We start from the raw sequence: 144,179 nt of genomic DNA, 5'->3' as shown, positions 1-144,179 counted from the left end.
CTGAACATTGACAACCACCCTGGAGGAATTCAGGGAAGGCTTTCCATAGGAGGTGACATCTGAGTTGAAGGTAGAACAGGAATTAGCCTAGAGAAGAAAGAATATTGGCAGATGATACTGAAAGAATTTTGTGTTTGGGAGGAAATGCAAATCATTGAGTTTGGCTGAAAGCCAAATGGTCAAGAACAAAGACTAATGGAAGACATGTGTGCAAGATAGGTAAGGGCCATTCCACCCCTGAAAACAGACTGAGTTCTATGAGTTTTGGAAGAAATGTAAGACTTTGAAGGTTTATGTAGTGTAGACAAGAGATGATTCCCGCCTGAGTTAATTAGTGACATTACAAATGAACTTTGGCTTCAAGCAGATGTAAGAACAATATGATCTAGAGACTACTTAGGTGTGAGAACGATTTCTGGCTAACTTGCTGGGAAGATGATAATGCTCACCACTGGGCTGGAAAACACTGGGGACAAAAATAAAGTTTGGAATGAAGACTGAGCTCAAGCTTGGACTAGCTGAATTTTAAGTGGCTGGTTGTCATCACTGAGGTGAGGATAATAGTCACTAAATATATATCTGAAGATTGGAACACAATCTAATATACAAATACAAGATTAGAGTTACCTGGGGAAATGAAGCTGTAGGAAATGATGCTACCAAAGGCAGAACATATGTGATAAAAAGAGATCAGGTTGAAAAAATTTCTTTTTTTAAAATTTTTATTGGATATTCTCTGTATTTATATTTCAAACGTTATACACCCTCCCCACTCCCCTCCATTCTCCCCTTCAACTTGCTTCCATGAAGGTGCTCCCTCTCCAAATCACCCCTCCACCTCAGTGCCTTGGCTGGTTGATGGTGTTGTTCTTCCCATGAGGTAGCAAACCTTTCAGCTCTTGAAACAAATTCTTATGGAAGTGGTTTTCAACCTTTCTAATGCTGTGACCCTTTGATACAGTTCCTCATGTTCTGGTGACCTCAACCATAAGAATCTTTCATTGCTATTTTATAACTGTAATTTTGCTACTGATATGAATGATAACCTAAATATCTGATATGCAAGATATGTGAACCCTGTGAAAGTGTCTTTCAACCCCCCAAATGGGTCATGACCCACAGGTTGAGAACTGCTGTTTTTATAGCTTCTCCATTTGTGTTAACTTTGCCTGGAATTCCTTAATGCACTGCTGAGGAGTCAATATGGCTTGAGTGTATCTTCCAAAAATTTTGTGTTAGAAATTTAGCTTTCAGTGTGGTGATATTAAGAGGTAGTAGGACCTTTAAGAGGTGAGGCCTGGTGGAAGGTAATAAGGTCATAGGGCATGACCCTTAGAGTGAGATTGCCACTTCTCATGGAAGAGTTTTCTGAAAAAGAGTAAACCTGACTTCTCCCCTCACTCTGGATTCTTCTGCTTGAAAATTATTTTTTTATTTTATGTATATGGGTGTTTTGCCTTCATTATGTTTGTTTACCACACATTCTTTCTTCTTCTTCTTCTTCTTCTTCTTCTTCTTCTTCTTCTTCTTCTTCTTCTTCTTCTTCTTCTTCTTCTTCTTCTTCTTCTTCTTCTTCTTCTTCTTCTTCTTCTTCTCTCTCTGTCTCTCTGTCTCTCTCTATATGTGTATATATATCCCTCTTTGTTTTTCTCTCCCTCTCTTACTCTCTCCCTCCCTACTCCCCCCTCACACACACACACACACACACACACACACACAAGCCGAAGTTAAATGGTTGGGATTAATAATGAAGGTGCCAGTTTAGCTACTTCTTAGTATTTTAAGTGAGAATCTATTTAGCATCTTTCTTTAGAATGGAGTGTTATTCTTCCAATATGTGTCCTCAAATCTTGAGGCCTTAGTCAAAACTTATACAAAGACAGAAAAAAATTACCACAATTGAACATCATTTTACTTATATTTATAGCAGCAGACACACACACACTCACACGCACATACGTGCACACACACATATACACATATGTATTATTGTGCATGCTCATGTATATATCAATATATGTCATATCCACTCATTACTGAACTGTATGTAACACAGCTAACTAGTTAAGAATATGGAGCGTGAAGCTATATTTTACTTCATACTGAGTTAACCTTTTGATCCTCTATGCCTTAGTTCTCTTTATCTATAATGTTAATTATAGTAGCTCATCAGAATTGTTGAGTAGTAAGTGTAATGCATGTGTATCTTAGATTAATACTTTAGAACAGTGTTGATAACAGTAATATTATGTGTACTTAGTATTACTGTTGCTTCTTTTTCTTAAACTAACAACGTATGATTCACATGGGCAAGGCCTTTGTTGTTTATTGCTAAGTTTCCAGCCCCTGCCCCCCAAATTGCAAAGAGCAGGCACCAGTAAATGCTAGTGTCTGCAGATTTCTTATGAATAAACTAATGTGACATTTATGCTTTTAATATTAAGGTAGGAGCAGAAAGAACAGGTGCTGAGAATATTAAAAAGCACAGGCAGAAGAGATGCATGAACCTGTAGGCCATGGCATTGTTTCAAAAGCCATAGAAGAGGAGGCCTTAGTGAGGAAGAATTGGGGAAGAATGTCAAACACTGGTTGAGAGTCAAAGGAAAATTAAAATAAAACGAAGTCATTACATTTGATAACAGAGAACCTCTAGGTTTTCTGTTCACATCAGGGTACATGTTGCTTTTCTTTTCTTGAAAAATGCTTTTATTAAAATGAATGACCACTCAGAACAAATCTTTGAAAACACATCTTAAAAGTCTTCATCCTGAATTACCATCTGCTAGAGAAGAAATCAATGCAGCACTTACCTAGTCTTGGCCAGAACCACAAAGTTCTCATCCTCAATAAAATTTGATACAGGTTTCTCTGACCCGGACACTCCTCTTGAATCAAACAACAAACCTGCTGTTCATGTCTTTGTGATATTCTTCCTCCTAAGCGTGTCTTTCTCCTTTACTCCCACCTACTTTAAAAATTATAACTACACCACAAAAAAAAAAACCTTATAATAGTAAAAAGACAATTCAATTAAAAGTGGAAAATGGTGTGACTAGACATGTTTTTCAAAGAGGAAAATGCTAATGGATATTAAAAACATGAAAAGATATTCAACATCATTACTTTGTAGGAAAAATGCAAATCAAAGCCACCAAAAGACCACTTTTCACTGGGATGTCTGTAATAAAAAGACTGATACTTGTGGATGCTATTAAATCTATCTATCTATCTATCTATCTATCTATCTATCTATCTATCTATCTATCTATCTATCTATCTATCTAAATTAGAGTCCTCATGTTTTGCCTTTGGGAAAGTAAAATGGTAAAGCCATTTTGGAAAGCAGTCAGTATTCTTTAAAAGACTGAACTGAGTTTTAATAAGCACCAGCAATTCAATACATGGGTATATATACAAGTGCATTGAAAACAAATATTAAAACTTCATATATGATTGTTTATGTGAGCATTATTCATAAAGGCCAAAATTGGAAATGACTCAAATGGTATCATCTTCTGAATATATAAACAAAGTGTATTTATCTGTAAAAAAGAGTATTAGTCATCTAGAAGAGGAGATGAAGACTAGTTAAACTATCAGTGTCACTGTAAGCCCAAAATCTTAAAAAGCCTCTGAAGTTCTAACTCCTACCCATACATTATGATTTAAATTTTGTATCTTAAAATTCATGCTGAAGTTCTAACCCCCAGCACCTTAGAATGTGTTCTAAATTGGATCATTGCAGATGTAATTAGGTAAGGTAAATTAATTAGGATGGCCTCTAATTTATTATGATTGATGCCTTTATTAGTGTAGCTCCCATCTCTCATAAAAAAGCTTCTTTTTGCAAACAGATGGAGATTATTAGAGAGATACATAACAGGTCAAAATGCAGAGACTATGGGATAATGGAGTGCCTAACTCTAAATGATACATCTGCAATGCAACCCATACACCCCAGGCTTAGAAAAAAAAAACACAGAAGAGGAAGCAGAAAGGTTTTAAAACCAGAGGCCTAGGGCATCTGCTTTTAGATATTGTGCTCTATACGTGACAGGGGAAATGTATGAAACAATCTGGTTGTCTGAATGAGACTGGCATGACAAAAGCAGTTGACCTGTCAAGTTGGATAAGGAAAATTCTGTGTTGTCCCACTCCTACATGAAGAGCTACATCACTCAGTGTCTGCTGGGAGAGGGAGAATCAGTTTCCTACAGAGATGAACACCTGCATAGGATGTCCAATCCAGTGGTCAGCCCTGAACACATAAGCATCTCTCTATATAGAATATTATATTATATTATATTATATTATATTATATTATATTATATGTGTTTGTAAAATGTGTATATGAAAAGTTCATTAGATGCACATAGGAAGAATTGAACATGGAGGGGGAGTGTTGTAGATACAGTACAAACTTCTCAAAACATATTTTAAAAGAAAATTTATTGTGGCACAGGTACACATAGAGAGAACACCATATGAAGATGAATAATCTTCCTACAAGCCAAGAAATCACTAGCTGCCAGGGATGGAAACATCAAACAGTTTTTCTTACACTACTGAGGAGAGCTAACTGTGCAGACAGCTTGGTCTCAGACTTCTACTTTTTGGAATTACTAGACAAGTTTCTTTTCACTAAGCCATTCATTTTGTGATACCAAGTTACAGCAGCACTCCAAAGCAATACACCATCTTTTCCCTATTTTCTAATTATTTGTTTCATGCAATGTATTTTGATTATATTTTACCCTCTTCTCACTCCTTTCAGATCATACCGACCTCCCTAATCACTCAACTTTATATTATTTCTCTGTCTTTGAAAACAGCATAAAACAAAACAAAAATTAAAACACAAGAACCAATAAAACCAAAAACATCAAAATCAAATAACACAAGCACATATGCACACACAGACACATAGACACATATAACACAATTCATGGAGTACTTTTTGTGTCGGGCACAGGGTTTGTGCTGGAGTATGGTTGATATACAAGGTGACATTTCATTGGATAAAATTGATCTTTCCCTTTCCCAGAGTGTTTCAATTGCAAATAGCTTCTTGATTAGAGGTAGATTTTGTTTCCACTTCATTTTCTCTATGGGATTTTGCCTGGTTCTAACATGTTTAGTTTTATGTGTGCTGTCATAGTCTCTGTGACTTCTTAAGAGTATCAGTCCTATTGCCAACACACCATCTTTATAACCTCATTTAACATATTTTTTCCTGGCCCTTTATGCTATAATACTCCCTTCTCTGCCGTTCCACTGTACCTCATGTACAATTTATAGCCCTTTTACTTTGCTGTATGCTATTTTCCTCCTGTAATAGTTTTCCATCATCTTTTTAAAAAAACTTTATTTTAAAAAACAAAGATAAAAGAAAAAATTTTAAACATTTTTGCATAAATGTATACAAATACATTTTTGTCAGTGCTTGGCTTTTCTTTTTTCTTTTTTTTTTTTAAGGTTTGATACTCTGCATTAAAGTCTTACTAGTTGCAATGAGCAAAAAGTACATGTAAAACAGGATGTAACCAGGAATTAGTCAACATTTTCTTGGTGTGTAAGGATTGAGCATAATGTTTTTTTTGTGTGTGTGTGTGTTTGTTTTCTTTTCTTTTCTTTTTTTCTTGAACTTCACACAGTCTGTGAGTTGCTTCTGAGGCAGTCCGAGCCTCTGGGGTTAGCATCCCACTATCAGTGACTGCATATTATGTCTGTTCTTTTGTGACTGGGTTATCTCACTCAGGATGATATTCTCTAGATGCAACCATTTTCTTAAGAATTTGGTTCAGTCATTGTTTCTGATAGCTGAGTAGTACTCAATTGTGTAAATGTACCACAATTTTTGTATCCATTCATTTACTGAAGGACATCTGGGTTCTTTCCAGCTTCTGGCTATTATAAATAAAGCTGCTATGAACATTGTGGTGCATGTATCTTTGTTGTATATTGGAGTGTCTCTGGGGTATATGCCCAGAAGTGGAATAGCTGGGTCTTCAGGTAGTACTATGTCCAATTTTCTGAGGAATCGCCAGATTGATTTCCAGAGTGGTTGTATCAGTTTACAACCCCACCAACAGTGGAGAAGTGTTCCTCTTTCTCCGCAACCTCACGAGCATCTGTTGTCATCTGAGTTTTGGATCTTGGCCAATCTGACTGGTGTGAGGTGGAATCTCAAGGTTGTTTTCATTTGCATTTCCCTGATGGCTAAGGATGTTGAGCACTTCCTCAGATGTTTCTCAGCCATTCCATATTCCTCAATTGAGAACGTTTTGTTTAGCTCTGTACCCCATTTCCATCATCTTGATCTAAATCCTACTTATGCCTTAAGAGTCAAAGAAACTATTTTTCCCCAGGAATACTGTATTCATTGCTTATCTATTGCTGTGATAAAAATCATAACTAAGGCAACCTGTAAAGAAAATATTTAATTTGGCTTATGGTTTTAGAGGGTTAGAATCCATCATGGAGTAATAAAGGCATGGCAGCAGGAAGGGCTGAGAAGACTGACCCTCCCTCTCTTGGTAGTAATTAACTGCATCTAGCTCTTTATTATTGTAGGAGATCTTGTAAGATTTTCCTAATCCATGTTGAAACGTCAGCTGATGCTCTCCTTGTGCAGATGTTGCTTGGGTGATCTCATTGTGGTGCTGCTCTCTGTTATATATAGGAGATGCCCTATTTCACAGAAGATGCCATGGTCCTATAGCTGTTACAATCTTCCAATCCCCTCTACCATAATGTTCTATGAGTCTTAGATATAGTAGCTGTATTGCAAATGCCTCAATTAGATATTCAAACCCCAGAGTCAGTTGCTTTCTGTATTTTAACCAGTTATAGGTTTCTGTGATGGTTTCTTCCTGTTATGAAAAGAAGTTTCTTTAACAAGTGATGAAAGATTACTTATCTGTGGATATAAGAATTGGTATTTAGAATGCAGTTGGGATCATCCTAGTTTAAGAAGTGATAGTGACAGTTCTTCTCTATCGTACCAGATATGAGTACTTCCTCTTGAATGGGCCTTAAGGTCAATTACATAGACAACTGTTGGTTACCTCCAATATGTAAATGCCACTATTGCACCCTTGGGGCTATTTTGGGAGGCCAGTCATTATTGTCATTTCCTATCTTTACAATTGGAAAGATTATTGATTGCTTTTCTCCCCTAGCAGCTTGTACACAAGTTCAGATACAGTAAGAGCTAGTCCCTAGGGAGGGAAATTTCCAGATCAATTTCTCCTAGTTCTGTGTCTGAAGTGTGTGGTATCTTTAGAAAACACTTCTTACCTTCAAGTTCTCTGCTAAATCAAGGGCAGCAGCCATAGCCTATGCTGTGTTGGGAGTTTTCTTGGACTCCCTTGACCAACAACTTGCTGGGAGGTTTCCCATGGCTAGTACTAGGGAAACCTATTTATTAGTATATGACTTCTGAGGGGCCCGTTAATCACCCCAGTGGCATAATTTTATTTAAACCATTTATATTTGTATTCATATAAATACACATATGTTATATGTGCATTTATGTTAAGTAAATATAAAATTGTAAGTTTCCCCAAGGGTTTTTCAGTCATCTTTAGTGTTCTGTATTTCTCTTTCTCCCTCATCCTAATGCCCTCCCTTCACTCTCACAAGTTAAAGCCTTCCCTACTTTATTTTCCCCATGTTTTTCTTCATAGCACTTGTGTCCTGCTGCCCTGGCCCCCCTTTGGAACTCTCCCATGTCTCATTCCCTATTTTCATTGGTCTGATTCCCCATTTCTGAATTCGTTTGAATTGTTAGACTTTTCAAAATATTTAGTAGAATTTGAACACAGAAATATTGTAGCAGTCAACCAGTTTCCAACCAAAAGAGACAACAATTTACAAAGCACAGTCTATGTGTAAAATAAGGTTAAGAAAAGGTTACTGCTCAGTTTTTTAATCCATTGTTGATGTTTGACTCAGTGCATTGACTGCTGGGTAGCTAAGACTATCGTAAAGATGAAGAATCACATCTTTGGATCCTTTTAACGAGCTAGCTTTTGATGACTGAGAAATTGCACACTTGGAAGTAATCCCTACTAAGGACCACCTGCAAAAAAGAGGAGTTTCCATAAACCAGCTTTGTGTGCATGTGCATGTGTATGTGTGTAACACAAAGTCCACAGACTCTCCCAATGCAACCAAGACTTTAGTTGTCAAAGCTTCACAAAGCAAGAAGATTTCAGTTTTGAAGGTTTTTTTTTTTTTTTTTTTTTTTTTTTTTTTTTTTTTTTCACGATTTAAGGTAGAGGCGTGTATTTAAAAGTCACGTTTCAGAGTCCAAGAGCTGGATTTTTAGTGTTTTGTCTTCCAAAATTGAAATGATTTTTTCCTCTTACAAGTCATTTTAAAAACGATTTTGGTACTGGGGCTAGAGGGATAGTACAGCAGTGAGGAGCACCGGTTGCTCCTCTGAGGACCTGAGTTCAGTTCCCTGCACCCACGTGACCGCTCACACCCATTTGTAACTCCAGTTCCAGGGGATCTGATGCTTTCTCCTGCCTTTGCAGACATTGTGTGCTTGTGCTGTGGACACATATATGTAGGTAAAGCATCTACACACATAAAATTTAAAACATCAAAACATAAGAAAAAAATTGGTATTTTCAAGCCATATATACTTATTAGAAAGTTGAAAAGTAACGAAAAATGAGACAACAAAAATTAGTTCCACCAGTTTTGTTACAAGTATTTATTATTAATATTTTTGCATGCTTCCAAACATTTTATTTATATTGTCATAATCATATTCTCTATTAAATGTTGTATCCTACTTTCAAACAATATTATACATTATACACAATATAACATATTCAAATTATATACTATTATTATACATAGTATAAGCATTTCATTGTCATTATAAACTGTGTATATATCAGTTTCAGTGACCATAATAATATCCCATTTGTAGGACTATATAATATTCTACTTAGCCACTGAACTCTCTTTATCTGCTTTTTATCCTAGTGTATTGTTAACAGAAACTTTATGTCCACCTCTGTTTCCTTAGGATTCACTAATTAGCCAGCCCATCATGCAATTGCTACTCAGAGCTTACTAAGTATCAAATAGTATTTTGGGTGCCAGGTGTGTGCCTCAAATGGCAGGTTGTCTTTTACTAAAAATCCCCGGAAAAAAGGAACAAATTTAAGAAAAGACCTGATGGGTTTCAGCTTTGGTTGTGTTGAATTTGAGGTGCTTGCAGGATATCTGATTGGAGATGCTAAGAAAACAGAGCTCAATATAGCCATCTGGGAAGAATTATAGAATTACAGTCGTGGTCATATAGATGAAAGATCCCATTTAGAGAGAGCACATTTATCTTCACTTTGAGATTGTCTGATATGACTGCAGAACATGAACCCTATCTAGGAAATGGAGGAGAACATAAAATACTAGGAGAAAAAGCAAGCCAGTGCGGTGTCACAGATACCACAGAATTCATTCCAGGGGTCAGGAAATGGTCAATGGGGCTAAATGTAGGGAAGAGGTCAGGCAAGATAAGAGCAAGCGATGCTTTATTTGTTTATTTATCAAAGAATTTATTGATACAGAGATTATTGGTTGGGTAGTTCATTTAGCTCAGTCTCAGTGGGGGTAAGAAAATTAGATTTCTAAGAGTTGAGAAATGAATGAGAAAGAATTGTGTGAGAAATTGCAGACATGGCTCACCTATAAAATGGTTTCAATACATTGACCCTTCATAGAGGATTAGAGAGAGATCTTGTCTATGCATAGGATGCAGATTTTCTAAGATGGTAGAAATTCGAGTATGTTTAATTGATGGTGGTAGATAAGAGGGATCTGCTTACCTTCCGTGGCTGATGTGAAGCAAAGACAAAGAGGAAGGTGGGGATGTGGGTAGATAGAAGCGTTTTAGTGTGTATTGAAGAGCAGTGAGCACATAGTTTTTAAAGCAGCATCCAATCCTGCTAGAAGTGACAAAAGAGCTTACCTGGTGACTACTCAGCCATCACTGAATGCCTTTTACAAACCTCCCAAAAACTGTGTGCTGAAGAAGCCCACTGCTGTTCTAAATCGTTATCTAGTTCTTAATGTGGTGAATAGTTTAACTAGTTGTGTGAGTGGGAATCCATGAAATCATTCTATATCCTTCCCCTAAAGGGTACTTTTACTTTTCTCAAAAAAAGACAAAAACAAACGAACAAACGGAAAGTCAATCTGTATGGTACATATATTAATATTCCCTCAACTAAAATTCAGACTCCTTTTTATTTACTTTTTATTTCCAGACCATCCTCTCTCCTGTTCCTCTACCACTCGCGCTGACTTCCTTCCCCCACCTCCATATAGTCATTTTCTATTCTTTTTAAAGTTTATTTAAGTTATGTATTTTGATGACCCAATCCATTTCATCAGGGTTGCTTACAGGGTCCTAGGTGATTATTTACAGGTGCATGGGCTCCTTGCCAACGCCTACATCTCCCTCCAGTGAGAGACTCTTGTTTTCCTAGAAGCACTTGACAACTGGACAACTTTTGGCTCGCTGAACAAAGAGGCATGTGAACTCCATTTCCCACCCTCCTACCCCCATCATCTAAGAGAGTAAGCAAAGATAGAAGGAAAAGGTAGAGGAAGAACAAGGTCCTCAAACTCTGCTAACTCCGGAGGAAATTCCTGCAGTGCCTTGAGGCTTTGGTTCCCAGAGAGCTCTACTGTGTTAGTTGGCCCTTAGCTAAAATAGCCCTGCGCTCGGTGCGGCCCCTTTAAGAGTCCAGCTCCTCCCCGCTCCAGGGAAAGTTGCAGCTTTTTCCGCCTCCTGGGAGGGTTGAGTAGGGCCGGCGGCCCGGGTTGCTGGTCTCAGTCTTTTTGGAGCTAGAGACCCTTCCAACCATTCAGCACCCGGACCTTTGGTCACCTAGTAGCACCTGTTGCAGGTGACAGGTAGGTGGCAGCTAGTGTCTGAGCGCACCCTTGCCCTCTGTCTGGGACTTCATGGACTCCCCCAGCCCCGTGTCTTGCCCCCACCTCGGGGGCGTGTGCCCCTTTTGTACCTTGTGTGCGGTCCCTGTCCTCCCTCCCCAGCTGCCACGCGGGCTCTTCTGCTGTGTCCTCTTCTTGGGACCGCACCCCCACACTGTGCCTCCCGTCTGCTCCCTCCCTGCCACTTTTTCTTCTCTCAGGCTACTTCTGCCCGGTTCCCTTGGACAGAGTTTCTGGGTGCTGCCTCTCCACAGGTATCGCTGGCTCCTTGCGCCCCAGCCCCCTCCCCCAGCCTTGGCCCCTCGGGAGAGCTGGCTCTGGCGCTGGCTTGGACAGGCTTCTAGTGGAGCTGTGTCCTCGGACCTGGAGTCTAGTCACCTTTTTGGTGACTGCTTCTCTCGGCTTGGCTGTCTAGCTCCTTCTATGGCCCCGCACTATTTCTCAACTCCGGGCTTCTATTTTCCTATAGACTAAAGGCAAGTTGACTCTGAGTTCTACCTCAGTGGACTCCCTTTGGGCATGGAGCTGGAGACCCAGCTGTGTACCTTAGAGCTCACCTCCTTTATCATGCCCCCTTCAAACAGGCTGGGGATTTGCTCCTGGGAGAAGGACACCAGTGTACCTCCAGCCCATAGCACTGAAGTAAGATAGCTTGAAAAAGTGATGTGTTTGCTTTAACCAACCTTTTCTTTCCCTAGTATGCTACAGTTTCAGGACCAGAGGACCTAGCATTGTAGTATTCTGCTTCTAGCAGGGTTGACCCTAAGCCCTGCATATCTGTGGGAGAAATGAATTTCTGTATTCCTGGCCTTCCCATACCCCACTTGTCCTTTCTGGTTTTGTTACTTTGAGGCAGGGTCCTGAAGCATAGGATAGTCTGGAATTCATTATGTAGACCAGGCTGAACTCACACTGGCTGGCAATTCTCTTGCCTCTACCTCCCAAAGTGCTGCTCTTACAGGTCTGCAGCATCACATCTGTCCTCGGCTGCTGCTTCGTTTTTTTAAAAAAAAAACTGGTTACTGTTCTGCTCTTTGTTAGCTGCACTCTTCATAAAGATGTTGATATTAAGGAGTTAATGAACTAAAGTGTGAATTTGCCATGAAGAACTAAAACCAGTAATTAGCTCAGAGAGCTGTGGCAATTTTTTTCCTTTGTGTGTGTGTGTGTGTGTGTGTGTGTGTGTACCTAGAAGAAAAAGCTTCCACAAAACTGGTTTGTGAATCTCCCTTTGGGTAGCAGATGAAGCTGGTTGTAAACGCTGCACCCTAGGTCAGAGTGCTGAAGTTGAGCTCAGAGGCTGGTTCTGGGATTATTGGCCTGTGGGTATCCGAAGCATTTTGGTTGTTCTCTGAGCACTTTCCCTTCCAGGTTGGAACAATTATAGTGATGGCATGATGTACAAAGGAAGTCAGGCGACATGATCAGTTCTCATCCTGACTCAGACAAGCCTCAGACTAATTCTGTGTAATTGGCGCTACAGTGACAACCACAATATAATGCAAAGGATGCTGAGAGGTTAAGTGTGGTGCTGGAAATTACACTCGGACAATGGGGCAAGCTTGTGGGAAGCTAACTTCTTGACCTTGGTTCCGTCTTGGATGCACTGTAGAGGAGTTGAATCACCCCGTTCATGTCTTAACTGAGTTAGTTTCAAACACAGGGCCAGTTGCATGCCGCTGTCGTTAGGTACATACCCGGGATGATGAAAACCGCCGAGGCTTTCAGCTCTGTGCTAATTGTCTTGAAGTTAGGAGAGCATATTCCTGGGTCTTAGAACTGTGTTCCTGGATTCTAGGGATGGGCACTTGATTCAACTTCTTTCTTTCCTGGTGGCCAGGGGGAGAAACAATGGGGGTAGCAGCTGACAGGTATTTGATGGAATAGGTGTATGTGACAAAGCCACACAAGGCAAACAGCGTGATAGTATACACTTTTTATACACTTTTTATTTGTAGGTTGGGCAGAGATACTCAAGAGAGTATCTTTACTCCGGCAAACCTGGTACTTATATCCCCAAATCTCTTCTCATAAATTTGTATTCATCTCTCAGGATTTAATCTAATATTGTTGCCTTTGAGTCAACCTCACTGAATGCACACTTCCTTCCTTCCCCCAAGTAGAATGACTAGTTTTAGTCTCTTGAAGGATTTTATTTCGATGTCAACAGAGGTCCAAATACCATTCTGTTTTTCCATCTGGAAGGTTGTAATCTCTGGAAAGGCAAGAACTGGATCTTGAAGCACAAATATTTGTGCTAGGGGTTGGGGATACCATGACTTCCAGGCATCTAGATGTGCTGGTAGTGAGATTGGAATAAGAAGAAGCTATCCTGAGCTATCTGTAGCACAAAATAGGGGTTTGTACACGAGCTTTGTGCCTCTGCTTCATGGCACTCATTTGACCAACCCACTGAAAATTGCAACCATGTCTCTAACATTCTTTTTTTTAATGTTTACTTATTTTTATTTTCTGTGCATTGGTGTTTTGTCTGCATGTATGACTGAATGAGGGTGTTGGATCCCATGGAACAGACAGTTGTGAGCTGCCATGTAGGTATTGGGAATTGAACCCAAAAGCAGCCAGTGCTCTTAACTGTTAAGCCATCTTTCTAGCCCCTGAGACATTCTTTCTATCTCCTTCCTACATGTGTTTTTCTTATTGATTGTTTCACTTCTACCCCATAACACAAAGGCCATGTGGATAGGAGTTGCTGTCTTTTGTATTCATAGATGGTCAAAGGAACCAGGGTTCTGAGCACATCATACGGGGTCATGCTGATGCTGTTGGGTAAATGCATGAAAGCCATTGCTATTCTAGGAATTGTAACTCTTGTACTTTTCTGAGTCTGAAACTAAGCTTCCAGTTTGCTACTTTATGTATATAAGGAGGCCCCAGCCCACAGCCCAGTACTTACACAGCTTTCCTTCTGCTGAAGGTTTTTGTTTGGTTGTTTGGTCATTTGTTATTATTTGCTTTGAGCTTCTATTTCTGATAACAACTTTGACCTAGTTATAAATATTTCCTCTCTTTTTAATTTCTAAGTTGTTGCAGATAAGAGTCTTAGGATATATCCTGGCTGGCTTCCTACTCATGGTTATTCTCCTGCCTCAGCTTCTTGAGTACCAGGATTGAAGATGTAAACTAATATGCTTGACTAGAACCTCTACTTTATGTTTAAGTACAAATCTGTGGATGCAAACAGAAAGGCGCCTTTCTCCTTGGTTCATCTTAACAGTGGCAGTGCTGGGAAAGGAGGTGTGAATTATCAGATGTACTGAGGACTTTCAGGCGTTTGTCAAGGTCAGTGAGAGCGTACAGAAATCAACAACATGGAACAGGGAACAGCCCCAAAGAATAAAAAAATGGCACAAATCGGGTTTTTATTCTCATCGCCCTTAACCTGCTCAGAAGTGCTCTTTAATCACCATTGCTGTGACATCTAGACAGCCATCATTCCTGCTTCTCTTCTGGGCTTTCTGTGCTGATGTCTCATGTTCTTAGTGGCCATTTTGATATTTCTACCTGTCATCTGAGAGATGCCTCAAGGATAACATGGCTGAATGTGGATTATTGATTGCCCTAACACCTTTAATTCTTCCCTTTGCCTACCCATGAGTAAGAAAAAAGGGTACCATTATACATTTATTTGGTTGAACCAAGAATATTGAGTTACCCAGGATTTCTGTCATCTTCTTAGACCACCACATACACTGTTTGAACTCTTGTTGATCTCATTTTCAAACTGTATCCTGAACACTTCCACATGTCTCCATCTTTTCTCCTGCTACCCTTGTCCTACCCACCATGAAGCTTCACTATATACAACTATTTCTGTGGAACAGCTCCATATGGATGTGTGAGATGGTAAACCATGCTAGGAAACTTGATGGGCAGAGGGGATTGAGACCCCAGAAACTCACACCTAAGACGGTAGGAGTCCCCTGCTCCTTACCAAACTCCTGGCCTGGAACATGTGCCACATGTGTTTGGGGTATATATGTATGTGCATACATGTGCTTCAGTTCTTGAAAACAAGGAGGGCTTTGGGTGTTTGGCTCTATCACTGTTAACCTTATTCCGTTGGAACAGTGTCCCTCATTGAATATAGAGCACACCATGTACTTATAGCCAGTGAGCCCAGCAATCTTCCTGTCTTTGTCCTCTACATCAGGCTTTTTACATGGGTTCTGGGGATCGAACTCAGGTCATCATTAGAAGTCTTACCCACTAAATCATCTTCCTGTGCCTGGAAAATTACTGTATTAAGTGACCTTCTGGTTGGTGGAAGTATTGACCAATGGATAGATAGTTTCAGTCATTTGTTGCACTGCAGGCTGACCACAATGCACTGTGAATTCTTACATTGTTAAAAGAATAAACCACACCTTTCTGCAATAAATACATACATCAAAAATTGATTCTACCCTATAAATACACACAGTTATTGCTAACGAAAGATAAACACACACACACACACACACACACACACACACACACAGAGAGAGAGAGACAGATATATTAAAAATTGAGTAGGCAAGACCCAGTTTGTATCTCAGAGAATTGACATATTTACTACCAAGAGCATTCTTTCCTTATGCCCTTATTAAAGGTGGATGATCTTTTAAAAATATCTTTCTTTTATTTCCCTATAGTGGAGATCAAACCCACGATCTCATGCATAGTAGACAAGTGATCTACCAGTCAGTTACAACACCCCCCCCCCCTTGTTTGGTACAATGTGGCATTTACATTGAAGAAGCTTGGCTATAATGAGAAGGAGTCAAGGCTCAGGGGAGATCAGGGTATTAATTTTGTGTTACTTTAAATACAGGATTGAGAGAAGGCTATTCATGAGGCAGTCACAAAGAATTAGATGATACAGGGTCCCCGAGGAAGCTGGGGGGTAGTGATTAAACAGAATGAAAGTGGAGAAAAATACTATACTCAGAGAAAGGCAAATAGCTCTTTGGTTGAGACACCAGAAAGAGGGCAAAACTAGTGATGCTATGGAGGACAGAGAGATGGAGGGCTGGTGTTCTGAGGATGGTCCTCTTGACAAGAGTGGTGAAGGGCTCCAGTGGCATTTGAGAAAGATGAAAAGAAGGGTGCCCCATCATGATTATACATCTGTGTTTTACAGCCTCATATTTACTGCAAATGTGTCCATCTTTTGTTAATTATGTCTCCATAAAACTGCAAAAATATAAAATGTGTCTGGACTATTGTGGTTTGTTTTTTCCCTCAAGTCACAGAGGCTGGTTTCATTTCCTTCCAGCATCACTCACCAGCCAAGATCTTGAAGCACTATGAACAACATAGTTTGAGAGATTTGTCCAGATGGCTGGGACAGAAAATGACAAGGTCAGAGATTAGACAGTGCCAGCAAATGAACAGTTGAAATGACAGATCAGTCAATTTCATGGCCATGGCTCGCTAAAACTACCTTGAATTCAAGGTACTTTAAAGAGATGGAAATATCCTGTGGTGTCAGCACTGTTTCATGTTTGCAGTTTTTTTTCAGTTTAGGTCCTAGGAATACCTTAATGTCTGTATCTTCAAATTATTGCCAGTGACATACCAGGAAGCATGGTTTTATCTGTTGAGGGCCCACTGTGCGGTAGCTATAAGGACCAGAAATGTGCAAGGAGCCCTGCATTGGGTCTGGCCACCCAGACATTTGACATGTAGTACATACAGACACTGCAGTACATACAGACACTGCTTTCTTTTCCTGGGGAGCATTTCATTAGGGAAGGTATTTGTTAAACACAGAGTTAAACAATGGATCCGAAAATTCATTGCAATTGGGAAAAGTTCTATAAAGTCCAACTTTTGGAAAATCAGCTTGTCCTAACAGATTTTTTTTCTTACCAGTTTATATTTATCAAGAAAATATGAGAGTACGTTTCTCTTTTAAAATTTTGAGCATTGGAGCTAGAGAGATGGCTCAGGCTTGGGAGAGCTTGCTGCTCTTCCAGAGGACCTGATTCTGGTTTCCAGCACCCACCCATTTCAGGCATAGTAAACATGGGATATGTACCCACAAATATCCATAAATACAAATAAATCTTACAAAGATGAACACTGTCTTCCTTTAATTTTGCAGAATTGACACCCAAACATTTAAAAATTATTTCCAGTACGGGTGGACCCTTTTCTTTTAGATTTTTGTTGACCATTTGGTTTTCCTTTCTTAAGACTTATCTGTTTGTATTCTCTGTCCATTGGGTATTTTTCTTCCTTGTATGATGCCACTAACTACTCTTCTTTTCCTCCTCCTTAAGATTTGGAGGGTCCACCACATCTTTTGTCTGTATTTATAGTTATTTCTTTCTATTTCCTTCCAACTTCTTCATTATATAGCTTGGTATTCTCAGGAATATGAAGATATTTTTATTACTTGACCCAGTAAGAGTTAAAATGTAATTTTATTGCCTCTGCTTATCTTAATTCCTAGAGATAATTTTTTTTATTTGCCCTTTCCCCCAGACATTGTTTATATGCCTATATAAGATATTCCAATCTATTCACTCATCCTTTCCACCTCTCTGTATTTATATATTAAGAAGTACAAATGGTATACATTTTATTTAATATCCCATGGTAAGCTTTCAATATCAGTAAATAAAACTTTTAAAAAAGTGTCATAGTTTACCATTATATGTGTTGCAACCAACCAGCTTCTTATTGATGGAATCTTTTTGCTGCTTTAGACATTGTTTAACCCTGATTCTCTTACTCTCACTCTCTGTCTCTCTCCATCCATCTGTCTGTCCATTCGTCCATCCATCTTTCTATCACATCTCAAATATCAGCTCAATAGTTTTTCAAAATGTAATGCTGTATATACATAAAAATGCTTCTGCTATATTAAAAATGGTTAGTAGTAGCTCGGTGTTGGTGACACACACCTTTAATCTGGGGAGGCAGAGGCTGGTAGATCTCTGTGAGTTTGAGGCCAGACTGGTCTACAGAGTGAGTTCCAAGACAGTCAAAGCTACACAGAAAAACAGTCTTGAAAAATGAAAAGAAAAGAAAAAAAAAAAGAGAAAAGTCAGTGGTGCTAAGGACTAAAAGAAGTTTAAGAAGAGAAAGAATAAGAATTCCCCGTGCTGTTTGGAGGGTTGCTAACTTTTACTGTAATGGGAACAATTTTAAGGTGCTATAAGGTAGAACATTAAACAGATAAATTGAGAAATAATTGGGGGGTGAGGAATTGGAGGTACTAAATATGGACAATTCCGTAGAGAAATTTGCCTCTGACAAGCAGAGAAAGGATAATAGCTGGAAAGGGGTTGAGGTCCATTCAGTGTCTTTGAAGGTTGATGAGATGGACGGTGTAATTGATGCAGCAGAGTTCTGAGCTTCGTGGGAGGGAATCTGGAACTAGGTGGAGCTTCATCATGAGTTGGCATAGATGACCATAACTATAGATTTGGTATCAGTAAGTGGTCTGATTGCATTTATATTTTTCTATGATAAGACGTTAGACCAGCCTCTTGGACAAGAGTTGAAGTAGACAGCGTTTAGATTGAATATTAGAGTCACTCAAGCAATAGTTATTGTGGAGAACAGGAGGGCTAGCCAGACCCAGAGAAGCATATTTGTGGTGCCAAGCAGTGTTGAAGTGAGCTTGGTGATGAAGAATTTGTGTGGATAATAATCTACCAGGCCCATTTTTTTTCTTTCACTGGATCCCAGGAACACTCATGAAAGCATAAAAGTGCACAGGTGAACTCAGCTGGGTTTTTAAAAAAGCAGATATTTGTTATAAAATTAGGAGTTAATGAAGACGCTGGCAAGAGTGTATTTGAAATAATAGAATCCAAATGTCTAGGAAAGGAAGTGAAGACAGAAAGGGGCTGACCAGATGAAAGAGGGTTTGTAGAAGACTGTTCAGTGAGGTCCTGGAGTAGGAATGACTTGGGAGAGATCACTGAATGAACCAAGTTGGAAGGATAGGTTGTTAAATTCAGAGAGGAGTACTGAATCAATGATGTCAAAGGTGGAAAAGTTCTTCGGAATAAACTCTTGGGTGTGGTTGAACGATAAGTGGTATTTTTGATGCCAGCTCACTCACTCTACAAATATTGATTGTATATTGTAGGCCAAGTAGCACTCTAAACACTGAAGGTACAGAGATGAACAAAATAAGCTTCATTTCCTTTCCTCTCCAATAATTTACACAGAGGTGGAAAAAAAATAAATTCCATCTCCTTTCCCCTAATAATTATTTTCCAATAATCTACCAAGTCCTTTCTTTCATACAGTTTACAATCCAGTAAATATATATTATATACATACACATATATGCATACACATATATAATTTTGACATTTATAAAATAAGAGGATATTTTGCTGAGAAGATTTCTCTCTGTGTCATTTTATTTAGAGCACTAATAATTATAATACTAGGGGCAAATATTTGTGACAATGAAAGCCCTTCTAGGTATTTTGAGTGCTTTCCTTTTCTTCAAGTCTACTTATTTTATTATGAGAATTCATATTTCTTCCCTCTTAGAACTTGTAAAGGTACTATAATGTATCTTGTCAGTTTTGAAGATAAAGAAATATACGAATCCACTTTGAACATTGCAGTGTTTATAGCTTCTTATTTTTGTTTTTTTAACTGTTAGAACATTGCTTCGGCCGTGCACCAGATGTTGGTAATGCATGTACTAATCTTGTGCTAGGGATTTGAAGTAATGTGTCAAGTAATTATGGTTAAACAGTTTAGGAGGCAAGGAACACTTGCAGTCAGTTCGTATATTACCTTTATTTCATAGTTTGTGATTTCCCTAACCTTTCGTGTAAACATTCTCACATATTTAGTAGCATTTTACTTGAAAGAAATTTAAATTTACACTTTAAAATGGTCTGCCACATAGGCAGCTCCGTTAAAGTTCAAATGCAGGCTATTTGGTTGTGTTTAAGGTTTCTATGGCCATAGCTAGATCACAGCATCCCTAAAATTAAAAAGAAGCCAAATGCATGAGATTGCAGCTAGGTGTGAACATGGGCTGGATTAGTCATGAGCTGGCATGACTTCTCTTTTAAGAGGATGCTGTGGGTGCTTTGTAGGTGACGTGGCCTGAGAGAAACAGATGCCGTTAAGAGTTTAGTTTAGAAATCGCCACCATCTGTGACCCTGGCAAAAGAACAGGGTCTTCCCTGTGGGGCTTCTGCTTTATCCGAGCTTATAGAGCAGGGAATGGTAATTGAGTTATAAGGTGATAAGCTTTATTGAAAAATTACAGCCTTACCACACTTAAAAATGATTAAAAATGAATATGATTTTATAATATTCCTTTATTTGGGGGAGTGGGTGTGGGGTGAGATGGATCAAACCAAAATCAGGGCTTTGTGAAGGGTAGTCAATGCTGTTCCAGTGAAACACATCCCTGGCTCTTGGATTTTTGTGACCAGATCTCTTTATATAGACCAGGCTCACTTTAAATGCACACTCCTATTGCTTTGGCCTCCTGTTTGCTGGGATTTCAGGTAATCACCACTATGCTGGGTAGTTTTGGTTTTTGAAGACTCTTAGACTCTTTTTTTTTCTTTTTTTTTTTTTTTTACGAACTTTAAGGCTCATAAAGGTTTTTGGTATAGAAGGTAGTGAACTCTTTGGGCTTCTACCATCAACCGTATAAGACCCTTAAGACCTGGCTTCCACAAGAGGAAGATTTTCTAGTGCAGATTTGGAAAGTTAGAGATTTAAGTAGGATTGTCTCAATAGCTATTTCTCCTGTTGGACATTTGGACCCATGATCTCACTTTTGACTAACAATCTCATTTTTTATGATATTTAATGCTTCTGTGAACCACCGAGATGGAGACCTGCCTCTAGGATTTGTGGCGGGTTTAAGTCCCGAGAAGCAGGGTTTTATGACTGTGAAATCATGAAAATCAAGTCACCTCCACATGTTCTCATATGCTGCTCTGTGAGGGCAGTGTGTAGAGTTGTACATCTAGCTTCCCCTGAGGACTTACTGTGGAGTCGCATACAATATCTGAAGTGGACATTTCCGCAAACCCCTCACGGTCAGTATTTGACAAATTTGAAATGTATCTCTGTAGATACCTTCTGGTGAAAACTGTCTCCACACATGATTTTTAAGAGCCCACTGAGGACACTTCATCTTGGGTACTTTTGCTCCCACTCTCCATTAGAAGAAATGTGCTAGATGGGAGAGTGCCTCTTTCCCTGTCTGCAGAGGAGAGGTCCAGAGAATGAGAGAGTAAGCCAGACTGAGGGCCTCTGAAACATCCATCCATTAGTACCTAATGACTCTAAATATCTACCTCCAGTTCCTAGGCATAAAATGTCCCCTTTTCCAAATGTCCCCATGCAGAGCACTATTTCTAGAACGTAAAGAGATGGTACAATCAAATGGCTAAAACCTTGGACTCCGGAACCATACTGCCTAGTCAGAAAATTAGACTGTCTCTTCCCGTGTATATAACCTTGGGCAAGTTATTTACTCACTGTGTCTCACTTTTCTCGTTTGTAAAATGTACACAACATTTTAGTACCTGCCTCATGGCAGAATTCTAAAGACTGAATGACCCCAGGTGTAGAAAGTACACAGAAAAGTGCCCGAAACATAAATAAATGCACTAGATGTGCTAGCTGCTGCCTCACCTTCAACAGTCATTATGCCAGTTGGCATGTATCTTAAAAGGAGCTAAAACTGCAAACAACCACAACATATACAAACCCCTTTCATAGAACCCATTTAGAGAGAAAAAAAAGCATTTAACACCATAAAGCTTCATGTAGAACTCTGGGCTAGCTGTAAATGTCTCACTTTCAAGGAAAAACAGAAAAACAACTTTGCTACTCTCAAACGGTTGACAGCCGGCCCAGAGAGGTCAGGGCCTGGGGCATTTGTGAGAGGAGCTTGTGCTCTGTGGATGACCCCAGTTGGGAGGCTCAACAGTTGAATCCAGGTACTAGACTGTGAAGCCTCATTTGCTCTTTGATGTAAGAGCCTTGGCTTTGGGTCTTTTTCTTCCTCTCCATTGCTGTTTTTCTTTTTTTCTCTACCTTTTTGATCCTACTTTAAAAATTCATGATATTTTTCTAAGTTTTATGTATCTTTTTAAGTCACTTTAAATCCTGTCTGGAACAGTGTATAAATAATTATCTTTAAAAGCGATCATATCTAATTACTAACATTTGCTTAATATTTATGCTTACCAGTCTACATCCATGCAGGGAGGTACGGGCAACTTTCCATCTGGGCAAGAATACTGATTAGATTTCTCAAATTTCATAGAAAGATGTCAAAACAGCCATATGCTCATATATTTTCCAAAGCATATGGTTAATAATAATTAAAACTAAGCAGCTAAAATATTGAGTTTTCATTCTAGGCCAACACTATGCCGTGCCTTTTATACATGGTGCATATTTGACTCGCCATGGCCCCTGGCAGGAATTCTTATCATTGCCCTTCTTTCAGGTGGGAACACGGACTTCGAAAGCTCAAATAACTTTTGCGAAGTTCACAGAAATCAAGTGCCATAAAGGTGGAATCTGAACAGGCAGCCTGGCTTCAGGTCCAGTGCTTTTAAGTACCCTTTTGTGCCACATTGTCCTCAGTTACCTTTGCAGTTTTCTCCCTTCCCTCTCCACTACTTCTGTGCTCTGAACGTTTGCCTTGCCATTTTCTCCCAGGATTTAATGCCACACACATCTCAAATCAGTGTTTTTCACAACTGCCTGAGTGCTCGAAAATGTCCTTGCCGTACCTGAAACACTTCATTTTCCCCTGTTGTCAAAAGCTGCCTAGCCAAGCTGCTGGGCACACTGCACCAAGCTCCCAGCGACCTTCTGCTCCGTTAACACCCTCCCTTTCTAATTTGTCAGTCGTTATCACCCCGGTGCTTGTTATAGCCTGTTGCTTTAGGTCCTCATGCCTTTTCCTCTTGATGGAAAGCCCTTGTTCTACTGGCAAAGCAGCTGCTGCCCATTAAACTTACATTCAGTTCATGTGTTCCTGCTGATAATTTGCTTTTTAGTCTCCTTTCCACGCAGCTGGGTTAGAGGCTCCAACTTGGTGTTCTCATGCTAGTGTGTGTGTGTGTGTGTGTGTGTGTGTGTCTATGTGTGTAATAATGTTTTACACTTTAGGGACTTTATTTAATTTTAAAATTGTTGATAATGTTCTATTTGCATACAGTGTGTCGTGGCAGTATTTCCCTCGTTACTTCTGTTGTTTCTCACGCACTCCTGCTAACCCCTCCGACTCCCACACTAGTTCCCTTCTTACTTTTCTTCTTTCTTTTCTGTGCAGATCTCGTAACAGTAGCTGCAGCTGCCGTGTGTGAATGGTGGCAACGCTTATATCATATCCAGAAGATATGTTTCCATAACCCTCTTCCCAATCTCCCAGCTCTTTCCACCCATCTAAGTCTTCCTCTAGGCCCCAGAAGCAGTGGGGGAGTTGCCCCATTTATAAGGCTGAGCACTCAACACACTTCTCAGCGCTTTAGACACAAATGAGTCTGTGCACTAACCGTCACCCCCCTGCAAAAAGAAACTTCTCTGCTCTGGGGTGAGAATAGTCCTAATCCCCGGGGATCAAAGAAGTATGTAGGAAGCGGTTTAGTTCCATGTGAAAACATCAGTATCCATGCTTCATCAGTATGAGAGTCTGTGGCTGCTCCAGCTCTAGGCTTCTGATGAAGTGTACAGTTCCAGGCGTGCATTTCTTACCATGGAAAGGGGTTGCTTATGTTCCACAGAGCCATGCCACCATTGCACCAGTGGGCAAGTCATTGCTGATCACACAGAGGTCATATCTCGGTAAGACCATTGGTTTTTTTTTTTTTTTTTTTTTTTTTCCTTTTGCACCCAGAAGCCTGCTTAATACACCCCAGCACTATTAATGCTAGCTAGTTGAAAGGAGGCTTGCAGTTCAGTTCCAGCTTAATTAGCCAAAGTTCATGGTGTCTTCAGCAACATTGTCTTATCTGAATCTGCTGGGCAGCCAGGAGCAATGGCAATATTTGGGGCAAGCTCAGGGGTGGGGGTGGAGGTAGGGGTCCCTGGTCAACAATTCATGGAAAGTTATCCTGCATTTGGTCTTAGGATTTTATTTAGAAATGTATGGATTCTAAGAACAACATTATGCACCTACTATGCATATATTTCTTTGCTTAATTTTTAAATGATTATTCAAGTGTCTGCTTGTCTGACTGATCTTTGCGGTCATGTGCTATATTTTATTCCTTTATCCTTAGTTACCTTGCATAGTATTTAGAACATAGTTGGTTCACCTGGTCAGTGAACATTTTGTACACAGTGCAGAGCCCTAAGCCTGGGACAAAACCATACAAATATTCAGAGGTAACTACTAGGGCAGTAGACGGTAGTCTCATGGGAAAAAATTTGTGGGCCTAGATAAATTTATACTTACAAATCCAGAATCAGAGGAGGGTCAAATATTCATAGATATTAATTGTGATCGTGCTTTTGGTTAATCTCCTTCAGATATTGCCATTGCCCTAGTGACAGGTAATGGAGTCCACTCTGGGGGTTTAAAAGGAACTTTTAAACTTTGAAGACACCAGCTTTAGCAGCTTTGATATTTGAATCTATGCTAAATTTCAGTAGTCTAGACTAGCTAGTTAAAACACATTTATTTCCATGATTATATTTATTAGACACGCTGCCCTAAAGTGGAGAGGAACAGCAACCAACACAGCATTCCAGAGTAGACATTGAGTTGTACCTAGTGCCTCTGTGAGGAGCAGAATCCAGATGGGAGTTCTGGAAGCACTGAATCCCAAGAAGTTAGATTGCTTGTTTTCTCTCTGCCATATATAGAAAAATTCATTTCTCCTGTCCCTTTCCCTTTCTATCCTTCTCCTCTATACCCTCTTTTTTTGAAACACAGCCTTGCACTGTAGCCTAGGTTGTCCTTGAAGTTGCAAGTCTTCTGTCTCCACTTCCCTAGTGTCCTCACTAGTGAAAGCCTTCTTTTCTATGTGGTATGGATTTTGTTTTAAATGCTAAAGATTGAGCACTCGCCCCCCCCCCACACACACACTTTGCTCGAAAAATCAACACTCTTACCTTAAGACTGTCAAATAAGTAAACCTACACAGGTGCTAGGTTTTTCAAAGCCTTAAGAAATATCCTTCACCCATGTTATGGAATCTCATACATATAACAAGTACTAATTGTGACAGTTCTTTATAATAGTCGGCTTCAAATACTGTCCTTTGTTGGTGACAGCTAATAGAGTCCACTTTGGCATGTGCCTCAAGACTGCACAGCCTTCTATGCTGTTCTATGTGTACCAGGATAAGTGTATGGCACTCATCAGAACGATTCACTACTTCCTAGTTAACATTACCTTGCATGTCTATATACAATCAGATTCAGAAAACACAGGGTATGTGGTTTGTAAGGATGGTTTCCCTCAATTCTCTTGTAACCTGCTTTTCAATATTTTTGACTACTTACCCCTATTATTTAAATTTTAACCCTTAAATATGTAATGCATTTAGTACTGTACTGATAGCATATTATGAAGCATGTACAAAAACTAAAAGGAGGGAAGAATGAAAGATAAATACTGTAAAGAACAGTTTAGCTTTTAATAAAAGCTTTAACAATTGCACTCATTTTGACGAGAGCATATATTAAATGATTTCAATATATTAGGATGATGCTGTTGGGGAGGGAGAGGCAGAGGGAGAGAAGTTCGTGGGAGAGAATACGTGGAGGAATCAGAGGGCAACCTTTAGGTTCTCACCATCCACCTTGTCCCTTTTTTGGTGTTTTTACTGTGCCACACACTGCCAAGTCTAGGCTAGTTCATTCCATGAGCTTCTGGGCAATTCTCTAGGCACTGCCTGCCATCTTGCCATTAGGAATTGCAGATATGTGATGCAGCATCTTAAAAAACAAAAAAAACATGGGCTCTAGGGATTAAACTCAGGTCACCAGGCTTATGTGATAAGTCCCATTACCCAGTGATCCCATCTCACCAGCTCCAAGAGCAGAGGTTTTTAAACACAAATTTGGTTTATTATATGGCTTCTTGAAGATCAGATTCTAAGCCATGTTTATTTTATAGTTGATTTTTCACAAAATACATACATAAATGAAAGAAGAACCTTTTGGATGCACTAAGTCACAGTGATCATGGCACCATTGTTCAAAAGAGTTCGCTATTATTTCATCTTCCATTCTCTGATTGTGCTGCAGGTTGTACCTTTTTTTGTTAAATTGTTAAAACCTTCTTGAAAGTCTTTATCTATTAGAGAATGAGAAGGGTTGGAGGAAGGAAAGGGAGGGGAAATAATGGAATTATACTTCAATTATAAATTATACAAATGTGGTACAAAGCTTTAAAATTATATAAAGAAATATGTCACACCTAATTCATGTTCTGTATTTTAAAAACTTAGAAATGAAATATTTTAATGCCTTAATTTCAAGCTTCTCAGAACCCTGGACATATTTTGTGATTGTAAACTCTACAATCACCTAAAGGATGTTTGTATATTTATTAAATATAAATAGTATTATAGGTATAATTGACATATAATAATAATAATGTACTTGAAACCAATGACCAGAATAATGTAAAGATACTGTACATATCCACTGCTTCTGCTTCCTGTTATAGTCTGAATGTGTTCTTCAACATTCTCCATGTAACAGTGTTGGGATGTGGACACTAGTGGGCAATGTTTTGATTGTGAGGCCTCCACCATTAGGAATGGATTTATGACATTATTATGGGAGCAGGTTTATTATAATAGTAGTTGAGATCTCTCTTTCCATACCCCACTTCTGTTCTTTTTTATGTGTGTCCTTTGTTGCTCTTCTAAATCTTGTGCCATGGGATGAGAGAGCAAAAAGGACCTTGTAAGATGTGAAATGAGTCATATTTAAAAATGTAAATATTGCATTTTCTTATATTCAGACTGTAGATTATAGTTAGTTAGCTAGCTAGATAGACATACAGGCAGACATAGATATAGAGATGTAGATGTTTTGGAATAAGAAGAGTATCAGCATGTGTCTGTGGGGTGGGAGCAAGATAGGATAATGTGAAGTGAATAGGAACAAAATTATCTACATGGTTCTAGCTTGCTTTCTGTTGCTGTGGTAAGACCATGCCCTAAAACAAGTTGAGAGGAAAAGGGTTATTTCATCTGCTAGTTTATTGTCCACCATGAAGAATGTCAGGGGCAGGAACTCAAGGCAAAAACCTGGAGGCAGGAGCTGATGAAGAGAACACAGCTACTTACTGTGTTTGCTCATTATGGTTGGCTCAGCCTGCTTTGCATAGAACCCAGAACCTGCGGTGAGTTAAGCCCTCTCACATCAGTCACCAATCAAGAAAATGGCCTAAGGTTTGCTCAAGTTCTCAGCCTTCTCAGTCTGGGAGGTTCATCAGGCTTTCCCTGGTTTCCTTCTCTACTCCTTAACTTGAAAATGCTCAAGGCAATGAGTTCTAAATGAGAACTCTCATTCCACTTATTCCCCATCCATAGAGACTGTAGCCTTACACTGCCTCATTTACAGTGTCTTGATCAGCAGTGTTTCATGTATTTTGCCAATTTATTGTATGAGTAGATATACATTGTCTATTATTTCATCTTGAACATCAGTGGGTGTGGCATTTGGTACCTCTCAATGATTATGACCAAGCTCAATTTCAGTTGTCATCTTTCAAACATGGAGGCGCATCACTTTACTTGTTTGACACAATGAAATCAACCTCTAAATAACTATGTTCAAATGCATACAAAATTTGGCATCTGGTAATGTAAAGGTCACATAATAAATGAGTGTCTGTGTATACTACACAAATATTGGCTTAGCAAGAGTAGTTTAATTTGGACCTTTATGAGTAAGTTAGCATCCTTTGAACAAATCTAGTTCCCTTCTTTATGCTTAGTAAGATATTAATTTTTACTAAAATTGTTCATTTTCCTTTGGTGGGAAATGATAGTTCATCCATTAGTGTTGACATATTAAAACCAACATATAATTAGCATTTGTAAGTCTAGAAAATATTTAATATCACTTCAACCCTTTATCCCTTGAGCCTGAGTCAGGTTTTCAGAAAATCTCTGTCAGTGTAATTTCTTATTTAAAAAGTACAAAAGGCAACACATACTGTTTGGCTAGAGTTTAACTCCTGATCAACTCATATTCTTAGAAAAGACAATGAACAATTTTCCAAGCTGTAGTAGAATCTAAAAGTATGAATTCACATGTGTAAAGTGATAACATAGGGGCTGGCCTAGCTCAGTGGTACACAGTATTTACCTATAATTAGTGGGACTGTTTTTCAAAGCTAATGCACAGCATCTGTGTTCATATAACTCTGAGCATTATGCTGGGATGTGTGAGTCCAGTTACAGATGTATCCATTCATGTTACAAACAAAGAAGGCCTTAATGAGGTGTAGCAATTTACCCAGAGTCACAGAGTGAATGATACAGTTGAGATTCAAATTCAGTCTGGCTCCAAAGTCCTAGTCTTTAACCTCATTATTCACACTGCCTCAGAAAAACAACTGTTTTTTTCCCCTTCTCTCAGCTCTATTACCACCATTCAGTTTTTGTGGATCTAAATCTAAACACATAAATACCAATATTTCTCAGTGTTGGGTGCAAACTCTGGCTCCATTTATCAGCTATATGACCTTTGGAACTACCCTAGAAAGTCATTCAGATATATGCATCTTCTTAACATCATTCAGATTAAAATTTGATACTGGCGTTCTAAAAGTGGAAGGTGATATAAATTAGAAAACAGTTCTCGTGGTAGAAAGGAAATATAACAGATTTGACTGTGTTGGTATATGTGTTGAACACGCAAAAGCCCTCTCTGTCTCTCAAACTTGTAGACTATTTATTAATGTGAAGACGGTACTATTTGTGTTTAAAGTAGAAACTTCTGCCAGAAATGACCTCCTTAAAAGAAATTGTTTAGACCAGTACCTGATATACAGGATGCTTTCAATGAATGATTGGAACAGCTTGTTCTGGGCCTAGGCCTTACCAAAGTGTGAGATCCATGAAAACCGACACTATGTGACGACAAAGAACAAACAAATGGTCCACCCAAGCTTGAGTTTTGACAAGTGATCTTAGCAGTGACTTGGCCCTTTTGACTCTACATTTATGATTGGATGGGAGTGATGTGGTATAGTAAGTCCTCTTAGGCTTTAATGTCTCCTTCCATAAATTAAGAATATCTAAGTAGCCATAAATTTTTAGATAACCTTGTGTCTGTCTTTATTGTTTTTATACTGTTTTTTCAAAACTCTTATCACTCAATGCATTGCACAGGAAAGCACTACTTTTCATTCCATAGATTCCCTTTTGAATTCCTAGAGAATACTTTTATCCCATAGTATGCAAACAGCCATGGCAGAGGTGAAGCAAAAGGCAGGTCTATTTGCTAAGGTATTAAAGACATGATTAGTCTATTATGAGTTCTTCTTTGACCTATGAGTTAATTAGAAGTATCTGGCAAATTTTCAGACTGTATTGAGATTAGCCTTTAAAATTAACTTCTTATTTAATGTCCTTGAACTCAAATACTGTGGCTTGTATGAAAAATACATTTTCAAAAAATTATTGAGACTTAGGACTTTTGACTTTATTGAGAATTATCTAGTACATGATTAATTAATTCTTGGCGGGGTGGGGGTGTAAAAATTCCAAGTGTGCTTAAGAAGAATACTTTCAGCTCAATATATAGTTTTTTAATATGCCATTTAAATCAAGTTGCTTTTAAGGCTCGATTTGTTTATACATTTACTAATTAATTTGGTTTTAATTTTTGAGACAGGCTGCCATGTGAACTAGGTTGACCTTAAGCTTGCTGCATAGCAAGGAATGCCTTGAATTTTGATCTTCCTGTATGTGCCTCCAGAGTGCTAGGAGGGGTGGGGTTTACAGGTGTGAGCCACCATACTTTGTTGTTAAGCTGCTGGGCTTGAACCCTGGGCTTCATGCATAGTAGGAAAGCCCTTGTTCAATTGAACTCCATCTCTAACCATAGTCATAGGATGTTCTAACATCAAAAAGCATTACCAAAATTGCTTGATGAATTTCTAGTGTGCACGTAGTGACTTATACATTTCTTCATTGTTAAAAATACTTGAGGCATGTAAGTTGACTTCAACCCATCTTTTCCTTCATTCTCCTTTATCAACAAATGTACTCATAGGGCTAGAGAGAAGACTTTGAATAATAATGCCTATTACTCTTAACAAACTTTAGGTATGTTCTCAGCACCCCTGTGGATTGGCTTACAACTACTCATAACTCCAGCTCTGTGAGATCTGATGCCCTCTTTTGGTATCCCCTTGTACCCACATGCTCATGATACACACACACACACACACACACAAATAAAAAAAAAACACTCAATTTAATAAGGCAAAAATCCATATCCTCTGTAAAAATCCTCACATGTAAATAGCATTATCATTCTTTGTCTATTTCTCTCCTTCCTCCCCATCTCTGCAAGATGGAATTGGATACTTCTGTAAGTTTCCATGAATTTAAAATTTCTTGATAGCACTTGCAGAGTACTGTGGTCATATCTGCAATGTTCTGGAACGCAGGGACCATGGTTTATTCATCTTTGTGTCTCTAGTGCTTTGCAGAATACTTCCCAGAGTGGTGCTCAATAAATGCTAATGAAATGGGAGAAGCTGGTCTCAAGTGCAGAGCCGGTACAGGTTATTTGGGAGGTAGCTGGAGGTGGTAGAATCATTTGAAGCATTATTAGGAAGATGACTAAATTCCAGGAACACATGAACCAGTCAGGAATGAAGAATTTAGCCTAAACTGGCAGCCTCCTTAAATGCAGAGACCACCTGCCTGATTATTTGGATTAATAGACTTGAGAGTTGAGAACACTTACAATAATAAAACTTGGATGATGAGGACATCCTTCATGGAGGGAGAGTTTGACTCAGGTGTCTTATAATCCTTCCTAAGATGCTTGTTCTGAATGACCCAGCCACTCTCCACAGTCATGAGTAATTTCTTGAAAAACATCATTGTAGTCCAGGGTTCAATATGAAAGTAGAAACAACGAATCACAGACTTTTTTTTTTCCAAGAAGAAGGAAAAAATGTTCCAGAGCTGAGCAGTCATTCTGAAAATAATAATGAAATTAATTGTTTTTCTTTTATTTTAGACACCTCCGGTCACTCTTCTTGCCCAGATTGCTTTGAAGAAAGAGGAGACTAAATCCATCATGTCGGAGATACTAGACCTCTCTTTTCTGTCCGAGATGGAACGAGATCTGATTCTTAATGTTCTGCAGAGAGATGACGAACTCAGAAAAGCAGATGAGAAAAGGATTCGGTAAGGGTCCCAGAAATGCTAAGCCCTTCCATGATTTTAACCAAGGAGGCAGCCCCAAGCTTTTCAGTTGCTTCTTCAGTCGATGTCAGAATTGTGTATGTGCTTTAAAGCTCCATGAGTCTAGTTGGGCTCTGAGTTTATTGCTTTTACAGAACACAGTAGTCTTACTGTCATCCCCTCAGCTTCTGTACATCCTGTACACTTGTGCTTCTCTTTCCGGTCTTGGCAGGCGACTGAAGAACGAGCTACTGGAGATCAAAAGAAAAGGTGCCAAAAGGGGCAGCCAACACTACAGTGATCGAACGTGCGCCAGGTGCCAGGAGGGCCTGGGCCGTTTAAGTCCCAAAAGCAACACTTGTGTGGGTTGCAATCATTTAGTGTGCCGAGAATGCCGAGTTCAGGAAAGCAATGGCTCCTGGAGGTGCAAGGTGTGCTCGAAGGAAATGTGAGTGTCACTTCATGGAGACATAAAGAGGGGACATATGTCCGGCTGCCCTGAGAATTTCTCTCATCAACTTTGTTAGTTGAGTGACAAGAATCATTGTTTATACAGGTCTTACTTAGGGTTTCTATTGCTGTGACAAAACACCATGACCAAAAAGCAAATTTGGGGAGAAAGGAGCTTATTTGGCGCACACTTCCAGGTTGCTGTTCATTATTGGAGGAAGTCAGGACAGGAACTCTCCAATGGGACAGGAACCAGGAGGCAGGAGCTGATGCAGAGGCCATGGAGGGATGTCACTTACTGGCTTGCTTCCCATGGCTTGCTCAGCCTGCTTTCTTATAGAACCCAGGTCTACCAGCCCAGGGATGGCACCACCCACAGTGGGCTGGGCCCTCCTCCCTTGATCACTAGTTGGGAAAATGCTTTATAGCTGGATCTCATGGAGGCATTTCCTCAACTGAGGCTCCTTACTCTGTGATAACTCCAGCTTGTGTCAAGTTGACACAGAACCAGCCAGTACAACACATCTGACATTTTCTTTTCTTCCCCCCCAGAGAGCTGAAGAAAGCAACTGGAGATTGGTTTTACGACCAGAAAGTAAATCGCTTTGCTTACCGAACAGGCAGTGAGATAATCAGGATGTCCCTGCGCCGTAAGCCTCCAGGTATTGTTCAGGGCTGGAGGCTGTTTGAAGGACCTAGCCTTGGAGCTAGCTAGGCTTGTGTGGAATTCAGCTGTAGTCTGCTTAGAGTGACTTAACCCCCCAGGGGCTCAGCCAGTGTGTGTGAATATCAAAGGCTGTATCTGCTCTGTCTGTGTGTGTGTTTGGGGGAAGCTGCTTTGAAAGTTGTTTCCTTCCTTAGTTTCACCCGCTGCTGCCATGCTTTTGTTTTGAAGTGAATAAAAGAGAGACAGTGGGGCAGTCCCTCCTTCAGCAGACCCAGATGGGTGATATCTGGCCAGGAAGAAGGATCATTCAGGAACAACAGAAGGAACAAAGGTGAGAGCCAAGGAATTAGAATTGTTTAGTTCTTCTATTAATATCACTTCGTTTTCTAAAATAATAGATGTTATTAGAGGGAAATTGGAGAATACAGATGAAATTGAAGAGGAGGAGAAGGAGGAATCAAATCCTGATCTCACCAGCCCCATGCAAACATCAACAGTTTGGCAAATTAATTTTGTTCGTAGGCTGTACTCCTGTGAAAAAGTAAGCTCTTAACAAGGATTTATTTACTTAAAAAGCTAGTGTCTGTTTGCAGGTATGTATACTTGTGGGTAGGTGCCTGCAGAGGCCAGAAGGGTGTTAGATCCCCTGGAGTTGGACTCATAGGCAGTTGAAAGCCACCTCACATGGGTACTGGGAACCAAACTTGAGTCTCTGCCACAGCAACGCCATCACTGACTGATTCCCCACTCCCATATTAACTTTCTTCCACGCCTTCCTAATCTTTTCTTCTCACGAGTGATTATTAAAATTTATTTAACGTTTTCAGGCTTTGTGGTATTTTACTTTTTGTTATGCAACCATAAATCAACAGACTTTAAAAACCGGTTTAGTTTTAGTTTCGCATTTATACATATTGTTTACTTACAATCAGGCCTGGAACCATGACTTCTCTAACTCCTGAATTCTTTACTTTGGCTTTATTTCTTGGTTGTCTAGATTTCCTCACTGGGAAGTGCCATCAAGAAGGGTTTGTGATGTTTATTGCATTCTTTCATATTCAGAATGCCTGCCAACTAACTCCCTGGGCAGATGCGTGACATCTTAGCTCAGTATTACAGACTTGAGTGATGTTTTCTTTCTCAAAGACTATTGTAGACATTGCTCCATTGTCTTCTGCCATTGAATCTAACTATGAAAAAGGACAGCTTGACATTTTTTACCCTTGTAGGTACATTTGTGTGTGTACACACACACATACACACACACACACATAGGTGTGCATGGTTGTGAGAATTTGTGTTGATATAATTGAATTTACTGAAAAAATTGAATATTAATAACTTAAAAATTTAAATCAACAAAGATTATTCTGTACTTTTTGACATATGATAAATTGTTCATGAGTTTTTTTTTTCATTGTTGGAATTTCTTCTGGACTACCTCCTTGAACATTTTTTTCTGTTCTGTTAGTTAAGGGCACCACTTTGGGTATATTGGATTTCATGATCCTCTATTTCTGTAATTTTTTAAAAGTATATGATGTAAAAGCAAAAGAGAAATATGGAAGCAATTAACCATAGAGACCCCAACATCTTCTTTCCCTTCATGATCTTTGGATTTGGGCCATTCTTGGGCCATTCTTTTTCTTTCTCTTTTTCTTTTCTGTTCCTTCCTCTCCATTTGCTGACATTAACATTTTGAAGGAATTATCTTGTTTAGATTTGGTTTTCATTTTCTTCAATTGTTTTATCATTTTTGTTGTTTTATCATCTAGTATTCGGGCTCATGCACTTTAGAAAGTCTGCATTATGCCTGTAAAACAGAATAAAATATATTATGCAAACTAAGATGGCTGTGACACTGTTGTGTGATGCAAATTTGTGTGCTCACCATCATTCATATATATGTGTGTGTGTGTGTGTGTGTGTGTGTGTGTGTGTGCGTGCGCGTACACACACACAAACATACATATATGGCCTCTTTGAGTACCACACAGCTGGGATTTTAATTAATTTTATTTTTTAAAAGAGTTTTAAATTTTACTTTGGAACTAGGGGCCAAACCCAGGGCCTTGTGCTGCTAGTCAAGTGCTGTACTACTGAGCTACTGAGCCAAATTTAAACTCCAAGATTTAAGAATTTTAATTGGTTCTTAAAAAATTATATACTTATGGGATAATGTGCTATTGCAATAAACGCATGTAATAAATTAATGTAATGCTTAAATCAAGGTGAGCAGAGCCACTTTTAATATCACCTCTTATGGTGGAAAACCGTCAAAACTGTTTATTTTTAAAAGATAATAGTCTGTGTTATCTTGTGTAGTCCTATAAATGCAGAGTTGCATACTAAAACTTCTTATGGTAATCTAACCATAACTTAGTACCCTCGAATTCTCCTTTCTTTTGACAAGCACTGTTTTGCCTGCTTGTAGGTCTATGTAGCACATTCATACCTTGTGCCAGCACAGGCCAGAAGAGGATATTGGATCACTTGGGGTTGGAGTTGAGATGATTGTGAGCTACCATGTGGGTGCTGGGAAATGACCCAAAACCCTCATGAAGTGCAGTTGGTAATCCTAGTCAGTAAGTCATTTCTCTGGCCCCTGATATACTTACTTCTCTGGAACCTTAGAAGAGAGGTAGAAGGTGGGTTGTAATCTCAATATTTGTCACCTGAACTTTTAAAATATTTTCTATTTTTGTGTCTGTATGGTGTGTGTGCATATGTTTACATGCACATGAGGAAGACAGAGGAAGTCATCAGGTATTTGTCCCTAACATCTTCCACCTTCTTCCCTTGGAACAGGGTTTTCTCCTGAGCCTGGAGACTGTGCTGGGGGCCAGGTCTCAGTGCCGTGCTTCTTCAGCTTCCACACAAAGACAATACCTGGGTTCTAGGAATTTAAACAGGCTTTTCCCTGCCTGAAAAGCAGCCATTCTTATTTTCTGACATATCTCTTCAGCATATTCCCAGCCTTCATTATCTTAACTGTAGGGTTTTCTTTTTACCCCATTTGTTATTGCTGATGAATTTTAGGTATATGTATTATAAGACTTTTTCCTTTCATTTTAACTCAGCCAAAGAGAAAAGATTTTATTATACTTTTTTATTGGTCATTAACTCCCTGCCAGCAGAGATGATGTCACATGGCTGAATTTGCAGGTATTTGTGAGGCTGCAGTAGGAGGGCCATAAACCCTGAGGATACTTCAGGCTATGTAGTAAAAGCAAAGATGAAAAAGAAGTCTACAGAAATATGGATGTTAAGTCGTCAGTGACCTAAATTTCTTTGTCTGATCACTGTTAACAGTCATTGATAATTTTGGCATGTGAACTACCAAGATCTCCACGCATACCCATGTGAGTTAAACTCCTGAATTTTAATTATTTTTAATAGATCATATTATGGACATGTTAAGTTTAAAAAAATGAAAGAAAGAAAAAGGGACTTTCGAAACAGTACTATAGATAATCCCATAGAAAAGGAGAAAAAGATCTGAATAGATATTTCATTAATGAAAACATGCAGATGTCAAATAATGAAGTTCAACATCATCAGACACTAGAACACAAATAAAGTAACAGTGAGAGGCCCCTTGTCCACTAGAATGGCTATCATCTGAAAAGATCAATTGTACCAAGTGCTGGATGCAGAACAACTTGCCTTCCCATTCATTTCTGTAGAGATGAGCATGTGTACCATGCTCAGCTGCTCTGAAAGTCTAGTCCTTTAAAAGTTCGATGTATGCATACTGTGTGAATCAGATGTTTCATAGATATATAACTCAAGAGAAGTCAAGGCATATGTCCATCCATTTGTATGTGCATATTCATAGACGTTTCATTGATTTTTAAGACAGTATGAAATTATTTTAGTGGATTTTCATTTTTATTTTTTGCCAGTGCTGGTAATTGAACTTAGGGCCTCATGTATGCTAGGCGAGTGTTCTTTTATTGCATTATATTTCCAGATTTGGAATTGAAAATGAATGGGCCTGAAGAGACAGCTCAGTTGGTAAAGTGCTTGCTGCCCTACTAGAATTTAGCTCTCCTAAAAACACTTAATAGTTGGTTTGGTGTGGGAGTTGCGGAGGGTTTGACAAAGAATCCCATAGCAAAATGGTAGTTCACCCTGTCAGCCAGATACCCTGCCTCAATATATGAGGAGAAGGATCAAGGAGAACACCCAGTGCCAATCTCGGATGGACACACACACACACATGGTCACACAGACACATGCACACACACTTGTGCCTACAAATACATAAACACACATTTCTACACCCATACAATCCAGACATATATCTTAAGTATATTTCATCACAGAACTAATTAAAAATTTGCACTTATAAAAACCCAGAAAACCATGATTATAGCAAACGTAGTCACTGAATATATAGCTTATAAAATGAAAAGATGGCATATAAATAGTAATGCTGTAAATTTGAAGTGCTCCATGATACTGTGCTAGGAAAGCTAGTTCTTGCTTACGTTTTACCTTTCTTCCTTCCTTTGCAGGTTTTATGTTGTGCAGATAATCATAGCTGCAATGAGTTTATGGGTGGTGTAGCATCTGTGCCATGTCCCCAACACAGCCTTTGCATTTTTTTTTCACTCTTCTGGGATGTCCCCTGAGCCTGGCAGGGGATGGGAGGACAGTTGGTCTAGATGTTCTATTTAGGACTAAGCACTCAGTAGACACTTATCTTCAGTACTTTGATGGGTTATAACTCTCTGTAGTAACTGCTGACCATTGCAGAGAGAAACGTATTTGTCCAAATTCAGGCAACATTCATTTATGACTGTAAAGCATAAATACTTCTTAGAAAGCAATTTGACGCATCATTTGCTAAAACAACAGTAATAGGCTTTTCTCTAGGACAGCACTTCTCAACCTTGTTAGTGCTGCAACCCTTTAATGCGGTTCCTCAGGTTGTGCTGACCCCCACAGCCGTATTATTTCTGTTGCTAGTTCATAACTGTAATTTTGCTACTGTTGGGAATCGCAATGTAAATATTTGATGCTCCTGGTGGTCTCGGGTGATGCCTGTGAAAGAGCCCTCAGGTTGAGAACCACAACTTTTGGTCAGGTTTACAGTACCAGGCCTTAGTTCTTCCTGTGGACTAGCTGGTTATCTTCATAAACATTATGCTACTACTGTACCAGTGGGTGCATCTTGCCTAGCTGGTCAGTATTGTAGCATGTAGAGTTGGCTTCAGGGATACCACTGGTTTTCTTCTGTTTCATTTTCCCTCATAGTAGCCTATGTAGCACCTTCTAGCACCATGAAAGCTTATAGACAGAAATGAAATAGTTGTATGACCTTGTCCTAGATGCTAATTTATTGGTCTATGAATGTGTTTTTGTGATGGTACCGTGTGTTTTTATCACTATGGCTCTGTGGTTTAACTTGAAATCTGGTATGGTGATACCTCCTGAAATATTCTTTTTGTTCATGCTGTACTACTGCGGTCTCTTTTTTGTGTGAGTTTTAAGATTTTTATCTTCTATTTCTACGAAGAATGTCACTGGAAATTTGATCGGGTTTATTTGAATCTGCAAGTTGTTTTTAGTAAAATAGCCATTTTCACAATATTGAATATTTTCCCCCAATTCCTAAACCTGGGAGGTCTTTCCATCTTATAGTAGCTTCCCCCACCCTGCCAGTTTCTTCAGTGTGTTAAGGTTTTTATTGTAGAAGTCTTTCACATTCTTGGTTAGGATTATCCTAGGGTATTTTTAGGCTATTATGACTGCAACTGTTTTCTTTTTCAGTTTGTTTGAAATTTATATATAGAAATACTGGTGACTTTTGTGTATTAATTTTATATGTTGTCACTTTGCTAAATATGGTTATAGGTTTTAAAAGATTTCTGGTAGTGTCTTTAGGGTCTATTGTATATACAGTAGCTTCATTCATGATAGCTAAAACTTGAAACAATTGAAGTGCCCACCAGCAGGTGAATAGATAAACTGTGGTTTGTTTATACCACAGAATTTGTTAATGAAAGGAACAATCTACTGATAATATAGTATCATAAATGGATCTAAAAATGTTGAGTCAAAAGCACTATACAAGAAAGCACTTATATTCTTAGTGTGGTGGTGCAAACCTATAGTCTCAGCAGTTAGGGGATGCAGAGGTAGAGACAGAGGGCAGAGGGCAGAGGGCAAAGGGCAGAGGCAGAGGCAGATGGATCTATGTGAGTTTAAGGCTGCCCTTCTCTATATAGTAAATTCCTGGGCAGCTAGAACTAGATAATAAGACCATGCTTCAAAACACAAAACAAAATAAAACACCCACAATCAAACAAACAAAACAAATAAGATTACCTATTCTATGAGTCTATGTGATCCTGGTACATAAATTCCCAGAAAGTACAAACGGATTTTTAGTCACCAAACTAGATCAACATTTGAGTGAGACCAGGGGCTAGAAGGGAAAGAAGGAATTGTCAACAGGCATGGAGACACTTCAGGAGAGTGATTGATGTATTCCTTACCTAAACTGTAACAGTAGCATTTGAGGGGCCTATCTATTGCCAGAAATCATTAGCGTGCGTAATTAAGCACGTACAGCTTGTTTGTACCAATTAGTTAAAACCAGCAGAAAACTGCAACACGGACACTTTTCCAGCGCCAGAGCACTCCGTTCGTTTTATGTTTGTGTGCTGCTTGGCTATCTATATGTACTGTGATTTTATCAGATAGCCTTGGGTGTATGAGTCATCTGTTCCAGGTGATGAGCCCGCTCCCCTAGTCCTTTGTAGTTAAGGTTAAAAATGGCTTTTATTTGCCGAACTTGATTAACTCATCTGACATCACTGGTCAGAATGTAATTTCTGAAATCTACTGCTTCTGGCTGTCTGGGACCTCTTGTCTCATTGGATTGAGAGGCCTCTTATTTATTAGAAACATGAAAACCGATTGAGTGAGTATAAGTGATTTTTACATAAAATTATGGAGCCTCAGAGATAATTTAATTCAACTCTTTTATTTTTATAGAAAAGAAAGCAGGATAAATGATTTACCTGAGATCACACAGATAAAGACCAGGACTCCTATCTCTGAGTTTATTTTTACTGCACAGATGTCAAATAATTGCTGTTTTGCCCTACGGTTGTTTACATCAGCTCAGAATCAGAACGTATTCATCTTTAGGAAAAAAAGAAAAAGGTACAAGCACCGACCACCCCAAGGACCATTGTCGAACAGTGTCTCTAGAGGAATGATTCCGTCTGAAGTTCTTTTACTCTTTCCATTTAAGGGGGCAAAAGGATGATTTTTAAAGTGAAGAAAAGAAAGCTAAGCACCCTGCTGTGTCTTGTCTGATAAAGTTGGTCCATTCGTCAAGAATGACCTCTGTCCCACCTCCTGTATATGCTAAGGTTTCAACTCCGCTCCTTCTGTTTGTTTGCATAGGCCTATCTCAAACATCACCTGACATGCTGGAAAGTTTATTCTTCACTGACTGAGACATGGAGACATTAGAGACTTGTTCATTTGCTAAATATATGTGGAAGCTTACTATGCACCAGATACTGTTTTATGTGCTGAGATACTATCATGGATACAAGAAGGCCCCTTGTTTGTAGATTGTAGATTGGCGGGCAGAGAGCACATAAAACAAATCAAAAGCAACTAATCTAATAAGTAGTCTGCCAGATGTTGACAAGTGTGATGGAGACAATGACCTGGAGTGAACAGATATGGAGTGCCAGGAACACATGTGTGTCTGTGTATGCTGTTTTCCTGAGATAGTTAAGGCGGGTCTGAATTGTAAGGTGACATTTGAAAAAAAGAATACAGAGGCAAACATGGAGAGTCTTTGGAGGAGAGGAGCACTGTAAACAGAAATCCTGGCAGGTATAAAGAACTCAGAAGGAGTTTGACACATGTGTAGTCTGGAGTTGAGTTGGCGGGGTGGGGGCTTGAACAAGGAAAGAAGCATCAAATGGATGGGAAGTCAGTTGCATAAGATTTTGTTGACCTCTGTGAAGACTAAATTATTTGAGAGAGAGGGAGAAAGATGTCAGAAGCAATCTAATGATGATTGCTTCTTTTTCATTGTTTAAAACCCAAGGTAAAATTCACATGGCATCAAACCATTTTTAATTTTGTAAAGTTCCATGTTGTGACTGTTAGAAATTTTAGGATGTTGCACAACCGTCACAGTCACCGATTGTCAGAGCATTCCTAGCACTCCAAAAGGAATCCTTGTCCATGAACTGGCTACTACTGTTTCTTCCTGGATGGAATCTCCAAGCCGCCTTTCTGTATTTGCATACCCTGGATGTATCATCTGAATTGAGTCAGACCAACCATGGACATCCTGATTGGTTCCTTTCAGTTAGCATAAAGTTTTCAATATTCACCCATGTTGCTACAGACTTTAGAGCTTTATGCTCTTTTGTGGATAAACAACAGAGCTTCATATTGCTATACAATATTTTGGCTATCCCATCCTCTGTAGAAGAGCAATTGGATTAGTTCTACCCTTTGGGCTACAAGAATAATGCTATGTGAGGCTCAGCTGTTAAAAGCATTTGTTCCTCTTGCAGAGGACCTGCATTTGCTTCCCAGCACTCACTCGGTAATTTGTAACCATTTGTAACTCTGGTTCCAGTGGATCCTGCGCCCTCTTACTAACCTCCATGGGCACCAGGCATTCCCGTGCCACACGGGCAAAACATTAATAGGCATAAAATAAAGAAATGAACAAATACTGCAAAACCAGCCGTTTAAGGGCAGGATGTTAGCACCAGGCATGGTGTTGCAGAACTGTAATCTTAGCATCCTGGAGGCCTAGGCAGGCAGCTCTCTGTGAGATTGAGGCTAGCCTGGGCTGCATAAAAAGAACTGGCTTGGGATATTTAGAGAGTAGGAGATCTTAGTCTCCTGGGAGTGTGGAGTGTGGAGAGGGGTGAAGGGTGAAAGTAAAGCTGGAGACCTTTGAAGGAGCAGTACATTAGAAGTTCCACATTGTGATAAGAAATCTGGACTTGGTTTTCACAGAAATTGGGAAATGACTTGGATGTTTGCAAAGTCTGCTCACATGGCTGGGGTTGCACCTCAGTGATAGAGTATTTTGCTTAGCATGTGTGGCCCTAGGTATGATCCCCACTGTTATAAAATCAACTGACATTTATGCTAAAAAAAATTTGCTCAGGTTACTACTGTGGGTCAGTTGGAGAGATACCTATCCAGAGGCAGGAGAATTTCCTTCCTATAAAACACTGGATCTTGGTTTTTATTCTAGTGTGCTGTTTGAAGTACCAAAGCTGAAATTTGGAAAGAGCGCACTGGAGGCTGAGAGCGAGAGTCTGGATAGCTACACTGCTGACTCGGACAGCACCTCCAGGTGGAGTTTCCCCATCTAGCCCACATCTGTCCATTCTGAGCTCTCATTTGGTTCTCTAGCGTCAGGATGCAGGTTTCTTCTGCCTTCCTGGTTTCTGTCCTTGAGCTGTTGGATGAGTTTTTCATTTGACCTTACCGGAAGTCCTCTTTAGTATTTCTTTTGCTTTGGCTCTGAACACTGCTTCCTGGAGTGAGCTATCTTCCCCTGGATGCAGCACTGTGAATGACTCTGCTTCTGTCCCTTAGGAAAGGAGGTGTGAGTGAGTGAGTGAGTGTGTGTGTGTGTGTGTGCCTGATCTTCTGCACTCCATCAAGGTGCCTTGGATGGATACAAAATGGGCCTTCTCAATGTGGTTGCTATAGAGATGGCAATGACTTCCTTGTTAGTGCTTTGGGGCCTGGCTAGAAGAAGAAGAAGAGAAAGGCCTGGTTTAGTTCTAACCTCTGATACTTCTAGGAGAGATTCTCTGGATAAATCTGGACTCTTCCCAGAATGGAAGAAGATGTCTGCTCCAAAATCTCAAGTTGAAAAGGTAAACTGCAGGCTTTACTTCTCTTCCCCTCCCTCCTTCCTTACCTTGCTCTCTCCCTCCTTTCTTCCCTTCCCTTATATTCCCCCTGTCTTCATATCTCACATGAGGAATTTAACTAAAAATTTACCCCAGCTTCATTTGGAAAACGTCTCAAAAGTCTTGGCTGAAATGTATGTGAACATGAGTTTCATATTAATCTTTCTTTTAACTTTGTCATAGTTGGATTAAAATCCAACCCTTAAGCTGTTCCTTTGGTCTACTTGCTGGGTTTTCCCCACATCTCTGAACTTGTTCCATTCTAGGAAATTCCACCAGGGAACCAAAATGCAGTCTGTGGTGATGAGGGTGACATGATATTTAAGAAGAACACCAGAAAAGTCCTGAGGCCTTCAGGTAACATCTCCATCACAGCAACCTCGGGCTTGTGTTCTAAGTGCTTTTGCTGGGTTCTTGGTATGGAGTATAGCAGGTTCCTTTGTTTTAAATTTTTTGGTCTTTCATGCAGAATACACTAAGTCTGTGATAGACCTTCGCCCAGAAGATGTGGCCCAAGAAAGTGGCATCTTGGGAGACAGAAGCAAATCTGTACCAGGCCTCAGTGTGGATATGGTGAGTACTCTTACATTTTACTTTAGTACTATATTAAAAATTTCCATTTAGAATTGGCTTTAGTACCCAATTCTCCTGTCCTAATTGTTTCTTTAGGAAAGGTGAAATGGCCTATAATTTTCCCCAATTTCTGAACTATACTAGTACCTGATTTGCTTAAAGTACTGTCTTTATTACCACTTGCCATTATCACACTATTGGTTATATGGTTGGCCACTCAAATAAATACTTACTTTGACTAAAATAGAAAGAGAGGACCAGTGAGATGAGTGATGAGGCAGCAGCACTTGTTGCAAAAGCCTGACAACCCAGAGTTTGACTCCTGGAGTCTCCATTAAGGTGGAAGGTGAGAACTGACCTCCTACAGTTGCCTTTGGGTCTCTACATGCATCCCAGTGCACAAGCCTGGTTGAATACAGACACGATGATGAGGAGGAGGAGGATAGAATGTACAAACAACAACAATAATCATAGAAATTTATTCAAAGAGATGGCTACACTGGGGTATTCAAATGGGAGCGTTCTAAAACTCCCATAAAAATATTATATATTTGTTTTCCTTTGAGACATGAAGATAGAGTTTTTAAAAGGATACATGCATAATCATTCACATGAAAGCTCAGAACTTTTGCAACCAACTTTGGTCCTCACTGAAGCAAAGAGGTTTTTTGTTTTTGTTTTGTTTTTGTTTCTTACACCTTGCTTTTTAAATTACCTGTCAAATTTCCATTGTTCCAGGAAGAAGAGGAGGAGGAAGAGGACATTGACCACCTGGTGAAGTTGCATCGCCAGAAACTGGCCAGAGGCAGCATGCAGAGCGGCTCCTCCATGGTATGTATGTTCTGTGCATTTGTGCTTTGAGACACACTTGGGCACAAGGAAGGAAAGAAGAGCCATCTTCATTAGAGCAGACCAGGAAAATGCCCCTAGTCACTCTTCCTAGGGCAGGGGCGTACATAGGTTTCTTACTATCGTCACTTTAGAGCTTGGGTGCTCAGTGTAGCTTCTAGGTGGTAGCCAGAACCTCTGATCTAGAAAGTCTCCAAGAGAACTCGAAGGCTCTGGCCCTTCTTTCATTCCAGCTTCGGGGAAAGTAGTTGGAATTCTCTGAAAGGAGAATCAGGCCATGATGTAAACAAACCATACTGCTAGACATCTTACGCTGCTCCCCATGCTTATGCCAAGGGCAATTGTGAGAAAGGGTGTTGTAAGAAAGGCCTCTGCCACATTGACAGTGAGGTTGTGGATAGGGATGAAGGTAAAACAGCCTCATGGATGTTTGCTAACCTGGGCCTGTATCTATCATAACTGCAAAGATTGCTATTTGGGATAAACAGATTTTAGAAGGAGACTAATTCGATTTTCACACTTACACTGGAAGCAAATGTAGAGCTCAACAACGTATATTCTTCGCTGCTCCCGACAAGGAGGGCAGTGGAAACTCTCAGATGGGCTTAGCTGTACCTTCCCTCCCTACTCCTTGTCACCATTCCAAAGATGGGGAAATTAATCAATAGATTGTGTAAGATGAGTCAGGCATCAAGAGTCTGTGTGAGCCAGAAGGTGAACTACGAACTAGCATGATTGGTGATGTATTACTTGCACTGACTCTGGGTAAAGGGTTGTTGGCAGTCTCAGCTCCTTGCAGGACTTTCTGAGACCTTTGACTTTATCATGAGGGAAGATGTGAGCAACTCGGGATGTGGAGCACGTTTGCCCGAGCCGTTTGTAATTACTTTCCCCTCAGAGTACTATTGGCAGCATCATGAGCATCTATAGTGAAGCTGGTGATTTCGGGAACATCTCTGTGACTGGCAAGATTGCCTTTTCCCTGAAGTTTGAGCAGAAAACACAGACTCTGGTCATCCATGTCAAGGAGTGCCACCAGCTAGCCTATGCTGATGAAGCCAAGAAGCGTTCTAACCCGTGAGTGATTCCGGCACCTGAATAATTGATGGGAGAAAGTAGACCTCAGCGTCTACTGGGGGTACTCCTGGCCAAAACAATCACCTCTTTGGTGACAGACTCATAAGATATAATTTAATAAAGGGCTTAGGACTTAGAAAAAAGCAAAAAAAAATTTTTTTTGACATAGTATTTCATCATGTACCAAGCAGGAAAGTAAAGACGGGGCTTGAGAAAGGACAGCAAATAATTTAGTGTTGTTCTTGGCTACTAGATATGTGAAGACTTATCTTCTGCCTGACAAGTCCCGCCAAGGAAAAAGAAAAACCAGCATCAAGCGGGACACCATCAATCCACTATATGATGAGACCTTCCGGGTATGCATTTGAACCTAGAGGGGAGAATGGTTTTATTTGTTGGTTTTTTTGTTTTGGGTCTTTGTGGTACAGCTTTTCCTCCACACGGTGGCTGGAAGAGCATGCCTGTACCCGAAGTGTCACTGTGGGACTCCGTTTATATCCTCACCTCTTTAGGGGAAGAGAACAGAGGTGAAATTCCCAGTCCCCACGTGGTGGCTCACAGCTGTCTGTAACTCCAGTTTCAGTGAGACAGTGTCATATTCTGACCTTGGTGGCATCTACATACATGTGCTGCACACAAACATACTCAGTCACACGTTCACAGAAAATAAAAACAGTAAGTTGTTTGAGGGCCAGTGAGGTGCCCCATATGGTAGAAAGTGACAGTCAACTCCTGTAAGTTGTCCTCTGATCTCCAATCTCATGTCATGACATAATCATACCCACATATAAAGACATGACATTCATGTACCCATGTCCATACTAACAGAAATAAGCAAAATGTAATAAGAAAGCTAAAAGCCGTTTGAGATAGAGTATCCTCGGCAATTGTTTGTGGATATTCTCAGGTCCTTTCGGCCATTCAGGGCAAACTTCATTTTCTCTGGCTTAGGGTTAGTGAACAAGGAGCTATAGAAGCTTTGAGTGGAGCAATTCAAAGTGCTCAGGATAAAAACATTTGACACCCTGAACTACAGACCCCGGGGACAGGTTGTTCAGGGGTTGGAAGAATTAATTTTTGAGGAATTACTCCTAACTGGCAATCTTGGGATGTTTCCTTCCCCTCACAGTATGAGATTTCGGAATCTCTTCTGGCGCAGAGGACTTTGCAGTTTTCTGTTTGGCATCATGGCCGTTTTGGCAGAAACACTTTCCTTGGAGAGGCGGAGGTCCACATGGACTCTTGGAAGCTGGATAAGAAGCTGGATCATTGCCTCCCTTTACATGGAAAGGTAGTCAGTATGCTCTAAAAGTCCTTCCCAGCTTGCTTCCCAGGTGAATTGTCTGCAGTGGCCTCTGCTGGTTTGTGTTGGAAGTAGCTTTGCATGGACTTTTATTTAGAATTCTACCGCCCCCTGCTGGCCTTTCTAAGTTTAGCAGGAGCAATTTCTTCTGTGTAAATCGGGCAAAGCAGTAATCCACAGCTCACATCACTGTCCAGAACCTGCATGTATTCAGACATCCTAACGTGCACTTCCTCTCAAATCTAACCTTTGGGACACATACTAATCTGCACTCCTTTCTATGCCAAACTTCCTGCTTTAGAAGTGAGAGGCACAACAGTTGGCGGGTCTGCAATGGCTGGCTTCTTGGTTCTGTATGCAGGTTGGGGAAACATTACTTTAGAAGTGGCATCTCAGATGGCAGATAAGGAGGCATGAGAGTGATGGGTAAGCTTAGTGCAGCTCGGGACTACAGTCCTGTTCCTGTGACTTACTGGTAATCTAGTGAAGTCACCTACCTTCTGTGAGCCTCCGTTTTGTCTTCAACAAAATGATACAGCAGTGCTACTCCATGTTGTGGGACTGAATGCAGGCTGTTCTTTAGCGTGTGACACACAATGGCCAGTCCATGTCACACTGCCATTCTGGTTAAGATGAAAGAGCTACATACGAAAACTTTAGGCGGCAACTTTCTGTTTATCACAGTGAAATCCAATGCAAACCCTTTTAAAAGTTATAATAACATTTTGAATGTTTCCAACAATTCATAGCACATAGCAAGCCTTTGCAAAGATGGTCTAGAAGCTCAGGAGAGGGGCTGCCTCTTGGAAGAGGGGTATACTTTTATCTTTACATTTATTCTTGTCTTTTAGTTTTCTTTGTTTTAAACTTTCAAATTTTTGCCCTGTTAAGAATATTAAGTACAAAAAAAAAATCTATATAGACTTGGTCCCAAATTAAAACAACAAAAATATGTAAAATAAAGTAAATTTTATTACTTAGAAATAACTACTATTAACAAATATTTAAGTATCCTTCTAGAATTTTTGTATTATGCAGCATAGATATTAATCTATCATCTATTTATGATCTATACATACACATACATAGTGTATTTTTTACTCAAGTGGATTGAATAAGCCTTATTCATATACATATATATATAAACAGTTTATTATAGGTATTGTTCTATGCCAATATTTACAGATTGTTTTCATTTTATTTGCTATATAATATTCTCTTAGATTTTTCATATTATAAATTTATTTACCAGATCCCTACTAGTAGCTACTTAAATCATTATGTTTGAAAACTGCTGTCATAATCTTTCCTTCTGTTTTCAGTACTGGTGATCCAATCCAGATCTTCATATCTGTTAAACAAGTGCTATCCTGCTGAGCCACACCCTTCCTCCTGTCTTGGCTTTCTTTGGGGAAATCAATTGTCAGAGAAAGCCCTAGTGGTGAAATAGTTGAGTGAGAGGAGACTGTACCTAGTAAACTGATGGCTGCTGCCTTCCAGAAAACTTTAGTGATGTTACATTTCTCCACTTTAAAGAGTCATAAAAACAGGAAAGCAATTACTATCAAAGTAAAACATGCTATCGAAGTCCTAGAATTTCTTAAAGATTGGGCATGCAAATCATATTCTCCCTGTGGCTTGGGGCTTATATAATTATATTGAAAATGTCACTGTAATACTGTGACTTGCCACCAAAACATGTCTTCCATTAAAATGGAGGTGTTTGCTCTTTGGAAATATTTTTAGCAGAAGGAAACTGTGCCATAGAAACTCTGGATTTTGAGAGTTCACTAAAGTCAACAGGGTAGGAATTAATAAATCACGTAGCTTATGAAATAAAATACTATCTTATCTTCCTCTTTAAAATTTTTAATAACTTGAAGTTTTCACCTTATACCTTATATTTAAAGCTTTATCAAATTATTTTACTAAAGTATCATTTAATGTGTAAAGTATATTTGCTGACTTAAAGTAAGGTTTTTAAAAACTAAATTTTTAATTAAAATTTTAAAAATTACACATGCCTTCTTAACTTAAAATGATCTACATTTAATGTTTCTCCATTTTTTGACACCCCTCCCAACAAAACAATTCATGTGCTACCATTTTCTTTTGTCTTGCTGACAGTCCTTCCCCACAGACTAAACTTATATATTCTGGATATGTAGTATGTCTGTTGAAACGTAGGAGATTATGTCTACCAGTATTAGCATGTCCAAGTGGTGAGGAGCTACCTTAGCTCAGCCTTAAGAAATGTTGGTAGATGAAAGGGTACTTCTAGTTTGTGCTGGCTTGTGCTTGGGGAAAACTGGAGTATAATGGGACAGCCAGTGAGCTAAGAGAGGGAAGTAGTCCCTGCCCAGAGCTATCTGTGTCCTGGACACCTGTTCTTTCACTGTTCTTTCACTGTTCTATCCACTCAGCCAGCACGGGGTGCCTGTGTAAACCTGGTACCATGCTAAGTGTTGGCCTTTCTGGGGTGGACAGAAGTAAGCTTGACTCCTGGCCTGGCACACAGATTCTAGTAATAGAGAATTGTTAGCTAACAAGATGTTTAAGTCGGGGACTGATAAAATGCATGGGTAGTGTAATATGCTTAGGTCTGAGGCCCTGGGCTTGATACCCAGCACTGAAGAAAACGAGCAAACAGTCAAATATTAAAATCTGTGTAGCAGGCTTTCTTACCTCTCCCTAAAACCTGTACAAAGTTCCCTCCCCTTTTTAAAGTTTTTTTTTTTAACCTTTAAGAAGCCTATGTGGCTCTTTTTTCACAAGCAGGACACTATGGATGATGGTGTGAAGTAGCGACAGGTCTCTTTGCTTTTCCCTGTCTGTTCTCCCTAGTGTTAGGTTCTTCTGTATCTTTTTCGATTGTTGTATTCAGTCCAGTGGTAAAAATCATGGGCTCTGGAACCAAGGTGTTGTGAGAAAATGACTTAACCTCTCTGTGTCTTTATTCAATAGTCCACAAGATGAGGGTGATACCTATTTCATAGAGATTACATACTAAACAGATGGTATATTTCTATTACTAATAACAGTATCTGGAAAATAGTAAGTGCTATAACAGAGTGATGAACATATAACACAAGATTGTCCATAGGCATAGCTTTTGTAAAGCTTATGTTTCTATTTAATATGAGATTCTGTTTTTCTACTTCTTGCTTTGTTCACTTGAGAGTAAGTATATCTCTAGTATTTCCCCTTTTCAGAAAGTGTAAGTTCAGCATGATCATAATTTAGGATCTAAATGAAAGCATAGATGCAGGTTTACTTTACTCAACAGGTATGAGGTAGATTTTATAGGTATATGACTAACTATGCATTCTACTCAACCAAGATTTGAAATAAAAACACTTCTAGGAGCAATTGACACTGGCCGGGAAAGGTAGCATGGCTGCAGTCATCCGGGTTCTAGTTTAACTAGCTTCATTGTAAGAGGAAGAGCATGTCTAACCTATGGCCGAGGAGGGGAAAGCCAAATGGTTTCTGTTCGGCAGTGACGTTCTCTGCTTGCACTTGAGCTATCAGAGATAGCCTATGTTCCTTCTGATAACCTCACGCCACATGCCACATGAAGGCATTAAAGTCACTCTTAACCCAGCCCGTGTTCGCTGACACTTCGATTGCTTCCACTTCTTGGCTCTTACTAACAATGCTGGTAGCAAGACTCTTAATCAAACATTATTGATTCCTTTGTGAGTTTGTGTGGCCATCTTGTTGGCATACCTTTGGGAACATTGGGAATGTAGTAATCATATCCCCAGAGTGCACAGTAGTGCACCTTGGTTCTTCTGGATCGCCTCCTGAAGAACTGCCAAAGAAAACTGTAGCTGCTGTGGCATTTCGCCATAAAAGATGGATCGTCTTATGCCATGAACCTGTTCTTGGGGTAATTGTATCTATTTATTTTCTTCCCTTATTTTTGTAATAGGGTCTGGCCATGAATTTGAGGCTAGCTTCCAACTCATGGTCCTTTTTCTTCAGTCTTCCCAGTGCTGGAATAACAGAGATGTGCCACCACACCCACCTATGGGGACAACTTTATAATCCTCTTGGGGTCCCAGGGATTTCTTAGAGCCCTGATTTTACTTGTTGGGTTTCCCCTATGTTTCAGATCAGTACTGAGTCCTCGCCTGGTTTGCCAGCACACAAAGGCGAGTTGGTGGTTTCATTGAAATACATCCCAGCCTCCAAACTCCCTGTTGGAGGTGACCGGAAAAAGAGTGAGTTTTCTTTGGGGGCCCTGGATTCAGCTCTTAGGCTTCTTTACAGGGTCTGTGAGAGAGTGGTGCTGGCAGTGGTGGCTAGGGAAGAATGGGATCTTTCCGGGATCTTCCAGGTAGGAGTGTCTTCCTAAGGAAGCCTTTACATCTCTCAGCTGGAAGGAAATGCCTGGCATTCCTTTTAGATGACATTGATGTGACTTGGTCTTGTTCCATCTGTGTCAAGCCACTAAGGAGGCAGAAGCAAACAGGAGCTTTGTGGCTGAGAAGGGAGCTTGGAAGGAAGAGTGAAGCATGAGGAGAAGGCGGTACAAGGTTGAGTCACTCAACAGGGCCACCACGGTGCTGGTGACTATAGATATGCAGATAAGAGAAACATAGTACTTGTCCTCTGAGGACAGCCTTTAAAGAAAGGTAATCATGTGCCCAGGCCACCCTTCCCTTGCTGAGGAAGTAATATTGAAACTGGACCTAGATAGTATACCGGGCATAAAACGAGGAAGATGAAAAGGAGCAACAGTTTTTGGGAGAAAGGAGTTTGGCCAAGGCGGTGCATGCCTGGAGTCCCAGTACTTGGGAGGCTACAAGTACAAGTGGATTGCTATGATTTTTCAGGCTGGATAGGTTATATACTGGGATACAGGTCAGACTTGGCTGTAGAGTGAGACCCTATCTCAAAAAAATTGGCTAGCTAAAACCAAGAGGAAAGAAAGCAAAATAATTATTTGAAAATGTCAGTGGGGAACGTAGCCCAGTTCATAGCGTGCTTGCATAGCATGCATAAAGGCCTCTGTTGTGTGCACAGAGCACTTCAGAAACTGGCACTTGGGTGGTGGAGACATGAGGATCAGGAATTGAAGGGGTTCATAGCTACATAGAGAATTTGAGGCTAGCCTGGGCTACATGAGACCTTGTTTCAAAAAAAAATAAATTTAATTTAAAAAGCTCCTACTATATGCCTGGTAGATGTGGGGTTGAAGCTTAGTGATCAGTAATATGTTCCCAGTTTTAGTGGAGCTGGAGTTATTATGTGAGTATGTATGGGTATGTGTAAGCTGGGATTGGTGATGAGTCTGAAGCCAAAGAAAAGCAAAGCAAAGGGGCCTTTAATGAAGAGCTTAACCTGATCTGCTGACAATGGGAAGCCCAAATTCTATTATCTGTATATATATGACATATCATATACATACACACACACACACACACACACACACACACACACACACACACACACTCAGGAAATTGCAGCGTTAGGTTTGAGGAATCAATAGTTTGCAAGGACCATGTGCAGAATGACTAGAAAAGAAGCGAAGACAGAACCTTTGGGAACCACAACATTTAAAAAGGATGAAGAGTTGGAAAATGTCAAGGAGGGAGAGGGTCATCAGGACACAGAAAGGTCAGGAGAAAGCTGGAAGAAGAGGTAGGCAGGAGCTGTCAGCACTCTCTAAACACTCCAAGCAGCCAAGCCAGATGAGGACTGAGAAGATGCAGCTTGTTACAATTAGGTTGAGAGGCATTAATGGAATCTGATTTCACAAGAAACTAGGCTTGGTGGATGAGGCAGAGAGCGGAGGTGATGAACGTGGTCAGTTCTTTGCCAGGGTAATTGGTGATTGTGAAAGGAAAGAAAGGCACAGAGAACAGCTTCAAAAGGACCAGATCGAAGGAAGGGAGGTTTCCTTTGAAATAGAATTTTTTTTTTTAAAGAAACAGATCAGCGAGTGTTCAGACTGAGGGCAAAGGCTCAGTCTGGGGAAAGGTGTATCTAAAATGCTAGGTGAGAGTGGGGGTGCAAATGGATGGAGTTCTGGGGAGTCCTGTGCAGTAAGGGCTGAGGTTGAGAACTCAGCAGAGGACTTTCTTCCTGCTTTAATTGCTTAGCAAATGACAAGCAGCTGCTTCTTTTAGCTTCAGTCGCCTTATGTATGAAATAAGGACAATCATAGTGCGTATCTCATAGCACTGTTAGGAGAATAAACACTTAAGGTAGAGTTTGGTTCATATCAAGTTTTTAATGAATGTTTGTTGCTATTGATATTATTAGTTGAGTTCCAACTGCTCATGCTGGGCACTGTGCTAGGAACAAAGGATTCAGGCACAGTTCAGTTAAGGAGTTTGCACTATACCAAGGTTAGGAGAGAACGTGCTATGTAGTTAAAGTTCAGGATACAGCTGGTGGCATGGGGGTTCACTTGCAATGGCCGACATCCCTTACAGGTAAAGGTGGGGAAGGGGGAGAACTCCAGGTGTGGATCAAAGAAGCCAAGAACCTGACGGCTGCCAAATCAGGAGGGACATCAGACAGCTTTGTCAAGGGGTGAGTCCCTGGACCAGCATCAAACTAAGCAGTTGTAAAAGAAGCAAGTTAGTGGGGAACCCAGTTGAATTTTCTTCTGTAGATCCTGCCCTCCTCCTGCCACTCTCAGCGGCTTGGTTTCTGAATTTAGATAATGGCAAAGCCTCCACCACTACCTTTGCACTGGTCTGAGATCGGTTTGGCCTCAACTCTGGTGCTGACTTTCACAGGGAGGGTGATGGAGAGTTCAGCTCTGACTTTTTCATACTAGTCCTCTGCCATAAGCCTAGGTGGAAACCCATACCCCATGACTGTCTAGCTTCAGGGTGCAATGCTGTGTGCTCCATCATCTTTATTACGGACTGTAAGTGTCCTTTATATCGAAGATCATTTCCTGACTCCAGCTCACTAAGAAGCCATTAAGAAGCCATGTTTGACTAAATATATATATATATATATATATATATATATATGTGTGTGTGTGTGTGTGTGTGTGTATAATATATATGTATATATATACATATACACATACACATACATATACATACATACATACACACACACACACACACACACACACACACACACACACACACACACACATATATATATGCTTCATTTACCTCATGTGAGAAAAGTAGAACCACAGTAGACTCACCCTTGGTGGAGTAGAGGCCACAGCATGACTAATGTCTTCATTTTTTCTCTTTAGGTAAAGGAAGTAGATGGTCTAGTGGAAGTAGTGGGAAGTCTGCCTCAGCAGATTCAAAGGAGGGTTATGTGTATTTGGACCTAGGTGCTGGCTTACCATCCTGGGCTAGGCCTGTGGTAGGGGCAAGGGGGACATATTACCAGCTTGAGTAGGTGTTGATGACTCCCACCCTCTGCCAGATACCTCCTTCCCATGAGGAACAAGGCCAGTAAGCGTAAAACTCCTGTGATGAAGAAGACCCTGAATCCCCACTACAACCATACATTTGTCTACAATGGTGTGAGGCTGGAAGATCTACAACACATGTGCCTGGAACTGACTGTATGGGACCGGGAGCCCCTGGCCAGCAATGACTTCCTGGGAGGGGTCAGACTGGGTGTTGGCACTGGTGAGACTCTCTGCCCCATCCGAATATCACTCGTCTTAAAGGTTTCTTATCTCTCTTACTCTTCACACCTCTCAGCCACTGCTATGTACAAAGAACGTTTCTGACAGAAATTTTTCTTCCTTTATATAAACATTCAACAAATTCTTGTTGAGTGCCTGCTACCTGCTAGGCCTAAGGGAAGGTAGAAATCATACAGTGTTCTATGTTTAAAAAGGTGGCCCTGAGGGCCAGGGACTTCATCATTGTCCTATAAAGAATGCCTAAAACTCCCTTAACATCTGACTTGTGATTTCTGTCTTCTATCTTGTTATAATGAAAAGGATCCTTGCCAGAAAAACCTTGTTCTCTGAGGGTTCTAGATTACCTCCTCTTTCTCAATGGCTCTGCTTCTATGATTTCTCTCTGTTCTGTATGATCGATTTCATTTGATTTGACTATTAAAGAGGAATGTATACATGCTCTGGTGACACCAATCTCTCTGTTTATTTCTTCCTTTGTTTTGAGATGTGATCTTATTAGCCCAGATTAGCCTAGAACTTCTGATCCTCTTACCTCTATCTTCCAAGTGCTCAGATCTAGACAAGGGCCAATGTGCTCAGGCCTAATTTGATTAAATGAAGAGCAAATTTTCCATTTGACCACATGGCCCCCTCAGTCTAAAAAGAATGACCTCTATTCCCCAACTTTTCCTTCTATTCTTAGTCCACTGTAATATGGCATCTATTCTTCTACCGTTAAGAGTAATTACTCATGTAAGGGCAGGTTATTATCACCAGGATTCCCAAGCACTATGTAATTGAGCAGACTGATCCCTTTGTCTTGATGATTTCCACTGTTCACCTTCTTCGACTCCCTTTGATTCAATCGCATATCACTTAGCAGTTTCCTTCATGGGTTCTTCATGATGGGTTCTGAATGATGGTGTTCTCTGGCTTTGTCTTGGATGCTCTTTTTTTTCTTATTTTTTATAGTCTCATTCAAGCCTATCCAACCTTTTGATATCATGTCTTTATGACATTTTCAAATATAATGTTCATACTCAAGAACTTCACAATTGAGTTGTCAAGAATCACAATTTTTTTAAAAACTTCATTGCTTTAGTTAGTTATGGTCTTGTGTTGGATCACATTCATAGCCATCCTTAGCTCCATGAAGATCTGGTTGGACAAGTCTGCTGGATCCGTATGACCTCGAATACTACTTGTCTATGAATACCTAACAAAGCATCTACAGTGATATTTTTGCACGTGTAAGCAACTTCGTGTCTGTCCCCTGATAAAAACCCTTCAGTACATTTCCCAACATTTAGAAACTCTTACCAAGTCCACAGACCCCATATAATCTTAACTCTTCCTTTCTTATCTTTCTTAAATCATCTGCTGTCCAAGTATTCCAAATTACTTCCTACTTTGGGATTTTATAATGATTGTGTTTTTTTCTTCATATGTAATTTGCCTAGGGCAGGGACATTCTTTGTGTGTTAATCATAGTATCTTCAAATAGGGATATAGTAGGCACTCAGGAAATTTCCACTGAATGAATTATTGTACAATAGAATAGGAGTAGGAACACATAATACTAATGGTAGGCCTGGGATTTACAGCTATAGAATTTACAGGTTGTATGTCCATTATCTAAGTACTTGGCAGGCAGAGGGAGGAAGATTGCCACAACTTCAAGGCCAGCCAAGATTTCCATGTGAAATCCTGTCTCAGTAATAACAAAAACAGAAGGTGTTCAATTTCTTTTTTTTTTAATGTTAACTCAAGAACCCATGTATAGACTAGCACTCCATTTACTAACCAACCCACTGCCTTCTTACAGTATATGCAAGAGACTGTATTTTTGAAAATCAAGTCAAGTTACCAGTGACAGTAGGGTGGCAGTTCTGGTATGGGGTACCAGACACCCGAGCTTTGAAAAGGCCACTAAGCAATAAGCCTCTATTGACATTATGTCATTTCAAGTCCCATTTCATCAACCTACACTCTACTTATTGTCTCAGAAGCACATGTATTTGTAGACTCAGCTTGCCAGCTTGCTGTCCCCAATGTCTTTCCTGGGTTGGATTCCTTTGCCACAAAACCAATCCTCCTTCATGGGCTCAGTGGTGGGACTCTGTTCAGTCTCCTCTGGTGTTTTCTCTCAGGGGTCAGTAATGGCGAAGTGGTGGACTGGATGGATTCGACTGGTGAAGAAGTAAGCCTGTGGCAGAAGATGCGGCAGTACCCAGGGTCTTGGGCAGAAGGAACTCTGCAGCTTCGTTCTTCAATGGTCAAGCAGAAACTGGGTGTATGAGTTCCTGTCCTCATTTGCAGTTGCAGCCCTGGTCAGTCCAAGTCAAAAGAAGCAACGCAACCACAAGGAAAGATTTCTAATTTAATGTGTGTGCATGTGTGTGTGTAAGCGAGTATTTCCACAGCTCTTATTTTGCTAGCTAGTGTGACACAGGCTTGTTCCTTCTGTTAAAGCAGCCCAAGAATAAGGGCCCTTTCAAATGGTTTTTATTTATATGTAGTCTAGTATATTTTCTGAGAACATAGTTGCCTCTTTCTGTGGTTTAATTCACTTTAAACAGCTTTTCACAACAACTCTCTATCTTCTATCTTGCTATATTTGCTCACACTATTACTGGAAGTGTGGCTGCTTTGGGCACTAGTTCTAGTTTGTAGGTCTAGGTGTGCCTGATTAAAGGCCAAAGCTCTTGGAAGCAAGGTTTGCTCATTAAAATATTATTAGACTATGGGAGAGGGGTAAACAACCAGTCCTTCCTCTCTAATTTCTATTTTATCTCATCATCTACCTTGATACACTTCTAGAACTTTCCTTTTAGCTTTTCCTGTTTTAAGCAATTTCCACAATGCTTGAGTATAGTGCCTTTCCTCGAAAAGCAATGACAATTCCCCAGCTCCTTCTGAGACCTATGGGGAGCACTTATAATAGAGTCACTTTAGAAAAATCACTTCAATTAGATAATGGCCTTTTCACTGAGACATTAACATGTCCTATGAGACCTACTAGCTGATCCCACAAGGTCCAAGTGACTCTGAATTAAGTTTTTTAAAGCCTACGCTGAGTTCTCTGTTTTAAACTGTTACAGCAGTTATTGGAGAGGGAGATCCTTATTTTCTTCATGGAAGATGAGGCATGTTCACTCTCATGTGTTGTAGTTTTCTCTAAGTCTGTGCCTGGGGTATGCTGCTATATAGAACTTAGTCTGTATACCTCTGTTTCAGCTGCAAGAGCCAAAGACTGCCTAAACTGATAGAGTACTCCCCCAGTTTGGGGACCACTACCACCCCATGAAAATATGGATGGAATCACCTAGCTCTTCTAACTTTGCACCCAATATATTTTCAGTTCCTGTCTTTGGTTGTTTCCTAAACTTGACCTGGGTGTAAGATGAGAGTAGTGTGTGTTGAGACTTAAAACAGGCACTAGTGAGCTTTGATTCCCTGCTACTCATTCCTTAATGAACTGGGCTCTTCATTCATAGCAGTCTGTCTATAGGAAGGTATGTGTGGAAGGTGTCTAGAGAGAAGACACGCCTGCCAATGGAGCCAGCTGCAAGCTGACGTTCCTGGAAGGTCACTGGATTGCAGGCAGCTAGAGTGTTTAAGATTCTGGGTATAAATTGTAGAGAATGTTTTTCAAAGATCCCTTCAATATGGATTGATCCTGTAATGGAAACATACCTGCGAGCTCAGGCTCAGACTTGTCCTTTAGTATTGTTCTACTTTAATATGCATGTGTGTTTCAATAAAGCTTTCTCACCTGAGTGTGTACATTTGTGAGTTCTGCAGATGCTTTTGTCTCTGTTGCCATGGTCACAGTTTGAAGATCAGAACCAGAGAAATGAATGCGCCTCACTATACTGGAAGAAAGTCTGCTATTTCCCACACTGCTGCCTGATACTTTTGCTGAGCTCATACTCCTTGTTTTATATGATTGCAATTTTAAAGTAGCACTGTTCTTTTCCCTCTTGGGTACCAATAGAAGCTGGCCTTTGTGTCTGTAGGCTCCTCGCTAGAGGAAGAAGAGAGATATACATACACTATGCCACCAGTACTTCTTTCTAGATTATTCATTTTCTCTGGGTGGTTGATATTTTTCTTCATCTCTCTATCATTTAGATTTGAGAGCTAAATCATAGATGCTAGACAACTTGTCTTTGAAATAAGGCCCCTAGTTTCTAGCTCAAGTGATTCTTGGCCTCTGTGGAAAAAAGCATATTTGCAAAAACAAAAATGAGTCTTGTACACAAAGTTTGGGATAATATTGCCTGACTCCAACACCTTGTGAAGTAGGAAATTTGCTCTTCTTGCAGCTGAAGAAACATGAGCTCCTTGCCATATGACAGTCTTGGATTTTGAATTCAGGTCTAACTCTACCAGATTGCCTCCTGTGAGAAGGATATATGTCAAGGGCAAAGCATTGAGGAAAAGGGTGGTGGCTCTTATCTTAAAATACCACAGAGAAATAGAATTAATTTACAAAGGAGGACAATAAGAACGCTTTGGTATCGCCAAACCAGCACAGTGACAACATAGCTTGTGCTTCTGCATGTATGTGTGAGAGAGCTTAGAGGAGAGGGGGGAGGAAAGAGGGGAGTGGCAAAAACAAAAACAAACCAAAACCAAACCAAACCAAACAAAAACTGGGAGAGCAGGACAGAGAAGACAACAGGAGGGAGGGCAAAGGGAGCTGCATAGAAGGAATTAATGGTGTTTGTTGTGCCAGCCCCCTTGTGTCTGACTGGCTGTGTCCCTGACACTACTCCTGTCTCTTTCCTCTACTTGGATTTCTGAAGTCATAACCTATAAAGGACTACCAAGGAGGTTAAGGGCGCAACCTACCTAAGGAAGTCAAGAAGGATTTGGTTACTCAAAATGAAAACAAAATACCCCCCACCAAAGTTGTTCTAAGGTTTACTTGCTTGGAACATTTCCATGCAAGGGTCAGGCCCAGCTGGGCACCTTATGTAGGAGGCAGTTGGGTCCAGTGTTACCTTCTGGGCCTTTGATCTGCTAGCATGTCCTGGCTTGCCACGTGAAGTGCTAGAGTGAAGACAAGGAGAAGGTTTATCTTTTCCAAGGCTGAGCAGAAATTTCCTACATGAACTCACTGTATTACCCCTTCTGCCAGTTGTCTGATTTGCCTTTAGCCTTTCCAAATTCCGTGTTTCTCTCAAGAGACAATGGAGGAGGACACTTCCCCGTCTTCAAGGTCTGATCGTTTCTTCCATGTTCTACTCCACTAGGCAACTGGCTGACTTCTTGCCTTGCTTGCCTCTTAATTCTGAGACTTCCAATAAAACCCCAGTTAAAATTGCTTCTCTTTGATTTACCGCTGCCCCTGTGCGTAAGCTGTGGGCTTGTGATTTACGCCTTATCACTCTGCTTTAAGGAGAAATTTTCTGGGCTAAGAGCCTTTCATTTTGCTCCTTCCTCCTGGGACTCCTGTGAACACTGTATCCACAGAAGATAGAACCCTTCCCTTAGCATGTTCAGTCCTCTCTTAATGGGAAGTAGAAAAAGAAGCCGCCGTCAGATGGCAGTGGAACTTGGTTGCTATTGTTTATCTCGCACTGCCACTTACTAGTTGTTAGGGTCTCAGCATTGCCTTGCCTCTCCAGGATTCAACTCCTTCACCAGTAAATAGGAGCTAATAGCAGCACCTACCTCCTGGGGCTTGTGTGAAGACTTCTGACTTCTGATAGTTTTTCCTTGTCTGCAGTATTTTCACAATGATTCCTGACTCATAGTAGGTGCTACAGTATTGTTATCTCTGCTTCTTAAGCCAGCCTGTTTGCTGTCTCTAGTTGCCCAATGATGCCCAGAAAAAAGCTGAAGGAGCAGGGCATCTGAGGCTGTATAAAAGACCGTTCTCAGGAGCAAGGGAAGGTTTTGTTTCAAACACCAGGGAAGCACCCTGTGTGACACAGGAAGTGCTCCAGGCAGCAGTACTTGGCATTCTGAAGATCTTGGCTTTAGTGGTCAGCATACTAGGGCAGGGAATGGTGAGGGAGACAGAGGATGCATGGCAAAGGAAGAGCAGAAGAGCAGGGATCTGTGTGCCGCCCCATTTCCCAAAACCCCAACCTCAAATTCACTTTTAGGCCTTGTTCCTCACCTTGACCTACTCTGTGCCTCTTCTAAAAGTGGGTATCAGAGGAAGTGAATGTGTTTTTGTTTTTGTTTTCCTGCTGTGTTTGGTGAACTGGTGGTGGTAGTTTGTGTGTGTATATACATGTTCATGCACATATGTGTACCTGTGTGTAGATATCATAGGTCAGTCTTGGCTTGTTTCTTATGACGTTCGTCTTGGTTTTAGAGATAGCGTTTCTTCTGTGGCCTGGTACTCACCACCAGACTCTGCTATTGAGCAGTGATCCCCACAGATGTGTTTATCTCTACCTCTCCACTGGGATTCCAAGTGCACACCACCACATCTGGCTATTTTACATGGGTTCTGGGCATCAAATAGGTCTCAATGCTTGATGACAAGCATTTCATCCTCTGAGCCATCTCTCCATTTCTGAGGTGTAATCTTGTTCAGGGACTGCAGAATCTGCTAATGAAGGGCCATCATTAGGGTATTAAACACCCCCGTAAGCAGAAGTTCTAGCTCACAAGCTAGTTGGAGCATCTAGGACAGAACATCCTGCTGTGGCTAGATGATGCTTCCCAAACTCTCTCTGGAGAAAATGTTTCTAACGCTTGATGAAGAAATGGTTCAAGTGAACATTGTTTTTAAGCCCAGCATCATGGAAGGGGGATCAACAAGCATCTTCAAGAATGTTTTGTAGATGCTAGCCACCCCCCCCCAGGCTCCTAATACAATTAACAGTAAGGAAAATATATTTATTCTTGTTCAAAGTGTCCTGCTTGTCTGTTGCGATGCTGCCCTCTGCTGGTACCATAGGGTAGAGGAACCATTTACAACACAGTAAAGAAATGAATTTAGGATTTACTTATCTGAAAGACTTTGAAAAAGCTAGGCAGAGGCTCCAGTCAGGGGAAGAAGACCTTCTGTCTACAACTCACTGTCCAGGACATGTCCTCAGTCCCTACATACTTTCATAGGCTCCTCCAGTGCTACCCGAAGTGGAGACTTGCTTAGGGAAATGAATATTCTACCCTAAAAATGATGCCTGGAACTGTCCTAGATTTGGAAAATCCCACCCTCACCTGAGGGCTGCTCCCAACAGTGTGGGAAAACATTCCCCCTCATTTTAAGCTTCCTAGGACAGTTGCCTCAGCCACACCCTGGCTCAGGGTCACTCGCAAACATCCCTCTGTTCCCTTCTTCTTGCCAGCTCCTGGTTGCTCAGCAGGTAGTCATCGATAAATGTGAAGATCTCCTCAGGGGTGACAGGTTCCATGTAGCGTTCCCGGTCAATACCCTGCTTGTCAATTAACACCATGTTGAAGTAGGAACGAGTGAGGCGCTGGAATTGCCTAGACAGAGCAGTTCAGAGAGGTGTGAGACCTTGGTCCAAGTGTCACAAGACAGCACTACTACCCTCCACTCTTTTATAGCTGTGCCCCTCCCTGTTCCACCCTCGCCATCCCCACCTCAAATCCTTTTTGCTTCCTTGCTGCATCCTAGTCTCGGTAGCCTTTCCTGCCTGGCTTTCCCTCCTCATCATAGCCTGTTATTTCTTCACTGTGCTTTCCATTTGGAGCAAGAATATAGCATACTGCATGTAGCCTTCAGGGAGTAACTCCAGGAAGCATGTAATTGGAGAACTTATGACTTGCATGCACATCAGACCTAGGAGCACTAAGGTTGATTAGCAAATCATGCTTAAGTTGTCAATCTGTAGCTGCAAGTCTCCGTCCTCAGTATTTCCTAGTCTCTTTAACTGCCCTGAATTGTTCTGTCCCCATTGACACTGAAGTAGAGGTAGGTATGATTTCCTAGAGAACACTGATGCCTTTATTGGACCTGAGTGTCATTCGGGGGAACTGTAATGCTGATAATGGATAGATAATGAGAAAAGTCAACTTCTACCACCTGTTCCCTATAACCCTCTCTTTCATGAGGGACAGATAGGTACAGTTAAGATTTCAGTGACCATAGATGCCTTTTTCTCCTTTGGAGACTGGAAGTAAACAGAGGAGCTCATAGGCAGCGAGATCAAAAGCTTCCTAGAGATTCTAGTCTGGAGTGGAATCCTTTGTGTCTCTCTCAGTTGTGGCTCTTCAAAGTCACCTGAGGTGACTTTATGAAAGCCCAGATCTGTGCTTTGAGGTAGAGCCTGGTTATGTGTATTTTATGGCTCTGTTTGGTTCCTTTAGAACTGAGAATCACTGTCCTTATTTAGCTCTAAGAGTTCAAACACAAGAAATGCCTTCAAGACACTAATACACGTCTGCAGGGGCAGCCCTACGCTCTAGGGTCCGTATTAGCTTCTTGCCCATCCCTGCCCTGCAGCCTCGCATGTAGTCCGAACCTGAGCTCCTCAATGATGCCTGCTGATAGTTGTTGCTCCCGGATGCGCCCCACCTCCTGAGGTGGCTGTCCCACCAGCTCAATAATGGTCACATGCCGCAGGTCCAGCCCACAGGTGGATTGCTGGGAAAGAGAAAGAACAGTAAATAGAATAGCCTTTTATATGTACATTCTTAGGCTGCTTGGCTAACCCCCAACCCCATGACTCCATTAAAGCGACATGGGAAAAAAGGGTTTCTGCAACGATCACACAATCTCATGGAATCAAGTGATCACAGTATTATGAGGTCTGTACAAGCTCTTCCCTCTCATTCCCGAAGTACTGGATTCACAAAAGCATTTCTTTTATTCTACCTAACTGAAACGTATTGTACAGCGTGGAATAGAAAAGAGAAAATTGTTGACAGCCACCTAGTCTGGTCTTTTTATCAGTCTATTATCTACTTCCCTATCACCAGGTAAATTCCAAGTAACTTCCTGGCTTTCCTCTCCGATATCAAGACACTTAGGTACTGATAGTGATAGGCATCACAGACCTGGAGCTAGACAGCTTGGCTTCCGTCCCAGCTCTACCACTTGCTAGCTAGTGATCCTGGGCAAGTCTGACTGGTTCAGTTTGCTCAAGTCTTCAGCGGGGCATAGTACAGTCTGCACATCATAGGGGTTGTTGTGAGAATTTGTTGTCTATGTGTAAAAGCTTGCCAGTTGTTATGTGGTATTTATGAAGCACTTATTATACAAGTGAAATTCCTTGGAAAGACACATGTAGGTTATTCTTAATATTTACATTTGACCATAGCTGTTTTATAAGCCTCTCTACATTCCATTCCCAGCCTACACCCAGTTCCTTGAGAGATACATGTACCATGCCATACTTAATGACTTTTCCACAAAAGACACTTTTTAAAATGTGAACAATATACGTAATGATAAAAAGAATCAAATACGATCCACAAAAAAGCACGACCATGTAGGTTTTGTGTTGCACAGAGCAAACTCTTTACTAAGCCATCCTGAGGCAGTAAGTAGGTCTCACCTGCAGCATAGAGATTTGCATTTTGTAGTACCGATTGGAAGGATCAGGGGCGGAGACTATGAGGAGTCGCTGTTTCTCATAGAACTGATCCAGGAGGCCAGCAGCGGAGTTAACATTGACATTAATCTTCATAGCTAGGGCAGAAGCAGATAGTCAGAACAGGTCCTTCTTCTTTACCCCTGAAGGCTTGTACATTCTTGCCATCCCTTCCCTGATGAAAATTCCAGAAGGAAACCTGAACATTTTATACTCTCTTTTTCTTTCTTTCTTTCTTTCTTTTTTTTTTTTTTTTTTTTTAGGCTTAAGTATTCTTTGGGGTCCTTAAAATAGACCCATCTCAGAATCTCTATTCTCATACCATACACGTTGATAGTTGACCCCTAGACCATGGAAGGAGATCTTGTAGAGTGCCCTAGAGCATGCTTAGTCATTCCTTTCCTAGTTTCACTCACGAGTACAGACAGGTGGCGATCCTGACCACTGTCGACTTGACTGGCAGACTCGGGAAGGGGTCCCCTGGCGTTCATAACCACCATCACAGTGGTATTCACAGATGGCACCATAGTTGTCCCCCGCTGAGCTGCAGGTGAGGTAGCCGTGCTGTGGTGGTTTCAGAATGGGACAGCGTCTCACTGCCAGGGAGAAGGTCAAGTTAGGGATCATGATATATCTCATAGTCGGGAAGGGCTAAAGAGCCCCGGCAAGCTTTCTAGGACAAGATACTTAAGATAATCCAAATGAATAGATTATCTGTGTTTTCAGTAGCCAGATGGAGGTACAATTTTCTTCACTAAGGAATTAAGCTTGACATGCAAACCCAAGTTCCTACTCTTTATAAACACAGAAACACACACATACACACAGAGTCAACAGATGAATGTAAATGTATAAAAGAGAATATTGTCATCTATGTTTGTAGACTTTTATAGATAAGCAGTGTAAATATGATCAACTTGCAGAATGGCTTTCTTTCTCACGAAACCTGATCTCACAATCAATATAGCACAGGCCAAAAAGGATTCTCTGAGGGGCCCAAGAGGTCCCACATTCACTATCTGTCTATCTTAGCTTCTCAAGGGCTGATTTTACATATATGTGCCACCATACTTTGCCACACTTACTTTTAATTGTGTATAAATTAGATGAGTCCACGATTGAGAGACAAAAGCAATCATGATAGAGATTTAGAACAGAATTATTACGTTGTGCTTAAACATATTTCTGGAAGCAGTATCAAAGAACATGGGGATATTGTTTGTCTTTCAATGAAAAGTCGAGAGAGTGAGCTTTCATTATACATTGTGCGTATGTATAGAGAAAAGTCTCGAAGGAAAATACTAAGATGTTACCAACAAGGAGCCCTGGAAGATGGGTGTAATAAATTATTCTGGTTGTGTGTTGCTTTAATTTTAGTTTTGAGACAGCATCTTGATACTTAGCCCAGGTCAACCTTTACTCTTCCTGCCTCACCTGCTAGAATTACAGGCATGTGCTGCTGTACCTGTTTTCTTTTTAATTATTTTTTAAATGTCTAGTTATAAGCATGAATTATTTTGAAGATGACAATAGTAAAGTGAAACTATGTGACCAGAAGCAAAGAGGAAGGGGACCAGCAGGCCACCAATGTTATCATTTCAGTAGAAAGACGAAATGATTGATTAGATTTGATTATTTTTGAATACTAAGAAAAGTGAGGGATGTAGACTATTTGTGAATGTTATCTAGATTTAGAAGGACAATAAAGAGTCATGTGGAGAATCAAGGTTTCTAGAACAATTTTATGCCTATGTAGTGTAGGTTTTCTTAATAAATCTGTTTTGTGAAGTTGGCTTTTGCTCAATATAAAAAGGAGGAAATAGCTGTCATGGGTTTCTGAAGGTCAGGGCAGAGCAGGAATTTGAACACTGTATACAATGAAGACCCCTCCCCCTTCGGACCTTGTACTTTTACAATGAACTTGCAGCTGGCCCGGTTGTAGGCTCGGTCATAGGCAGTATAGCGAATCACGTGTTCTCCTTCAGGGAAATGAGAACCAGGCTCTGGACCCCTAAGTGTTACCCTGCAGGAGACAGGGTGAAGGAGTTACTGAACAACCAAGAGAAAGATAGGATTGAGATCTGAGGCACATCTTCAGGGTCAGCCTGTATTGTCTGATCGTAAGCACACCAGGGTGTTGGGAGATCCTGCTATTTAAAGGCCATAGTCTACCATGTCTAGAGAGCTCCCCTGAGCTCCATGCAAAATGGAGGACTCCCTTTCCCAGCAGGGCTTCCTCTTTTTTATCTTATCTGGGGAGCCCAGCCCCCCACCCCACATTCTACCTGAGAAATGTCACTTAATCCTTGGTGAAATTACAGGCTCAACTTCCTGGATTGTATCTTTATGCAAATGAGGAATCCCAGAACCTTAAGCCCCAGCCAATAAACCTTCATCCCAAGATCCCTTTCCCACTTTCCGAGGTTTATATGGTCCTTGTTCACCCCACATAAAAAATAGAAAATGTTTCGTTGGATACCATTTAAGGAAGCTGTTTCACTCAGTGTTGTCTAAAAGAGCTGTAACACTGAAATCCTTGCAGAAGACCTTCTTCCTCCATCCCTCCAAATTCACTGCCGGACCAGGATCCTGCTGATCTACCCTATCAAGACTTTGCTCCATCATTCCCCGCCTGGTGCTCAGCAGTGGCTGGACACTCCGAGGGAAGAAGTGGATAACAGAACCACATTGGGGAACTGGGAGACTCTACTAAGGACACAAAAGGCATGCATGACTCAGGCTCACCTGGTGATGGTACCATCAGCAGAATCTTTTACTAAGGGTGGGTCCCAGTATACTTGGGCAGTTAGTTTCTCTGGCTCTGCCATTTTCTCACGAGAGTGAGGACAACGGATCTTGGGTGGATCTATGTCTGCCGAGGTCAAAAAAAATCAAATGTGGATTTATACATCCCCTGCCTTCACTTATGAAAGCAACATTACACACCACTGGGTAGGTTTAAAAAAAAAGTGCACCTATAGTCAGGAAAGAGGGGTAAAGGAGACCAGCTCTATAGGTAACAATGCTATGCTCCTTCTGTATTGTCAGAGTAAAAAGAATCCTGCCATTAGAATTCCACATCTTCTGTGAACATAATGCCAGATCACCTTTTGCAAGAGAATGACTGGAGCTCCCAGCATTTACCTACACATACAGGATCGCCTCCACTCCACCGCCCATCTTCCATGCAGATTCGGCTACGATCGCCTTCTAGGTGGTAGCCACTAGAACAGCTATAGTCACATCGAGAATCAAGCAACATCCCATTGGTGCAGGTGTATGTGCCACTAGTGATGAATGGCAGGGAGTGGCACCTCATCTCTAAGAGAGAACAAAACAGCAAGTTCAGCACCCTATGGGACTCTCTGGAGAAGATGCATGAGTGTGTGTGTGGAGGGTGGGTGGGTGGGTGTTCTATTCAACAAAGAATATAGAAATCTCACCTAGCCTGCCCTTAATATTTCTTGTGGAACTGCCTTACCCTCAAACTGTCTTTTTAATTTTTTTTTCATATTACAAAGTAAAAAAACAGTCAGTGGGATGGAGAGTGGGGTCTTAAAGAGCAAATCTGTGTGCATGACTATGAAAATAAGGCCTCAGTCTGCATCCTGCCTTCTCCTGTTGCTCTGTGACTTAGCGACATTGCCTCATTTCTCTGAGTCTTACTGTTTTTATTTTTTAATCAATAAGCTACATCTGCCTCACAGGACAATTTCAAGGAAGCCTCAGCAGTGATTACTTTTTGTTTCTTGCTCCTTAGCTGCTGGGTCTTCTTCAATTGTTATATGCCCTAAGGCATGTTCAAGGTTCCTTGGCTGTACACACAGTTAAGCCAAGGCTCACTTAGATGCCACAGTCAGTTGGCTTTCAGTCCACTCTAGTCAGGCCACTGCCTGGAAGGCAGGGTGATATTTAATAAAGGTGGAATTTGTGTGCTTTCAAGACTGTTAGCACAGAATAGTTGTGAGCCTGTCATTATTAGTCTTGTTTGGGGATAACTGATACTTGGAAGAAGTAAGCCATGCACATGTCTTTAGCTTGTGTAAGTCCCACATAGAGTTTGGATGTTATGACTTTTAACACAAATTTTACACAGGCTCTGTTCATTTTTCTTCATGACTAAATGAAGCTCGACGATGAGCCGATTGCTTTTCTTTCCCCCCTACTTTTGTTATGTATAAATCACACCTCAAATGACCCCTTTGAAACCAGAGCCAAGGATAAAGCTAGGTCTCTTCAGATGAATCCATTTACTCAGTATTATGGGACAGTGAAAACAGTAGATTCAACCATGAAGAAGGTCCAAGCTAAAGACAGGACTCAAGTGTAACAGCTACCTCATGGAAATGGGTATATCTCTATGCTTTTGACTAATTTTATGCTTATAATTCATAACCTCATATCTTTTTTTGTGTCAGTTCAGTTCAAATTCGGTTTGGAAATGATGAGGTTTAAGTCCTAAAACAACTTACTTATCATGGCCTGAAGGGTTACCATAGTGACTTTTTTTTTTTTTTTTTTTTTTTGGCCATCCCTCTTCTCTCCTCTATAGCTTCTTATTTTTAATCAAGCTCATTTATCTCTGAATACTCAGCACATATGCATACAAGTGTGAAACATGCGTGTGCAAACATTTAAGTTTCTATCCCATTAGCCTATTAGCACTGTAAAGGTAGTTGAGAAGCTGAGTGAGCTCCTAAAGCACCCCATGCACATGGATGTCCTTGAAATGGTATTTGCTGACCACATATGGAAAGACAAATCTTGCTGCCAAAAGGCTGAAGAGTTTGAATATGAAATATGGTTTTGGGAGATGAAGGAAGATAGAATTCAAGCTACGTGTGTATTTGTATTCCCACATCACGCTATTGGGAATTCTTTTTTACTTTAAGAAGAAAATGAAGACTAGCAGATGTCTCATCAGCTTTACTGGCAAGACCTCTAAGGCTGTAGGCTAAGAAGATTAATAGCACTTGACCACAAGTAGGAAGGAGTCTGGAACACATCCTTGGAAGCTTCAAGAGGTGGCCCAGGCTTAGATCAGTTACTCATGGCCAAGTCTTATCCTCCTACACACATTTCTGGGATCTATGAGTCAGAGTGGCTGGCTGTGACTTAAATATCCACATTGCTTGGACAGTAACCACCACATACAGAGAAATAGAAACCACAATGTCAGGAAGAAGAAAGGCTCTGTTGGAGGCCTATAGAAAGTTACCAAGTTTCACAGCATAAAAACCCTAGGTATATGCCTTCCATGGCCAGCAGGCTAACTTTCTCTCATACACATATTGGTGTATATATATATATGCTCACATGCAACTTACGCTTGCAGTAGGCAGTTCCAGACCAACGCCGGCTTGGCAAACATTGCACCGACTTCCGTCCAATCAGTCGAAAGCCCCGGTCACAGGAGATCTCACAACGTGTGCCTAGGCTACTATGATAATTGCCTCCCCTTGGTGAGTAGCATGTGGCTTCCCCATCCTGGATATTCAATGTGTAACACCATCGGGGAACTGTAGTAACAGAAGAAAAGTAAGCTAGAAGTGCAGTTATCAACCTTATACAAATAGTAACTATAGGCAACTCAGTAAAGCTGGGGGTAGGAGAGGTGGCTCTCCTCAGGGAAGAGTACACTGATTCATTGTCCGGTGCCTTAATGGTCAGTTCTGAAAACATGCATACAAGTAACATTATATGGATTCAATAGGCTTATATTTAGGAATGTGTGTGTGTGCATGTGTGTATACATACAAAGGCATATATGCATACAATAACAATTGCTGGATAAAGAGGCCATAAATTTGAAGGAGAGTGAGTAGGGGTTATAGGGAAAGAGAAAATAAAAATGTAATGAAATTACAACCTAAAAATAAATAAATAAATAAAAACCAAACAGCAGCAGCAGCAGCAAAACAGTGTGGTGGTGTTAAAAGGGAAGAGACAGAACTGACTAGAACAGAATAGAGATCCCAGAAACAGGCTTAAGTAGGTCAACATGATTTTGGACAAAGGTGCAAAAACAATTCAGTGGGGGAAAAGACAGCTTTTCAAAACAAAGGACACTAGAGAAGTTGAAGTTCAGGTGCAAAAAAAAAAAAAAAAAAAAAAAAAAAAAAAGACAGGGGAGGAAAAGAACTAGAGTCTAAATCTCACACCTCACTCAAAAAAGTTCGTCAAAATGGATGTTAGATTTACATTGCAAACAAAAAAAACAGAGCTCATAAAAAATTAGAAAATCTCTGGGATTCAAAGATAAGCAAAGAAGTCTTAGAAATGATATCCAATGCATAAATTATTAAAGAAAATCAATCAACTGGACCTTTTCAAGGGTAAAACTTTTTGCTCTATGGATAAGTCAGGGAAAATCCAAAAACTGGGAGAAAATATTTGCAAACCATACATCACATCCACAACAAAAGACTAGGGAATAGAGTATAGAATATAGAAAACATGTTTTCAAAACTCAACAGTAAAGATGTGGACAAAAGACACAAAGAGACACGTCATTAAGGAGAATCTGTGAATGATTAATAAACATATGAAAAGATGTTCTGCCCTATTAAACACTAAAGAAATACAGAGTAAAACCTCAGGGCAATATCATTAATAAACTCCTTAGGATGTCTAATACGTGGAATGATAATACAAAGTGCTAAAGAAGATGGAAAGAAACCAAAACTACAAATTGCTTTGGGGAAATAGAAAAACAAGGGCACACTGAAAAAAAGTAGTTTACCGAGATGTTATATACTTTCTTTGTAAAAAAAAGTTGACCCTGCGACTTCATTTCAAAGTGTTTACTCAATGGAAATGAAGACCTGAGTTTACACACAGTCTTACCCCCTAATGTTTGAAGTTCCTCTATTCAGAATTGTCAAAAATTGGTTCTGTGTGTGTACAGCATAGATAATGGGTTTATCTCTGTATGAAGATGTTTAAGAATAATGTGCTGATACAGGTGACAACACCGATGAATTCTAAATGTATCTTGGGAAAACAAGACTCCATCATATGACAAATACTCAGGCCATGGGATAGACTACAGCTCAGCAGTTGCCAGATGTCAGAGGTAAAGACAGGACATGACAGCATGGTGAAGCTCTCTGGGGAGATAAAACTGCCTTCGTTCTCTGGTGGCAGTTATCTCACTCTAGGTATTGGTCAAAACTCAAAGAACTGTATACCAGAAAGTGCGTGCTGCCGTATAAAATTTAAAACAACGGGAAAAATGGAAGATATACATTAGAGAGAGAACAGGAATGTGACCTCAAAGCAGACTGCTGAGGACTGAAAGTCTAATCCCAGTTCAATGCTGAGCACACAAGTTTATAGGGTGGTTCTATCATAAAGATGCCTTACTGGTAACAAAATAGCTGACTCTTCCACTGGTTCCATGTTCTTGCTTATATTTTGAGACAGAGTCTGCTATATGGCAAATGCTGGCCTCAGACTCAGGATTCCCTGCTTTAATCTCCTGGGGCAGGGATCACAGGTGTGCACCACTACTACTTGATCCATATGGTTCTGAGCTTATTGGGACACAAAGAAACAACTGGATGGTGGATGGCACAAGTTTACCCACATGGCATGGCACGGTTTGCCTAGAATTTAGAAGGGAAAAAGGACCATATAAGTTTATTTGATTTTCAAGTCAGAGAGACAAGGATATGGGGAATTTTTACCAAAGGCACATAACACCAGGTCAAGGAACAATGAAAGGCTAGGGCCTCTGTTGGCATGCAACTGGAAAATAAACATAGGTGAGAGAGTAAAACCTATTCTCCAACCAGTACCATGCTTTGGGCTTCCACTATTAGTTTAAGTCAGCGGCAGTGGTGGGGCTCCCATCTGGAGACACCATCTCCGAATTACATAATGTCACTTAAGTGCTAGATTTGTGCAGGGCTTGTAATTACAAAGCCACAGCACATATCTCAAAAACTTAGACGGGAGCCTGGGACCTCAAAGGCACATCTGTTCTTTCTTGTCTCCCATCTTCTGTCAAGGAGAATACCAGACTGAAACTGGTAGAGGCAGCAAGAATGGAAGCCAGAGACACAAAGCTCAGAATCAATACAAAGAGAGTGATGAAAGCCAAGCTACTGTAAAAAAGTTCAAGCTCCCTGGCCTAGACTCAGAAAGACAAATGTAACATTTAAAAAAATAGATTTGTGGTTCCTAGACTTTATACAGATGTGGAGGATTATGGCATGCAGGTACAAATGGAACTGTCTAAGGGGAACAAGGGGGACCGACAGAAGAAGTGATGGGTGAGACATGGGAGGGTACAGAGGTAGGGGGGACTCAATCAACACACGATATATGCTTGTATGAATTTTTTTAAATTGCTAACCCAGAAGAATGGTGACATAAGGACAGAATGTTGGAAGACAGGAGAGGGCTAAAGCCACAGACTCCTTTTTCAAATGGAAAAGGTAGGCTCTAGGTAATAGCCTGGAGCCTTTGATGGGACGGAGAGTGCAGTGCTCTAGAACATTACAAGGTGAGGCTTATGAGCCAATGGAGCACTCAAGAACAAGTTATTCCAGAATGACTTGATTTCCTTTCTGGGTAGGGCCAGCGGACTGGTAGAACAGGGATGATGACAGCTTGGTTATGTGGAAGTCAGTGAGGCATATGACAGACTATGCATTTCATGCCATTGATGTGGATGAGATGAAGAAATACAAGAGAAGTGACTGTACAGTTAAAGAGAGTCCTAACTGGTTGGACAACCATACATAAACACTGCCAGTGGCAGCTGAAACTAAGACTATGGTTGAATACTGCATGGTGAAAGGCCTGATGGGAAATGTAATCACATTGAGTCCCATGTTTCCACACGGCTCTTCCGTTTTCACATCCATCTCATACAGTTCTCTCCAGTAGCCCTGTGAGGTATGCAGTCTTCATCTTTATTTTGTGGAAGAGGAAGGGACTTTCCCAGAGTTCCTTGGGAAGTAAGGGACAGGGGGGAGGGGCAGGGTGGAACCCAAACTCTGTCTATTCCAAAAATGGGTTATTCGAAGTATAAAACCTACCACTGCAGCCGCCATTTTGAAGCATTTATTAATCCATCCACATGTTTCATAAATCCAAAGTGCAATTAGCTATGTAGTAAAATGTGTCCTGAGTCCTTTTCACATGCCATGCTCATTTTTCGCCTTCCAGAGGGCCCGTGGCATCCGTTTGTTTATAGATACAGTGCAAAGCCTTGCAGAGCGGCTTATTTTTTGATGCTTTTATGACACATAAGCAAGCATATTATGTTCACGGTTCCCACCACCACTTTACGTCTTGTGGTTCTTGGGATCAGACCGAGGACCTTACGCATGCTGGGCAAGTGCTCTATCACTGACGTATAGGCGCGGTCCTAACTTCTTTCTCTTTTTGAAGCGAACAATGTGTTTTGGAAATCTTGGCATATCACAGCATAGCAAGTGTCCACTGAATTTAAATGGGATAACATTTATAGAACGCTCTGCACTGTGAGGGACACATGCTAATAGCTTGCCCAGAGTTCAAAAACTGGAAGGGCTCCCTTGCTTTAGGGCATACAAGGACAAGAAAGTCTGACAACAAGGAAAAGACTTCCGTGGTGGCAAACTCAAGGTAACCCAAGCAGTTACTGGTTTGCTCGGGACTCAGACAGGCTGTGAGGCAGCTGCTTAGCCACCCTGCAGACTAAGGCTGCACCTCCACACTAAGGCTTCTTTCTGACTCCAGGCAGGTTTCCTGATAGGAGAATGGCAAAAGTGTAAGTTTTATGAAAACAATACGTAACCATGTGGACAGTTTTCCCTAACATAAGGAAAATTGCCCCCCCTTCCTTGTTATCTTTTCTGTTTATCTTTAAAAATTAATTAATTAAATTTTTGATGAAAGACACAAAATAACCATGGCTTTGTGATCAGACAGACCCCACTTTAAATGCCCATTCTGCCTCCTTAACTTCTGTCACTGTAAGCTTTCCCTGAGCTTAGTTTTCTGTTCTGTAAAATGGGTGATAATAAAGCAGCCCTATGTGGCTGTGGTGAGAAGCAAATGGAATTCTACACATGAAATGCTCATGCTCCAGAATGCTGTTCTCTAAATCCGCATCTGGGTTGGAGCCAAAGTCTCACCCGTGTTCAAGCGCCACTGCACTGTGGCATCTGTCTTCAGTACTTCTGTTTGGAGGTATCACCTCTAAACTGCAAGACGTTTGTAAATGGTACAGTTGCAGAGAAAATGGCTACAAGGCACAAAAGTGATTACAAGAGAGGCCAGGACCTCAAGTTGTACGTTCCTGGCCACTGCTTTCCATGCATCATTGATAACCTTGTTCAGTTTGCTTTAGGCCCGGAGACCAAGTTGCAAAGACTCCTAGTGGACACTCAACGCCAAGGCAAATGCTATTGTGTTGCATATGTTTTTTTTTTTTTTTTTTTTTTTTTTAAGGGCTTTTTGATCATTTAAAAATAACCAGTGAGGCAGGTGAGGGGTAATAATGGGGATGCCAGACCCTTCAAAGTCCTTCTGGCACTGGAGGTGTGGCTGGGTGGTAGGGCATTTGCATGAAGCCTTGAGTTTAATTCACAGCACGTTGTCTGACACCCACTAGTGTGCCATGGCTCTCTCCAAATACATGGATATATTAAATAGAAAAAAAAGAATTAGTTGGCAAGGGAAAACCTGATGTGCTAAATCAACTTTTGGGGAAAAACAGTATACAACCCTAGCTAAAACACAGATTTCATGTGAGAAAATGGCTTAAAAAGTGGTCAGACTAGGAGTGTGGTTTAAAATTGTTTGACTAGGTCACTGTATTAGGGGAACACAGAACTTGAGCCCAGGAATCTAATTAGGAAACAATAACCTTTATCCATGTATGAAATAATACTAATTCTAATCCCATGTATTAAAGAAATGATAGGTCTTGGTGAATGACTAGTAAGAAATGACGAGGAAAGGGGGTTAATTAAACGTGCTGGGGGTCATTAGAGGTGACACTAGAGTACTTCAACATCTGAGTCACTAAGAGGGTGGTGGTAGAACTATCAGAATATAGAAGCAGGACGGTCAGGTTGCAGTACAACTTTTTATCAGATAAGACAAAAGAATTCTCTTTTCGACATCTCTAAATGGGTGTCTAGCACTGGTAGAGATGCAGTCCTGGAGCTCCGGAGCTGTCAGGGATGCACAAAATTCAGATCCCAGTCTTCTTCTCTCTGTGATCAATCACCACCCATACCTCATTCTCCTACCTTGGCTTCAACCAGGATCCGAATGGAGAAATTACCATGAAATCCAAGGAACGAGAACCAGGAAGAAAAGGATGTGTTTACTGCTGCTTGAGAGACCAGGGAGACTGAAACCCAAGTCCATGTGATTTGGAGATCAAGAGAGAACTACTGTTTTCAAGATGTGGTGTTTCAATTGGAGATAGGTGGGTGGATGGGGAAACGGGCTGCAGGAACTTAGAGTCTGACGTAGTGATTGTACACCAGTAGCAGTAAAAAGAAGACAAGAAATAATAGATTGAAAGATGGAAGAACCCCATGCTTGGATCATTTCTCTACCGGATCTGCTTTCTCAAAGATCACCATTTACCACCTCAGCAATTAAAATATTTTCTACCCTTCGGTTTGATCTTTCTGCAATACTTGATATAAATGATCCCATACGCTTTCCAGATTTCTAAATTTTCATCTGTAGCTTTTCTAATATTCCCAATAGACAGTCTTCTACACTGAATGCTATCATTCGCTGATGTATCCTCTTCTACACATGTATAGCAATGTCTTCCAAGGCTTCACCTTGGTTCTCTCTTCAGAGAGCCTTTTTATTTAAGCTGGGTATTCACAAAACTTAATCTTCCAAATGTGTGTGTGTGTGTGTGTGTGTGTGTGTGTGTGTGTGTGTGTGCGTGTGTGTGTACTTACAGACACGTGTGTGATCACAAGTGTGTTGTGTCTGTGTGTCCTTGTCTCATGTGGTGTTGGGGATTGAACTCAGATTGTCAGACTTAGTAGCAAGCCATCTCAATGGCTCTTAACGTACTTTCTAAAGTTTGTCTTTCTGAAATGGTTTTGACAGTCCTCCTTGGTATTCAGAATGGATTTTTCCAGGCATTAGTGCACCCAATCTTATCATCTGCTTTATAACATCTGGGGAATATGTCCTTTTTTTTGTGGCACTGGGAGTCAAACCCAGGGGGCCTTCTACACTCCCTGAATTCACTGTTATTGAGCTACACATCTAGCTTCTCTGGGGTGCATCCTTACTCTACATTTATTTGCCCCCCCCCCCCAGTCTCAAATACTTCTACATAACATCACTGTAACTGATTCCCGGAGAGTCTCCCCAACTCAGGCTCTTTCTTTTACCCCTTATTTTTTAAATGAAATAATCTAGTGTTCTGAAATGTCTTCGACATTGTCACCACCCCTGTGGGGAAAAAAAATCACATGACTACTCATTAGTGCTCCTAGCATAACAAATAAACTCTTTTGTGTGCCCAGGAACGCATGGGCAGAGAGAATCATAAATTAAATTTTATTAGACATCATACTACCTAACTTACTATAAACTCAGGAAATACTATTCTACATTCTTTCTGACTCTCCTTGGAAGGACCCCTAAGTCATGGAACCTTTTCTACATCACTCTTTCTATTCAAGTCTCTTCTCCGATATTCCACCCATATTCCATCCCTTCACGTCAGGGGGATTTCTTCTCAGCCTCTCAGTGCAGTAAATTCGGTTTACCTTGTTATCATTGGATATCTGCTTTGGCAAATGTCTATGGCCTTTTCCAGTTCATAACAATCTGTCCATTTTCAAGGCCTATCCTGGACGTCATGCTTTATACATGACCTCTTATACTCCTAGTTCATCAATGGCTCCCACACAGTTTTACACTTATTTGATTTACACGTTAATCTTATTGTCACTTCACAACCAACAGAGTGTAAGCTTAACAAACCCATGTTGTATCCCATGTATTCCCCACAGGCTCACTCTGCACAAGAATAGGCAGGCATAGAATACTCAGTCTATACATAATGACTCCTTCAGGCCAGGGAGGAAAAACCACACAGCAAGTCAGTAACCAAATTTGTAATTAGAAATCATAGCACACCTGCTGGCTGTGAAGGTGCACACCTGTGAGGCCAGCACTGGGGAGTCTAAGGCAGAAGGATCTTGAGTTCAAAGCTGTCCAGGGATACATAGTTAGTTAGACCCCGTCTCAAGAAATAAATGAACAAAACAAAGGGGCTTGGGCTCAGTGCTAGATCGCATGCCTAAAAGCAAACAAAAGCAAAATCAAAACAATGGCAAAAAAAATCATAGATCTTGATGATTCTCTGTGCTCAATTCTGACACATACGAGTTAAACATGGGCAGGAATGTTTCTGGGAGGGTCCAGATCTTAGACCATAAAACATCCTTTCTGAGCTTAAGAAACAATGAGAGTTACCTCTGTAGTCCAGGGCACGAGTAGCGGGGACCTCTTCTGCATATACTTCATTGTAGCTTTCATCTGGAGAGTAGCCTGAGCCTAGAATGAGGAAGAAAGTAGAGATTTATATTCACTTATCACTCAAGTACTTCCCAGTACCTTCACCCTTGTCTTTGCCTTAGGATCTGACACTTCATGATAGAGTTGCCAAGTAATTTGTAAAGTTGCAGAACAACTGTGGGTGATCCTGATCACAGGAGGTACCCAGAGAGCAACTTCCGAGGGGTAAGGTGTATGGGGGCTAACTAGAAGACTTTCAAAACAAAAATAATTGAACTCCCTTAACCACTTATCAATTCTGCCAATCTTGACTAGAAACCACCCAACTGATGCAGCTCAGGCACTGCCTTAGTGAGTAGCCAAACTCTGGGGATGGACTGCTGTCCCAGCTCTGAGGAAATGCTACCACCTAAGTGTCTTCTCCAGTGACAGACTTTGCACACAGTTTTCACAGGGAAACAAGATTTCAAGTTCTCATTTGCCTACAGGGCATGTTAAGCACCTGATAGTAAATGCTAGGGAGGCATGCCAAGGCAGATGGATGACTTGAAGGGCAAAGGGGAGTGAGAACTCTTTCCTAAGAACTTTATTCTGGCTTGGAATAAAATGAGAAGTCAGGATAAGGTTTTGTTTGTTTGTTTTTGTTTTTGTTTTCTCCTCCTCAGTGCTACTGATTGAACCTAGGGCCTCACACTGTAGTGCAATGGGTAATTTCCTCTCCTTCCTGTCAGGAGCAGTTTTAGCAGTGAGCCTCTGAACTGGAAAACATTCCAAGTCTCTCCCATTCAGTTAAGTGGCCTCGTTCCTCAAAGTGGCTGTCTGGGAGACTAAACATAGTGTTCCAACCAGACGCAGGAAATCGGTCATGAGTATGAACTAATTGGAAAACAATTCAGTTCTTTCCATAGCAAAGCTTCCGGGAGCCTTTCTTTAATGCCCCTGGGCTCTCGTGCATGTACAGGAAGAGGGCAGCCAGCCTAGTTGCAGTCTCAAGATAACTTTCCAGTTCCAGGAGAAGGTGTGTACTTACAGGACAGGGCTGGGCTTTAAAGCTGGAGCCCTTTGACCTATGTAAACAAGCAGAACATAAGCTTGTGGCCTTTTCTTGGGCAGAGGCACCTGACCTCCTGCAGGAAATGGAGGCGGGGAGGGAGAATGGAAGAGAGAGGGAGGGAGAGAGAGGGGGAGAGAGATAGAGACAGAGACACAGAGAGAGACAGAGGGAGAGAGAGGGAGAGAAGAGAGAGAGAGACAGACAGACAGAGAGAGAGAGAGAGAGAGAGAGAGAGAGAGAGAGAGAGACTTCTGGATAGGATGGTGGTGGTGATGAGTTAGTCCAACTCAGTGAACAATCAAATAGCAGGTTTGCCCTATGAAATCATGTCCTCCTTGGTTTGCCCTCATTCCAAAGGAAAGGGTTCCCCTTTTCAGTTTTGCTCTTTTCACATTCCAGTTTCTCTGACTTCCCTTTATTCCTCCCTAGGTCCCCTCTTGTTCTCTTTCCCACATGGGAGGTTTGTTTGTGCAGCATGGAATCCTTGTCAGCTGTTTCAGTTTAGTGTTAGCCTCAATCCCTCACAGCTCCCGTAAACAAGGGACCAGATGTGTTTGGTTCCTTAAAGTCTTGGGTCTCCCCATTCTTACTGCAGAGCTAGCTTCTGAAGAACTGCTCATCAGGGAACAAACAGCTGTTCGCCAAAAGAGAAAGAAGGGTGTCATGGGCCTATGTCTGGATAAAGTAATGACAATGACAACTTAGCTCTTAATCTGTAGAGCATATGCTAGCTCATTATGTTGCCATAACATCTCAGCTGGGTACACAACATTAATGCTCTCCTACATAAAGACACAGAAGCTGACTCAGAGGAATAGAAGGGGTTGCCCAAGGCTTCCTAGATAATACATTATAGAGTTGACCTCCCAGCCCAGGTCTGTTTGAAACCTATGGACTCAGATACTAATATTCAAACGGTAAGAAAGGCAGTGTTTTGACTTATGTCCAGAAGGGATAAAGAACCAAAATCTGTCTTGCAACCTAGCGTCCCCCCCCCCCCGGTGGCAATGGGGTGGGGTGAGGAGACCATAGACCACTGTGCAATTTATACCATTCCAGAATTACAGGGGATGTGGGAAAACTAAGGGGAAAACTCAATCACATAATTATAGTCTCCACCAGAGTGCAGAGGTAGCTAAACCAGTGCTAGGTTTCTTTTGTACCAGGAATGGGCTTGGGCTACTTAACCACTTAAACTTTCCCACGTCATCTCGTTGCCTACTTTTGAATATTTTATGCACATATTGGGATACTGAAGTGGGGTATAAGAAAGAAGGACACAGCCTCTGTTTCATTCCCTTTTTCTAAGCAGCAATTCTCAGTTCCTTTGCATCATTCTCTATTTTTTTTTTTTTTTTTTACTGTGTGGTCTGTTCCTGTCCATTCCCTTCGTGGATGTATGGTTGGAAAGATATTGGATAATTAAAGATGATGTTAACAGACACATTAATACCTGCCTTCTGATGACAAAAACAAGTGTGAGTCCCTGAAATATGCACATATTCCAGCCCCCGTTTTTAACCCACTCTGCTTCATGTATACTCCCTAACAATTTCCCACTCTCTGTTGATTATTCCTGGACACGTTTTCTCACTTGCCGGGAGTCCACACTTAGCTGCTCTCTTTGTGCAATTCCCATTTGAGAACAAAGGCACAGAATAAGACAGTCCTTGAGGTATTGGCAATGTTTAACACTTAATTACAGAATGAACAAAGGAACGGATAGGCAAAGGGACACAAACCCAGGGTGAGCTAGCATTGAAAGGGAGAATCATGAAAACTCCAAATATTTCCCATCTGAGAAAGCTTGCAGGGCTGCCGGAGACCTTAGCAGCCTGGGTTCCTCCCAAGCAGTCTGGGGGGAAATAAATGTAGAACTGGGGAGTGCCCAATTTGCAAACAGCCTTCCTAGAACCTCACATGAAGCTACTCGGGTTTTTTTGTTTGTTTGTTTGTTTGTTTGTTTGTTTGTTTGGCTTTTTTTGATGCCTTGTCTGTAAAACATTTCAGGCTTTCATGAGTTTCATACAGGTGTTCAAAATTGGGGTTTGAACCTCGGATCTTTATTCCCTTAGTTCTGTGGGCTTTTGAGTAGATTTTGGTCTTCTGTGCTTGAGTTGAAGCCAGTGGGTGTTTGGGGAGAACAGCTGCATATTTATCTCCAGAAGACTTGGGCTCTTTTAACCCCAAACAGTGTGCACTCTGCCAAGGGCTTAATTTGAATTTCTTCGGCTGAATGTCAGCTCTTGTGCTTTACCCCCTACAAAGCCAGGTTAAGCCAAAGAGGGGAAGAAGCCTGCATACTTGTTTGAAAGCTGGATACAGCTGTTCCAGACAAACAGAGCTGCTGCCAAAGACCTCTACCAGGAGCTGGGGGTATGTGGAAAATTTTAGCTGCAGTGACTGTGGCTGTGGTGGTTGCAGTTTGTTATTTACTCGTCTCTGGATATTTTCCTAACCCCATTGGTCAGGACTGTCTCATCTCCCCCACTCTCTCCAGCCCTTAGGAGGGCAGACACTACAGGCCACAGAATATTCTTAGCACTTGAAATGCCACTGGAACACAATCAAAAACCTCTGCATGGTGGTTCAGTTTCCTTTCATTGCCCCCCACCCCCATTGCAGTCTACCCTCCTCCTTAGTCCACTCTTTTGGGCTCACTATGTCTCCCAGGGGTGAGGCATGAAACATTCAAGAATCCAGAGAGCTCCATCCTTTCTGAAATACTAAATGAGCCAGAAGAGACTGGCAGATTCCTAATTCAAAGAATGTAATCTGTATTGTCATTAACCCTGTTGGTCAATAAACAGCTATACAAATCCTGTAGATAAACCCTGGGAGGAAGAGAGAAAGAAAGGGGGAAAATCTTGTAAATTCTTGTCTCCTCTTAGTAGACTGCCTGTCTCCCTTATTTTTTTTTCCAAAAAAAGATACATGGTCTGAGTCTTACAAGAATATTTTACTCAAGAAAGAATTAATATTAATACAGCTTTGGTTTATGAAAACATACATCTTCTAAAGAGTTTTCAGTGGACTGTAGATAGAGCAGTAGAGAACTTGGATAACATTTGTGAGACTCTTAAATTTAATCCCATGTGTAGAAAGCAAACATGTAACATACCAACCATATACACAGTCAAACCTAAAATACCGCTGTTGCCAGGAAGTTAAAAGGGCAACTGAAACACAACAAAACAAAACAAAAAACAAACAAAGCAAGAAAGAAACTGGGAAGGTCACCTCAAAGGCCATGCTGTCTCCCTTTTGCTTGTGTGTTACAGCCTATTACCCAGCAGCTCTCACTAGGATGCCTCATTGGCCTTGATTGGCAGCCCCTTCTAATATTTGGTTATGTTCATTGCCACCGATCAGTTTTTCTCTGGGCTTAAGTTAAGGATCTGTCATTGTCACCCCGTTCTTCCCTCTTCTAAGTCTTGGTATTGTTTTTGACCTCCCTAGGAGTGGACAACAGCTCACACAACTTACCTGCATACCACGTTGCTGTCACTGCCGGTGTGAGGAGTAGCAGCAGTGAGAGCACACCTCTTTGAGTCAGTGGAACAGTCATCATCCTTGTCAGGGAAGCTTCAGGAGGCAAGACTAGGGCTATGTGGCCAGAAGTATCGGGATAAGGGGAAATGACTTTCAGAGCGGAACCAGCTATGAACTCCCCAAAGCGAGAGGAAGCAGGCATATGGGATCTGTGAGGAAGAAGATTTTAACATTCATCAATTCCAGTTGTGCTATCTGGATCATAAACCTTGTCTGCTTCAAAGCATAATAAGCCTTCTTTGGATTTATGGTCCCCTTTTCTCCCAGCAGTAAGAGGAGAGTGTTAGGCAACTAATCCTCAATGTACTCTGGGGCCATCAATTTAAATATTGCCTGGTCCAAGGAACAAGAGAGGCGCACGGAAGTTCCAAGACCAGAAAAATACTAGCATAAAGTCACATAGAACTAGAAGGGAATCTGGAAATCCAAAGGGATTGTGTCCATTCAGCATTTCGTAACCACGAATCGGGAGAAGCATTAACCGTATATGGCTTAAGACCTTCAGCACTAGAGTGAGGCAGATCTGGATATGAGTCCAGTTCTGTGACGAATCCTAGAACTAGGGAACTTCTCTAGGCCTCTGTACTTCACCTACACAACAAGGAAAATAGTGTGTACATTATTGCCTGCCACAGAGGGGAAAACCAGTGTGTTTTGACATCATTATTACTAACTACAGATTACACAAGACAGGGTGTTTGCTTTCTCCAGCCTCCCAAGCAATAAATGTATCTCTGCTCCTTTCTTATCTCTGGGTTTTGAGGCTTAGTAGTTTGATAGTTACTTCTAGCTTTTAAGTGTAAACCCCCACCCCGCCCCCGAGCTTTGCCCTGCTGGGATAGGAGGACAGGGAGTTTGAAGAGGACCCACCTACTGAGCCCACAAGGAGAGTATGACCAAGTCTCTACTGCTATGTCATTTTCCTTTCTGGGGAGATCTTCACAGCAATGAGATGAGATGAAAGAATTCTGTAGTGCTACTGGACGAAAACACCTTAAGTAGCATTGCTACAACTTGCTGCCCATCAATGTACAATAGCCACTGGATCTTTCTGCAAGCGTCCTTTCACCTACATGTTTCCTGTGCAATGCCAGGCTCAGAGAGGGAGTCAGTCTCAGACATGGAAACATTTATAAAAAGAAAAAAAAAAAAAAAAAAAAACACCTATGACAGGTTCTGGGCAGAGTCCTTAAAGGACATCGGATAAAGTCCAAAATTTATTTTCCAAGTGATTACTTTTTAATTTTTAGATCTAGAGTGTCTATAAAGCAGGAGAGAGAGAGAGAGAGAGAGAGAGAGAGAGAGAGAGAGAGAGAGAGAGAGAGAGAGAGAGAGAGAAGAGAGAAGGAGAGAGAGGTAGAGAGAGGTGAGAGTGAGGAATGGGGGTTAAGAAAGTGGAAAGCTGTAGTACGGATGCTATGGTAAAAAGAAACTCTGGCGGAGATAAAGGAAATAGACAGAGTAAAGCATCAAGTGGCAACCGAAAGAGATTTTAAAAAGAGCCAGGGAAATGAGCTCATCGCTGACCCTTCTCCCACATCCAGCCTCAGACCAACGCCTTTGCAGCAGAATAGAGGCTTCCCTGTGCTAGCCCCACACTCTTTTTGAGCCTATGAGCTCGCTCTCTCCTGCCCACCTCCTCCCCAATCTCAGACTGAAAAATTGGACTCACCGGAGGGAGCCATCCTTCTACTGGAAGCTGAGAAAAGAGCAGGAACATGCATCTGCAGGCAGCACAAATGAAAACAGCATATGATCCAATTTCATTAAAAAAAAAAAACCCTCTCCCCCCACCTCCAGCTCCATCATCTGAGTCCCAAATCTTTTGACCTCTCCACAGCTGTGAAGTGGAGCAGTTCCGTTTGAGAGATTAAGTGCAGTGTACTTACCTGCCTTTTATTTTATGACTCTGTGGTCTCGTTCATCTCTCCTCTTTCTCCTTGCTCTCTGCTCCTCTCATCAGTTGGGGGAAAACGCCTTTCTACTTTAACATTCCTAGAACCAGTGGCTCCTGGTCTGTCAGGGCCTCTGGGATTCTGGTAACACTGCCCAGATGTTAGGACATTTACATTTGCCAAAAGTCGTCTTAAAGCTATATTATCCCCAAAGCTATAGTTTGATACGTCCCAAGAAAAGAGTTTGGGGTAGGGAGAAGCAGGAGGATCAGAGGAGCTGGTGCTGTCTGCTGCAGAGGAAAAGTGTGAATGTCACTGGTCTCAAGCTCTGAGTGGACTAGCAAAGAACTTCCAGAGATGTGTTCTGAGGAACACTACTTTTTATGACTCAGCATGACATCAGTATTGAAAGAAAGTGAATTTCACCAGCTCCAGAGAGAGAGGACACATGTAACTGATTTTAGCTTTTCCCTAGATTGTCCCTATGCTTTCTTTCTTTTTTTTTTTTTTTCTCAAATCATACTTTCTTTGTCACATGTATGATACAGGGTCAGACACACTTCCCATAAATGACTTAAGTTTTTGTTTTAAATCTTTTAGATTTTTTTCATATAATGCATCATGATCATATTTTCCCTTCTCCAGTTCCTCTCAGATCCTACCCACCTTTCTACCCACACAACTTATTTTTCTCTGTATTTGGTTATAACTTTTTGATAAGATTATGTTTACCAAAAATCATGCATGTGTATGTGTAAGGTGTAGGACATCAAACCTGGAGCTTTTTGCATGCCGTGTGAGCATTCCACCCCTGAGGCATACCCTTCCTTACCAAGGGCTTCCCTGAAGAATTAAGATTAATTTCCCATATTATGAATGGAAGGGAAGTATGCTTGGGGAAGTTTTTCTGAAAGGCTCTTTAAATGAATTTAAATAATCTATTCATGGCAAGAATTCTTTTTTATCATTATTTTGTTGGATATTCTCTGTTTTTACATTTCAAATATCATCCCCTTCCTCCCCTTCCCTTCCCCCTCCCCTGCACTTGCTTCCAAGAAGGTGCTCCCTCTCCCAACCACCCTCTCCACTTCAGTGCCTTGGCATTCCTCTACACAGGGAAAACGCACCTTCACTGGACCAAAGGCCTCTTTTCCCATTGATGTCAGACAATGCTATCCTCTGCTACATATGCAGCTGGAGTCATGGGTCTCTCCATGTGTGTTCAATGGTTGGTGTTTTAGTCCCTGGGAGCTGTGGAGAGTTTGGTTCGTTGATCATGTTGTTCTTCCTATGAGGTTGCAGACCCTTTCAGCTCCTTCAGTCCTTTCTCTAGCTCTTTCATTGAGGGTCCCTGTGTTCAGTCTAATGGTTAGCTGCGAGCATCTTTAACTGCATCTGCATGACTCTGGCAGAGCCTCTGAGGAGGCATCCATATTTGGCTTCTGCCAGTAAACATTACTTGGTCATGGCAAGAATTCTATTCTATTCTATTGCCAAGCTGTTTTTCATCGGTCTTGGATGGTAGGCTACTCATCAGGGGGAGCAAGCTTTCTTTGTCTTTTTGTCTTGTAGTAACATTATTCTTACATAGTCTAGACTACCTTATACCCTTTACATACTAATCGTTAACATTTCTATCGCGTGGAAAATCAGTTTAGGTGGGTTTGGTGCTATAGACCAAACGTTCCAGGACTTAAAAGTCTGATGCAGGGGAATTGTGCACTCCAGATTAGCTTAAACTACAGAGTTTACTGCAAGATAACCTGAGATAGGTAGGTTAGGTTGTCTTTAAAAAAATCAGTGGTTTCTCTGAAATATTCTCTTTTGGATGCGGCATTGCTATTGTGCTCATGAATTCATAGCAGCAGTCAGTGGCTGTGTGCACAAGACCTGCATGAGAGTGGGCCCATTGACATCTCACTGTAGATAGGGAAGGGGGTTATTAAGTCCCATCCATCAACCACACACCCTGAAAAGGCACTTAGTGGTTTCTAGGGAGAGGAAGACACATTCTTCAGTGTTTCAGCCACTGGTAAGTTGCTCTAATTCGTCAATAGCTGCCCACTCTGGCTCATGCAGGTGACTCTAATTAAATGCCCCCAATCACAAAGTAGACGTGTGAAAGTAGAGTGGGGGTTTGTAGAGAACAGAAAGGAACTTGTTGTGTGTTGGGGTAGGGGATAGATGAGATGATAAGAGAAGGAGATATGATCAAAAGACCCCTTTCCTTTAGAAAATTGGTTTTCCTTTTGAAAATGTCATAGGAAAGCTCCGTGTTTACATAATTCCACTCCTCCCTTTCCTCCCTTGTACTCCTTGCAACCTCCTCTCAAATGCATAAACTTTTATTCAATCCTAAGTGTCCAGCACCAAATGTATGCACATGACCATCATTAAATGGTGTCTGTAGGTTGTATGTAAATACTATATTATGTAACAAAGTACATTTTAAAGATCTGTATACAGTTGTGAAGGAATCAGGGCTTTTGTTTTTGTGCTGGGATTAAATTGTGTGCCATCACATCTGGCTAAGACTCTGTACTCTTTCAAAGGAAAAACATTAGTAGTTGTAGGAAAAAAACATTTTTTCTGCTCCATGTATATAAGTACATTGCTAACAGCTTCTTAATCTTCAAGAGAAGAATTAGGTCTATAATTTTACAAAGTTCAATAATAAGCCTGGAATCAATTTCATTTTCAAAACACCAGTTACATACATGTACTGAATATCTAGCATGGGTTCAAAAGTGTGGCACAATATCAAAAAGTAAAAGGCATATTTTTGTCTCATTATTTAATAAAATATTACCTTATAAATTATTTATAATAAATTTATATATAAACAAATTAATATTTAATAAAGTGTGAAAGAGTGGTGGGCAGAATGGTGAATACAACAGATAAAATCTCTGATATCTTAATATTCATATATAATTAATTCAACATATATATATATATATATGTGTGTGTGTGTGTGTGTGTGTGTGTGTGTGTGTGTGTAGCATCTATTATGTACCACATATTTCTCTGGACACTTAAGAAACTTCAGTGAAACAAACAAACAAAAAACCCCAATCACATCAAAGAAAGCTATGCTTAATGATTCCTGAGTGTGCTTAGGGAATTTTTGTTGCTTAGATCAAATAAGGTAAGCATCAATGAAATGGTGTTGAGTAAAGAATGCGGTTTCTTTAATCTTACAGGACTTGCATCCAGTTCCCAGGGAATTTATGTAAGTATAGGAGAGAAGAATGGCCCAGACAATGGAAAACAATACAACATCAATAGTAATAAAGCACCAAAAACTATAGTGTAGTTTCTGTGGACTCTAGGCAGAGGCCAGAAGTGGGGAGGTGGCAGGTGGTAAGAATTAGACTTTGGTGTATTCTCTCAGGCAAAGGAAATGATGTAAACTGAGGTCCACTCTTAGGTTATGGACGGTTGATGGGTAAGATTGTCCAAGAGAGTCTCATTAAACAAAGTTGAATACATAGGTTAGGGTTAGAAGATCTAAACTCATGACCCAGAAAAGTGAATATATGATCTGTGTGTGTGCGTAAGGAATAATAATAATTTTAAGCAGATTATTTGCCTTATAATATAATCCCCTCCCTGGCTCTGACCCCGACTTGGCATAGGGAACAGTCCCTGGCATGACCTAACATGCCATAATGTCCCTCTACAAGCAAGTCCACATCTGTCTTCAGCCTAGTTTGGAGAATTCATCTCATTTCCTATCTCATTCCCAACACAGTGGGTTTTGATCCCTTTCTTTAACACTTTTATGATTTTGCACACACAAAATCCCTCCCTCTCTTCTGGGCCCCCTGAAAACCATACCTCCTGAGAAGCTCCAGCTCAGCCAGTCAGAGCGAGCTGACTTTCTTTCTTTATCCCTGTCCAGCATACCTTGCAGCCATCTCAGTTATTTTATGCACTTCACAGTTATTGCTGTTGCTCTTGACTTATGTCTGACCCTTAATAGACTGTGAGGGGCTGGTGGGCCAGGTTCTTATCTCCACTCTACGTTTCCAGCACCCAACAGACAGCTTGGCACAGACTAGGATGAAAATGCTCCAGAAGGCCTTGTGAAAATAAAGGCATACGAGAGCAGCTAACATTGCCATAAAACACAAGGATGAGTATTATGCCTCACCCTGAACACACACACACACACACACACACACACACACACACACACACTTTGCAGCACCTACTTTGTGTGAAAAATACTACGCTGTATATACACTTAAACAAAACCACTTGTCTTTGTGTTTGGTTTGAAAGACGAGAATACAGACAAAATACATTCTAAATTTATTAAAGTCCAGTATAATTTTCAACTTAAGAATGTTAATGTGAAGTCTCTAAACATTCAGTAAGGGTTATTATCTTTAAAATATTAGATAAAGTTACTGTGATCTCAGTGAAGCTCAAGGACATAGATACATACAGGCTAAACACTCACGTACAAGTAAAAATAAAGGTCAGGAGTGGTGGCACATGCCATTGATCCCAAAACTCAAAAGGCAGAGGGAGGCAGATCTTTACTTGTTTGAAGCTATTTTGGTCTGCATAGCAAGCCACCCAGGGCTGCATAGCAGAGCCTGTCTAAATAAGTAACAAGTAAATAGAACAAAAATAGATATAGAAAAGACAACTAAAGAAGAAATAGTGAGAACTTGCAAGAGATAATAGGGAATTAAAAGATACAACCATTCAGGAAAGTAAGTTTTAATTAACACTATGTTGAGCAATTGATGGAGTTATAATGTATAAAATGGTATGACCTCTGATTTTCAATGTTAAGAAAAGTAACTGGGAGAGGCTTTTACATTTTATCCGATGTATTAGCCAAGGGAAAGTGAGGGCATGTAAGAAAAGGGATAAGGAAGTCAAAATGCTAAGGTTATGTGAACAAAGGGCAAAATGTACTCTGACCTTTTCTGGTTTCAAAGACAGAATGGGAATGCACGAACCTGGTATGTAGCCGCTTACATTAACTTCCCTGTTTGTGACAGTGAAATATTGGGATGATTTAGACCGGTTTTTTAAAAATTTAAATGACATAGTCAGTCCTTGAGTAACTAATAAGTTGTTACCTCTAGACCAGCCACGGGCTTACTGAGCCATGTGATGAACAGGGATTGGCTGAAAACTGGATGATGTCATCAATGAAGCATTGTGTCCTAGGTGTTCAGAGGGTTTAAAAGGAGGCGCAGTGGCCCTGTCCCACAGGCTCTTCTGTAGTTTCTGGACAGCTAGGTAGCAGGATGTAGAGTAGGTGAGTAGGTACTACAGTAAGTGACTAACCGGTCTAAATTAAGATCAGAATGCGGCCAGACTACAAGTACCAACTGATGTTAGAGGGCTGGGATGTGGGAGGGAGAACATTGTCACTGGGATGGGGTGATGGGGGACTTTGAGAACAGGAAATAGCTTCAAGTTTTCAAAGGTTGGTAGGGAACAGGAAACAAGCCTTGTTCAGAGGATAATCTTATTGGCTTAGTGTGGAGTAGACAATTCACGTTGGCAAGGCAGTGGGGAATGAGGGCTTAATAGAGCTTGGGGGCTGGGGATTGGAGTGCCACAGAAGAGATCTGACTTAAAAGCCAGCTCTTGTTTCTGATGCTTCCCATACCTGATGTCTGCCAAAGAAAACCATTTAAATCTAATCTTGAAAGTTAAAGGAATTCGATAGGAAAGAGACACAAATCTCTCACTAAATGTTGAATGTAACAAAGTAGCAAAAATATTTAAGGAAAATATTTTCTTACATTTTTTGGCATCAAGGGTATTGTTGCCCAAAATGTGAAGAAAATAACCAATTGAACTAGAAAATGGGGGAAAAAAAGATTGGATGCTCTGCCTCAACACTTGGATACAGTGGGTGATTGGACTGTTGAAGCAAAAGCAAAACTGAACTGTCCCCCTCCCCAAGAGCAAGGAAGAACTGGTGGCAGCAGGCCCTTTAGGGACTCTGTAGCGCCCCCCATCTGTGATTCATAGTCTAAGCAGCAACAATCTTGGCTCCACTTGAGTCAAGATAGGTGTTTGTTTTTGTATTAGTCATGTCTCAGTGCAGAGAGTGCCCCATGTATGACACAGGAAAGAGAGGTATGCTGGGCTTAGTCTTTAGGCTCTTTGAGTCTGGTTTTCCAGTCTGTAAAATGAGGAGAGCGGTTGATGTGAGCTCATAATAGGACTTTTGTGATGTAGGTATGACATAAGAGGTATCAAGGACTTAGCAGCAGTGCTTGGTACATGGTGCCCAGCATTGCAGTCGCTAGTACTACTTGAAAGTAGAAATTCATCTTATGGCCCAGAGAAACATTTGCGAAGTTGCTTTAGATGGGAATAACTGTCCTTTTGGTTTGGTTTGAGATCCAGACCCCAGGCCTACATTTTAACTAAATTGAACTTTTGGATTTGTTGGCACGGCAAGGGGAAAGCTGGCCTGGCGAGGCAGGAGTGGTACAACCTGTTGTGGCCATAGGAATATTTAATTTCCATGTCGGCTTTCGGTTTAGTTTGGCACTGGCTATCCTTCACACAAAGCAGTGTTGTGAGTGGCAGAAGAAGGGCGAGAAGGAGAGTCAACACATTCTTGGAAATAAGATATGCCTCTTAGCTTTAGCTGCCTTTTTTCCCCCTTCAGCCACATAAATATTACTTTGCTCTTAGGCTTACAATGAAATAATTTCAAAGCCATGGGACATATCTAAACTTGAGAGGAAACTTTTTTGTTTAAGATGACAAGGAGTTAGCGAGGCTTCCCCTGATAGATGTTGTTTTTAGTACAGGAGTCCTCAGATAGGGTCAATTAGCTTCAGAAGGAAGCTTTGCATGTACTTAAAGCTTTATTGCTCTAGCTGCAAGACTGTAGCCATAATAAATAGATTTTAGAATCTGTTTCCTGGTGACTTTACCTCAAAGTATTTATGGGAGTATGTTCTCCCCAGGGCACATATGTGCACACACACACATAGGTGAGAGAAAGAGAGACACACTATTTTCCATACATTTTTGTATTGCACCTTTGTACTTTTGGGATAAAATTTAGAATGAAGCCTGGCAATGAAGTAACTCATTTTCCAAATGTTTCCTTGGACTGCAGATGTCTGGTTGGATGTTATAGGAATGGGTCCTAGGTCAATATTTAAACCACAGGAAAGCTCTGCATGATCGAGTCAATGGAACTTTCTTGTCCTCAGCTTCTGTACTAGCATATGTTTTGAGCAAACTTTCAAGTAGAAAAAAAAACGGGGACCTACTTGTCTTTCATGAATACATAAAGTCTGTACTGAATATGAGGTAGATATTGCCTTCAAACCTTGTAGCAAATACCACATACTTAATCTTCACTGAATTACTTTATTAATTCATTTGTGTTTACGTGCATTTTATATAAGTACTGTGAATCTGATTAGAAAAAGAAAATATCCGTTTGCTGTTCTTCTCTTGAGAAGCAAAAATCGTATTCAAGCGGAGGACAATCTGATTTTTGATTTTATTCTTTTCTTTTAGGGCACTAGGGACCTGGAAGGCTGGACTTTCCAGCACTGCGGGCAATGATAGGCAACTTACGATGAAGTAAAAAAAGACTCCGGGTAGAGGGATGGATGGGGGACGGGAACGATTCCATAGAGGAGCAACAACAATAACAAAATACCACCAGCAACAAAAAGAAAAAAAAAAAAAAACATGCCTAAGCAAGCTCCACTCTAACCTTTAGTTTTCAGTAACTATCAGCAGGGGGCGCTCCGAAAGCGTAACTTTCCGGACAGCCTCCTAAGAATGACCCTCTAGAAAATCGCCTCCAGTTTCCGGTTCTTCTCAGTAGCAGACACTCGTAAGTTTTCGGCAGTTTCCGGGTAAACTCGGGAACTTTCGCGCCTGACTGGCTGGAGCCGATCGCCCGGTGCAGAAAGGCGCAGGGTCTCCGGGTAGTCATGGCCTCCCCATCTCGGAGACTGCAGACCAAGCCGGTCATTACTTGTTTCAAAAGCGTTCTCTTGATCTACACTTTCATCTTTTGGGTGAGACACGGGAACGGCTGGGGAACCCTAACTTTGGTGGAGCAGAGAACCTCAGGTCTGGAGTGGGATGAGCTTTGGGTGGCTGTGCTTCCAGAGACCCCAGGCTTGGCCACGAGTTGGCCTAGGCCGCAGTGGCGGGGTCCTCGAGATTGGGGCGGGGGTGGGCGACACAGCGTTGGCGCTGGGGTCCCGATGTGAGGTGACTGAAATAGGACCCAGATGTCTCAGGATATCGGGATCAGAGCGGGAGATGAAGAAAGAAGTTAAAAGGCCCCTAGAGCACACGAGGTGTCCCCGAACCTTTCCTTTGAGGGGTCTTTTGCATAATAGTGTCTCTCTTTTCATTGCTTCATAAGAGGGAAGTTTTTCACAGGTAAGTATGGTGTGAATCTATTTCTGCCAGTCTCTCCTTGGGTTTTCTTTTGTGTACCATCCCTTTGTATCCCATGTCCATCCCAAACTTGGGGATGGGGGATGCAAGAAGTTTCCGAGATCCAAAAACGCTTTTAACCCTCTCCTTTTACCAGATGGTTTCGTCCTCCGACTGGAGTAAAGTGCTTGAGGAAATTTTGATGTCTAGACACGTATGCCGTGGGGAATGTATTTTACACAATGAAGCTGATGAATTAATGCAGTTTTGAGATGATTCCTTGTCCACGACCCGCCTTCATTTGCAGAACCCTTTCCTGCCTCTTCCATATTTACCCACCCCATCCCCCCATATCCTAGCCATGGTGCCCTGGCAGCTGGACTGTTAATTGATTCTCACAGGCATTGTCTTAGACACTTCCTGAGTTTCTGATCCAAGACACAAGCTTGTATGGTGCCTGATTGTTTCCTTTTCTGATTTCTCATGTAGATCACTGGTGTTATCCTTCTTGCCGTTGGCATTTGGGGCAAGGTGAGCCTGGAAAATTATTTTTCCCTCTTAAATGAGAAGGCCACCAATGTGCCTTTTGTGCTCGTTGGCACAGGCACTGTCATTATCCTCTTGGGCACATTTGGTTGTTTTGCTACCTGTCGAACCTCTGCGTGGATGCTGAAACTGGTGAGTCCTTGGTTTCTTTAGACTGCTCTTGGTTTTCCTACAGAATTCTTATATGTTCTCTAAGGCCTTTGTTTCTTGGAACTGGCTGTAGCTGTTTACACTTTTTTCATTCCTTATGAGAAAAAAAAAGCACACCAACAGCCCCACTGCCAGCTTCCATATTTAAACAGACCTGAAACTGCTTTCCCTGCCCTTTTCAATAAAAATGTGTTGGTATGTTCAATTGGTTGCTCCGAAATCGAGCCATGTCCTTCTTTTCATCTGTAATCTGAGTCTTTGGTCTGAGTCCTTTTTGTACTAACTTGAACTTTTTAAAAACTTTCCCCCCTACAGTATGCGATGTTTCTGACACTCATCTTTTTGGTCGAACTAGTTGCCGCCATTGTAGGCTTTGTTTTCAGACATGAGGTAAGCCTGAGCTAGACAATGGTAAAAAAGTATCCTTTTGTCTTAGATAGTAGTGGCCCGGTTAATCATTTTTTCAATATTTTAAAAACCATTTGAAGGTGTATTGCAAGCTAAGCTTTCAACCCCCTTTCTAGTAAAAATTGGTAGGATGAAAATCACTAGAAGAAAATGAGGCCATATAATCACACTAATTTCTAGTTGTAATTTGGTATATAAGCACCTATTAAAGTGGAGTTTTATAGCTTTATTGATAGGATAGTAAAATACAAAGTTGATGACAGAAAATTCATACCTTTCCGTAAGTCGCATTTTCTAATTAATGCAAATCATCAAAGAATTAATATTCATATATTAAAATCAAGTAAACACAGCACTGTTGAGAAGCCGTTTATCAAGTAGGGAAGGTGTATTCAGGTACTCTTTGAACTATTAGTGCAGCTTTATTCCATAGGTATGTGACTTGTATGTGAAGGAAGATGTAGGCTGAGGGCCGAAAAGGCAGAGTGGCCGCTGGATAGGTACAGCTCTCGTAGCACCTTGAACTTATGGGTATTAGGTTGTACTATTCTGCTTGGTAGGCCTCTCAGCCCAAACTATATTGCTTAGTAGATGTAATCAGACTGTGGAACTTAAAGACTATGTATCAAAGCTAGAACGATTGTCCAGACATGAGAATTTCTTAGTTGATACAGAAACCCTAAGTATTTTTCTAGGATATTTATCCACTGACATTTTGTTTTTCTGATCCAGATTAAGAACAACTTTAAAAGCAACTATGAGAACGCTCTGAAGGAGTACAACTCCACAAGAGACTATAGAAGTGAAGCGGTAGACAAGATCCAAAGTACGGTAAGTTGTTAGAGCTGGTGTGTTTTCCAGAGGGAGACACATTCCCGAGGAAAGGATGGAGCTAGGCTGCTGGGTGTTTCCCTCTTGGATGGAAAGGCAGTGTGGGATGATACCGGCATACCTCTGTGTTATTTAAGCCATGCGTCCTTGTTCTCTTTCTTCCACTGACGTCACTGAAAAATACTGCTAGGGCCAACTATGGCAGGGCAGTGAAGGCTGTCTAAAACCCATGTGTATTGTTAGAATTAAGTGCCAGTCTCTCTTGAATTAAATCAAGAAGAGAGATCACTGAGTATACTCCATATTTCCTGGGGCACGGTTTACAGTAGATGGTAGTGTCAGGCTAAATGGCTGACTGCAAACCAGTAATACGAATCAGTGTTCTTACCTTTCTTTTTCAGTTGCATTGTTGCGGTGTCACCAATTACAGAGATTGGAAAGGTACAAATTATTATTCAGAAACTGGATTTCCCAAGAGCTGCTGTAAACTGGAGGGCTGTTATCCACAGAGAGATGCAGATAAAGTCAACGAAGAGGTAAGGGTCCTTTTAGGACTTTATTTGACAGTATTTGAGGATTTAATGGGTACAAAAATGGACTCAAGTTTTACTCGCACAGATATAAATAATCTGAAGCTTGTAGGGAAGCTGGTACTTCATTTCATACAACTAGCAAGTGACTGTCCAATGCATGATCCAAAAGGTGGAACCAGCTGACACCAAGGACGGATGAGACAGACTAGATTTCAGTGACATGATAATCAAAGGCTAATATTAGTCGCTCGACACTGTCTTCTGTGGACAGTTGAATGATCAAAGTAGTTCTTACCAGGAAGGAAAAGCACAGATGTCTTGTTTTTTACTTAAGGTCTTCTTTTCCTCTCCCTTTAGGGTTGTTTCTTAAAGGTAATGACAACTATAGAGTCAGAAATGGGAGTTGTTGCTGGAATTTCTTTTGGAGTTGCTTGCTTTCAGGTAGGTTTTCTTTGTTCTTGGTTCTTGTAGATATAAGAGAAGGTGTTTTTCGTGTTTATCTATTTTTGTTTTTGTTTTATTGTTTTGTTATGGTGAAGTCATGGGACTTAACATCGGATGTATATTAGTGATTTTGCTTATCATTGGCTCATTCCTGAATCCTGCACTTTATACAACAAATAACTGTAGATTTAGCTGGGTAGTGGTGGCACAAACCATTAATCCCAGCACTCTGGAGGCAGGCACAGCCCAGTCTTCGAGTTCAAGCCCAGCCTGGTCTATACGAGTGAGTTCCAGGACAGCGAGGACTACACAAGAAACCTTGTTTTAAAAATCCAAAAAGAAGGAGGGCAAATCGCTCTAAATTTTAATTCACATTGTCATAGCCAATCATGCTTTGAATTTATAAAAGACCTAGAATTCAGTCCTTGCAATAAGCATATAGCATGCATACATACATGTGTGTGTTGAACTAAAAGCCTTATGAATGGATGCAAGAGCTCTACTACTGAGCCACATCCCAAACCCAGTACATATCTTCTGAAATCGATTAACTGTGGGAAGACACAATGCCTTCATAGTTGATCAAAACATGATTGATAGGAATCTTTTTTGTTTTCCTCTGTGATCAGTCAAGGTTCTAAAACTTTTATTAGCATCTTCCTTTCCTGGGCTGCAACTGGGTTGTTTATAGCTCATACAAGACTGTCTTTCCTTTGTGCCTATTATTTTGTTATTTTATAAATGGAATCTTTTTCCCTCAGTTGTATGATTGCTATAGCATGAAAAGTTTTGGTATTGTGATTTGGAATGATTTTAAAAGCTTTTTCTTTACACATTTAGCATTATGGAAGTAAGACTAATGCAAGGCTAGTCCTAATGTATTTACCATGGTGCATGTCTTACCATCCAGATCTGCACCAGTGTAACAGCATTAGCCTCCTTCATTCTAATTATTAGACACAATTAAAACCCCAGTCCTTCTAACTAGATTTAAGTCCTCAGTAGCCACATGAGTCTAATGTCCATTGTAGTGAAAAAATGACTTGTCCACATCAGCTGGGATTTTAATTAATAAAATGCTGATTCTAGACAATACCATGATATTCTTTTTGGTAGCTGAGGGCTTCTCCAAATCCCAGGACTCCTGAATTTCCCCTTACTGTCCTTTGTGAAGTTCTGGGTCACTGTTAGTAGTAAGGCTTTTTAGAATCTTTTGAATGTGACCTTGGCACTGCAGAAGTGGCTAAAGTAATCAGAAAGACTCAAGGAAGGAAATTACTTGTGAATTACAAATAAAATGAGAATACATCCCGAGCTCTTCAATCTCTACAAATCTGCAAGTTTGTGTGTGTAAATGTGTAATTTTGTTCATATTTTCTCTCCAGCTAATTGGAATCTTTCTCGCTTACTGCCTCTCTCGTGCCATAACGAATAATCAGTATGAGATAGTATAATCGGCACACACAGGCTTATATCTCTTCAATTTTAAGGTGCGTTCATTTTGGTTCTTAATGCCGTTTATATGATATTTATGTGATGATATTTACATGTTAATTAAGTTTCCCAAGGCTTCTCCAGTAGCTTATTTAAATCCTTTTGGTGTGTAAGCACTGTTTAGGCAGGTCGGGTTTCTATCTGCAAGGCTTGCCTGAAAGTATTTATGCAGCTCATCTGTGGTTGCTTTTCCAAACGTTTGTGCAATGAAAGAGCATTTCTGGATTTAAGACTTATACTTCTCAACCAAAAGGTCGAGTATTTTGACCTAGAGGGAAGAGAAAGAAACAGTTTAACCTCTACCTTTATGCCCTTTAACTCGTGAAATGTTAAGGAAAACGTCCTGCTCTTGACTGGTATGAGCCTTTTGTTTCCCCTAGACGTTAATTGTCATTCATGCAACCTTAGTGCCTAATAGTGTTATTTTCTTGGTAAAAAGATCATTTTTGGTAGACTAGGTTTCAGTGAGTTAAAGTTCACCTGGCCTAAACCAGAAACTAGATATGGGGGACAGTTGTTTCTGGCTGAATTAATCTCCAGGGCACCTGTCATATTTTAACTGGGGCAGGACTTGGAAGCATAGTGGGAGGGCTTTACGAGTAGGAGCAGACCAGAATGCAGGTAAATACAGATAATGACATTTAGGCAGTAACTAAATTAACCATGTTTTCTTTACTTTTTGGACACCAAGGTTACCGTGAGTTATAACAGTGCCTGGATGGAGACTGACTTCTTCTTAGCCTGAAAAGCTACACCAGTAGACGGAATCAAGATGTTTGTGTACTGTGTTCTATGTCCACTTTCTGTCCTATTCTGACACCCCTGTATCTCTGAAACACTGGAAGAGCTAGTAAATTGTAAATGAAGTAATACCGTGCTCCCCTTGGAGTGTTATTTCTCAGTGTGGGAATTGTGAGAAGTGCTGTGAACTTGCTATTTTCATAACGGTGTTCCTGATGGAACTTTAACCCCTACAAATTGGCTGGTGATGTGGTGTGATAGAAAATTGGTCTCCTTGACTGGGCCTCCTACTAGTCAAGATTATCTGGATTGATTGTATAATCTGCAACAAAAAGGAAAATGTTTCTGTAGTGTCTGATGATAGGCAGAGTTACATTGTATATACCATTCCAGCTAGTGCTTAGATGGTGCCCATCATTGGCATTCCTGGGCGGTGGTACCAGTCTCAGGCTTTGGGTGCTAAGGACGGAGACTTAAGAGCTACTACCTGTATTCTGTGATATATCATCTTTCAGTACACTATGTATTTTTGTCTCCAAACTAAGGCATTCATACTGATTATACTTTATTTGAAAGGTTATAATTAATGACATCGGAACTCTTGTATTTTCCTTATGAATTTACTGGAACTTGATTAACTTTAGCTAGATTTTCCTCACCAAACAAATACTTCATATCAACTGTCAACATTTTGCTTAATTTTAATAATTTTTATTTTGTTTTGTATCATTGATTAATAAATATGAATCCTTTACACAATAAATACTGCATTTCCTCTAAAACAATCATTTTAATTTTAGAAAATCTACCGGAATGTTGTTTTTACCAGTGAAACCCTACATTTCCACATGGAGTCCCATTTTTAGGGATGAATGGTAAGACCAAGGCCTTGACTCTGTTGTTAAATATCCCTGTTGAGAATAACATTCTCTCTGGTAATATCACATTCCAAGTCATTAAATAGCATGAGTTTATCATTTTCTGAAAAAAGTCAGTCTTTTGTAGTACTGTAGTTTGCATTGAAAAGTTGCATAAGAGATCATGTAACCTGTATCTTTAGGATAATGAAATAATTCCTTTGACTTTGAGTCTCTGCATCCAATAGTGAGCCCTGTTTTATCACATAGTCCATGATTTCATAAGGAATCAAACACATCAATAAAATGGACAAGAAAACTACCCAGTTTGTGATGAGAACGGGGAGCAGTTGGAGGGGAAGAGGGTAAAAGAGGGGTTAGTGAGTGGAATATGATCTGAGTACATTGTATGCATGCATAAAAATGTAATAAAAAGGGGCTAGGACTGGGAGCCAGGAGGAGAGCACTTGCCTGGCAGGCCTGGCTCCAAAGTTCTTAGTCTTGCAGAAAAAGAGAGGGAGAGAGATTGAGAGAGAGAGAGAGAGAGAGAGAGAGAGAGAGAGAGAGAGAGAGAGAGAGAGAGAGAGAGAGAGAGGAGAGGAGAGGAGAGGAGAGGAGAGGAGAGGAGAGGAGAGGAGAGGAGAGGAGAGGAGAGGAGAGGAGAGGAGAGGAGAGGAGAGGAGAGGAGAGGAGAGGAGAGGAGAGGAGAGGAGAGGAGAGGAGAGGAGAGGAGAGGAGAGGAGAGGAGAGAGAGAGAGAGAGAGAGGAGAGAGAGAGAGAGAGAGAGAGCACCTTGGCTTGAAAGCACAAAGACCTGAGTTCTGTCTTGGAGCTCACCTGAAAACAGCCAGGTAAGGTGCTGCACACTTGTAATCTCAGTGCTGGGCAGGTGGAGACAAGTCGATCCTTGGAGCTTGCTGGCTAGGCAGCCTAGCCTACTTGGTGAACTCTTCTTCTCAAGAAAAAAATAAAAAGGACGGATAGTGCCTGAGGAACAACATTTAAGGTGTTTCCATGTACCCACTCCCTCATGGACACATGCACATAAACACAGATTTTCGTAATGAAATCAATTTTGTGCAATTAGTATGTGCTATAAGCAACAAAGACCTAGTTAATGAATTACGGGTACATGGGTTGAAATGCTTGGAGTTGTGTAAAGAGAAATAATCTTAAACTTTTCATAGGTGTGGCTTATTTTTGACATAAGAGTGGTAACAATACAAACGTGAAAATGCCTCAAAAGCAATGAGTCCAATTCCTAGGTATAGGGAGTAGTGATGGCAGGGAACCAAGTTTCCGGAGGGTCAGCACAGCAATGCTTTTCACTTTAGGAATTTATTACTTTAAGATTTGCATTGGTGTGTGCTGCCTGCTTGTACATCTGTGTGAGGGTGTCAGATCTTCTAGAACTGGAACTACAGACAGTTAGTTGAGCGGCCATGTGGTTGCTGGGAATTGAACCCAGGACCTCTGGAAGAGCAGTCAGTGCTCTCAACCGCTGAGCCAACTCTCCAGTCCCCATCATGGCAATTTTCAAAGACATTTATATTCTTATATGATAAAATAGGAACATTTTGTTTTTTAACTGATTAAAAAAATCTCATATCATGCACTCTGATTACACTCTCTTTCTAGTCCTCCTGTGTCTGCCACTCCTTCCTGTGACCTCCCCCGCTAAAAGAAATTTAAAAAAATATCCATTTTGTGTTGTCCATATACTCACTGGAGCATGGTCAAACTCCCAGTGGTCAGTCCCCCAAGTAAAGCTGGGGCTTGTTCTGCACCCCAGGCAGAGCCATCAACTGTGGTGAGCCACACTTCAGCTTCTTCTTGGTGGCCTCCTCTTCGGGCTGTTCTTTCCTTTTGAGCTTTGAGAGGTAAGATGGGGTGAAGGTGGGGGTCAGAGGCCTTCCATGTTCCTCCCTCTTAACTGTACATCAAAGACATTGTTGATCTTGAAAAGCCTTTCAAGGTTTTCTTCAGTTTCTACAAAAAGGGTTTTCTTTTCTTCACTCAAACTAACCATAGGGAATTAAAATATGGGAAGTGGAAAAGAAACAAATGATTGGGAGGGAGATAAGAACTGGACTGTAAAAAAGATAGAAGAAGAAGAAAAAGAAGATGAAACAAATGAAACATCTCTCACTACCCATCTGAATGACTTGGTGAGTTTTAAGTCAGGCTTATTTTGGATGGCAAAATACAAAAGGCCACTTATAAAGCTGTCATGTCTGTGCGTATTGGATGCTGCACCTTAATTCTGATGCTAACAAGTGAGCTGGCTTGTTCATAGTCTAAACAGTGAGCAATTCTTCAAGCCTTTGCCGATTAGACTGGCTGGTGAGAGTGAGGGGCTCACTGAAGTAAGCCAAGCTAATTCACTTTCCACTGGGCCTCATATACCTGCCCTTCCCGGGCTCACACTCCTAATAGCTCAGTGAATGTTTTTTCCTGTGATACAGGCCTGCATTTGAGTCTTCATTTAAAAAAAAATCCCTTTGAAGCTTTTTTTTTGTTTGTTTTTATAAAACCCTGGCAAACTTTCTATTTTTCTCTACATCATACCCAGGTTTAAATTTAAAACGATTCTTCATCTTTGATGTGTTGAATGCATCTAGTGGGCTGTATAACTGTCAGCCTCCAGATTTTGCACTACAAGGGGGGCTCTGAGCTCCACATAGAGTTGCTGAGCTCTGTGGGTATATTTTCTGAAAATGTGGAATGCTGGGTAGTTTTCCATGGCCTGTTCCATGTGGGTGGTAGGTTTATGTTTTAGGCATCAAAGTTGTGGACATACATAACTAATAGAAGGTATAAATACCATTTCTGTTTTCCCTCAGAGCTCACACAAGATTCTTTGAGACTTGCTCTTTTTAACCTCCTGTTTGCATCCAACTTAGTACTTAGCCAGTGATGTGGCCAAACAAATGTGTTAAGTTATGAGATGCTCGTCAGTAGAAGCATTTGTGTGTATGAAGCAGAAGAAACTTTGGTTCCTTTGGGCTATGTTGTGTGGGCTTCTGTGTCGGGTAAAAATCTAACACAAGATAAAAATACCATTCCTGCCTTTCCTCACAGTATTCTGATTTTACTTTTTATTTATTTTTATACAATTTGCTGCCCCTAGTTCTAGATCAGCAAACCTAACCTTCCTATTTTAAACCCAAAACAACCAACCCAAACAAAACCAAACAACAAAACAAAAGGCTACTATATTAGAAAAGACTGTATGAAAATAGCTACAGGGAAGTGAGCCTTTCATTTTGAACAAGTCTCTAGTTTAAAACATTGCCCAGATTGCTCCTAGCAAAGGAGCATTGTGATTTAATTATGGCTTTTCTAGTAGGTGCCCCGCCCCATGGAGTTTAGTGGAGTTAGGCGCTTCTAAGAGCACCCCAAATGCTAGTGGAATGAATGAGTGAATGAATAAGTCTAATTATAATGAGTCTTTAATGTTCTGGGAAAAACAAGATGCTGATCTAAATATCCCCATTCTATCCACAGCAGCATTTATATAATGGAAACCACCTACCTACCCAGAAACCACTTAACCTCAGAAACCACTGTCAACTTCCTTCTGGTCAGATCACTTCCTGCTGCTTCTCGCTCAGTCCTTTGCTGCATTGGATGCCGCTCACAGGTTTTGGGTTTTTTGTTGTTTTGTTTTGTTTCTGACTGTGAGAGGCTGATTTTCTTCTTTTCCAGGGATCTTTCTAGTTTCCTGCCACTTCCTTTTTCCTGCTGTCCTTTTGAGGGCTTGGGTTCCTTTTCTGTTCTTCTTTCATGCTTACCTTACATTGAGGAATTAAATATGAATGAAGAATGGTGCCCTCTTTCGAGTGCTTCTGTTCTGTGTTGGTTATAAATCCTCATTTGATTTCCCCTTCACCCTCTAACACCTAGAGACTTAGCACTCTGAACACTTATACATTTCCCAACATCCTTTTATGTTGCCTGATGCATGGCCAATAACAGACATATGCTGTTCACCAAGTTGACCCTGTCACCAGCTGCTGACAATACTGACCATCACTGGCTCTGTCACATCTATCAGGTCATCATGAATTCTTTAGGTAGAATTGCCACATATGATCTGGTGGTAATGTCATCACCATATTGTTAAAAGTTTTGGAAAAGCCATCGCTTGCTTAACAGAGAAATAACACATTAAGAGAAAGTAGGCTATTTTATGTATTTACACTTCAATTATCTATCCCCTTTCCACTTCTCCCATTCCCCTCCCCCTCCATAAAATATCCAATAAAATATTTTTTAAAAATACCCATTTTTCAACATGTCAGTAAAAAAAATTAAAAGGGACTTATTTTTAAAAGAGGGAGAAAAAGTAGACATCTGGCCCAAAGGATTTTCCCAACTCAGTCTCCTCTCTGGAGATATTGTTTCCTAATCTCTCACTAGTTGCTGCAATTATTTGATTAACACAGGTAGGTAGGTGGTAGTGTGATCCCTTTTACCATCTTAATAAAAGATGATTTGGGAATGGGTTTGTTCAAGGTCGTATAGGTGGTAGGAGAAGATCTGGAATTTGAATATAAATCATATTTTGAAGCTGTGCTTTTTTCCCCACACAATTGTACAGTATCTTGTTTGGTGTGTGTGTGCTTGTGACTGGAAAGTATTTTTCTATCGAGCCCCATGCTCCCAAGCCTATATAATATATTGTTTTGATTTTGTTGCATCTTTTTATTGAAGGAGATTGTGCAGCACAGCCTATTGATAGCAAACAGACAAAACAAAAACAAAACCCTCTCTTTAACATATTTCCCATCCGTCTTTAATAAATGTGAACTTTAAAAAGAACGGCCTTCATGAAAAGGGCGTCCTGTTTTCTCATGGCATGCCCTTGAAAGGTGTTAGCATATAATAAGTACATTATTACAAACCAACCCACCCTCTGATCCTTCCTGGTTCCCTCAAAAATTACTGAATCAAGGAAATGATCACAAAAAGTTTATTATAGTTTAAACATTAAGCACTAAGTTTATGCATCTTGTTGCATAACCAAGAGGTTATTAGCTCTTATTTCCTGTGTTAGTAAAGACCTCCCCCATCTCTTGATTGTTTTAGTAGTCTAGTCCCATGGGAATTTTTTTGAGCAGGAAAGAAAACCAGATAAATAAGTAAGCCTCTTCTGCACAGACATATATATGCCAGAGGCATAATCACTCTCACCATGTAGGCACAAATCCAGACAGTTTGGTTAAATGGGTTTCCTTTCATGTGTGAAATGCATATTGAGAAGTCCTTCCTCTGCTGTTCATCAGTCATGTTGCAGAAAGCTGACACTCCTGTTGGAACTCAGGGTGTTCTGGAATTGTAAACTTCATAGCATAGCTTACTGTGGGCCTGAATTCAATCCAATCAGGTATCACAAACAGCTCAGGCCCTTCTTTTATGAAGTTTGTCTCAGCCCGGTTTAGCCAGGCCCCAGAGCATCCTGGGCTACAGACACCGGAAGGATGGAATGGAGCAGAAAGCATGGCATTGTAGCTAATGGACAATCTGACTTCTTGAAAACATACTCCCAAAGAACTGGAAGACCAGATTAAAAAATGTTGAGAAAAATAAAACAAAATGTGTATTCTAACAAATGAAGATAACCAGTACTTTGATGTAAAAATAGTGTTGTCTATAAGAAGAATACTTGAATTATTGTCAAGTGTGTAGGATCTCAGAGTTCCGAGAATGATGTGTAGTCCCTTTCAGGACCCCTCACTCCTGTTTTCTAGGGAGTTGCTAATGAGAAATACTTGTAATTTCTTCCATACGCTGTCATATAACAAGCAGTGTATCTATGCATTTCTGTTTCCCCCTCTACAAATAGGGTCATGGTTTAGAAAAGATCACAAATTATAGAGCCAAACCAATCGGGCTTGTGTTCAATTTCTGTGTGATTTGTGGTAAGTTAACTTATTTTCTTTGTACCCCAGTTTCCTCATTAATGAAAAGGGAATAAATGACAGTGTCTACTGCATAGGTCTGTGGTGAGGATTAAATGAATGACCGTATGCTAAGTACTTAAAATAGTGTCTGTTACATACAAATTGCCTGTCATTTCTAACGCTTACAAGAAGTTTATAGAAATATATTCTTCTTGCCATAAAATTTAGCCATTTCAACTGTACAGCTCAGTATTTTACTGACATTACTGTGTGGTGTAATTATCCCCATAAATTGATTTTACATTTCTGATCTCCGTGAAATCCCTTCTTTTTGTTTTCTTAAACATTGGTTCAACCTTCAGCTGTATGCAATCATCAACCTGCTTTTCCATTCTAGATATTTCATATAAACAGAATTATTCAATAGTCTTTTGGGTGGAACGCATTTATACCACAGAATGTAAGATTCCCCCATGAGGGAGCATCCGTGGTGGTCTGCTCCTTTTTACTGCTGAGCAGTGTTCTGTTGTGTGGTTCTATCGGATCTACTTTCCAGGGGTGGACATTCACTTTGTTTGGAGAAACTGTAAAGAATGCATTTCCAGAGAAGTCTTTGTATGGGTATATTACATATATCCTTAAATACTTTACTCATTAAGTATGGTCAGGAAGATAAATGTTCCAACATGCATTTATACTGTTCTTGTTTATCTGTGAAGCACCATTATTATTTTTTATACCATTGTATAGATTTGAGGCATTGCTTAGTATTTTCATTTCAGACTGAAGGATAGCTTTTCATATTACGTTTCAAGCTTATTAGTAAAAATACTTTGTGTTTTGTTGTTTATTTTGGAATGCATCAAACATTTTTTTTTGCTTTGAAAGATTGTTTTGTCAAATCTAAAATTATTTAACTTATTTTTAGATTTATTTTCTTTTATTTTAAATGTGTGAGTGTTGTGCTGGGATATATGTATATGTATCGCATGCATGCCTGGTGCATATGGTGATCAGTCAAGGGAACCAGATCCCCTGGAACTGGAAGTCCAGATGCTTATGAGCCTTCATGTGGGTCGTGGGAACTGACCCAAGGTCCTCTGCAAGAACACTAAGTGCTATTTTTTAAAAAAAAATATTTATTTATTTTATGTATATGAGTACACCATCGTTGTCTTCAGACATACCACGAGAGGACATAAGATCCTATTATAGATGGTTGTGAGCCACCATGTAGTTGCTGGGAATTGAACTCAGGATCTCTGGAAGAGCAGTCAGTGTTCTTAAGCACGGAGCCATCTCTCCAGCCCTCACTAAGTGTTCTTAAACACTGAGACATATCTTTAGTATCAAATATCAAATTAAATAGACATTTTTTTCCTTTTGCTCTGAATTTCTTCTCAATGCACTGTGGCTGCTGTGGTTTCTGATGAGAGTGCTACTGTTAATCTTACTGAGGCTCCTTTGTATGTAATGAGTTGTCCACCTCTTGATGCCCTCAAGAGTCTTTTAGCATTTTGACTATGATCTGTATGAAAACACACACACACACACACACACACACACACACACACATACACCACACACACACACACACACACACACACACACACACACACACACACACACACAGAGTGAGAGAGAGAGAGAGAGAGAGAGAGAGAGAGAGAGAGAGAGAGAGAGAGAGAGAGAGAGAGAGAGAGAGAATATCCCATTTTGAGTCTAGTTATGTAGTCAAAGTTCTTCACAGTGGTCATTATTTCCTCAAATGTTCTTTCTACTCCTTAATCCTTTCCTCTGCTCCTTTAGGGACGTACAAGTACATGTACAGGTTTGCTGTGTACTGCAGGTCTCTGAGGGTCTGTTCATCCGTCTTACCATTTGTCTTTTTCATTACCTGCACTGTACAATCTATCTTGGTCTGATTTTGAATTCTCTCATGCTTTGATGCTCAAGTCTGCTGTTGAAACCTTCTTTTACTCCTGTACTTTTAACTTTAGAACCTCTTTCCCTGTTTTTACTCTTCCTCACATTCCCCTCCCTTCCTTTACCATGCCTCTTCTATTTTGTTCTTTTGTAACTCAGACTTGTTTTAAACTTGCAATATCCTGCCTCCTTGCCTCAGTCTCCCAAGTGCTACAGCCACTCTGCCTGTCTAAACTTCCTTTAGAATGTCCATCTGGGTATTTAAAAATCTTTACTTTTGTTGACATTTTGTGCTTGATGATAGGACATCATTATCTTTTACCTCTTCTTATACATTTTTAAAAGCACAGTTTCTTTTAGTTTACTTGGATGCATTTATAGAAGCTTTTTGTTTTAGTCTTCATATGTGAACGCTCTTAGAATTGTTGGAAGTGTATACTTTTATAGGATTGGCTAATAGTACCTTATCTTCCTCCTTCATAGAACCATCTGCTGGATTTTAACTACAGCTAAGTAAATTTTGTTCCATGCTTACTCTAGAATACTATATAAGGTAGGCAGGTAGACCTGGTGTAAAACACCTTCAAGAGAAGTGGTCAAATAGGGTTGGAGAGAGAAATGATCTTAGAGATAATTTCCAAAACAAAACAATAGCCAATGAGGTGGGATGCCAAGGAGGGTAGAGTGAAATACTATGCAAATCTAATCCTCCACAAACCAATAATGATATAAGTAAAATAATAAAAACAAACGTTTCCAAAAAGCTGGGAATTAATCAAAGGAATATTCTCAGGAATAATTATTGAGAGAGAGAGAGAGAGAGGAGAGAGAGAGAGAGAGAGAGAGAGAGAGAGAGAGAGAGAGAGAGAGAGAGAGAGAGAGAGAACTGCATCTCTGGCATTTCCATGTCCTCTGCCCCAGCTCCATGGTAACCCTGAAGACCTGCAGTATCCTAATTGCAGCACCTGTAACAAGCAGCAGTTTTCAAGAGCTCAGTGTGGGCTGATGGTGGTTTGGAGCTTCTCACAAAATTCCATCAGAAGTGCACATGTCTTGAGCTCACAATTTGTTTGTTTGTTTCTTTTCTTTTTCTTTTCTTTTCTTTTTCTTTCTTTCTTTTTTTTTTTTTTTTTTTTTTTTTTTGGTAGAAGCTCAGAGAGAAAAACCATTGTGTCTGTTACTTTAAAAGTAGTTCACATAGAAAACACTGATAGGTTATTTCTCCAGTGCAAGTGAAATGAGCCAATTCAAACCCGGTTAGGTTATATTAAAGGCAGGTTTATTGGGAAGCTGCTCTCTAGTGAGTTCACTGGTCCTAAGGATTGAGACCAGGGTTGTCACAACGGGGAGACAGGGTGGGTAAAGAGAATGGGAACGTGCACAGAGAGAGAAGAGAAGAAGAAGAAGAGGGAGCAAGAGAAACCAAAGTGTCTAGACTACATAGGGAAGAGCCTCTGGGAGTCCAGCATCCCATCCCCCACCCCCAACTCCTACCCCCATGGAAAGTTCAAGGTTGGAGACAGGGTGCCACTAGGAAAGGACTGAGGGGTGATGGGAATACCTGGAGGCCAAGTCTGCTTTGATATGTAAAATATGCACCTCAGTCCCTTGTCCCAGTCAGAAAGCAAACAAATACAAAGAAGAAAATTGTGGTTTAAAGAAAGGATACAAGAAGAAATAGAAGTTCTGCAGTTGAAGATGTGGAATGGCCCAAATGCTAGGTGAAGTTCAGAGACAGATTTATTATACCGACTATTAAGAAAACACCCTTTTCTGAACTGATGTCTTAAGTTATGTTTGTCTTTGGGTCATGACCATGGTTTCAAAAACAACATGTCACTTTTTGTCTTATTATATAGCTAACTATATTTAGCTAATGATATTATCAGGATATTTTGTAAATGTATCAGCGTTATGCCAATGTATTTATGGTTAGGGCTGGGGAGATGGCTGCTCTTAGAGAGGACCCAGATTTTGGTTTGGAGCACTCACATGGAGGCTTACAACCATTTGTTAACTTCAGTTCCAGGGCATCTGATGCCCTCTTCTGGCCTTCATGGACACTAGGTATGCACACAGTGAGCGTACATTCATGTAAGCAAATCGTCTAGATACATAAAATAAAAATAACTTGAAAGAAATTCCTAAGCTATATGTGTCAGAATTACCAAATAGAGGAAAAAATTGATATAATACAAATTTATAAAGTCTTGGCTCAAAACTGCCGAATCCCTGGATCATGGAGCTAAGACTGCATACTTTGAACAGGCACCCAGGGACTTCTGATACAGACCACAGTGTGGGAACCATTGAGTCGGGGTACATTTAAATATGGTTTGCCTAGCATACAGGAACAGGTGGTGATACTGACCATGATCTCAAATGATACTGGAATATGAATGCATATTTACCTTGACCCTGGAGCTGCTCTGAATTTGCGCTCTAACTAATGCTGTCTTGTAATTTTTGAACTTAGCAGCAAACTATCATCTTTCTGGGCACTGTAAAGTAATTGCTAATGCCTAGCTCTATAAAGCTTTTCTAAAGTGTTTGATACTGCTGTAGCTCTTGATTTTACCAGTAGGGAGCACAATAAGTCTGTTGATCTTAAGCTCTGTAAAAACAAAGAACTCTGAGATGTTTATTTTCTTTCTTTTAGCATGGGTATCTTTTTCTCCTGCTTGGATAGAAAGAGACAAGAGCCAGTTCTAGATGAGGATAGAAATATATCCTTCTAGATTGTGGTTTTTCAAACATGGCATAGAGTGAAATCTGTGGAATACCTATGTAAAAACAGAAACAGCTCCTACATATGCCACTTGAGGAGATGAAAGGAATGCTTCCTTTCATGTATAATGCAAGCTCTGATTGAAGACTTTAAAATGGAGTGTGAAAAGTTGAGAAATGTGTAAGAACAATTAGGAGATGCTGAATTACTAAACTTTTGAAAACAAGATACTTTGTTACGTGTAATTAGACACTTAGAGGAAAATATGTGAATCCAGATGAAAGTATTCTGTGATTGGAGTGTGTGTTTGTTTGTTTTTCCCCTTCAGCTACTAAAAATTGCTTAATTTTGGTCTATAAAGAATTCTGGATGGGAATGGGTTTTGAGGATTTGGGAATAAGCTAAAATGACTCTGAACTTTCTCTTCCCCTTTCCCAACTGCCACAAAAATAAAATATCTGAGACCAAAATACTACTAGCCTTAAATGAAAACAAGCCTCAGTGCTTTCTGTACAACTTTGCACAAACTCATAGAGAAGGAATGGCTCATTAAGAAGATTCAGTCAATCAGAAAAACATGTTTTAGAATAAAAATATATTGAATGTAAGACAAATAGAATTTCTGTGAAACCATTTCGCAGTACTTGGACAGTCTTCATTCTTCACATACCTAAGTATAATACTGGTCCACGACACCAAATGTTGGTTAATATTTATTAAGTATCCACCATGAGTGTGCTGGCAGAAACTCAGTTTCTATTGGCTGGTTCAAAGACTCAGCAAGTTTCAAGCTAATAATTTTATTTTATTCTCGGAATATAAAGTTTCTACTCTTGAGATTGGTATATACACTGGTTACAGTTTTTCTATGTTTTCAAATCCACATTCATTGGGATGAGTGATGAATCCACTGATGGTACAAAAGATTTGCAGATACTGAAGAATGTGTGTGGATTATTGGCTGTTTGATAGAAAAGAGGGATTTCTCTGAATGACAGTAACATAAATGTCCTCCCCCCTCCGGCCTCAACCTGTCACATCTGTCTGTGTATAATGAGATTTACTCTCTTCTTTTAGACAGATTTCGATTCTCCATTATGGAGAACACAACATTATCTCCAGTCAAGTTAACATCAAAATAAAACCTCTTTAATGAATACTAACATCCTATGAATTTCTTAATCCAAAATCTAATGAGTTTTGAGAAGCAGCACCCATCCCCCAAGTTTTCCCCCAAATAACGCCATCCTCTTATTCCAGGGAACCAGTCAGGACTGTTTAAGGGGCTTTCCCCCATTCCGTTCTAAGTCTTTTTTATCCGCCCTCCTTTGCCACAAGTAAAAACCTCGTAAAAGATAACGGAGGAATCGTTCAAATTTGTGTTCTGTCTTTTGGTGTAAGCTGTACAATCGCAGCAATTTCATACCATTGCATTGACTCAAATGTGTGAGATGAATCTGCAGCAAAGCAAGAGCCAGCAAAAATGGCCTTGGCTGTCTTCCTAACCTCTGCCTTGCTGTGTGTGGTGCTTTGACTTTACACTGGCTATGAACAGAGCTGCTCTGGCTTCCCAGGTGCCGCTGCTTCCCTTTTGCTTTCGTTCTTCAGAGCTAAAGTTAAATCTGACTGGTTTGTGAACATTTAACAAGACATAGAACTGAGTTGAACAGGGATTTTGAAAGCGGTGCCTTTTCGGTAGCAGCAACTTTAGATCTGATAACAAGTTACCAGATAACTGCCAAGTTGTCAGTTACCCTTTCTACCGTGTCCTTTTGCCTTCTTGATCTCTAACAGAATCTTGATTTCATTCGAGGTAATCGTAAGATTTATTTAAAAAGTCACTTTCAGCATTCTATTTGGTTATATGATTACATTTAAGCTTAGACTATCTAAATGAACAATGGCATTTTATGCTGTCTACCTTCTATCAGATGCCAGTCAGGATATCATATAGAGTGCAGATAGAGTTGACTACAATTAGAGTTGTCTCGGATCATGTGGAAAACTTGAAGATGAAAACTAATCATGATGGTAGAGCAGGTTCACAGGTCATTTGATTGAATGCCCTGGATTGCCTTGTTTAAATGTTACATGTTTTGAAGGGTTTATTGGTGTGTACAGTCCAACTTGATCCTAATGATACAGAAGTAGAAGTCTTTTCTGGAAATAAAGGTTTACAAAACCCCCGGACCACTTAGCAATGTAATTTAAAGAAAATCAACAGTTGTCTTTTGAAAGAGTTTTTTGTTTTGTTTTGTTTTCTGAGAGTGTTTGAAGAAATTTTTGCTCTCTTAGATCCTTTAACAAAAACTATGTTATACTGTCTTAGTGGCTTAGTAGATTGCATCATGCAAATACTTGCAATATGCTCTAAAACAAAGAAGGCACCTGATTCTCGTTGTCAAGCACAAGGCTGGCTATTCCTGTGTTGATGGTGGCATTAGCCTGGCAGCTGTTCTAGGTTGGTATGCCCCTAGAGGAAGACACTCTTAAAAGAAGTCATTTTGAGGAACAGGAAATATAAAAGGTCAACCACAAACCACTCTGATTTCAACATAATATGATTTAGCATGAAAAAAAATAGTGAGTGCAGATTATAGCACAGTGGGCTACTAGATACACGTGACTGTCCAATGTTGCTGTATAGTAAGTAGGCAACCTTCACACCAAGAAATGAATGTCAGGTGACCCGGTGACTCTGTACTTTGGCAAGCCATCTGGGCTCCTTTGTAGAATAAACAAGCTCAAACTCTGGCTCCTAGCTCTTGGCACTTACCCCACTGCTGCTTCTTTGCTCCATGATGTCTAGGCCTGTCCCCTAAAGTCCCTTGCCCTTGGCTCAATGAAGACTGATGAGGATGTAAGCACACGGAGTATTTTAGTAGCCAATATCTCTGGAAGAGCAGCAGAAATACTGCTGTCAGTGGAAAAATTCAGAATGGCAGACGACAGCATCAATTAGGGCAGGAGAAATGTAAACAGTGTATTAATATCACGGTCAGATATGGATCAGCTCAGCGCTATGAAATGTCTGGAATCTTTTGGTTGTTGCTACCGTTTGTTTTGGTTGATGAATTTTCTTGTGCCTTGATCTGTTTCCTTCGGTTCAATATGCCTATCTTTTAAAGCCCTTCTACCAAGGACAACAGGCATGAGTATGCAGTTAAGAAAGTAGAGGAACATAGAGACAAGCAGAACCAAATGCCAAAGCAGCAAGAAGGCAAATGACTACTTACTTCTTAGTCTGTAAATACCAAACCAGAATATTCATCTAAAGACATCACAAGTGCAGTTATTGGATAAGGAGCTCTCATAGAAATTGCTTTAAAATCCTCTAGGAGACGTTGAAACAGTATTTCTGTGCTGCCAGTGACAATAATTTTTGGTGATATACTCATACCTGGTTTTGAACATAGAGCCACTTTCCTTTCTTGTTAAGGAACAGCATGCTGTCAGCAAAATTAAGCCCTAGATGAAACTTCTTCAAAAAAAAAAAAAAAAAAAAAAAAAAAAAAAGAAAGCCAAAATGAAATCATTTTTAAGGGTATAAATAAAATAGATCTACGCATTTCCTGACAGCCCAAATGAGAAGGTCCATATTTATCTCAGTAAGCTTTCAGCGTTAGACTCTAGGAGCCAAAGTGACAGTTTTGGACTCAGCCAGACAGTGAGCCTTATATATAAAAACTCAAAATAGATTTTCTTTGCCCCTAGTCCTGCCAGAGAGCCATTTTAGGTGTGCAGGAAGGCGCTGAGCACACTAATGCATAGTGTCCTTCTGCTGAGTGGGGGCAATGTCTGGCCTCCCCTCACCTGACTTTTCTTAACTGGGATTTAGATTCGCAAAGAATCTGGAAGGTAATATGATATTTCTTGTGATTTCACAGGCATTATGCCTTTTCACCCCGCCCCCTTATACTTAGAATCATTGAAACTTGAGATTAAAATGCAAAAGGATGCAGTTTTATAATGGGATAGATGCGTGGGCTGTGGGCAGTCATGGAAACATTCAATCATTCTGGGATTCGAGGCACTCCTCACTGTTGTTATTGTCAGAAGACCACAAATACAGAACTTTGTAGTATTCCTAAGGGCTATGTAGCTGTGCTCTTTTATAGTCTCCTCTTTTCTACCTTCTTTCTCCTCTTCTATCTCATTGCCTTCAAAAAATATTTAGTAGTATCCTGTATACTTTATATCTCATATTGAAATCTAGAAATCCAGAAGATTTGGGTTTTTCTGTGTGGGCAAGAGGGAAAAGAGATGATGGAATGGCTGAGGAAGCAGATCATGAGGCTAAGGTGCTTTAGGATTGCCAGCATGGGGGGCGGGGATATGGTAGTGGGAGGAGAAGGGGGATTGGAGGTAGCCACTGAGTAGTTTGAGGGGGTCTTCTGTGTAAGTTACACCTGATCTTTAATGTAGTGAGTAGCTATTATAGGCTGTCAGCTAAGGGGATGACATGAATAAAATCTATTTGTGAGAAGCAAACTTCATGTAAAAGCATTAAGTTACCTCAATCTACAATGTGGGAGTTTCAACAAGCACAGGGTGTCACCGAAAGGCTAAGAGTGTGAATTAGACTATAAACACAATGGCTGATGTAGGAGGGAGAGTTGGGAGCATTTTGTAAGAGCCTGGCACGGAAGTCAGAGATACATTTACATTTCTGCCAGTGAAGAGATTACTTAAAATACCAAATACAGGGACCAGAAGAGATGGCCTAGCAGTTAAAAGCACTTGCTATTCTTACAGAAGACTCGGATTGGGTTCTCAGCACACACGTGGTGCCTTATAGCTGCCTTTAGCTGCTTTTTCAAGAGGATCTTGTGCCCCATTCAGGCCTTTGAGGGAATTAGACATGTATGTAGTACACATTTATACACAGGTGAAACGTGGGAACTGAGGTTTTTTTGGTGTTGCTCCTTGAGATTGGAGGTTGGCATAGAGAAGAGGGGCAGGAGTAAGTGAGGCTGCTCTACCTCCTATTGGGTTGATCTGAGTGTGGCAGAAGGGATAAAGTGGTAAGGGCTCGAAGGTAAAAAGCTCTGGCAGAAGTGGGAACTGTCCCCTTTCCCTTCTGCCTTGTACCTCCGCTGAAATTGACTAATGCATATGGGTCCATTTGCTTCTTTTTGGTGTTGTTTTGCTTCCCTGTAAACCCAGAGGTGGTTTGAATGCTTCTTAAACATGCTCCTGTCTTTCCCTGTCTGGATCGATAGCCTGCTTCATTAAAGGACTCATACTTTCCCACTGTGAAATTACTAGCAGATTGAAGTATGTTATTGGAATAAGAGATGCTTTCTGTGCCTCACATGCTCAAGACTCTGGGTTCCTATTCCAGAGTGGAGACAGAGAAGGGGCAGAGAGTAGAAGGAAAGAAACAGAGGAGCATGTGAATAGGAATCCTGACTCCAAAACTGTTACATAGAACGGTCCATACCTCCTAATATGTGTGGGTGTGTATAGGTGTATATGTATGCACATATACCTAGGAAATACAACTCTAGTTATTTTTCTATATGTTCCTTTATTTGCAATCATGTATGCTGGTTGTCGTTCTTAGGAAATTTGTATCCTTCACAGACCATGGTATATATAGTATCCTAGAGACTATTCAATTTTTAGTGTCTCCATAACTTAAAATTACTAGCTAATCATTGGAAACAGTGTTAAAAAGAGTAATTTATTTTAGAAAATGATAGCTAACACCACTAAGTTCACACAGCCTCAAATTGATCTCATCTTTCACATTTTTCTATTTCAAACATAAATTAATTCCTATTATAATTGGAGTAATCCAAAAAAAAAAAAGTCTGGGGCCTTTTGAGTAATTAATAATAGAGGGAACATTGTTAGATATATTTGATTGTACGTTCATTTTGTGACTATTAATAGTCTTAAGTACAGCACGTATGCCATTAATTAGTAACTTGCTAATCCTAATCAGTCTTGGTCATAGCTGTTTCTCTGTATTTTCTCAATGAAGTGGGGGAATATGACTTTCTGGTCCACAGAAGTGGACCAGGTGAGGGCTTTATTTGATGAAAAATTCTGGACAGTTATTGTCAGGACACAATAATGTTTATTTGAGCAATGAAGGGTGTTATCTTCAAATAAACCTACAAGGGGTGTGACAGATTGGCTGAGCATGGATTGGAAATGCGACCTTGCAGGGACATCAAAGTTAGCATTACCTTTTCACCATTTTTTTTTCTTTCACTTTTGTACTCTTTCCTATTCCTAAGGAAAATATGGGGTAATTGGGAATTAGGTCTTACCATTTCTTTAAGTAGCAAATGTCTAGTTCCCTGTAGTCTGGGAAGAAAAAGCCCATTTGATTTTTCACCCCAGTAATTTCCTATGTCTGTTTCTGCGGATGTTATTTATGGGTCTCCATGTTTCAGAAAATTGCCTTGGAACATTATGTAGCCAGATACTGATGTAAAGAAAAGTCAGTTGTGAAGGTTTGGTCCAAAGTTGAGGGAAACCTAGGACCCCTTTTGCTAAGTTAGCTTTCTCCTTTGCTGAGTCGGAGCAGTTAGAATATTTAAGTGTTGGCCTGCTGTGACTCACTGCCTGACCAACAGCTTTATGGACACTTAAGTCCACAGCATGCCTTTCAGGTAATTAGGCACAGGGCCTATGCACACAAGTTTATGCTTTGTTTTTCACTGCTTCTGGGGACATTCTGCTGTCACCCCTTCATTTTTACTTTGTCAAAACAGCACAGTAAAAATAGGGGGTTTGAGAACTATTATGCTCTACCCAAGTCTGGTGATATAGTTTAAACTGTCATTTTTTTTTTTTTTGACATTCATCTTAGGCACATCTAGTCCATTCCAATTGCCATGAGTATTCACAGCAAACACTTCCCCACGGTGTTCTGCAGCAACAAGGCCATTGATGATGTAGAAGTTTATTAGAATGTGAAGAGAGGAATATCCTAGAAGTCATTCTAGAGGATAAGCTACTTGGAGGCAAATGCTTCATAGGCAAAAATTCATGGAGTAGCATGCATTAATTATATGGTGGCTAACAGAAGGTTAAGTATTTGAACTCAAACTTCCTATTAGACTCTCCCAAGCATGCGGGCCACCCACCAGTTGCAAGGCATGATGACACGACAGATGACTCGCCCTCCTTGGTAACAGTAGGGGTATGGGTAGTAGCCTAGTAAAGGTTCACAGACACGGCGGCAGTAGCGGTTGCCTCGACGACAGTAAATACAACAGTAACCTCTCTCATCCAGCATGGGGTCAAATTCGATTCCATTTTCAGTCTGAAAGAAGAAGAAGAAAACAGTGCTGGATGGAAAACTCCAACAAGCAAGGGCAGACTATGTGACTCTGAGTTAGGGGGCTGATAAGAAATGAAATGTCTTAGCCAAATCATGGTAGTTATGCTACCAGGATTGCTTTTGAACACATTCCCTGGGCAGTCTGACTTTCTTAAGTGCTTGCTAAACCTGGGATAATTTTCCAAGTGCTTTGAGAGGTAGTAAGTTTAATGAGAGTTCTTTTGGTTCTGCCCTGCACATGAGTACAGTGGACAGCACTCACATAGTCGTTTACAGGAAGGTCTTCCTCGCTTGCTTGTCTGGTGTGGCGTGTCTTCTCCACCTTCACTTGAGGGACCACCCATTGCTCATTCTGGTCAATCCCCTTCTTATCACTGGCAGGAAAGTGAAGATCTTCACCGTCCTCCTCAAAGTCCTGCAATTCTGAAACTAAGATAAGAAATACAAAAATTGGGGTGCCATCACATTGCAAGCATTTCCAAGAGGAGGGTTAAGGAGGACAAAAGTTAAGGAGAGGTATTTTTGTCTGTCCTTTGACTGGGATAATTTAGGCATGCATGGGCTGCATTTCCTATCTGTTTAAGTAGATAGGTTTAGAGACAATTTGGCTTCTCACCAACCGAATTGCTTGTTTGGCATCAAACATTTACTCTTTTCCTTAGTAATAGAGTTAATTGACAAGACAAGGGACTTCTGTCTCCTTCAATGTCTTTAGCTGCAAGTGATCCAAAATATTTCCTGATTGTCTGATTTGACTTGGTGTTAGCTGCCCTCCCATCAATTCTCTTTTGTTTCTCAATTTTTAGGGTATCAGATAACCAAGAACTGGAGTTGAAAATGTTCGAGAATCACTAAGTGAGTACTGGGAATTGAACCCGGGTCCTCTGCAAGATCACCAAGTGTGCTTAATCACTGAGAAATCTCTCCAGCACTGACCCCCACCACCAGTGTCTGTGGAAGACTTGCTGAAAGTCTATGTTCCCACATTTTTTTCACTCCTTTACTTGTTTGTTATCTTACACAACTGTCAAAACTAATAAGTAAATATTGGTTCATTGCCATTAATTAAGCTACAGATTAGTCATCAGTATCTTCACCCTGCTTTGTTTTGCAGCATCCAAGTCCAGGATACCAGATTCCATTTGTCATCTTTAAGAACAGCAATAACAGCAAAAATAAAAAAGCACAAACAAACAACCCCAAGTCATTCCAATCGAGGAGGCCTGCATTGTTGGGACTGTCCTGTCTTGAGTAATATAGCAGTCTTCTTGCAGAATGACGGAGGCCAAAGTCTGTGACACCTGGACAGAATAATGTGTCTAGGGACTTTCATCTTCTCCAATTAAAGGTTGTACTTTTCTGCTCTGGACATCTAACCTTCACTCTCATTTATAGTGATTCCTCAAACACACACACACACACACACACACACACACACACACACACACACACACACAATTGTCCTATATTATGGGGTAGAATGACATTTGCCATAGGAATTCTTGAGACAGCAGTGCTCTGTTTGGTCTCTACTCTCTCCAGTTCTTGGGTTGGGCCGACTGTGGTTTTGAGAAATAGTCTGGTATCCCTGCTGCAATGAATATAGATGTACAAAGAAAGATAGATTAGCTTTTTGCTATCACTGGTCACATTACGGTGGTGTTACCTTTCCTGAGATATTTTAAAAGCCTGTCAGCATTAATTTATCTGATTTATAACTTGGCTGTGAAAACTTCCCTCTTCACCACAGTCAGCATATACAGTTTCTTCCAAGAAGGTATAAACTGATCATTTGTTTTCATAGAAATGTGGTCTCTCAATGCCGGAAACATTAACCTGTTACAAACTTTTTTTTTCCCCTTTGAGATAGCATATTGCTTTGTAGCTTAGATTGGCCTTGAACTCAAAAATCCTCCTGCCTCAGACTCTTGGGTACTGGGATGTGTATCACCATGACTAGCATGTTACCATCATTGGAAGGAACAGATTTGGGACAGGAGACCCTACCTGCTATTAGAGTAGGATTGATCCAGTACATGGTCACATTGTCGCAAATCTCCAGAATCTTAGAATTTTTCAGGAAGTCTCTGTTTTCAATTGGCTTTTCTGCAGGAACCCAAATCACTGACTGTTCAAAGAAAGTCGTAGTAATTTCTTCATTCTGAAAGAAGTAGGTCAGGATTGGGATTGTGGAAGAACTAGTGTGGCCAGTTAGATACGGAGTAGTGAAAACCAATATGTTTTTAACCTGAGCTGCACTGCAGTAGGTGACAGTAGGTACACACAGAAGAGCTAATGACAGATCCTTTCCTCCTGGGTCTGGGTCTGGCTACAAGGGTACTCACTGAAATAAGGGCTTCACCTGCCATCATTTTCCTTGAAAGGCTTTTCATGGTGTTCTGGGCACTCCCTGGGCCACTCAAGCTTTAATTTGAGCTTGTACTATGAGTGATTTATGTCTCCCCTTTAAATGGGCGAATACCTGCCACAATTTACTAGTGTAGATAAGACTGAACACAGAATTTCACCTCAAGATGGAGAAAAACAAAACAAAACAAAACAAAACAAACAAACTAAAACCCTCTTACAATCTAAATTAGTGAGATCTGTTAAATAGCCAATTAACCTATAGTTTTGGATTTACAAGAAATTTGTCTTTTCATAGTTTAAAGTTTTCCACTTATAGAAAATGAACTCATTAATCCCATTCATTCTACATGCTTAACGTGTATCTCACAGAGGGCTCTGGTTTACAGTGCTTTGTGGTTTTGTTAAGAATACTGTCTCTTCCCTCTCTAGTGCTGGGAGGAGTTGCCTCGAATGCCCACTTCTTACCAACTTGTCAATGTTGCTTCATTGCTTTACCCCTGCTCTTAATAAGGCCCTCCCCCCTCTTTTGTTTCTCCCTAGCTTTACCAGTTTTCAGTGTGTTTATTTATTCACTGAAAAATGTCTTTGTGTAATTTTTCTCTGAACCATTCACAACTTTCAAGTCCTGGCTCTTTTGCCCTTGAGTCTATAAAGACCTTGGAACGCAATGAAGGGGTTGCAGAGAATGAGGTTGATGTGTTCCTTAGCCTTGCAAGCAGACTCGGGGCAATTTAGATACTGACTCTGCATATTTTCCAGGTGCACACCATGGACACTGTGCTGGGGGAAGTCCAGGGTAAGAGGGCTTTTGTAATTTTCCAACCACAAACTTGTCACATTATAGGAGACCTGTAGTGTGACATTCTGTTTTCTTGGAGATGATTTTACTATTATGAGGTGAATACATGGATTATTTAAAAGACCTTACCAAATTAACTGAAGAAAAATTTAGGGCCCAGTGAAGATATGAGCCTCTGTTCTATATCACTGTAGAAAAAGCCTATAATATTGCTTTAGGTTCTCATTGCTGCCTGTCTGTACAGAAACAGAAAATGTTTTCTGTAAACATTTTTATATGATTTCTATATAGTTTCTTTTAAAATACTTTTATCTACATGTGGAGGACAGAGGACAACCCCACAGAAACTGGTTCTCCTTGTTTTATGCAGATCCTGGGAATCGAACTTGGGTCATTAGGCTTGGCTATGGGTGTCATCACCTTCTGACCCGTCTCTCTAGCTCTATAGTATCTTTTAAATCCTAAACTTCTTTCATGTTCTCATTGCCTCCACACTACTTCCTAAGTTCTTGGAATTCGATCTGTTTTTCACAGGCATCTAATATAAAGGTATTAGAAGCAAAACAAAACTCAACAAAACCTTTCACTGCCATAGGCCTCAGTAGCAAAGCATCCTCTCTGGAGACACTTTCTTCTTTTGAGGGGGGCAATTCTAGGAACAGAGGTCTGTAACTTTTCTAGGCACGGGGAGAACAGTAACATGGGAGCTAACAACGGTTCTGAGGAGTCTTGGGTCTGGAAAAAGAGTGTAGTTCCCCGGCGCTTTCCATGAGAGAAAAGGAAAAGACAAAGAGAAACATGTAAGTGACCAGTTAGGAAATGGTGGGAAACAAGGGATCAAGAAGAGAATGAGACTCCAATGTTTACAGACTCCATTATGTCTCTGTCAGTCCCCCTTTCCATTTTCCAGTTAGAAACACAAAAACAAACTAAATTAACCCAAAAAGGACCTCAAGGATGGTGAGGACTGATGTATTTTAGGCAGGTGACACCCATCTCCCATGGCTTTTTGGGATCATTCATTCACTAATTGGGGTAGGGGCCTGTCATTCTAGTGTATTAGTGGATCAGGAGAATTATTCTTAGGTTGAAGTTTCTGCCTTTGGTTTTGCTTCTGAGGAGGAGGACTGTGGATTGTTAAACACGGAATGGTAAGGTTACAAACAGAAACCTTTAAAGTGGGTGAAAATTTAGAGCATGACAGAGGTGGTATGACCCTCTTGTAGCCAATTTTTCCACAATTTATTTTTAATTCTTTAATTGAAAAATGATTTTAGGTGTAGCATGTATGTCTGCTTTATCAGAAGGAAGCACTGGATCTCCGGGAACTAGAGTTACAGATGCTTGTGAGCCACCATAGGTGTGTGGAGAATTGGAAAACTTGGGTCTTCTGGAATAGTTAGCCAGTACTCTTAACCTCCAACCAGACCTCCAGCCCCTATAGTTATTATATATTTAGTTTTGGGTATGCATGTGTATCGTTGTTGGGATATATATGTGCATAAGTATGAAGTTGCCACTGGAGGCCAGATATGTTGGATACTCCTGGGGCTGGAGTTAGAAACAGGTGTGAGCTGACTGATGGGCATACTGGGGATTGGACTAAGGATCCCTGAGCCATCTTTCTATCCCTGGAATAGTTTTCTTCATGTCTTTCTCATACTCATGATTACTTCTGTTCCTCTGGTTGATTCCTCTCTCTAAAAATTATTGGTTCAGGAACAAGAAATATTTTTATAGGTATTCGGGTATAAAAGTATAGTGTTATACCCCAGACCAGCAACTTCATTTTCTTAGAAGAGCCTCAGTTAGAGACCTCAATCGGCTACTCACTAGCTGTGTACTTTCAGGAAGTCACTCTTTGGTACTAAATCCCACATCCTATATTTGAAAATGGGGATAATAACAATTGTATTTACAAGACTGTTTGAGGATTTCAGGAGAAGAAAGCACTTAGTCCAGTGACCAGCCAGTAAATGATGCCTTTTAGCACGACCGTTGTTCTCACATACCTCATCTATTTCTTCCTCTGGTTCAGAAAATTCAGGAATCACTTTGATTTGAGTTTTAATAAAGCATTTTTGAAGACCTACAAAGTAGATGCCAGTGTATCCCTATAAAACAAACACGACAATAATGCAATTAATTTCCTGTGGTTGTTTCAATTCATGAGTCCCATGTCCTATCAGAGCCTCAGACTAGCAAACTTTGAATTCATAGGGAAAGCTTTGTTGCAAATGAAATGAAGGCTAAAGGCTATTTTGTTAAAACGTGATTCGGTGATTGTAGTATTTTAAGCGAAAAGCTTCAGGGGAAACAGTCAACTCACGTTTTTAAAGTCATGGACTTCCAATGTTTCGTCAGTGCCATTTCCACTTCTGAATATTTCTGTTCTGGTTATGGGATCAATTTCCATGGAAATCTTCTTCTTCTCGCCATTGCTGTAGAAAGTGTGCTCCATGTCATAGGTCTGGGAAACAGAGGAAGGGAAGCAAGGTCAAAGATTGTCTGGGTGCCCCTTCATAAAAGGCTTTAACTGGATAAATACCTAGGCCACCTTCTCTTTCTAGAACCTTTGTACTGAGGGGTCTTCTCAGCAGCTTACCAGTGGACAGTCTCTAAAATGTATGATTAAAGCGAGGTGCTTTTTGGTGTTTAGGGAATCCCTCCAGAGTCAGTGTTTTGTATTTAAGCCAAATAACTGAGTTAATTATGAAGCATTGCAATGGTTTTCATGGCATTCTTGGCTAACTAGCAAATGATAGTCTGCAAACCAGTCTGTAAAGTATTTCCCCATGTGTTAAGCCTAGGGATCACCTCAAGTTTATGATGCTTCCTGGAGTGGCTGCTTCCTTTTCTAAGAGTTTTGTGATTACTCTCCCCATCCCTTCCATGAAATCCATTACATCCTAGAAAGATATGTGAACCATTTAGTGTGGTTAGGCATTGCTCTCTATTCCCATATCCGGATAGTAGTACCTCAATAGTATTGCATTTGCCCCTTTTAGAACCTGAAGATGTTATTGGCCAATATTAAGTCATACTCTTATCCTGTACTGGTTTATATCGCTTTGTTGTTAAAAATCTAACAATCACCTGCCTTCCCTTAGCCTTCTATTTTATAAGCATCACCACTCACGTATTGCTGGGTTAGATTTTAAAAACTTGTTTCTATTGTTTCCAACTTCTATAGCTTCCTTTGGATAGATAGCCTTTGGTGACCAGGTGAGATGCCATAAATTAACAGAATCTTCCAAGGAGAGTGCTTCAGAAAGGCTGTCTATCAAAGCCTTTCTTGAGAGGCTGAAGCAAATCCCCAAACTTCCTTCTGCTCTCTAAAAGAGAAAATTCTCTCGCTCCAGACCAAGAGGCCGAGTCCCATGCTGTATTCTATTTCAGGATTGAGCATGCAACTTATAACTTGGGTCATATTTGGGGCTAGAAACAAATATGAACTCCAGAGGAGCCTGATCTCTGTGGTAAAGCATGCTGGAGTTGATGGTGCCATTTGCAAGCCTATTGTCTCCCCACGGCCTGGAGGTCTTTGCCTGTTAGGTTTCTGCACATTGACTTGTCTTTCTGAAGAAGCAACTTGCCTACAGAGCCAGTGATGGTTTCTAATAACACAGCTTCTAGCAGCATCCTCCTTCTTCAGTTTCCATTTGGGTTGGGTTGTTTTTCGTGTCTGCTGATGCCTGTGACAGTATGTTGGTTTAACCTGGTCAAAATTTTCCCAACTCAAGTAGAAAAACAGTCGGATGGGTATGTAGAAACAAGTGCTACTTCAAGCATGAAAGTCTGGTGGAGCCATTGAAAAGAAAAGAAAAAAAAAAAAAAAAAAAAAACAGAAGCAAAGCCATTTTACGTCCCTGTGCCCTGGAGCGCCTTAGACATAGACAGTGATTATTTGTTGAGTGAGTATTGTCACCAGTGTCACTCATCTTACCCAAGGAATCTACTGAAGATTGGCAAGGTATTATAACTATTTTTTAATTTTTTTTGGCAAGGTATTTTTTTAAAGGCAAGGAAAAGAATGTCGAGAACTCTCTAGCAACTGCAGAGTTAACTTGAGATGGGCAGCCTTCTTTGTGACAGGGAGAAAACTCTTATGTTATTTGCTTCTGCTTTTAAATATCCTCTCAGTTTCAGTTTTGGTGCCAGTTAGAGAAGAGAAACTTCTAGGTATGAAATAAAAAAGCTCTCAGTCAGTTGGCTGACTTAAGCAGAGGACAGAAGCATCTACTTCAGACACAGCCTTGTCAGGTTTCCCAACAGGGGGTAGTTCCTTTAGAAATACTATCCATTGTGGAGACAAATGTTGACAGTGCTAGCCACCAGGGGCTGGACTGGGGTGTTTGTTTCATCAGTAGCACCACTGATGGATTATTGCATGGAAAAATTGGGTTAGAGACTAGGGGATATTGGACTGTGGCCTACCTGGGCAAAAGAAAGAGAAAATACAGACTGCATTTTCAATCATCAGTAGAAGACTATGGGACTATGCTGGTGACATTTAAAATTTCAGTGTACTTCTGGGGAATGAGTTTTCCTGCGCTGTTGGCAATGCGCTGCACTTGGACACCTTTCTGGATGAGTACCATTGGAAACTGCCAAGCTCAGCAGATCTTCATTATTTTCAACATTTCTGCAAAGAATTGGTTTTTTTAAAAAATTTGTTTGTTTGTTGTTATTTGGTGAAGGAAGAAGCATCCATGTTTAATTGTACCTATTAATCATCGTGTTGGTTTTGTATTAGCAAGGGTAGCTTCTTAAATAGCGTGAGATCAGAATGACTTCATTTGTGTTTGAATCCTTAGTGTGTGGGAGGGTGCAGGAGTAGGGAGCTACATATTCACCCAGATGGAATTCTGCTATCAAAGGTGTCCTTTTGAAACAGACTGTCCTTTGTCTAGAAGGATGATGCCAGCGACTTACTTCGGATTGTGTGGGGATGGGTTTGAGTAAATCCAGACATACTGTCTCACTCAGGTCCCTGTGGAGCTCACTGCTTGGGTAATGGCTATGCAAGCTTCACTGGCCCATATGATGACTGAGCTCATGCCTTTGGCATCAGAAGGACTTTGCTGTCTACTAAGCTCCTTGGCTCCTGGGTTGAAGTGCCTTCTGGAGATGAAGAATTAAATGGCTTTGCCCTGTCCAGGAACAAACTAAAGCAGAGACAGGATGGCTGACCTTAGAAAGGTGTGATTGGGCTCCATGCATTTCTCTTTTGACTTTACCCCCAGTTTAGCTTTATTCCAGGAGAGACCAAGCAAGGATAGCATGTGACATGGAATGGGCCCTTGCCAAATTGGCAAAGGGATGAGCTACTTTTCTGGTATCTCCATACCCTGTCTTCTTTGCATCCTTGTAGTCTTTTTTTCCATCCCTTTCTCATTTCCATCTGTCCCTTTGTCTCCTGTCTAGACAACCAGGAATCTGCCAGGGCTTTAGGGATCTTACAGAAGAGAAGAAACCAATCTGACAAATGATTTTTACATTTAGATACTAGCAATGGAGAAGACATTTGTCAAGTTGAAAAATGGAGTGCAATGCTTCACTCAGAGGAATGGCGCTGTAATGGTGCATTTTGGGTACTGTGATGGAGGAACAGGAGGTATGGGGAAGGGTGCTAAAGGCATCTTTCCAACACAATCCAAATGAGTCCTTACTGGCCTTATGAGGGTCAGAGTGTTGGAATAGGGCAGAGAGGCCAGTGTGATAGTGGGTGTATAGGTAAACTCAGGCGAAGACCTCCCTGACAAAATCTGGGGGAAACACAAATCTATATTTTATTCCCTGTTCAGGAACTCTGTCCTCAATCCAGTTAAATCTCCCTTTTGGGTAGCCAATAAGCCCTGACTTCCTTCTGCAATGGGAACACTTTTCCCTGTTTTCTTGTTTCTGTTGGTGACAGTCCCTGAGATCAGAAAAGAAAGGTTTTTATAAAGAGTAAAGCTGACTCACACCTTAGTGTGATGGATCTGTTTGGAGGCAAGTAGCTGTAGCCTGTCCTGACAGGGATTTGAGGACATTTGGCTTAGGTTTGTTTTTCTGAAACCTGTGATTAATCTAGCTGCTCTTTTTTTCCCACCTTCATCCTTTACTGTCTGTTTATGAGGTACACTCTCCAAAGATGAAATACATGCTCAGAATAGCTGGCTAGCAGGTGTTAGGCTAGAAGAAGGGAAGGGAAAGGAAGGGAAGGGAAGGGAAGGGAAGGCACTGTACCAAATTATTACCGATCTAGCCTTGTGAGAATTAAAGGACCTCTGGGTATTTCTCTACCGACACAGTGCTGACAGATTATTTCTTATGCGTAGTTAAACTTCTGCATCTTCAATCACCAGTTCTCAGCCCTGAAAAAAAAAAAACTGGCAAAAGCAGCCAGACATTCCTTTTTAAAAGGAAGAAAAGAAGGAAGAAAGAAAGAAAAGGCCATTTCTTCCACCTACAAAATTGAGATACTAGAGATGCTTTCCTGTATCCACAACCCTCTCTCTAATTCTCAAATTCAGTTGGAAAACAGAAAAGAATTTCCAGAAAAGGTTTTAGTTTTAATGTTAGTTCTTTCACCTACAAGCTGTGTGCCTTTGGACAAGTTACTGAGTGTCTCTAGAGCTTCAGTCCCCTCTCTAGTTACAAGGTCAAATTGTTGGCAAACCCAATTTTTCTCACTTTTGGTCTGGTTCCTGTCAGGTTGCTTGGTGGATTGCAACTTCCTGTTGATCACTTGGGCTTCTTTTCCATTTTAGCCACTCATGATAGCTATGTTTGAAGGTGATACTTGCTTATGCCACATAAAGTACCCAGTTAAACATATACAACCCCAGGAATAAGGAGTAAGAGTATATTCATTGCGATCAGAATCTAGCATCATGTAAATTGTAAGAACTATCCCTGAATAGTCCAAAGTAACAATTGTAAGGATTGCCGTACAAGGGTAAAATTTGGATCTTGCAAAGAAAAGAAACCGAAGAGATTCCTTCTTTCCCAAAATGCTGATGTGGCAGCATCTGGTGAAACTCACTTCCCTGCTTAAGAGATTCCAGCTACATCTCCAGCTTCTCCCTTGAGGCTTTAAATGCTTCTCCCATTCATTGTTTCAACTATCACACTGTTGTGTTAAAAGCCTAGGCAATCTAGAGAGAAGAATTGTCCCTTGTGTGCCTAGAGATGACTTAAGAGACTTGGTCTGGAGCTAATGCTGGTAGTTAAGAAAAAAAGTCACAAGGAAAGCTGGGCTCACCACACTTGGCAAGAAAGTGTTTCTTTTATGCAAAGGATTTTCAGCTTAGAATGATTGATCTTGGATATGAAACATGAATGAGAGTGTTTCAGTCGTCTTCTGTAATTGAGGTTGCATGGGTAGGATGCTCCCTTAGCTCCCATGGCCTCTCATCTCATTCAACTAGAATGTGGAACTTGCAGGATCATCTCCAAAAACATACTGACGGTTGGGGAGTGGGTGACCACCTCCCAGCAACACTAAAAATCACCACAGAGTTCTGATATATAGCAGAAAAGCACATTGCATTTCTTTCATATAACTTACTGTGTTTATGTCTCATTCCACAAAGGTTTTGAAAAAATGGGGTACAAAAATCTGTGCTGTGTTTATAAACTGATGGTTTAAGAGCTACAGCCTTTTTTGGTTTGTTTTCTCCATGTTGCTTTGATTAGTTGAGGAATTGGCTTCTAATATTTTCAAGTTCATTGTGGAACACAGGGAGCTTTAAGTAAGCATATTTTCCCCAGTAAGTCTACTTCATAGATCTTAAGGAAGTTATTGCTTAGAAATGGTTCCTCAATATGGTGCCCTTGCAAAATCTCTGGAACTGAATATGTTTCCCCTGCTTGGTTAGGAAAGCTGGACACAGAGACTTATGAACTTGGCTTTCCTCAAGTCTCTTCAAATATCCTAGGTATGGCTGGGGCTCAGGAAGCCTAGGGCCTGGAAGAAAGTTGATCCTCCTTTAATTTTGACTTATTTTTCTCCTGGATAAGTGTGTGTGTGTGTGTGTGTGTGTGTGTGTGTGTGTGTGTGTGTGTGTACTCACATGCATTGTTGAGGTATACTAGGAGTGAAAGATTGCTTACTCCCTTTTGAAATCAGTAGTCTGGATCTTTTGTGCATACCAAAGTGGGAGGGAAGAGAAAGACTTAGCAGCATGGAAATGTCAACACCAGATGTAGGATGTTAAATAAACACTGTTTATTATAAACAGATGTTGAAAGAGAAAACAAGAAGGAGTGTTGTGGGAGCTGGAAGAGCCAACACTGAGAGCTTCACTAAAGCTCCAGAACAATGAAGGTATCACTACAACCACTGAACTGTAAAGCATCGATAGTTCTCTATCAAAGGCTACAACATCCTCAAAAACCCCACAGGCACCTAAAGAAAAGTCCAGAAGACCATGGGCTTTACTTTGGTAATCAGCCTTTCATTCCAGCTCATACTTATAAGCAGAGAAGAGTCTTAAATTTGTACAAGATGCTTGGATTGTGTCCTCTGCAAATATTCTTCCCAGACTAATCTGACTATTTTTATTTTCCCTGAATTCTTAACTGCTCAGATACAGGTCTAGTTAGAATCTTGGTCATTAGGAGGTATATGGCTAGCCTCCCAAGCTGCTTGCCTGGAACTTAGAAGGTAGTTGTTGAGTGAATAAAGAATGCATGATGTTGGCTGGTCTCCTGATTTACAGTGATCACAACCTGATTTTGTAGTGAAGGCCAGGACTTATGTAAGAAAAATAGTTACATTGCAATTTCTTATTGGAAAAGAAAAGAAATAGTACTTTTTCATGGTGCAAAAACGTATCCTAGGAGATACATAATGTCTTTTAGCTGCACTTCTTTATAATAACTTTGGTCCCTCATTTACATTCCTTTTGGTAAAAATTATATATCCTAAGATGAATTCCTTCATGAGCACTTTGACTTTTTTTTCTTTTTAAATAAACTTTAATCAATAGCACACCCTGCACTGCCTGAATTTTTTTTTTTTTTTTTTGTTTGGTTTCAGGAATGACAGAATTACTTTTTTTGGAAATTATATTTAAAAGAACTGAAATTGGAAACAAAGGTAGCATAACTGGATGATAGGTGAGATCATGAATTCAGTTAGGGGGTGTGAATTCTAACAAGATAAAGGCAAGTTCTCCTGAGTCACTCCCTAGGCATTTATCACCGAACTGAGGCAAATGTCATTGTAAGATTAGAAAAACACATTAATACTGTTAGAATGACATTTATACTGACAATGAATGCAAGAAAACAAGAAAGGCTACGTGCTCTCTGTTCAGCCAGGTACCTGTGAATGGTCAAGAAGATTAGCTACCTACAACATCCAGTGAAGGCATTAGACTTGCAGCAACTGAAATGATTTATGGTCCTGTATATAATTATGGTCCTCATGCAATTTCCAAGAGAATTTTTGGAGTAGCACATCACTTTAGGAATTACCTCAGTGGCACTGTAAGTTAGTAATTGTGCTGGAATGAATGTTGGCTCTCAATTCATTTTTCTGATGGTGGTTTCTTTGCACACCTTGCTAACCTTACCATAGTTGGTTTCCCTAGAAAGACATCTGAACAGTAAATAGTTCAAAAACAGCAGGGCAGTCGGGATGGGCTAATAGGAGTAGGTGATGCCTGAAAACCTTTCTGGAACATGATGCAAATAAAAAGGGAAACAAATAAGTAGGCTTGTTTGCTCTCCCTCCCACTTAAACTTTATAAGGTATCCTTTGAGACTAAATACAAACAGGCATTGCAGCAGAGGCAGAGAATCCCAGGGTGGCTATGCCTTACTTTTGTGTTTTCACTGGACACCTAGCCAGCTTATTTTCTTTCTCTCCCCCTTTGTCTGTCTTTCCCCATGAACTCTTTGCTCCTATTGCTCCTTTGGCTCCTAATGGTCCATGCCAAACTGTATTCTTCTTGTCTCATTTTCCCTCCAGGATCTGTGCCTGCCTTTTCCTTTTTACATCTGCTACCAAGTAGAAATGAACATTTCATGACAAAAAATTAACCACAACACCTGCAGGAGCTGCAGCAACAACAGTGACCTACAAATCGAGAAGAATATGGAAAAGCCAGAAACCTGTCTTCATAGGCTGTAGCTCATCTCATTTTCGTTCAAATGTTAATTGTTAGACAGAAAAGACTATGATTTTATTTGGGTCATATCTAAATGTGTCCATTGCACACAAGTCCAGAAATAACAATAACATGGACGCATGAGAATACAAATTACAATGGCAACCAAGTTTCACCAAATGTCCTCAGTGTCAGAAGTTTTTTTTTGACATATCTGTGATTAATGACTTAGTGTTGCTTGTATCTGCCTGTGCCATTAGTATCTCACTGAGACAATGGCTGTGACTGAGGAGGGGCAGAAAGGTTCTAGTACTTCTGGTTAAGTAACTAATAATTCTGTACTCAGGTATGAGAATCACTTCTTTGTAAAAGGAGCTTGCTGCCTGTCCTCACAGCAGATGTGTTAAGTGAGAACATAGTTACTGAAAATCATTTGCTGCCATTCCGGGTGGTTTCTTCTTAAGTGCCTGTCTGGTTACTTTTCCATCACTTTCTGTCCAGATAATGGAAAGAAAGATGGAAAGTTTTTTTTTTCTTTCTTACATAAAAAAGAAAGCTTCCAGGAGATTTAACTCCTTAACGCCAACCATAAAGGAGTGGGTAAATTTATCTCCTCTCACAACTAACCGAAATGTAGAAGACAATTTTCCCTCACCTAAATAAACAACTGAAAGGAAAACCTTGATTTCATTTCCTATGCCCCCAAATGAATAAAAAAGGATAAAAAGAGTTTTCATTTTCAAATTATTTTACATGTTAATCCCTAATTAAATTCAATCAAACTCAGAAAAAGAAACACTGGATAAGTTTTTGTTACTTACTTTCTTGGATACCTCCGGCCAGAAGTGTTTGCTCCCCCAAAACAGGACAATTAGAGTTAAGGCCAGGATACCAAACACTAGTCCACAAATCTTCAGTGATTTGCATATCTTCTTAGATTTCAGAGCTTCTGCCTAAGCAAAGAACAGAAAGGATGAAACAATGTACAATAACCCTCGAAATAGCAAGCCATAATTCAAAGTCTCCTTCAATTTCACTTTCTAATGTTCACTTTGCAATACGATAAATCTGCAAAACCATGCTTCTGCTCAAAAGGGAAAATATATGAATCAACTTACATTTAGAATGTGACAGCCCTCACAGTTCTCTGGAGGATTCTTTGCCATGGTCTCCCAGCACACAGTGCTCTTTCTCTGCTTCGAGAGGACTGGGAGACCACTGCTGAGGTGGAGTTGCAAGTGAGTCGGCTAACAGACGCCAGAGGAGAAGCTGAATTTATATGGCTCAAATATGTCATACCAGAGCCGGAGGGAGCCCAGGGGGCTCCCGTGCTACGATTTGTTACATAGATATACCCATATATGTATATAACTTCTGTGCACAGAATTCCATCCAGAATGGCAAAGACAGAAGGTTATAATGAAAACGATTGTCCTGGGGGTTGGGTTGGAAGGGGATCAAGCCTAGGACACACGGAAATGATTTTTCACTATGAACTTAAAATACCAGTGGCAATACATGCTGCACACTCCAGAAATAAGCAAACAGAGCAAAAAGGGGGAACCAAGTTCTAATTCCATTTCCATGCAATTAAACAAATATTTATTGCAGGAATGTTAAGCTATCAGGTACTTCCCTGGGTACTGGAAAGTCAGAAATGAAGAAGATAGCATGCCTCACTATGTAAAAGTATTCTGAATGCCAAGGCCAATGTTTATTTGACTAATTATAATTGAAACCAGGATAGAATGAAGAGCAATTGTGAGCTTTCTCTCTTTATCCCATCTCTGTGATTAGTTTTCTCTTTTTTATTTGGTCCCTCAATGCGCGTATGTATTATGTTTCTTCATGCTAGTCTCACTTTAACATATACTGCTTAAATGATCTTATCCAGTCCTGGAGTTAATATATCACTTATATCTCAATGTAACTCAATTCTGTGCCTGTAACCAAGTTCTGTCTTTTACTTTCAAAGCCATTTGAACATCTCAAGCATCTGTATCTGGATGTAACTCAGAAACTGCAAACTCAGTATGCTACCTATCAAACTTTCCTTTTTAACATTTCCTCCCCCCAATTTACTTTCTTTTTCCTAATCCTAATCTTGATTGGTGATTACAGTTAGTTTTCAGCCTATCATATCAAAGCACTGCAGAATCACTGACTTGAATATAACAACTCTACTCCTTAAAAAATACAGTCCTTGGGCTGGAGAGGTGGCTCAGTGGTCAAGAACATTGATTGCTCTTCCCAAGGTCCTGAGTTCAAATCCCAGTATTCACAGGGTGGATCTGTAATGGTATCTGATGTTCTTTTCTGGTGTGTCTGAAGACAGCTACAGTGTACTTATATATAATAAATGAATAAATATTAAAAAATACAGTCCTTACATTTCTGGAGACTATACTTCATGATTAAGATGTCAGCTAGCTTTGTTTGTTTCGTTCTTTCTCCTTCCTTCCTTTTATACATTTTATTTAGTTTTTAATTAATTTTATTTTTATTGAAAATAAAGTTATTTTCATAGAATACATTTTGATCTCAGTTTCCCCTCCCTCATCTCCCAGATCCTTCCCACCTGCCACCCTCCCCTGTCTTAAGAAAACAGACAGGCAAATAAAAAAGACAAACGGGATAAAAGAAAATGAACAAACTACAAATCAAGAAAGGAAAGAAGGAAGAAGGAAGGAACACAAGAAATTCATATGAGTGCAAAGACACACCCACACACCAACAAAACCTATAAAGACGAAAAATCGGAAACCATAATATACAAACAATATGAGGTTAAAAACTCCAAACAAAGCAGTATGAGACGAAAACGATCTGCCAAAATACCATTGGGTTGGCCATCTACTACTGGGCATGGGCCGTGCTCTTAAAGTGTGGTTTATATATCCCTTGGAGAAACTTATTTTCCTTTTGTTAGTGTCTGTTCACTGGGGGGATGGGAATTCCCATCTACTCCCCTGTCTTAGTGGTGGGACTCCATCTGGTTTGGACCCGGGCAGGCCCTATGAGTACTGTGGTAGTCTCTGGGAGTTCTTCAGTCCTGTCATGTTTGGAGACACTGTTCCCTTGCTCTCATCTATCTCCTCTGCTTCTCTGTTTCTTCACCTGTTCCATATTTGTTTCTTTTTTTTAATTAAAATTTTCTACTGATTCTTAGTGAATTTCATATCATGTACCCAATCCCACTCAACTCCCCATCCTTTCATATCTACCCCCTTTCCTTGCAACCTCCCCCACAAAAGAAAACAAAAAACACCCATCCCCCCACAAACCCTACCTCACTGTGGAAGCTATGGTATGTCACAGTGTGTCACACAGTACAGCCTTTTGCCCATATAGTTTTACTTGCAAATGTTTATTGTTCTGATTCGAGGCCTCTTGCTTCTGCCATAGCACCAATACTTGATCCTCCCTGGGACCCCTCTTAAACATTCCACTGTTGCCCTGTGTCATGGAGAGGCCACAGCTTTGGATCTTCAGGACTGACCTATTCAAGTGCTTCAGCGCTTCATAGATGGGATGGATGTTGGCCTGGGCCAACTCAGAGACCTGGATCTGGGCCTAGGTAGAAGCTGAGTTGGTCAGTTCACCAATTCTCTACGCCCGTGCCAACAGAACCAATTCTCCTGTTTTGCGCAGGCAAGGGGCATGGCCAGCTCTCCATCTCTCATGACTGTGGGGCCAGCTCACCTGCAGCAGGCAGGGGTGTGTGTGTGTGGGGGGGGGCGCATCTCTCCAGTGCCCACACCACTACATGGCAGATGAGAGGTGGGACTAGCTCACCCTTAGGGTGATGGAATCACAGCTCCTCACAGTATTTAGAAATCCATATGGCCTTAGGCCAGGGACATCTGCATGGCCTTTAGTGGTAACATAGGCCTTGGACATCAATGTAGCTCCTATCTGAGATAATAACATGAACTCAGACATGAGCCCTGGTGACAGCTTGGGTCTTTATGTCATTATGGCCTCAGATGGCAGCACAGGTCACTCAGATCAGTATGTTCCCTGGTGGCAGCACAGCCCTCAGACATCCACATGGACTCAAGTGGCAGTCCAAACCACATATATCCACATAGATTTGTGGTAGTAACTCAGGCCACAGACATTAATACAGACCCCAGATGCAACAGAATTATGGCTCTTGGCTGCAGCTGGGGCCCAAACATTACCATCGCCCCAGGTAGTTGCTCAAGCTCCTTGTATGCACTAGTCTCTCTCTCTCTCTCTCTCTCTCTCTCTCTCTCTCTCTCTCTCTCTCTCTCTTTCTCTCTCTCTGTCTCTCTGTCTCTCTCTCTGTCTGTCTCTCTGTCTGTCTGTCTGTCTCTCTCTCTGTCTCTCTCTCTCTCTCTCTCACACACACACACCCCTCTCCACCTAGTACTCCCTCTTTCCTTTCTCTTCATCACATATTCATTCGTGGATGTGACCCAGGGGTACGTGGGTGTTTCTCTTTTGGCTGCCTCAGGGCCACCCAATATTTGTTTCTTGAACCCTTTCTTTTGTTTCTGTGTGGTTAACTTGTTGATCACATTCGGTGACTTTGTATTTTGGGAAGAGTTGTATTCTAGTCTCCCCCCTCCTTCCTCCCTTCCTTTCTCTGTCCTCTCCTGTCACTCCAGAGTCTCACTATGTAGCCATGGCTAGCCTCATATTCTCAGAGATCTACCTGTTTATGCCTCCCAAGTGCTCAAATTAAAGATGTGCACGGTCACAGTAGGCTCCTGATCTCCTTTTATAAGGATAGCAGTCACATTGATTAAAGGGTCATCTATACAACATTATTTCACATTAGTTACTCTTTTGAGGACCATATTTTCAAATACAGTCAAAGTCTAAGATACCGAGAATTAAGGCTTCTCCATAGGGAATTTGAAGTGACTCAGCTTGAGTCACACCAGTGGAGCAGTAACTCGGTCTTCAAACCAGAAACCATAGGTTTGTCTTATAATCACCTCACCTTTTATTGACCATTTTATTTGCTTAGTCACAAGGTGTCAGATAATTTAAATTCTTATACCTTTCAATATATGTTCTTTGCTCACTGAATAACACTTTTCTAGTCAGTGCCAAAACCTTAACTGAGACCAGTGTTTCTCAACCCGTGGGTTGCATCCCCTTTTGGGTTGCATATCAGATATTGACAACACAATTGATAACAGTAGCAAAATTGCAATGTTGAAGTAGCAACAAAAATAATGTTATGTTTCACAGTCACCACAACACGAGCGGCCATATGAAAGAATCATAGCATTAGGAAGGTTGAGAACTCATGGCTTAGACAGTCATCTCAGACAAGTCTCAAATCTATCCTTCTCATCTAGGCTGTTCTCTTGAAGCTTCAGACTCATGTGTCCATTTAGTAAGCTGAGTACCTACCTCCACTGGGGGATATTAAAGGCTATATATACCACCCAACCTGAATCAACTGTATCTTCTTCTAAACCATGTTCTATTTTATCTATTATCTTCCTCACTTTAAGGACACCATGAGTGGACTTTATACCACAAATTTCAGTGGCTCCCTTTAGACTTATTCCTGAACCTAATCAATTATTGCATCCAATTCATTCTGGCTCTGGATGATCTTGACAATTCTACTCTATAGACTTTCAATCTAAACTGGCTCAGTTGAGGGTCTATAATTATTTTTACTGTTATAAAATAGTCCTAACATTTTCTGTAGCTGTTAAAGTTTTCTTAAGACAGAACTCTGAAAACAACCTCTCCTCTGGTTGAAGTTCTTTGATTAGCCACCAATGGTGACGTAGAATGAACTTCACGGTCTTGAGTTTGTGTAACTCCCTAGCTGTGATTCTGAACAATTTCCTCCAGACCTGGCACTGGTTGTGATCTTAGATGCACTGGGCAATGGAAAAAGTGCCCATGACTCTTCCTGGTAATGTCTGTAAGGAAGATAAATTCTGTACAGACAGAATTATACCTGAACTTGATCAAACAAATTATGAAGAACAAAAGAAAACAAAATAGAGATCATGATTCTGTTCACTCTGCAAGTATTTGGTTACTTTTTTTAAGGTCATAAGAGCATTTCCACCAAGAACCCATGTTTATGAGAATAGATGGTTTCCTTTAACATGTCACTCAAAATACCTCTGATGCCCCTCTCAGAGTTAATACTCGGTTGATAAATATACTCAGCTTTTTCACATCACTGCTCATTGTATGTTACCCTCATTGTCTGCATTTCTTTACTCCTCCTTGTTCATCTGGAATATTTCCAGTTTGTCCTCAAAATGTTGATTTGATCTTACCACTTCCTGAATGCCTTTCCTTGTTCTCATCTCCAACACCTTCTTGTGTTCATCAGCCTTTTCCTTGTGTTATCTTTGTATCTTGCTGACGTTTTAACCTTTAATAAACATCAGAACACTGTAGTGTTGTATTATAAGTGGTTTCTATATGCTTCACTGATAAATAGACTTGAGACACTTTGTAATACCTTTTTGTTACAAAGGGTTGATTTAAAACACGGGTTAAAACAAAAAATAAAACAGGGGTTAAAACAAAATGCCATAGAAACCTAGAAGGAGTCACAATAAATTCTAAATCAGGAGAGCAAAGAAAATGGCACAAACGATGTGATAGATCAGTAGTTTTGCCTCTTGATAGTACATGTCTATTTAGTGTTTCCTATGTGGCAGGCACTGTTACAGAGGACAAACAAATATATGTTTCAGTAATGTATAAGCAAATGGAGTTCTTGAGAGTCCAGTGCAGGTTTGGTTCAAATGTAAGGGATCTAAGTGTCTGTCTTTCCATTCTGTGATTCTATGAGCATGTCTTCCATGATTATTTTCTAATATGGCTTTATCTCTGGAAAGGAGATAAGGGATCAACAAGAATGTGTGCCAGTTTTTTTCCACCAGGAAAGCAATGCTTTTCTGGAAATGCTCTCCTGTAGACTTTTATTATTATTATTATTATGCTGGCCAATACTGTGTTGGATCGCCACTTCAGCTGTAATAATACTGTGAGGAGGTTTTATTTTCTACACACATTATTACTATTTCTAACAATATTCTGTTTTTCTATAAACTGGGGAAACATGCTGGATATTAAAACTGCAGTTTCTGCCTTTACAATCATGGGAAAGGCTTAACATTTATTCTAAGAACAATGAGGAGTCATAGATATTTGAGCAGAATTCTCTTTATACCTAGTAACATCTGTCTGGGTGCTTTAAAAATAATAAATTATGAGGAGAGAAAAACATTAAAAGAGCTCATCGAAAGAGATGCCAGTGGTTGAACTAGAAAAATGGTGTCAAGAGTGGAGAGAAGTAGGCAGATTGACTTATATTTTACAACATATGGATACTTGTCAGTAGGTTGGATAAAGGGCAAGAAAAGAGAGAATGAAGAACAAGTTACAGTGATCTGGCTTGCACATTTATGAATTAATATTAAGAAATGCTGAGGAGAACCAAATTTATAAAAATGGTAAGTATGGTTAGAACATGTTAATTTGAATTATTTTTGAGGTATTCAAGAAGGAGAGGATTGCTAGTTTCTATTAACTGATGTTTGAATCCTGCAATGTAGTTACTGGAGTAAACATTTAGATTTGGAGCCATTTACTCTGGTAAAAGCTATGGAAGTTAATGGTATAGGGTAGCCAGTGAAGAGGACTGCTCACTGAATGTCAGGAAGTTTTCACAATCATTTATTTAAAAGCCTGTTTAGAATGGCTTTCTTATTTTTTATAAAAAGATACACACAAATTGTGAAATGAGAAGATAAAAAAATTTAAGAGGAGGAAAATATGTACTAGCTAGGAATAAGTATTATTGCACCTCATTTCCCTTATTTAAACTAAATAACGAAAATTGTATTACCTTTCTATTTATGATGTTATCATAATTTAGTAACTAAAGTATACACTCTAGTTACTGGCAGATAGTGAAAAGCTACCAAATGATAACTACTATAAGATAAATAAGTTTTATTTCAAGCACTAGTTTTATTATTCAGGATTAACAAATGGTTGCAAAGTTTTTACTAAGATTACCATAAATGGTGTTTTTGCACATATAATTTTTAAAGAGTTGCATTGTTGCTACATTACCCGGACTAGCCTCTAGCTCCTGAGCGCAAATGATCATCCTTACATAGTCTGCCAAGGAGCTTGTGCCGTTACAGCATAACACTACACCTATAGATAAGAGCATTTCTCTCATCAGAGGAGCTTCTATTGACAGTAGATGGTAATTGATACAGGGGCCTAGAATTGGTCAAAGTTCAGGGAATGAGATATTGTGGAATGCTTAGCCTAAATGTAACATACATATCATAATGATCCTCCAAAGTCTTGGGGATTATTGTGGAAGAGGGGACAGAAAACTCTTGGGAGCCAGAGGTGAGGAATGAATACAAGGAAACAATATTTTTCTCACTTGTCGAGTCCTAAAACATTGGTGCAGCTGTTGTTTTGAATGTACAACATGTGCACTTTGGATTGTGCATATCATCACTCCAGTAAACTTTCCGTGACAGCTGCCTGAAAACCTCGGCTCAGATGAAAGGGCCGCAGGCTATGGTCACAGTGCTTTCACTGTGTGCAGTTTTCTGTTCTTGACTCCCTGTCTCTCTCTGTCCCCCTCTCTCCGTATTTCTCTGTCTCTCTGTCTCTTTCACTCTCTGTCGCTCTCTGTCTCTCTGTCTCTGTCTGTCTGTCTGTCTGTCTGTCTGTCTGTCTGTCTGTCTCTCTCTCTCTCTCTCTCTCTGTGTGTGTGTGTGTGTGTGTGTGTGTTTACTACAATTGTGCCACATGGGGTGATGGTGTCCCAGGAACCCATAAACACATGTTATGAAACCCAAAGATTAACATTGGGTGTCTTTCTCAGTTGTTCTCCGCCGTATTTTTTTTTCCAGACAAGATCTTCCACTGAACCTAAAGTTTGCTGACTCACCTAGATTGGCTGGCCTCCCTTCTCTGCCTCCCCAGCACCAAGATTACAAGCACGAACCAGCAATACTTGGCTTTTTGTGTAGGTTCTTGGGGATTAAACTTGGGCCCTCATGCCAGTGTGGAAATCACTTTGCTTGCAGCCAACTCTCCTTTTTCCCATGTAAGTGGTGATTAGGTTAAGAACATAAGACAAATCTACTTGCTAAGAAGACCTCATATAAAATAGCATGTGATTTCCATTTCAATAAATATAGTCATAACAATACAGGAACAGAAAAAATATGCAGAAAGAAACAAAGCAGCAGGACTTCTCCAACAGTTTATAAAATTTCAGTAAGTGAGTGCATGCAAAACTAATTAGAGATCCAAATGACAAAGAATTTAAGAGTCTACTTTTTTAGTTTGCTACATTTTTCTCCTTTGTTGAAAATAGCCTTCTGTCATACAGTATATTCTGGTTAAAGTTTCCCTTTCTATTCCTTCTCCCAGTTCTTTTCAACAAAAATATAATAAGATGAAGCAAAATTTATCATATCTAAGTTGGTCATGGCAAACCAACAGGAGGAAAACCATCCCAAGAGTAGGCACATGAGTCAGAGACCCATTCATTGTCACACTCAAAGGTCCTATAAAAATAGTGTGAGCTCTAATACATATGCAGAGGACCTGGTACAGACCTGTGTGGGCCTTGTGTTTGCTGCTCCAGTCTCTGAGCTCTGCTTAGTTGATTCAGAGGGCTTTGCTCAATTCCCTCTGGATCTCACAATCTTGGCACTCAGAGCTATGAGTTTTCCTCTTAGCATTGCTTTCATTGTATTCCATAAGTTTGGGTATGCTGTCGCTTCATTCTTTTTTTTTAATTCTAAAAAGCCTTTGATTTCTTTCTTTATTTATTCCTTGACCAAGCTATCATTGAGTATAGCATTTTTTAGCTTCCATGAGTATGTGGGATTTTTGTTGTTATTGTTGTTATTGAAAACCAGCCTTAGTCCATGGTAATCCAATAGAATGCATGGGATTATTTTGATGTTCTTGTATTTGTTGAGGCCTGTTTTGCTACTGACTATATGATCAATTTTGGATGTTATGTGCTATGTGCTATGCGAGGTTCTATGAGATGCTGAGAAGAAGGTGTGTTCTTTTGTTTTAGGATGAAAAATTCTATAGATGTCTGTTAAATCCATTTGGTTCATAACTTCTGTTAGTTTCACTGTGTCTCTGTTCAGTTTCTGCTTCCATTGATGAGAGTGGGATTTTGAAGTCTCCCACTATTATTGTGTGTGGTACAATATATGCTTTGAGCTTAAGCAGAGTTTCTTTTATGAATGTGGGTGCCCTTGTATTTGGAGCATTGATGTTCAGGATTGAGAGTTCATATTGATAGGTTTTTCCTTTGATGGGTAAAAAGTGTCCTTCCCTATCCTTTTTGATAACTTTTGGTTGAAAATCTATTTTATTTGATATTATGATGGATACTTCAGCTCGTTTCTTGGGACCATTTGCTTGAAATGTTTTTTTTCCCAACCTTTAAATCTGAAGCAGTGTCTGTCTTTATTGCTGAAATGAGTCCCCTGTATGAAGCAACATGCTGGATCCTGTTTATGTAACCAGTCTGATAGTCTATGTATTTTTATTGGGGCACTGAGTCCACTGATGTTAAGAGATATTAAGGAATAGTGATTGTTGTTTCCTGTTATTTTTGTTGTTAGAGGTGGAATTATGTTTGTGTGCTTTTCTTCCTTAGGGTTGGTTGCAAGAAGATTAATTTCTTTCTTTTTCTAGAGTTTAGTTTACCTCTTTGTGTTGGAGTTTTCCATCTATTATCCTATGTAGGAGTGGATTTGTGGAGAGATATTGTGCAAATTTGCTTTTGTCCTGCGGTATATTGCTTTCTCCATCTAAGGTAATTAAGAGTTTTGCTGGATACAGTAATGTGGGCTGGCATTTGTGTTCTCTTAGGATCTGTATGAAGTTGGTCCAGCATCTTCTAGCTTTCATAGTCTCTGTTTAAAAGTCTGGTGTAATTCTGATCGGTCTGCCTTTATATGATACCTGTCTGTTTTCCCTTACTTCTTTTAGTATCCGTTCCTTGTTTTGAAATTTTGTTGTTTTGACTACTATGTGCTGGGAAGAATTTCTTTTCTGGTCCAATCTCTTTGGGGCTCTGTAGGCTTCTTGTGTGTTCGTGGTCATCTCTTTCTTTAGGTTAGGGAAGTTTTCTTTTATAATTTTGTTGAAGATATTTACTGGGTCTTTTAGTTGATATTCTTCGCCCTCTTCTACACCTATTATCCTTAAGTTTGATCTTCTCATTGTGTCCTGGATTTCCTGGATATTTTGGATTAGAATCATTTTGATTTTTGCATTTTCTCTGACTGTTGTGTCAATGTTATCTATGGTATCTTCTGCCCCTGAGATTCTCTCCTCCATCTCTTATATTCTGTTGGTGATGCTTGTGTCCATGACTCTCGATGTCTTTCCTAGGTTTTCCAACTTCAGGGTTGTCTTCTTTTCTGATTTCTTCATTGCTTTTATTTCTGCTTTCAATTTCTTCACCTGTTTGGTTATACATTCCTGTATCTCTTTAAGTGATTTTTGTGTCTCTCTTCTTTAAAGGCTTCAATCTGTTTGAGTGTGTTCTCCAGGCTTTCTTGTACTTCTTTAAGTGTGTTATTTATGTGCTTCTCAAGGACCTCTACATTATCAGGAAGTATGATTTTAAGTTCAAATCTTGTTCTTCTGGTGAGTTGGTATATCCACTATTTGCTGTGTTAGGAGAACTGGGTTCTGATGTTGCCAGGTTGTCTCGGGTTCTGTTTCTTGATTCTTGTGCTTGCTTCTTGCAATAGGTGCCATCTTGTTATAAGTGATGTTGTTGTCTCTGATGCGAGCTTGTGTCTTTTGTGGGTCTGTGGGCCTGTAGTCTCAGGAAGAAGATTACTCCTGAGTATTTGGCTCTCTGGGTATGCTATGAGTTCCGATGGCAGTTCCCAGACCTGATGCAACTGGGCTGGCTCTGGATTTGGGCGGGAAGTGTCTGTTCCCAGGCAGCACTTCTACCTGTGCCCTTAGAATTCCAGGCAGCCTCTCCCCGATAGTCATTAGAGAGGGAGTGTGGACTCATTCCAGGGCTCCAGGAGTAAGAGACCTCCTGCCGCTCTTCTGGATGCCCAGCAATCTGTGGGCAGGCTTCCAATCTTGATGCAACTGAGCCAGAGCTCTCTGACCTTGGGCCTGAGGTCAATTATTAAAGATACAATGTAAAGTTCTAGTTCTTTTAAAAGCTACTACGAAAGTCTATAGTCCAACTCCCCAACAATGGTCAGCAGCTGCTGTGAATGGAAGCTCAAGGATCTAGCAGTTGCTCAGTCCCACAATGCAAGCAGGTGAAGAGAGAACAAAATTACCTTTTCATGATAACAAATTTTTCTAAAGAAATACTGAAATTGGTAAGAGCATGCTATACTATTATCTAACTCTTGAAAATAAGAAACCACCAACAAAAATCACTATTATCAGTTATTCTTTAAAATTGATGGAGAAATACAGACCTTCCAAGATAATCAAGAAGCTAAAACACTTTTTCACCATTAGTCCAACACTACAGAAGATAAATAAATTATACAGAGAGAAGAAGAAAAGAGAAATCCACAATTATAATCACTTGAGAAAAATAAATCTCATTAGAAGAGATAATTGACAATTAGGAAAGAATCAAACTTCCCTTCTGTAAGCCACCATAGCTAAGGGAGAAAGAAAGAACAACCCAACTCAGGAATCAAAACAACAAAATGACAGAAATACACATGTACCTCTTAATAATATGGTATCCAGTTAAATGATGTATATTGGTTGATTGGTATAAAACCAAGATTCATGTGATTGTCTGCAAGAAGTACACTTGACTGGCAATGAAAGAAAGCAAGATCTCAAGCAAATGGATCATTAGAAGATGTTTTTAAAACTAATAATACCATAAATTGTGAAATCCAGAGGAAATTGTGTGATTCAACAAAGTTGAACCCAGAAGGTATAAATGATCAAAAATATAAATAATAAGCAATGAAATAAAAGTAGTCTAAAATATGTATTAAAAGAGAACCCAGGACTTAAAAAAACATTAACACCAATACTTCTGAAACTATTCCCCAAAATAGGAAGGGAAGAAATGCTTTTAAAGTCACTCAATTTTCATTTTTTGCTTTTTATTGGATATTTTATTTATTTACATTTCAAATGTTATCCCCTTTTCCGGTTTGTTTCCCCACTGCAAACCTCCTAGCATAGAGAAAGACCAGTGTAAATATGTAGTTTAGCCTCAGATATTCTGACTTCTCTTTTTAGTTGAGGGGGTCTGTACTTTCAGACATGTTGCTGGTGAAAAGAGGCTCTCACCAAACATTTAATCTACATAGATCTGTAATGAATGAAATTGCTATCAATGTAAAAATAATCCTTAGAGAACATAACACATATTAATACCAGAACCCAGGAAAGTTGGTGGGTACCACGGAAGTGGGAGAGGAGAAGTTTTGGTGAGTGAGAGAGTAGAACAGAGGTTCTATGAAGGGAGAGGGGAAAGGGGGTCCTTAACTGGTGAGGATTAACAAGGGTAATACAAAGATGGAGGGAGAAAAGAGATAACTAAGAACATCTCAGAAAATATTATTTTATAAGGTTATTTAAAATACACATTGTGTGTGCATGTGTGTTTACTAGAATTTTGCCACATGGATTGATAATGCTCCCCCCCCCCCCGGAGCCCATAAATCTAGTAAATACCTCCTTTCAAGTTGTTGGACAGAGGAGTCCTAGAGACACCCCCAAACAATATAGGCTACTGACACTGTCCTTGGCTGTCTCCTAAAATTTAATAGTAAGATCTAGTGCAGAAAATACCACATGCTTAGGACACAGGACTTGGAGGAATCACACTTGTACTTATCTAGAAGTCTCCGTCCCAAAGAGTAGCTCTTCTAGTATCTGAAGATGCTACATAAGTTGCCAAGAGAAAAAAAGAAATTAAAAATTCTAGCCAGCTGCAGAAACTATGAACCAAGGCAGTGACCAGCCTGACAAAATGCTCCTAATGGTGAAATAGTGGCAATTTATCGTAGAGGTAACCAAAAGCCATGTAATTAGACTTAAGAGCCCATCAACAAGTGGGAACTTATGCCTAGTTCTCTAAACTTAGCCCCTTACTCATGGCTCGAGAAGTTGCAGACTTTAGAGGAGAAACTACTACTACTATTTTCCTGAACAAATAGGATTTCTAACTGTAGTCTCAAAACTTATCCTTACACTTAGAGATAAGTGTATCTATCCCCCCTCATCACAGAAGCTTCATTTTCCAGTAGATGGAAACCATTACAGAAATACAACAAACTTCAAGTTAAGCAAAGAGAAAAGATTTTGAGTCATTAAATATGCTTATTAAAATGTTAACACAACCATATTATTCCCAGTTGGTTGTACCATTGCAAATTTGTGTTAAATATGTTTTGGTCAAATATGTGCACATGTATGATTGTGGTCCCATAAGATTATTATGGAACATCTTGAAACTTCATAGTCATTGTGTGTCTTAGTCAGGCTTTATATTCCCACACAAAACATCATGACCAAAAAGCAAGTTGGGGAGGAAGGGGTTTATTCGGCTTACACTTCCACATTGCCGTTCATCATCAGAGGAAGTCAGGACAGGAACTCACACAGTAGAAACTACTTGGAGGCACAAGTGGCTGTAGAAGCCATGGAGGAATACTGGTTATGGGCTTGCTTCCCCTGGCTTGCTCAGCTTGCTTTCTTATAGTTTCGCTTCCCAGGTCTACCAGCCCAGGGATGACACCACCCACAATGGGCTGGGCCCTAACCCCTTGATCACTAGTTGAGAAAATGCCTTACAGTTGGATCTCATGGAGTCATTTCCTCAAGGCAGGGTTCTTTCTCTGTGACAACTCCAACTTGTGTCAAGTTGTCACACAAAACCATCCAGTAAATTGTAAAATTGTGAATTAGTGTTACATTTATTATCTACATGTTTGCTCATGTAAACAGATTATCTGTACTGTCAGTCATAAAAAAAAGATTGGTATCCAAAAATATGTACAGTATATAATATTTGATATTGCTAATAAATCTCATGCATTTTCCTTGTTTTAATCATTAGTGTGTTCCTTCTGTTTATTATAAAAGGGTTCCTGTGAAAACAATCCTCATGTCAAACCAGTTTACTTTCAGCTATTTTGTTTTAACTCCATCTAAATTGCATCAAGAGCACACAATGGGCCAGGCATGATGGTGCATGCCTTTAATTTCAGCACT

At 40.4% G+C, this 144,179-nt stretch overlaps 4 protein-coding genes across 5 annotated transcripts; 2 read left to right on the top strand and 2 right to left on the bottom strand.

The window, feature by feature from the left end:
* Positions 1 to 31,245: 31,245 nt before the first annotated feature.
* On the top strand, positions 31,246 to 56,576 carry SYTL4 (synaptotagmin like 4; the record flags this gene model as incomplete). 2 transcript variants are annotated; one of them, XM_080910489.1, is made up of 16 exons in its annotated part: positions 31,246 to 31,355; positions 31,585 to 31,800; positions 32,355 to 32,464; positions 32,698 to 32,800; positions 41,732 to 41,833; positions 42,290 to 42,365; positions 42,668 to 42,758; positions 42,871 to 42,974; positions 43,716 to 43,805; positions 44,722 to 44,900; positions 45,154 to 45,256; positions 46,030 to 46,191; positions 50,321 to 50,429; positions 52,650 to 52,749; positions 53,620 to 53,828; positions 55,978 to 56,576. In XM_080910489.1, the coding sequence occupies 16 exons, from the start codon at positions 31,246 to 31,248 to the stop codon at positions 56,124 to 56,126; spliced, it is 2,013 nt and encodes a 670-aa protein (XP_080766615.1). In that variant the 3' UTR covers positions 56,127 to 56,576. The 2 variants fall into 2 exon arrangements, with proteins under 2 accessions (XP_080766615.1, XP_080766614.1); XM_080910488.1 differs by having other exon boundaries at positions 43,713 to 43,805.
* Positions 56,577 to 60,720: 4,144 nt separating this feature from the next.
* SRPX2 (sushi repeat containing protein X-linked 2) lies at positions 60,721 to 83,585 on the bottom strand. Its single transcript, XM_080909630.1, has 12 exons — positions 83,362 to 83,585; positions 83,145 to 83,196; positions 81,407 to 81,621; positions 76,825 to 76,905; positions 68,685 to 68,876; positions 66,502 to 66,678; positions 66,103 to 66,229; positions 65,259 to 65,380; positions 63,774 to 63,953; positions 63,322 to 63,455; positions 62,287 to 62,408; positions 60,721 to 61,288 (listed from the first exon to the last, which is right to left on the bottom strand). The coding sequence occupies exons 3-12, from the start codon at positions 81,612 to 81,614 to the stop codon at positions 61,108 to 61,110; spliced, it is 1,524 nt and encodes a 507-aa protein (XP_080765756.1). The 5' UTR covers positions 81,615 to 81,621; positions 83,145 to 83,196; positions 83,362 to 83,585; the 3' UTR covers positions 60,721 to 61,107.
* A 7,671-nt stretch (positions 83,586 to 91,256) lies between these two features.
* TSPAN6 (tetraspanin 6) lies at positions 91,257 to 97,602 on the top strand. The gene is made up of 8 exons (XM_080910931.1): positions 91,257 to 91,406; positions 92,266 to 92,454; positions 92,788 to 92,862; positions 93,613 to 93,711; positions 94,113 to 94,247; positions 94,602 to 94,685; positions 96,074 to 96,178; positions 96,874 to 97,602. The coding sequence occupies exons 1-7, from the start codon at positions 91,320 to 91,322 to the stop codon at positions 96,140 to 96,142; spliced, it is 738 nt and encodes a 245-aa protein (XP_080767057.1). The 5' UTR covers positions 91,257 to 91,319; the 3' UTR covers positions 96,143 to 96,178; positions 96,874 to 97,602.
* A 17,740-nt stretch (positions 97,603 to 115,342) lies between these two features.
* TNMD (tenomodulin) lies at positions 115,343 to 130,159 on the bottom strand. Its single transcript, XM_080910822.1, has 7 exons — positions 130,031 to 130,159; positions 129,734 to 129,865; positions 121,139 to 121,279; positions 120,822 to 120,923; positions 117,648 to 117,801; positions 115,903 to 116,069; positions 115,343 to 115,622 (listed from the first exon to the last, which is right to left on the bottom strand). The coding sequence occupies exons 1-7, from the start codon at positions 130,076 to 130,078 to the stop codon at positions 115,413 to 115,415; spliced, it is 954 nt and encodes a 317-aa protein (XP_080766948.1). The 5' UTR covers positions 130,079 to 130,159; the 3' UTR covers positions 115,343 to 115,412.
* Between the last annotated feature and the right edge of the window lie 14,020 nt (positions 130,160 to 144,179).

Source organism: Micromys minutus (genome assembly GCF_963924665.1).
Source record: "Micromys minutus genome assembly, chromosome: X".
Taxonomy (NCBI): Eukaryota; Metazoa; Chordata; class Mammalia; order Rodentia; family Muridae; genus Micromys; species Micromys minutus.
Note: the sequence above shows the minus strand (reverse complement) of the source record. Positions and strands in the feature narration are given on the sequence as shown.

What these genes read in the sequence shown, in the direction of transcription:
- SRPX2 (XM_080909630.1), bottom strand. Translation starts at nt 81,614, where the DNA reads ATGCCTGCTTCCTCTCGCTTTGGGGAGTTCATAGCTGGTTCCGCTCTG. An exon ending in GACAGCAACGTGGTATGCAG is followed by an intron (nt 76,906 to 81,406) that starts GTAAGTTGTGTG and finishes TCCTCATTCTAG; the next exon opens with GCTCAGGCTACTCTCCAGAT. An exon ending in GCTGATGGTACCATCACCAG is followed by an intron (nt 65,381 to 66,102) that starts GTGAGCCTGAGT and finishes TGTCTCCTGCAG; the next exon opens with GGTAACACTTAGGGGTCCAG.
- TNMD (XM_080910822.1), bottom strand. Translation starts at nt 130,078, where the DNA reads ATGGCAAAGAATCCTCCAGAGAACTGTGAGGGCTGTCACATTCTAAAT. An exon ending in AGGGCTGTCACATTCTAAAT is followed by an intron (nt 129,866 to 130,030) that starts GTAAGTTGATTC and finishes TTCTTTGCTTAG; the next exon opens with GCAGAAGCTCTGAAATCTAA. An exon ending in GGCCGGAGGTATCCAAGAAA is followed by an intron (nt 121,280 to 129,733) that starts GTAAGTAACAAA and finishes TCTGTTTCCCAG; the next exon opens with ACCTATGACATGGAGCACAC.
- TSPAN6 (XM_080910931.1), top strand. Translation starts at nt 91,320, where the DNA reads ATGGCCTCCCCATCTCGGAGACTGCAGACCAAGCCGGTCATTACTTGT. An exon ending in GCTTTGTTTTCAGACATGAG is followed by an intron (nt 92,863 to 93,612) that starts GTAAGCCTGAGC and finishes TTTCTGATCCAG; the next exon opens with ATTAAGAACAACTTTAAAAG. An exon ending in TTGGAGTTGCTTGCTTTCAG is followed by an intron (nt 94,686 to 96,073) that starts GTAGGTTTTCTT and finishes TTTTCTCTCCAG; the next exon opens with CTAATTGGAATCTTTCTCGC.